The 144179-nt window shown below is 44.4% G+C and overlaps 4 protein-coding genes, 1 long non-coding RNA gene and 1 pseudogene across 7 annotated transcripts; 2 read left to right on the forward strand and 4 right to left on the reverse strand.

Moving 5' to 3' along the window:
• Nucleotides 1–22273: 22273 nt before the first annotated feature.
• On the reverse strand, nucleotides 22274–77589 carry LOC123497716 (uncharacterized). Its single transcript, XM_045234424.1, has 2 exons — nucleotides 77376–77589; nucleotides 22274–22446 (listed from the first exon to the last, which is right to left on the reverse strand). Exons 1-2 carry the CDS (start codon nucleotides 77587–77589, stop codon nucleotides 22274–22276), a joined length of 387 nt encoding a protein of 128 aa, XP_045090359.1.
• On the reverse strand, nucleotides 77156–79764 carry LOC109771279 (uncharacterized). The gene is made up of 2 exons (XM_045234487.2): nucleotides 79701–79764; nucleotides 77156–79530 (listed from the first exon to the last, which is right to left on the reverse strand). Exon 2 carries the CDS (start codon nucleotides 79520–79522, stop codon nucleotides 77675–77677), a length of 1848 nt encoding a protein of 615 aa, XP_045090422.1. The 5' UTR covers nucleotides 79523–79530; nucleotides 79701–79764; the 3' UTR covers nucleotides 77156–77674.
• A 5896-nt stretch (nucleotides 79765–85660) lies between these two features.
• On the reverse strand, nucleotides 85661–86400 carry LOC120976307 (protein H2A.5-like; annotated as a pseudogene).
• A 17520-nt stretch (nucleotides 86401–103920) lies between these two features.
• Nucleotides 103921–105708, reverse strand: LOC120962135 (uncharacterized). The gene is made up of 2 exons (XR_005752993.3): nucleotides 104680–105708; nucleotides 103921–104435 (listed from the first exon to the last, which is right to left on the reverse strand). It is a non-coding gene; the product is annotated as an uncharacterized lncRNA (long non-coding RNA).
• Nucleotides 105709–109158: 3450 nt separating this feature from the next.
• Nucleotides 109159–113397, forward strand: LOC109771280 (uncharacterized). The gene is made up of 3 exons (XM_020329975.2): nucleotides 109159–109335; nucleotides 109438–109584; nucleotides 112882–113397. The coding sequence occupies exons 1-2, from the start codon at nucleotides 109249–109251 to the stop codon at nucleotides 109582–109584; spliced, it is 234 nt and encodes a 77-aa protein (XP_020185564.1). The 5' UTR covers nucleotides 109159–109248; the 3' UTR covers nucleotides 112882–113397.
• Nucleotides 113398–140685: 27288 nt separating this feature from the next.
• Nucleotides 140686–142387, forward strand: LOC109771268 (soluble inorganic pyrophosphatase 4). 3 transcript variants are annotated; one of them, XM_045234008.2, is made up of 5 exons: nucleotides 140799–141016; nucleotides 141124–141350; nucleotides 141438–141823; nucleotides 141908–141989; nucleotides 142075–142387. In XM_045234008.2, the coding sequence occupies exons 2-5, from the start codon at nucleotides 141162–141164 to the stop codon at nucleotides 142099–142101; spliced, it is 684 nt and encodes a 227-aa protein (XP_045089943.1). In that variant the 5' UTR covers nucleotides 140799–141016; nucleotides 141124–141161; the 3' UTR covers nucleotides 142102–142387. The 3 variants fall into 3 exon arrangements, with proteins under 3 accessions (XP_020185551.3, XP_045089943.1, XP_040242015.2); XM_020329962.4 differs by having other exon boundaries at nucleotides 140686–141350; nucleotides 141438–141798; XM_040386081.3 differs by having other exon boundaries at nucleotides 140874–141350.
• Nucleotides 142388–144179: the final 1792 nt, after the last annotated feature.

Raw genomic sequence — 144179 nt, forward strand, 5'->3', positions numbered from 1 at the left:
AGTAGAGGAGGCTGGAGTAGAGGAGGTTGAGGAGTTGCATGAGGCAGAGCATACTGCACATGTAGAGTATGAAAAATTAGGCCCTCCAATGACAAAAGGCTTTACATATCCCAGTATGAAAGTGTCCAAGTTGGAACTTTCTCAGCATGCAATCAAACATGAATTTGAGTATAACACCGACTATAGTACACCTCATCGGTTTAGGGGCTATTGTTCAAGATGGGATGCAGATAATTTTCCATGGAGAATACATGCTTCTACGATGGAGGATAAGTGTACTGTAATGGTAATTGATTAACTTTAACCATTTGTGAATATTTCTTGCATAATTGTTAAGTGTTTTTAGCTAATTACATCTGTTTTCTCTTTTGAAGGTGAATAAAACGCATGTGGTCATGGTTGCTCTAGTACAAGAAGGAAAGAGAAGATGATGAATGGAACCAAGCATTGGGTATGTGATAAGGTGAAGGATTGGCTGATTGAAGATGCTACTCTCGGAGCGAAGACATTGCATAAGAAGGTTAAAGAACACCACAAGGTTGACCTCCACTACAAGAGAGTATACATGGGTAAGAAGCTAGCTTTGAAAGAACTGTATGGTGATTGGGATAGCAGCTTTGACAGTTTGTATAGGTTTAAAGCACAAGTTGAAATCTCTTGCCCTGGTAGCATAGTTTAGATTGATCATTACACTATAAAAGGAAAAATTAGGTTTAGAAGGTTCTTCTTTTCTTTGAATCCTTGCACAGACGGATTCCATAGTGGTTGCACGCCTTATTTGGTAGTAGAAAACACATTCTTAACAGGCAGGTTCAAGGGGCAGCTGGCTAGTGCTACCACTGTAGATGGCCATAGTTGGATGTATCCACTTTGTTTTGGAATTTTTTATTCTGAAACAAATGAGAACTAGATCTCGTTCATGCAATTGCTTAGGCAAGACATAGGATCACCAAGGGGTTTAGCCATAAGCACTGATGCCGGGCAGGCGGTGATGATAGGGGTAAAGGAAGTTTTCCGAGAGGTAGAACATAGGGAATGCATGTTTCATTTGATGTAAGTATCATGGAAACGTATTTGATGACCACCTTTGGGCTGGAGCTTACTCATGGAACACATATATATTTGAGAAAATTGGGTTGCAATGGAGACAGCAAAGCCAACTGCATATCTTTGGAAGTGGCACACTAGGTTGTGGACCAGGAGAGTTCTCAACCATTTGCAAGGTGGACTATGTAACCAACAACCTGGCAGAGTGCTTCAATAACTGGATTAAGCACAACAAGTCTTTGCACTTGGATGACTTAATGGGAAAGCTAGGAAGATGATTTTGATCATGTGGAATCGCTAGAGAAAAGTAGAAAAGAAGTTAGTTACCTTAATTTTGCCACACCTAATTAAGAAGTTCAATGCAAAGAGTAGAGAGTTAAACTTGGAGGTGGTAGAAAGCTCGTAAGAAGTTGCGGAAGTCAGTCAATTGGGAGGCAACGGGTTTAGGTTTGTCGTCAACTTGCATGACAACACATGTTCTTGTAGACAATGGCAAGTTTCCGGCCTTCCTTGCAAACATGCTCTAGCATTCATCACATCACTTTTCAATGCGCATATACATAATTATGTGGACTCGTATTACTCCATTGACAAGTTTAGAGCAGCTTATGGCCAACTAATCCCTGCTATGTGTGACAAGACCTAGTGGCCTGAATCTAACCATGGATTCTTCATGCACCCCCCCTTGTTAAAAGCTGTAGCTGGTCGGCCCCAAACAGAGAGGCATAAGGGTTGTAGTGAGACAAAGAGGAAAAGTGGCCAGCACTTATGCCTTATTTGTATGGAACGCGGGCACCATTGGCAAAAGTGCAAGAAGGCAAACAAAGATGACATTGCTGCTTTGATGGGTGTGAGGTAATCAACTATGCATTCTACTTTCTTATTGGATGTTAACTACTCTCTTGCATTTGTGTTTTGTAATCAACTATGCATGTTAACTACTTTCTTATTGCTCTTGTATAGAACCACAAAAGAAGAGGAGGAAGACTACCAAATCAGTCGAGTCATTCATTGTGCCAAGAGGTGATGAAGCACTGGCAGCCGCTATGTATTTTCCACCAAGGTTAGAAATTCTACACCTATGCTTGTTGCAAATGAAAACTGAGTTTGATTTGTGCCAAATGAAAACTGAGTTTGATTTGTGTGTATTCATCTAATCCATAGCCAAAGCTTAGAAATTACGACCAAGAAGAAGGGAAAACATAGCCAAACTTTGGAGACTACAAATAAGAACAATGCAAAAGGGTGTAAAATGTGACCTTTGCTAATTCTGAATTTTAATATCACATATTATGCATAGTTCATGTTGTTATTTGCTCTATAATTACTGCTACCATACATGTACAAGTGCAGATCAAGAAAGGTAAGGGTCACAAAGAAGATGGAGCTTGCTAAAAAGGATGAAAGTCGTCCTATTGTGCCATTTGACAGCCCTGCAATGGGCACTAGAAGCAAAACAAACTAACCCAACCAGCCCTGCAATGAGCACAAGAAGCAAAATAAGACTTAGCTTGGAACTTCATCAGATTTCTTTCACTTAAAATCACTTTTATTGCTGCTCATGTCATATTGTGCAGACTTGGAATCATGTATGTGAACCTTAAGTCACTTTCATGCAGTCCATATCATGTATGTATGGACCTGGACTACGTACGCGAACCTGGATATGATGACAACCCTTTTTTGTTACTCATATGATGTAGAGTATGCTGTATGTGTGGACTTGGACTAATATGTGTGAACCTGGGTATGTTGTAAGTGATATATGTTTACTTGGGTGTGAGCCTGGATATTCATGTGCAAATTTGAATATGTTTGCTGAAAAATATGTTCTCAACCATTTGCAAGGTGGACTATGTAACCAACAACCTGGCAGAGTGCTTCAATAATTGGATTAAGCACCACAAGTCTTTGAACTTGGACGACTTAATGGACAAGCTTAGGCAGATGATTATGATCATGTGGAATCATGGGAGAAAAGTAGCAAAGAAGTTAGTTGGCTCAATTTTGCCCCACATAATTAAGAAGTTGAACATAAAGAGTTGAGAGTTAAACTTGGAGGTGGTAGATGTTGGAAATATGCCCTAGAGGCAATAATAAATTGGTTATTATCATATTTCCTTGTTCATGATAATCGTTTATTATCCATGCTAAAATTGTATTGATAGGAAACTCAGATACATGTGTGGATACATAGACAACACCATGTCCCTAGTAAGCCTCTAGTTGACTGGCTCGTTGATCAATAGATGGTTACGGTTTCCTGACCATGGACATTGGATGTCGTTGATAACGGGATCACATCATTAGGAGAATGATGTGATGGACAAGACCCAATCCTAAGCCTAGCACAAGATCGTGTAGTTCGTTTGCTAAGAGCTTTTCTAAATGTCAAGTATCAGTTCCTTAGACCATGAGATTGTGCAACTCCCGGATACCGTAGGAATGCTTTGGGTGTACCAAACGTCACAACGTAACTGGGTGGCTATAAAGGTGCACTACAGGTATCTCCGAAAGTGTCTGTTGGGTTGGCACGAATCGAGACTGGGATTTGTCACTCTGTGTAAACGGAGAGGTATCTCTGGGCCCACTCGGTAGGACATCATCATAATGTGCACAATGTGACCAAGGAGTTGATCACGGGATGATGTGAGTTACGGTACGAGTAAAGAAACTTGCCGGTAATGAGATTGAACAAGGTATCGGGATACCGACGATCGAATCTCGGGCAAGTAACATACCGATAGACAAAGGGAATTGTATACGGGATTGATTGAATCCCCGACATCGTGGTTCATCCGATGAGATCATCTTGGAACATGTGGGAGCCAACATGGGTATCCAGATCCCGCTGTTGGTTATTGACCGGAGAACGTCTCGGTCATGTCTGCATGGTTCCCGAACCCGTAGGGTCTACACACTTAAGGTTCGATGACGCTAGGGTTATAGGGAATAGATATACGTGGTTACCAAATGTTGTTCGGAGTCCCGGATGAGATCCCGGACGTCACGAGGAGTTTTGGAATGGTCCGGAGGTAAAGATTTATATATGGGAAGTCCTGTTTTGGTCACCGGAAAAGTTTCGGGTGCTATCGGTAATGTACCGGGACCACCGGGAGGGTCCCGGGGGTCCACCAGGTGGGGCCACCAGCCCCAGAGGGCTGCATGGGCCAAGTGTGGGAAGGGACCAGCCCCTAGGTGGGCTGGTGCGCCTCCCACAAGGGGCCCAGGGCGCAGGAAGGGGGGAAAGGGGGAAACCCTAGGCTCAGATGGGCCTAAGGCCCATCTAGTGGGGCGCCCCCCTCTCTCCCCTCCTTGGCCGCCCCCAACTCCCATCTAGGGCTGGCCGCACCCCTTGGGGGGGGGGGAACCCTAGATGGGGGCGCAGCCCCTCCCCTCCCCTATATATACTTGAGGTTTTGGGGCTGCCATACACACGAGAGAACATCTCCCTCATAGCGCAGCCCTACCCCTCTTCCTCCTCCTCTCCCGCGGTGCTTGGCGAAGCCCTGCAGGATTGCCACGCTCCTCCATCACCACCACGCCGTCGTGCTGCTGCTGGACGGAGTCTTCCCCAACCTCTCCCTCTCTCCTTGCTGGATCAAGGCGTGGGAGACGTCACCGGGCTGCACGTGTGTTGAACGCGGAGGCACCGTTCTTCGGTGCTTAGATCGGAATCAACCGCGATCTGAATCGCTACGAGTACGACTACTTCATCCGCGTTCCTGCAACGCTTCCGCATCGCGATCTACAAGGGTATGTAGATGCACTCCCCTTCCCCTCGTTGCTAGATTACTCCAAAGATTGATCTTGGTGATGCGTAGAAAATTTTGAATTTCCGCTACATCCCCCAACAGTGGCATCATGAGCTAGGTCTATGCGTAGTTTCTATGCACGAGTAGAACACAAAGTAGTTGTGGGCGTAGATGTTGCCAATTCTTCTTGCCGCTACTAGTCTTATCTTGTTTCGGCGGTATTGTGGGATGAAGCGGCCCGGACCGACCTTACACGTACGCTTACGTGAGACAGGTTCCACCGACTGACATGCACTAGTTGCATAAGGTGGCTAGCGGGTGTCTGTCTCTCCCACTTTAGTCGGAACGGATTCAATGAAAAGGGTCCTTATGAAGGGTAAATAGAAATTGGCATATCACGTTGTGGTCTTACGTAGGTAAGAAACGTTCTTGCTATAAACCTATACAAGCCACGTAAAAACTTGCAACAACAATTAGAGGACGTCTAACTTGTTTTTGCAGCATGTGCCTTGTGATGTGATATGGCCAGAAGATGTGATGAATGATATATGTGATGTATGAGATTGATCATATTCTTGTAATAGGAATCATGACTTGCATGTCGATGAGTATGACAACCGGCAGGAGCCATAGGAGTTGTCTTAATTTATTGTATGACCTGCGTGTTAATGAAAACGCCATGTAATTACTTTACTTTATTGCTAACCGTTAGCCATAGTAGTAGAAGTAATAGTTGGCGAGACAAATTCATGAAGACACAATGATGGAGATCATGGTGTCATGCCGGTGACGAAGGTGATCATGCCGCGCCTCGAAGATGGAGATCAAAAGGCGCAAGATGATATTGGCCATATCATGTCACTTTATGATTTGCATGTGATGTTTGTCATGTTTACATCTTATTTGCTTAGAACGACGGTAGCATGAATAAGATGATCCCTCACTAAAATTTCAAGAGACGTGTTCCCCCTAACTGTGCACCGTTGCGAAGGTTCGTTGTTTCGAAGCACCACGTGATGATCGGGTGTGATAGATTCTAACGTTCGAATACAACGGGTGTTGACGAGCCTAGCATGTACAGACATGGCCTCGGAACACAAGCAAAACACTTAGGTTGACTTGACGAGCCTAGCATGTACAGACATGGCCTCGGAACACAAGAGATCGAAAGGTCGAACATGAGTCGTATAGTAGATGCGATCAACATGGAGATGTTCACCGATGATGACTAGTCCGTCTCACGTGATGATCGGACACGGCCTAGTTTGACTCAGATCATGTATCACTTAGATGACTAGAGGGATGTCTATCTGAGTGGGAGCTCATTAAATGATCAGATGAACTTCATTATCATGAACATAGTCAAAAGGACTTTGCAAATTATGTCATAGCTTGCGCTTTAGTTCTACTGTTTAAGATATGTTCCTAGAGAAAATTTAGTTGAAAGTTGATAGTAGCAATTATGCGAACTGGGTCCGTGAACTGAGGATTGTCCTCATTGCTGCACAGAAGGCTTATGTCCTTAATGCACCGCTCGGTGTGCTGAACCTCAGCTTCGTCTGTAGATGTTGCGAAACATCTGACATACACGTTTTTGATGACTACGTGATAGTTCAGTGCGTAATGCTAACGGTTTAGAATTGTGGCACCAAAGACGGTTTTGAAACGTCGCAGAACATATGAGATGTTCCGAAGACTGAAATTGGGATTTCAGACTAGTGCCCACGTCAAGAGGTATGAGACCTCTGACAAGTTTCTTAGGCCTGCAGACTAAGGGAGAAAAGCTCAATCGTTGAGCATGTGCTCAGATTGTCTGAGTGCCACAATCGCTTGAATCGAGTGGGAGTTAATCTTCCAGATGAGATAGTGATGGTTCTCCATAGTCACTGCCACCAAGCTATCAGAGCTTCGTGATGAACTATAACATATCAGGGATAGACATGATGATCCTTGAGCAACTCGCGATGTTTGACACCGTGAAAGTAGAAATCAAGAAGGAGCATCAATTGTTGATGGTTAGTAAAACCACTAGTTTCTAGAAGGGCAAGGGCAAAAGGGATACCTCATGAAACAACAAATCATTTGCTGCTCTAGTGAAGAATCCCAAGGTTGAACCCAAACCCGAGACTAAGTGCTTCTGTAATGAGGGGAACGGTCACTGAAGCAGAACTACCCTAGATACTTGGTAGATGAGAAGGCAGGCAAGGTCGACAGAAGTATATTGGATATACATAATATGAATGTGTACTTTACTAGTACTCCTAGCAGCACCAGGGTATTAGATACCGGTTCGGTTGCTAAGTGTTAGTAACTCGAAATAAAAGCTGCGGAATAAACGGAGACTAGCTAAAGGTGAGATGACGATATGTGTTGGAAGTGTTTCCAAGGTTGATTTGATCAAGCATCGCATGCTCCCTCTACCATCGAGATTGGTGTTTGCGTTGAGCATAAACATGATTGGATTATGTTTATCGCAATACGGTTATTCATTTAAGGAGAATAATGGTTACTCTGTTTATTTGAATAATACCTTCAATGGTCTTGCACCTATAATGAATCTCGATCGCAGTGATACACATGTTCGTGCCAAAAGATATAAAATAGTAATGATAGTACCACATACTTGTGGCACTGCTATTTGAGTCATATTGGGATAAAACGCATGAAGAAGCTCCATGTAGATGGATCTTTGGACTCACTCATTTTTGAAAGGATTGAGACATGCGAACCATGTCTATTGGTATATATGCATGAAGAAACTCCATGCAGATGGATCGTTTGGACTCACTTGATTTTGAATCACTTGAGACATGCAAATCATACCACATGGGCAAGATGACTGAAAAGCCTCATTTTCAGTAAGATGGAACAAGAGAGCAACTTGTTGGAAGTAATACATTTTGATGTATGCAGTCCAATGAGTGCTGAGGCACGCAGTGGATATCGATATGTTCTTACTTCACAGATGATTTGAGTAGATGCTGAGAATATTTACTTGATAAAACACAAGTCTGAATTATTGAAAGGTTCAAGTAATTTCAGAGTGAAGTTGAAGATCGTCGTGACAAGAGGATAAAATGTCTATGATATGATCATAGAGATATCTGAGTTACGAGTTTGGCACACAATTAAGACATTGTGGAAAGTGTTACACAATTAATACCGCCTGGAACACCACAGTGTGATGGTGTGTTCGAACATCATAACTGCACCCTATTGGATATAGTGCATACCATGATGTCTCTTATCGAATTACCACTATCGTTTATAGGTTAGGCATTAGAGACAACCGCATTCACTTTAAATAGGGCACCACGCAATTCCGTTGAGACGACACCGTATGAACTATGGTTTAGAGAAACCTAAGCTGTCATTTCTTAAAAGTTTGGGGCTGCGACGCTTATGTGAAAAAGTTTCAGGCTGATAAGCTCGAACCCAAAGCGGATAAATGCATCTTCATAGAATACCCAAAACAGTTGGGTATACCTCCTATTTCAGGTCTGGAAGCAAAAGTGATTGTTTCTAGAAACGGGTCCTTTCTCGAGGAAAAGTTTCTCTCGAAAGAATTGAGTGGGAGGATGGTGGAGACTTGATAAGGTTATTGAACCGTCACTTCAACTAGTGTGTAGCAGGGCACAGGAAGTTGTTCCTGTGGCACCTACACCAATTGAAGTGGAAGCTTATGATAGTGATCATGAAACTTCGGATCAAGTCACTACCAAACCTCGTAGGACGACAAGGATGCGTACTACTTCAGAGTGGTACGTAATCCTGTCTTGGAAGTCATGTTGCTAGACAACAATGAACCTACGAGCTATGGAGAAGCGATGGTGGGCCCGGATTCCGACGAATGGCTCGAGGCCATAAAATCCGAGAGAGGATCCATGTACTTGATGGTCGTAAGGCTGTTGGGTGCAGATGGATTTTAAAAGGAAGATAGACAATAATGGTAAGTGTCACCATTAAGAAAGCTCGGCTTGTCGTTAAAATGTTTTCCGACAAGTTCAAGGAGTTGACTACGATGAGACTTTCTCACTCGTAGCGATGCTAAGAGTCTGTTGGAATTGTATTAGCAGTCTTGCAGATAGGATGTCAAAAACATTGTTTCCTCGAAGATTTTCTTGAGGAAAGGTTGTATGTGATACAACCAGAAGTTTTTTTGTCAATCCTGAAAGATGCTAACAAGTGTGCAAAGCTCCAGCAATCCTTCTAAGGACTGGAGTAAGCATCTCGGAGTTGGAATGTACGCTTTGATGAGATGATCAAAGATTTTGGGTTTATACAATTTTTATGAGAAACTTGTATTTCCAAAGAAGTGAGTGGGAGCACTATAGAATTTCTGATGAGTATATGTTGTTGACATATTGTTGATCAGAGATGATGTAGAATTTCTGGAAAGCATAAAGGGTTGTTTGAAAGGAGTTTTTCAAAGGAAGACCTAGATAAAGCTGCTTACATATTGGGCATCAAGATCTATAGAAATAGATCAAGACGCCTAATGATACTTTCAAAGAACGCACACCTTGACATGATTTTGAAAGAGTTCAAAATAGATCAGCAAAGAAGGAGTTCTTGGTTGTGTTACAAGGTGTGAGTATTGAGTAAGACTCAAGACCTGACCACAACAGAAGAGAGAGAAAGGACGAAGGTCGTCCCCTATGCTTTAGACGTAGGCTCTACAGTATGCTATGCTGTGTACCGCACATGAAGTGTGCCTTGCCATGAGTTGGTCAAGGGGTACAATAGTGATCCGGGAATGGATCACATGACATCGGTCGAACTTATCCTTAGTATCTAGTGGATTAAGGAATTTTCTCGATTATGGAGGTGAAAAGGAGTTCGTCGTAAAGGGTTACGTCGATGCGAACTTTGACACTAATCCGGATGACTCTAAGTAGTAAACCGGATTCGTATAGTAGAGCAGTTATTTGAAATGGCTCCAAGTAGCGCGTGGTAGCATCCACAAGATGACATAGATATTCGTAAAGCACACACGGATCTGAAAGGTTCAGACCCGTTGACTAATAACCTCTCTCACAAGCATAACATGATCAAACCAGAACTCATTGAGTGTTAATCACATAGTGATGTGAACTAGATTGTTGACTCTAGTAAACTCTTTGGATGTTGGTCACATGGTGATGTGACCTGTGAGTGTTAATCACATGGTGATGTGAACTAGATTATTGACTCTAGTGCAAGTGGGAGACTGTTGGAAATATGCCCTAGAGGCAATAATAAATTGGTTATTATCATATTTCCTTGTTCATGATAATCGTTTATTATCCATGCTAAAATTGTATTGATAGGAAACTCAGATACATGTGTGGATACATAGACAACACCATGTCCCTAGTAAGCCTCTAGTTGACTGGCTCGTTGATCAATAGATGGTTACGGTTTCCTGACCATGGACATTGGATGTCGTTGATAACGGGATCACATCATTAGGAGAATGATGTGATGGACAAGACCCAATCCTAAGCCTAGCACAAGATCGTGTAGTTCGTTTGCTAAGAGCTTTTCTAAATGTCAAGTATCAGTTCCTTAGACCATGAGATTGTGCAACTCCCGGATACCGTAGGAATGCTTTGGGTGTACCAAACGTCACAACGTAACTGGGTGGCTATAAAGGTGCACTACAGGTATCTCCGAAAGTGTCTGTTGGGTTGGCACGAATCGAGACTGGTATTTGTCACTCCGTGTAAACGGAGAGGTATCTCTGGGCCCACTCGGTAGGACATCATCATAATGTGCACAATGTGACCAAGGAGTTGATCATGGGATGATGTGAGTGACGGAATGAGTAAAGAGACTTGCCGGTAACGAGATTGAACAAGGTATCGGGATACCGACGATCGAATCTCGGGCAAGTAACATACCGATAGACAAAGGGAATTGTATACGGGATTGATTGAATCCCCGACATCGTGGTTCATCCGATGAGATCATCGTGGAACATGTGGGAGCCAACATGGGTATCCAGATCCCGCTGTTGGTTATTGACCGGAGAACGTCTCGGTCATGTCTGCATGGTTCCCGAACCCGTAGGGTCTACACACTTAAGGTTCGATGACACTAGGGTTATAGGGAATAGAGATACGTGGTTACCGAATGTTGTTCAGAGTCCCGGATGAGATCCCGGACGTCACGAGGAGTTCCGGAATGGTCCGGAGGTAAAGATTTATATATGGGAAGTCCTGTTTTGGTCACCGGAAAAGTTTCGGGTGCTATCGGTAATGTACCGGGACCACCGGGAGGGTCCCGGGGGTCCACCAGGTGGGGCCACCAGCCCCAGAGGGCTGCATGGGCCAAGTGTGGGAAGGGACCAGCCCCTAGGTGGGCTGGTGCGCCTCCCACAAGGGGCCCAGGGCGCAGGAAGGGGGGAAAGGGGGAAACCCTAGGCTCAGATGGGCCTAAGGCCCATCTAGTGGGGCGCCCCCCTCTCTCCCCCCTTGGCCGCCCCCCAACTCCCATATAGGGCTGGCCGCACCCCTTGGGGGGGGGGGGGAACCCTAGATGGGGGCGCAGCCCCTCCCCTCCCCTATATATACTTGAGGTTTTGGGGCTGCCATACACACGAGAGAACATCTCCCTCATAGCGCATCCCTACCCCTCTTCCTCCTCCTCTCCCGCGGTGCTTGGCGAAGCCCTGCAGGGTTGCCACGCTCCTCCATCACCACCACGCCGTCGTGCTGCTGCTGGACGGAGTCTTCCCCAACCTCTCCCTCTCTCCTTGCTGGATCAAGGCGTGGGAGACGTCACCGGGCTGCACGTGTGTTGAGCGCGGAGGCACCGTTCTTCGGTGCTTAGATCGGAATCAACCGCGATCTGAATCGCTACGAGTACGACTCCTTCATCCGCGTTCCTGCAACGCTTCCGCATCGCGATCTACAAGGGTATGTAGATGCACTCCCCTTCCCCTCGTTGCTAGATTACTCCATAGATTGATCTTGGTGATGCGTAGAAAATTTTGAATTTCCGCTACGTCCCCCAACAGTAGAAAGCTCGGAAGAAGTTGCTGAAGTTACTCATGGGTTTAGGTTTATCGTCAACTTGCATGTCAACACATGTTCTTGTAGACAATGGCAAGTTTCCAGCCTTCCTTGCAAACATGCTCTAGCATTCATCACATCACTTGTCAATGCGCATATACAGAATTATGTGGACTCGTATTACTCCATTGACAAGTTTAGAGCAACTTATGGCCAACTCCTGAATCTAACCATGGATTCTTCATGCATCCACCCTTGTTAAAAGCCGTAGCTAGTCGGCCCCAAACAGAGAGGCATAAGGGTTGTAGTGAGAAAAAGATGAAAAGTGTCAAGCAATTATTCCCTATTTGTAAGGAATGCGGGCACCATTGGCAAAAGTGCAAGAAGGGTAATTAACATTGCTAATTTGATGGATGTGAGGTAATCAACTATGCATTCTACTTTCTTATTGCATGTTAATTACTCTCTTGCATTTCTGTTTTGTAATCAACTATGAATTTTAACTACTTTCTTATTGATCGTGTAGAGAACCACAAAAGAAGAGGAGGAAGACTACCAAATCGGTCGAGTCATCCATTGTGCCAAGAGGTGATGAAGCACTAGCAGCCGCTATGTATTTTCCATCAAGGTTAGCAATTCTACACCTATGCTTGTTGCAAATGTAAATTGAGTTTGATTTGTGCCAAATAAAAACCGAGTTTGATTTGTGTGTATTCATCTAATCCATAGCCAAAGCTTAGAAATTACAACCAAGAAGCAGGGAAAACATAATTACTGCTACCATACATGTACAAGTGCAGATCAGGGAAGGTAAGGGTCACAAAGAAGATGGAGCTTAGAAAAGCTTAGAAATAAGAAGAAGGGAAAACATAACCAAACTTTGGAGACTACAAATAAGAACAATGGAAAAGGGCGTAAAAGGTGACCTTTGCTAATTCTGAATGTTAATATCACATATTATGCATAGTTCATGTTGTTATTTGCTCTAAAATTACTGCTGCCATACACGTACCAGTGCAGATCAGGGAAGGTAAGGGCCACAAAGAAGATGGAGCTTGCTAAAAAGGATGAAAGTCGTACTATGGTGCCATTTGACAGCCCCACAATGGGCACTAGAAGCAAAACAAAACTAAACCAACCAGCCCTGCAATGAGCACAAGAAGCAAAAGAAGACTTAGCTTGTGAACTTCATCTCATTTCTTTCACTTAAAATCACTTTTGTTCTTGCTCATGTCATATTGTGTGGACTTGGACTCATGTATGTGACTCAAGTCACTTTTGTGCAATCCATATCATGTATGTATGGACTTGGACTACGTATGCGGACCTGGGTATGATGACGGTCCTTTTGTGTTGTTCATATGATGTAGAGTATGTTGTATGTGTGGACTTGGACTAATATGTGTGTACCTGGTTATGTTGTAACTGATATATGTTTACTTGGATGTGAGCCTGGATATTTATGTGCAAATCTGAATAAGTTTGTTGAAAAATATGTATATGTGAATTTTGGGATAGGAATATGCATCAAATTATAGGGGAGGTTCTGCCCAATTTTTGAACTAAATTGTCAAATAATTTAAATCCATGATATGTATTTTTGCATGTTTACAGGGGAGGTTTTGCCCAGTCTTGCATTGAACAACAGAAAAAGTTATTGCTTTTTAGTATGTGAATAATATTGGTCACGAGTTGCATGAGGGGTAAAATCATCTTCTCATGTGTCATTTAACATCGTTAGTGGTCAAAATGGAGGGAAGTGTTACAAAGGGAACAAATTCTAGTATTCGTGTTAGATAAGGAAGAAATTTTACACACACATATATATAGAAAAATACTTTGCATAGAATTTAGAAAAACGTTAATCATGCATTCTATTTTTAAATGTGTATAGAAAAATGCTAATCATGTGTATGATTTTGTTTGTGAAATTAATAAAATATCAGACGTTTGAAGAAAAATCTACATGCATTAAAACATTTCGCATAATTCTAAAAATGTAAGTTACATTTGTAGAAAATGTTCACTGGTTTCAAAAATGTGTTTGTGACATTTTCATAAAAATGTATATGTAATGTTAAAAAATGTTTAGTACCATTACAAAGTGTACATGCAATTTGTCTTCATTCAAACTACAACAACACCTAAGTGGCTGAGCAGGAAGTGAACATGATCCATCATAGGCACGTGATCTTTATCCGAGGGACATATTATTGGGCTCCATTTGGCATAAACATTATTTTAAAAAGGGAACCATCTGAAGTTGCCCCCCAAAAGTTTTTAGCTATGTTAGAATAGCTTTGCCTTGCCTTTTGCCCTGTTTTCACTGGGTCTATGCTTTGCCTTGTCTTGGATGCATGTTTGTGAACAGAAAGAGGGAACCATCTGTCGGTATGTGGCATTAATTGATAGCGGGGGGAATAATAACTGGAATGAATATGCTTATGGCATCTGGTAGATATATGATTACATTCACTTTGTAGTGGGATATGGTGCTGTATAATAGCACTGTAAGCGAAAATTTGATATTGGTCGCACTATAAGTACTAATTGTACTAGATGTTATATGGGAAGGAGATATTTTTGCATTATGATCCAGTAGAAGACTGTCACTACACAACAAAAGATGTGAAGAATTAATCTGTAGTTATGAGGATAGATAAGGGACAACCGGGTCTGCCCGCGGATGCGCATTATGAGAAAAATGGAAAACAAAGTTTATGTTTAGAAAAAAGGGAATCGTCATTACTTCTTTTCTTGGTATGAGAATCCGAGCCAAGCAAAAACTCGTAAGGTAAACACATGGCAGAGATATATTATTCCTGGATTCTGTTTGAAGTTGATATGCTAGTGCATGTTGACCTTCTTGGAGAACAACACAGAGTGGATGTTGGGCAACACGCCACTGCGGGCAATGGTGATGCCTTCAAGCAGGTTGGAGAGCTCCTCATCATTGGGAGTGGCGAGAAGCAGGTGGCGTCTCATGATGCAGGTCTTCTTGTTGTCCTTGACCGCATTGCCCGCCAACTCCAGCTGCTATGTATTTTCCACCAAGGTTAGAAATTCTACACCTATGCATGTTGCAAATGAAAACCGAGTTTGATTTGTGCCAGATGAAAACTGAGTTTGATTTGTGCCAGATGAAAACTGAGTTTGATTTGTGTGTATTCATTTAATCCATAGCCAAATTACAACCAAGAAGAAGGGAAAACATAACCAAACTTTGGAGACTACAAATAAGAACAATGGAAAAGGGCGTAAAAGGTGACCTTTGCTAATTCTGAATGTTAATATCACATATTATGCATAGTTCATGTTGTTATTTGCTCTAAAATTACTGCTGCCATACATGTACCAGTGCAGATCAGGGAAGGTAAGGGCCACAAAGAAGATGGAGCTTGCTAAAAGGATGAAAGTCGTCCTATGGTGTCATTTGACAGCCCAACAATGGTCACTATAAGCAAAAAAAACTAACCCAACCAGCCCTACAATGAGCACAAGAAGCAAAAGAGGGTCACGATTCGTGTGACGTGCGGTCGCCACCATCGGATCTGGGAGGGCGGGCGGTAGGGATCGACTCGGAGGGCACGATCCATGGGAGGTGTGTGATCCGTGTGACCAGCGTTCTCCACCATCGGATCTGGAAGGTGCAAGCGGCTAGGATTGGCTCAGCTGGTGCGATCCGTGTCACCAATAGTCTTTGTCGTTGGATTTGGAAGATTCGAGTGGCTACGATTAGCTCGGGTGCGTGATCTGTGGGAGGATCGGATGGACTAATCAGGATTTGAGAATCTTCTGTCCTCGCTTTGTTTCCATTAATGTGGGAACTGAATTCGGAAATTAGGGAGGGGGAAGGTTAGAATATTTTTCACGACGAAGATTTTTTTTGCATTGTTATTTTTTGAAATCCCTTTTTGTTTTAGGTATGATTGACAGGAAAAAATCCAACAATTTCTCGCACCAATCAAGAAACTGAGTCTTGTCATGAAGCACTCAACAAGAAAAGGCATCCCGTGAAGAAGATCAAGAAGGACAAGCTCCCAAAATACATACGAATCTAGGGGTGACTACAAGGAGGTCAATAAGAACTATTTTGTTTCCATGCGCATTGCCAATCCATATACTGAAGAAAGGAATGAAAAAGTAGATCCTCACCTTTTGACTTGGATGCAATAAAAAGTTTATCATGAGGGGATGGAAGCACACCAGGCTAAAATTTATGACCAAAAGTGTGTCAGCCCTCGCAGAAGCATAACTATGCTTCTCAAGTAGGCGAACTTATGGTTCCCTTGCAAAGAAGTATAAATGTGGTTTCCTCGCAGAGTTCGGCAAACATGTGCCCCATCTGAAAGCACAACACACCCATACTCCACATGAAGCACACATGTGCTCCACACAACACACCCGAGTTTTAACGGACGTAAATTGAAAGAAACTAGAAAACAAAAAATCCTGAAAAAACTAGAAACCGAGAAAAACAAAAATACCAGAAAAAACCTGCCCAGTGCGAGAAACAAAAAAATGTTGGTGACATTTTAATAAAAGTTCCCACATTAAAAAAAATATGTTCGTTATGCTTTAAGAAAATATTTTTACAATGTTAAAATAATGTTCGTCTAATTTAGAAAATGTTTTGTACAATTCAAAAAAAATGTCTGTGACATTAAAAACAATATTCAAGTGCTTTTCAAATGTTTGTACATTTACAAAAATATTCATGAAAAAATGTTCAAACATGTATTCAGAACAATGTTCACCGTCTATTAAGTAGTGTTCAAGCTTTATGCAAAAATGTTCAAATGTGTTTTTTTAAAAACATCCGACTATATAAAAAAGGAGAAACTAACAAAGAGGAAATTAAATAAAAATCAAAAATAGAAACCAATGGAAAACGAAAATGAAGAATGATGGAAAACTAGAAGTAACAACGGAAAAAACAAAAAAAGAATGAAAAACTATAGAGAAAACACAACCGCGCGGAAGGTTCTAAAACCAGTTCGCAGCGTTCCATCGACGGGCACGGCTATGTGCCGCCTCTTGCGAGTCCTATCGAAGCTCACTTACAAGGATCATGTGTCGGGCCTGCCCAGTAACCACTTGCTATATTACATCATGTATTTTTGTTTTTTCCTTCCGTTTATTATTCATATTTTTCATATCCTTTTTTGTTTTTCTAATTTCTTTATTTTTCATAATATTCTAAACACACATATATATGGAAAATTACTTTGCATAGAATTTTAAAAAATGTTAATCATCCATTTTATTTTTTTAAATGAGTATAGAAAAATGCTAATCATATGTATAAATCTTTTTGTTAAATTAATAGAATATCGAACGTTTAAAAAAATCTACATGCATGAAAACATTTTGCATAATCCTAAAAAATGTAAGTTACATTTATACAAATTGTTAACAGGTTTCAAAAATGTGTTTGTGACATTTTCATAAAAATGTATACGTAATGTTAGAAAGTGTTTAGTACCATTAGAAATGTACATGAAATTTGTCTTCGTTCCGAACAAACAGCAACAACACCTGAGTGGCTGAGTAGGAAGCGAACATGATCCACCATAGGCACGAGACCATTAGCCGAGGGACACATTATTGGGCTTCATTTCTCATAAACATTATTTAAAAAAGGGAACCATCTGCAGTTGCCCCCCAAAAGTTTTTAGCTGGGTTAGAATAGCTTTGCCTTGCTTTTTGCCCTGTTTTCTCTGTGTTTGTGCTTTGCCTTGTCTTGGATGTGTGTTTGTGAAAAGAAAGAGGGAACCATCTGTCGGTACATGGCATTAATTCATAGCCGGGGGGGGGGGGGGGGGAGGGATAACTGGAATGAATATGCTTATGGCATCTGGCAGATACATGATTACATTCATTTTGTAGTGGGCTATGGTGCTGTATAACTTCACTGTAAGTGAAACTTTGATATGGGTCACACTGTAAGTATTAATTGCACTAGATGTTATATGAGAAGGAGATATTTCTGCATTATAAAAATGTTCATGGAAAAATGTTTAATGTGTTACTTGAAAATTTTACTATGCATATAAAATAATGTACAATGTTAATTTGGAAAATGTTCAAACATGTATTCAGAAAAATGTTCACCGTCTATTAAAAAATGTTCAGCCTTAATGGGCGTGTCCGGATGGGTAAGTTCATGGCACTTAGTAGGTATCTATGATGTTTGTAGTAATAGCAATGATCATTCAGAGCCGTTATACTTGTAGCAATGATCTAAACCGTCTAGGATTACTCATGCATAGGTTTGTTCACTTAATTTCAGTTAATGATCAAAACTGTTTAGCAATACTCATGCTTAGGTTCGTTCACTTAATTTTAATTAATTTTCTCTTTAGTTCACTGGATGGATCCAAATTCAAGTTATTTGCTAAAACATAATTTTTTTGGTAACAAAAAAAGCTCGAAAAGATATCTGATGTTTTTGTTTTGAGAAGGTCATTGATTGTGACTTGACAAACTAAAAGGATTTGGTTGAATCAGTTGTAGAGTAGTACTCTCCGAGTTATTTAGAAGCTGCACATGTGGAGTACTATGATGATGCTTTAAACATTTGTCCAGAAGTAAAATCGACCAAGATTTAATGCTTATGTTTGAGAAACACTTAGAGACAAAGGTGTTGCATATTAGTATTGCATATTGTGATCCGTCTGAACCATATGAGCCTATCAACGAGTGGCATAGTGATGTGCATAGCCAACCTAATGACAGTACAGAACAAGAGGATGATACTTACATTCGCAACCCAAGATCAGAGAATAAGCATGTTAGTGTTGATGAGGAGAATATGTATGAAGTGGATGAACCTATGCCCTTAAATGTGGTTCTTTGTCCTAATAAAGAAAAGGACAAAGACTTTGTTTTTGAGGATGACAGCGAGGTTGAGAGTGAAGTAGAGGATGATGAAGTAGAGGAGGCTGGATGAGGAGGAGTTGCATGAGGCAGAGCATACTCCACATGTAGAGTATGACAAATTAGATCCTCCAATGACAAAATGCTTTACATGTCCCATCATGAAGTGTTCAAGTTGGCACTTTCTCAGCATGCAATCGAACGTGAATTTGAGTATAATACCGAGTATAGTACACCTCATCGGTTTAGGAGCTATTGTTCAAGATGGGATGCAGATAATTGTCCATGGAGGATACATGCTTCTATGACAGAGGATAAGTGTACTGTAATGGTAATTGTTAACTTCAACCATTTGTGAACATTTCTTGCATAATTGTTAAGTTTTTTAGCTAATTACATCTGTTTTCTCTTTTGAAGGTGAAGAAAAACCCATGTGGTGATGATTGCTCTAGTACAAGAAGGAAAAAGATGAACAATGGAACCAAGCATTGGGTATATGATAAGGTGAAAGATTGACCGATTGAAGATGCTACTCTCGGAGCGAAGACATCGCACAAGAAGACTAAAGAGCACCACAAGGTTGACCTCCACTACAAGAGAGTATATATGGGTAAGAAGCTAGTTTTGAAAGAACTGTATGGTGATTGGGATAGCATCTTTGACAATTTGTATAGGTTTAAAGCACAAGTTGAAATCTCTTGCCCCGGTAGCATAGTTCAGATTGATCATTACACTATAAAAGGAAAAATCAGGTTTAGAAGGTTCTTCTTTGCTTTGAAACCTTGCATAGACGGATTCCTTACTGGTTGCAGGCGGTATTTGGCAGTAGGTAGCACATTCTTAACAGGTAGGTTCAAGGGGCAGCTGGCTAGTGCTACCGCTATAGATGGCCATAATTGGATGTATCCACTTTGTTTTGGAATTTTTCATTCTGAAACAAATGAGAATTGGATCTGGTTCATGCAATTGCTTATGCAAGCCATTGGATCACCAAGGGGTTTAGCCATAAGCACTGATGTCGGGAAGGCGATGATGACAGGGGTAAAGGAAGTTTTCCCAGAGGTAGAACATAGGGAGTGCATGTTTCACTTGGTGTCAAAGTTCAAGAAAAAATATCATGGAAAGGTATTTGATAACCACCTTTGGGCTGCAGCTTACTCATGGAGCACATATATATTTGAGAAAAATTGGGTTGCAATGGAGACAGCAAAGCCAGCGGCAACTGCACATCTTAGGAAGTGGCACACTAGGTTGTGGAATAGGAGTCAGTTCTCAACCATTTGCAAGGTGGACTATGTAACCAACAACCTGGCATAGTGCTTCAATAATTGGATTAAGCAACACAAGTCTTTGAAGTTGAACGACTTAATGGACAAGCTTAGGCAGATGATTATGATCATGTGGAATCGCCGAAGAAAAGTAGCAAAGAAGTTGGTTGGCTTAATTTTGCCCCACATAATTAAGAAGTAGAACGCAACGAGTAGAGAGTTAAACTTGGAGGTGGTAGAAAGCAAGGAAGAAGTTGCTGAAGTTACTCAATTGGGAGGCATCGGGTTTAGGTTTGTCATCAACTTGCATGACAACACATGTTATTGTAGACAATGACAAGTTTCCGGCCTTCCTTGCAAACATGCTCTAGCATTCACCACATCACTTGTCAATGCGCATATACAAAATTATGTGGACTCGTATTACTCCATTGACAAGTTTAGAGCAGCTTATAGCCAACTAATCCCTGCTATGTATGACAAGACCCAGTGGCCCGAATCTAACCATGGATTCTTCATGCATTCACCCTTGTTCAAAGTTGTAGCTGGCCGGCCTATGGTGCCATTTGACAGCCCTGCGATGGGCACTAGAAGCAAAAAAACTAACCCAGCCAGCCCCGCAATGAGCACAAGAAGCAAACGAAGGCTTAGCTTGTGAACTTCATCTGATTTCCTTCACTTCAAATCACTTTTGTTGCTACTCATGTCATATTGTGTGGACTTGGACTCATGTATGTGAACCTTTAGTCACTTTTGTGCAGTCCATATCATGTATGTATGGACTTGGACTACGTATGCGAACCTAGATATGATGACATTCCTTTTGTGTTGCTCTTGTGATGTAGAGTATGCTGTATGTGTGGACTTGGAGTAATATGTGTGAACCTGGGTATGTTGTAAGTTATATATGTTTACTTGGATGTGAGCCTAGATATTTACGTGCAAATCTGAATATGGTTATTGAAAAATATGTATATGTGAATTGTGTGATCGGAATATGCATCAAATTACAGGGAAGGTTCTGCCCAATTTTTGAACTAAATTGTCAAATAATTTAAATCTATGATATGTATTTTTGCATGTTTACAGGGGAGGTTTTGCCCAAATTTGCATTGAACAACAGAAAAATTTACTGTTGTTTAATATGTGAATAATATTAGTCATGAGTTGCATGAGGGGTAAAATCGTCTTCTCATGTGTCATTTAACACCGTTAGTGGTCAAAATGAATGGAAATGTTACAAAGGGAACAAATTTAGTATCCATGTTAGATAAGGAATTTTTTTTACACATACATATATATATATAGAAATATACTCTGCGTAGAATCTTAAAAAATGTTAGTCCTGCATTCTATTTTTTAAAACATGTTTAGAAAAATGCTAATCATTTGTATGATTTTTTGTGTGAAATTAATAAAATACCAGATGTTTAAAAAAATTCTACATGCATTAAAACATTTCGCATAATTCTAAAAAAATGTAACTTACATTTTTAGAGCTCACTTGTTTCAAAAATGTGTTTGTGACATTTTCATAAAAATGTATGCGTAATGTTGAAAAATGTTTAATACCATAAAAAATGCACATGAAATTTGTCTTAATTCTGAACAAACTACAAAACACCTGAGTGGCTGAGTAGGAAGTGAACAGGATCCATCATAGGCACGAGACCTTTATCCGGGGGACATATTATTGGGCTCCATTTGGCATAAACATTACATAAAAAAGGGAACCATCTGTAGTTGCCCCCCAAATTTTTTTAGCTATGTTAGAATAGCTTTGCCTTGCTTTTTTGCCCTATTTTCACTGGGCTATGCTTTGCCTTGCCTTGGATGTGTTTTTGTGAACAGAAAGAGGGAACCATCTTTCGATATATGGCATTAATTGATAGCGGGGGAATAATAACTGGAATTAATATGCTTATGGCATCTCATAGATACATGATTACGTTCATTTTGTAGTGGGCTATGGTGCTGTATAACTGCACTGTCACTGAAAAATTGATATGGGTCGTGTTGTAAGTATTAATTGTACTAGATGTTATATGGGAATGAGATATTTCTCCATTATGATCCAATAGAAGAATGTCATTACACAACACAAGATGCGAAGAATTAATCTGTATTTATGAGGATAGATAAGGGACAACCGGGTCCGCCCGCGGATGCGCGTTATGGGAAAAAATGGAAAACAAAGTTTATGTTTAGAAAAAAAAGGGAAACACCATTACTTCTTTTCTTGGTATGAGAATCCAAGCTAAGCAAAAACTCGTAAGGTAAACAAATGGCAGAGATATATTATTCTCATATTCTGTTCGAAGTTGATGTGCTAGCTCATGTTGGCCTTCTTGGAGAACAACACAGAGTGGATGTTGGGCAACACGCCACTCCAGGCAATGGTGATGCCGTCAAGCAGGTCGGAGAGCTCCTCGTCGTTGCGAGTGGCGAGAAGCAGGTGGCGTGTCATGATGCAGGTCTTCTTGCTGTCCTTGGCCGCATTGCCTGCCAACTCCAACATATGTGGTTTAAAGAGAAGACGGAGACAAGATCAGTTACCACTCTGTTGAGCATGAAAAGAACAGGAATGTATGAGACCGGTCGTTGGTTTGTTACTGATAATCCCCAAGTGCAAGGAATCATCGTAGCAATTTCCAAAGGTGGAAGTGATAAGTCTGGAGTGTCGAACCCACAAGGAGCTAAAGGTAAGATCAATATTCTCTCAAGTCCTATCTGCCACTGATACGACTCTACATACACCGAACGTTTGCTTCCATCTAGAAAGGAAAAATAAAACTACGTTGTGGGTATGAAGAGGATAGCTTTGCATGATATTGGAGAACTAAAATATAAAAATAGGTGCCGTTAGCATAAAGTTAAAATATATTATATATATTATAAATAGCGAGTGTGGAATAATGATGGATCGATGTGCAGAATTATCCTAGGCAATTGTTAACAAGATTGGTAGTCATTATTGCAATTTTATATGAGGGAGAGGCATAAGCTAACATACTTTCTCTACTTGGATCATATGCACTTATCATTGGAACTCTAGCAAGCATCCGCAACTACTAAAGATCATTAAGGTAAAACCCAACCATAGCATTAAAGTATCAAGTCCCCTTTATCCCATACGCAACAACCCCCTTACTCGGGTTTAAGCTTCTATCACTCTAGCAACCCACTATAAGCGAATCATGAACGTATTGCAACACCCTACAGCGGGAATCCTTCACGTGTGCGTGGCACGTAAGGCACCATAGGACAACACCAAAATAAAACATACAACTCAAACCAATCTAGATTATCAATCAACCCAAAAGACAAAAGAAATCTACTCAAAACATCATAGGATGGCAACACATCATTGGATCATAATATGTGGAATAAAGCATCATGTTCAAGTAGGGGATTACAGTGGGGTGCGGGAGAGTGGACCGCTTAAAAGAGATGAGGAAGGTGATGAGGATGGTGATGTTTATGAAGACGATCACCACGGCGATGGTTCCCCCGGCGGCACTCCGGTGACACACACAGAGAGAGAGAGAGCGAGAGGGTCTCCCCCTTGTGCTTCCTCCTCCATGGCCTCCCAGCCCCTAGATGAGGAGAGGTTCCCTCTGGTCCTTGGCCTCCATGGTGATGATGCCCCCCTCTGAATTCCTCCTCCGTGGCCTTCGGTGATGATGGCCCCCTCCGACAGGGTGCCAGAGAGGGCCTAGATTGATTTTTTGTGGGTACAGAGGCTTGCGGTGGCGGAACTTCTGATCTAGGTTTCTTTCTAGGGGTTTTGGTATTTATAGGAATTTTTGGCGTCGGTCTCATGTCAAGGGGGTCCACGAGGCAGCAACAAGCCGTAGGGGCGCACCCTGGTGGGGGGGGGGGGGGGTGGGCGCGCCCCTTGGCTTGTGGCTTCCTTGTGAAGCTTATGGTCCACCTCTTGTTCTTCGGGGGTCTCTTTTGGTCCATAAAAAATCACCGTAAATTTTCAGCCCATTCCCAGAACTTTTATTTCTGCACAAAAAACGACACCACAGTAGTTCTGCTGAAAACAACGTCAGTCCAGGTTAGTTCTAATCAAATCATACCAAAACCATATAAAATTATTGTAAACATGGCATGAATTCTTCATAAATTATAGATACGTTGGAGACGTATTAGCATCCCCAAGCTTTCCTGCTCGTCCTCGAGTAGGTAAATGATAAAAGGCATAATTTATGAAGTGTGAATGCTAGCATAGTGCATAAGTTTGATCAATGATAGCTCCACACATTTTTTATAGCATCATTATATATCATAAACAGTAGCTCATCTCATAAAACTTCTCATGATCAAGTAACAAGCTATTCACATGTTAAAGTATAGGCCATAAAGTTTCTTGAAAACTAGCAAACTATGTTCTGAGTCACCAAACAATTCAATTCATCTTATTTTCAGGAAGGGTCAATGTAAGATCTTTGATTTAGCAAATTCCACATAGTCAACTATCATATAGTCTTCCAGGATTGCTAACACTCAAAGCATATTTTTAGAACAAATAGCATCCGTCGAACACAGAGAAAGATAGGGGCTTAATGTTTCGCCTCCCAACTTATCATATAGATAATTGTCAACAATAATAATTCATGATCAAATATATTGGAATGGCCATATATGCTTGGATCTTTCCCCACCACGTGATGCTTGCCAACTAAAGAATAATTGAGGTTGAAATAAGAAGGAATACTATTGACTCTTGCATAAAAGTAAATACATGAAAGTAAAATATAGGCCCTTGGTAGAGGGAAGCAGAGGTTGTCATCCGCTTTTAATTTTTGGATGTGCAAACTCTTAATGCAAAGTAACGTCACGTTGTATTGCCCTTTGTGGTAGCAACCTTTACTATGCAGGCCGTCGCTTTTATTTCTTTACTATCACAAGTTCGTACAACGCTTATTTTCCCTTAGAATAAAAGATCATACATATTTAGGAGCAATTTTTATTGCCTTTTGCACCGATGACAACTACTTGAAGGATCTTATCCAATCCATAGGTAGATATGGTGGACACTCATGGCATGAAACGGGGTTTAAGGGGTTTGGGTGCACAAGTAGTATATCTACTTAGTACAAAATTTTGGCTAGCAAAAGATCCTAAGCAAGCACCACATGTTAGAGGATCCATAACAATATAACTTCTATGCAAATATACCCAAACATAACTCATTGCGCTGTCTTCCTTGTCCAACTTCAACTAATTTGCTCAAGTTTGAAAATAATTAATGGGGCTCACAATCATAGAAGATGTCCAAGATAGTATATTTATATGCGAAAAAATCTCTCTTCCTTCAATATTCTTTCATGAATTGTTCAAGTGACCAATGTTGTGTTTGCTAACTTTCAATAAATTTTACCACCTATACTTCTTATATGTGAAGTCATTACTCCGCATGGGATAAGCATATGAAACATATATAATTTCAGATTTATCATATTCAATTCATTCAACCATTTACTCATGGAATATAAGTGAAGAAGGAGAGTAAACAACAAACTACTTCAAAAGGATATAAGTGAAGATCAATGAGTAGTCAAATAATTAACTAGCCATGGGAGACTCTCTCTCATTCAAGATTTCAGATCCAATGATTTTATTCAAACAACAAGTAAAATGAAAATACACTCCAACACATATCATGTGACGAATAAAAATATAGCTCCGAGTAAGGTATACTGATAGTTTTGAAGACGAAAGAGGGGATGCCTTCCGGGGCATCCCCAAGCTTAGGCGCTAGAGTCTTCCTCGAATATTACCTTGGGGTGCCTTGGGCATCCCCAAGCTTAGGGTCTTTCCACTCCTTATTCTCCTCGTATCGATATCTCACCCAAAACTTGAAAACTTCAATCACACAAAACTTAACGGAACTTCATGAGATGGGTTAGTATGATAAAGAGTAAATCATTGATACGTCTCCAACGTATCTATAATTTTTGATTGTTCCATTCTGTTATATTATCAACCTTGGATGTTTTATAATCATTTTATTGTCATTTTATATCATTTTTTGGTACTAACCTATTGACATAGTGCCAAGTGCCTATTTTCTGCATGTTTTTTTACATCGCAGGAAATCAATACCAAACGGAGTCCAAATGCAACGAAACTTCACGGAGATTTTTTATGGACCAGAAGACACCCAATGGGCCAAGGCAGCGCCTGGGGGGTGCTCCGAGGGGAGCACAACCCACCAGGGCGCGCCAGGAGGCCCAGGCGCGCCCTGGTGGGTTATGCCCACCTCGGCTGCCACCTGGACCGCCTCTTTGCTCTATAAATACCCCAATATTCCAGAAACCCTAGGGGATTCGACAAAAATCAATTCCAGCCACCGTAGAGTCCAGAACCACCAGATCCAATCTAGACACCATCACGGAGGGGTTTCACCACTTCCATTGGTGCCTCTCCGATGATGCGTGAGTAGTTCTTTGTAGACCTTCGGGTCCGTAGTTAGTAGCTAGATGGCTTCCTCTCTCTCGTTTGATTCTCAATACAATGGTCTCTTGGAGATCCATATGATGTAACTCTTTTTGCGGTGTGTTTGTTGGGATCGGATGAACTTTGAGTTTATGATCAGATCTATCTTTTTATACCCATGAAAGTTATTTGAGTTTCTTTGATCTCTTATATGCATGATTGCTTATAGCCTCATATTTCTTCTCCGATATTTGGGTTTTGTTTGGCCAAATTGATCTATTTATCTTGCAATGGGAAGAGGTGCTTTGTAGTGAGTTCGATCTTACGGTGCTTGATCCCAGTGACAGAAGGGGAACCGACACATATGTATCGTTGCTACTAAGGATAAAATGATGGGGTCTATTTCTACATAAATAGATATTGTCTACATCATGTCATCATTCTTATCGCATTACTCCGTTTCCCCATGAACTTAATACACTAGATGCATGCTGGATAGCGGTCGATGTGTGGAGTAATAGTAGTAGATGCAGGAGGGAGTCAGTCTACTAATATTGGACGTGATGCCTATATAATGATCATTTCCTGGATATCGTCATGATTATTTGAAGTTCTATCAATTTCTCAATAGTAATTTGTTTACCCACCGTTTGCTATTTTTCTCGAGAGAAGCCACTAGTGAAATCTACAGCCCCCGGGTCTCTTTCTCATATTATTTGCCTTTGCATCTACTTTTCCTTTGATTTTATTTTCAGATCTATTAAACCAAAAATACAAAAATACCTTGCCGCAATTTATTCTTTTTTATTTTATTTGGCGTTCGATCTATCAATCTACTACAATTTATTCACGTCCGTTTGCTTATCTTGGGGCGCCGCTACCCGAAAGGGATTGAAAACCCCTTTTACACGTCGGGTTGCGAGTATTTGTTATTTGTGTGCAGGGGCTGTTTACGTTGTGTTGCTTGGTTCTCCTACTGGTTCGATAACCTTGGTCTCATAACTGAGGGAAATACCTACCGCCACTGTGCTGCATCATCCCTTCCTCTTTGGGGAAATACCGACGTAGCTTCAAGCTGCATCAAAAGGAATTTCTGGCGCCGTGCCGGGGAGGATCAAGTCAAGATAGTCTCACTACAAAAAAAAAACACTTCCGTGATGATACGTGTTTGTCACAGTAGGTCACGTTTTCTGTCATGCATGTACATCCATGACGATTTTATGACAGAATCAAGATAGTCATACCTGTGCTGTCGTAGAAGTGTTCCATGACATTACCAAATTTATCATCACGGAAGTGTCCAGTTCGATGACGATAAATCGCGCGTCACAGAAGTGCTTTCATCAAGGGTGACCGACACGTGGCATCCATCATAACAGAACACCGTTAAGCTATCGGGTCCGGTTTTGGATCCGATAACCCGTAAACAGCCCCGACCAATGGGGATTTTCCACGTGTAAAATCATCGTTGGCTGGAGGAAACACGTGTCGGCGCACCGTTGGGACAGATGTCATCCACACATTGGACCCAAAGCGCCTATGATACGTCGACACATGGCATGGCCCAACAGAGGCCCATTCCTGTGAAAAGGCCGGCCCGTTTTACTTGGTCAAAAGGTGGCGGGCCGGCCCACGGCAAGCCTGTTAACGGCATGTTCAAATATAGCCCATTTACAGCCCATTTACAGCCCGCTAACCCAGGGCCCGTTTATGGCCTATCCGAATTAGGCCCAGTAGCGTCATCTGGGCCGTCCAATATAATTCCAGCCCGTTTTAACTTCCGGCCCATGTGAGGGAGTCTTGGATTAGGGGGTCCTCGGACAGCCGGACTATATACTTCTGCCGGACTGTTGGACTATGAAGAACAAGACTCAAGACTTCGTCCCGTGTCCGGATGGGACTCTCCTTTGCGTGGAAGGCAAGCTTGGCAATACAGATATGTAGATCTCCTCCCTTGTAACCGACTCTGTGTAACCCTAGCCCCCTCCGGTGTCTATATAAACCGGAGGGTTTAGTCCGTAGGACAAGAACAATCATAATCATAGGCTAGCTTCTAGGGTTTAGCCTCTACGATCTCGTGGTAGATCAACTCTTGTAATACTCATATCATCAAGATCAATCAAGTAGGAAGTAGGGTATTACCTCCATCAAGAGGGCCCGAACCTGGGTAAACATTGTGTCCCCCGCCTCCTGTTACCATCCGCCTTAGACACACAGTTCGGGACCCCCTACCCGAGATCCGCCGGTTTTGACACCGACATTGGTGCTTTCATTGAGAGTTCCACTGTGCCGTCGCGATAAAGGCTTGATGGCTCCTTCGATCATCAACAACGATGCAATCCAGGGCGAGGCTTTCCTCCCCGGACAGATCTTCGTATTCGGCGGCTTCGTACTGCGGGCCAACTCGCTTGGTCATCTGGAGCAGATCGAGAGCTACGCTCCTGGCCATCAGGTCAGGTTTGGAAACTTGAACTATACCGCCGACATCCGCGGAGACTTGATCTTCGACGGATTCGAGCCCATGTCAGGTGCGCCGCACAGTCACGACGAGCATGACTTAGCTCTGCCGTCGGACAGTGTTCGGGAGATCACACCTGCAACTACTCCGGCCCTCAATCCGGAACAGATTGCGCCGTCCGAGGACGGGTGTATGGACCCCGCCATGAAGGCCGTGCACTCAGCGGCGATAGAGCCGAATGCTGACTTCACTTCCTATGAGACCTGTGCTGCCGGACACTTGGATTCGTCCCCGGCCACGGGCTCCGAACCGTCTGCGTCCGTGCCAATCGAATCTGATTGGGCACCGATCATGGAGTTTTCCTCCGCGGATATCTTTCAGCACTCACCACTGGGTGACGTGCTAAACTCATTAAGGTCTCTCTCCTTGCCAGGAGACCCTTGGCCGAACTATGTCCGGCTAGAGTTGGATGCGGATGACGAAGAAATTCGCTCCCCACCCACCACCCACGTAGTAGCCACTGTCGATGATTTAACCGACATGCTCGATTTCGGCTCCGAAGACATCGACGGTACGGACGACGATGCAGGAGACGAACAGGAACCACCGCCCACAGGGCGCTGGACTGCCACCTCATCACACGATATATATATATGGTGGATACACCCAAAGAAAACAACGACGAGGAACGGAAGGATGCAGCGAAGGATAGTTCCCTCGAGAAGAAACCAAAGTGACGGCGTAGGCGCCGCTCCAAATCCCGCCTCGGCAAAAACAGCGACAACAGCGCAAGCAAAAATAACACCCCGGTCGACTCTAGAAGAAACAACGACCACATGGACCCAGCGACAGAGCAAGACGAGCCAGCGGACGGCGAACATAGTACGGAGCCGCCGTCCGACAACGGTGACGCCTAGGGTAAAACTAATCAACCTGTCTCCGGAGAGGAGAACAGTCCGGACAATGATGCACACATCATCTCGGAAAGGCACTTGGAGCAAGAGAACCTCCATAGAAGGCTTCTTGCCACCGCGAGGAGCCTAAAGAAGCAGAAACAAAGGCTCAAGGCCGTGCAAAATACACTCAACAGTAGATGTAACAAAGTGCTCGACACTGCAGAAAAGTACGGTGGCAGTCGCCACACAAAGAGCTATCCAAAGCGCAAGCTGCTGCCTGAATTCGATGACGAGGCTTTAGAGCCCACACAGCCGAAAAATAAAATGGCCAATCAGCCGGATCGACCACCCCATGGCCGCGATAGGGCGGCTAACGATGTCGGTATGACCAGGTCCATCTATGGATCTAGGAAGCGTGCTCCGGCACAGAATCAAAACCTAACACTACAACTGTCAGAACGTCATGACACGTCCAAGTACAGGGGTGCCGCGCACCCCCTATGCTTCACCGATGAGGTGCTGGATCACGAATTCCCAGAGGGATTCAAACCCGTGAACATAGAGGCGTACGACGGAACGACAGACCCTGGGGTCTGGATTGAGGACTTTATACTTCATATCCATATGGCTCGCGGAGATGATCTCCACGCCATCAAATACTTGCCCCTCAAGTTGAAAGGACCAGCTCGGCATTGGCTGAAGAGCCTCCCCGAAAACTCAATTGGAAGTTGGGAAGAGCTTGAGGATGCTTTTAGGGCTAATTTTCAAGGGACCTATGTCCGACCTCCAGATGCAGACGATTTAAGTCATATAATTCAACAGCCTGGAGAGTCAGCCCGAAAGCTTTGGAACAGATTCCTCACTAAGAAGAATCAAATCGTCGATTGCCCGGACGCCGAAGCTTTAACAGCTTTCAAGCACAGTGTCCGGGACGAATGGCTCGCTAGACACCTCGGACAGGAAAAACCGAGGACAATGGCAGCCCTGACAGGCCTTATTACCTGCTTTTGCGCGGGCGAAGATAGTTGGCTGGCCCGTAGCGGCACCAGCGACCCAGGCACATCCGAAGTTAGGGATGGCAATGGAAAACCACGACACAACAAAAGCAAGCATCGAAACAATGAAGACAGCCCAGATAACACGGCGGTGAACGCCGGACTCAGGGGCTCACGATCCGGTCAACGGAAAAAGCCATTTAAAGGTAGCAGAGATGGACTGTCCAGCCTAAACAAGATTCTAGACAGATTATGTCAGATTCATGGTACCTCCGACAAACCTGCGAATCACACCAACAGAGAATGCTGGGTTTTCAAGCAGGCCGGTAAGCTAAACGCCGAACACAAGGGGAGGGAGACACCAAGTGAAGACGAGGATGAGCCTCGCCGACAAAATACTGGGGGACAGAAAAAATTCCCGCCAGAGGTCAAAACATTGAACATGATTCACGCAATGAAGAGGAGGAGCAAACGCGCACTCTGAGATGTATGCGCCATGGAGCCCGTCACCCCCAAATTCAACCCTTGGTCGGCCTGCCCGATCACTTTCGATCGTAGGGATCACCCGGATAGTATCCGGCACGGAGGATCTGCTGCCTTGGTTCTAGACCCAATAATTAACGGATACCATCTCACCCGAGTCCTTATGGATGGCGGCAGTAGTCTCAATCTGATATATCAGGACACAGTCCGCAAAATGGGGATAAACCCGACAAGGATTAACCAAAGCAATACTACCTTTAAAGGAGTAATACCAGGCCCAGAGGCCCGCTGCACGGGCTCTCTAGTACTAGAGGTTGTATTCGGTTCTCCCGACAACTTCCGAAGTGAAAAGTTAACCTTCGACATCGCTCCATTCCGAAGCAGCTATCAAGCACTACTCGGAAGAACGGCCTTCGCTCGTTTTAACGCAGTACCGCATTATGCTTATCTTAAGCTTAAGATGCCCCGTCCACGTGGCACCATCATAGTTAGCGGAAACGCAGAGTGTTCCTTGCGTACGGAAGAATGTGTGGCGACTTTAGCAGCCGAACACTGACTGGCCTCTCCAACCAGAATAAATGATCTGTCGTCAAGACCGCGGACATGGCTAGACGAGTCCGGCGCAACATTGGCTGTAACAGCTCAGATAAACCTGAGATTGGGTTGATGGATACATCCCCATAAGTGGCGCTAGGGGCTTCCCGCATGTAAAAATGAACTACAGTTCGGGTTGCCCTTATTTAGATTAAATTTTAATGGTTTATTAAGAATAACCAATTTTTCGCACGAATACTTTCACCTGAGTTTGTCTCTTTTACAGATGATAATCGTGCTACACCCTTCCAGGATACGGCACAACAGAGACACAGGCGCAGACGTGCAGCAGGGCCCCGCTCAAAGGTTTCTTTTTAGATTAAGACCCTGTGTAAACCTTTCTTACTGTCTCTTGTTGCTTTACACCCTCCGGATACTAAACATAACCGAGAGGGATGCTGGCGTTATTGGCATTTCGCCACGCCAGACTAATGCACGTACCTGGAAATTCAGGGTTCATTATCAAGGGCGTTACTCAGCCCGGTATATGTTGTAAAGACCGAATACCTTAGGGAGTGTTCGGCGTCGCAAGTTTGGCCTTATATGCATCAGCTCCGAATCATGTCTTTGGTCAATAGTTGGGTTTGCCCGGCTCCCATGTTTTGGTACCTTATGTTCCGCTATATCGGCTAAGGTAGCACTGGGAGAACTACTGCGATTGTGCTCTGGTTCATCCGGACGAGCACCTCAATAGAGAAAGCCGAAAACTGACTGTCATGATACAGCGCGAGACTGGTCAACCACTCGATGACTCATTGGAATCTTCGCGATTCCTCCGCATTAACGAAGGACCGGTTTCCCGGTCATGTATGTACGCGCACCGTTTTCGGATAGACGCGGAAGTACCAGGGGCTATATAGTAGCCCCACCGTCAAACTCCTATGGCTAAGTGAAAGTGTTAAAGCAATATAGTCCGATTGCCTTGTTCGCCGCGCTATCACCTCCTTAATGGACCAAGACGTTGGATCAAGTGTGAATACGCGCTTTTCCGAACACCCCCCGCATTACATGCGTGGGGGCTGAAGCCGACGACATCAAACTTCAGGTTATATACATACATAAACGCCCGCACAGGAGGCATCATAATACTTTCAGGCAAAAGTATAAACACAACCTTTATAACCCTAATAGCATTGTTTTTACAATCGGGTTACATGTAACTAGAACATGATACTCTTCGAGCACTGAGCCTTCTAGGACTTCTTGAAAATAGTGCTCGGCCGATGCCTGGCCTACGGCCGGACTCTGGGTTGCAATAGCGGTGGCCTCCATCTCTGCCCAGTATGTCTTCACACGGGCAAGAGCCATCCGCGCACCCTCTATGCACGCCGACCCCTTTGCAGCGTCGATATGCGACACAACACCAAGGAATCGTTGCACTAAACCAAAATAACTATTCGGCCTTGGTCCTTCCGGCCAAAGATGATCCACGACAGACCTCATGGCAAGCCCGGACAACCTATGGAGCTCAGCCCACTCGGCCATTTTCTCATTCAGCAGCAGCAGACGCGTTGGAGCACTGAACTACGACCAGACAACTTTTCCACTTCATGATCTTTTTGATCTTTGAAAAATTTAGTCGCATCAGCAGCACTCGTTGCCAAGTCCACGTACGCTTCTGCAGCACTCCATAATTGATCCAGAGGGGCATACTTCGGATCTTTGAACTTCGTCCGCAACAAAAAGGGCTTCCCAGCCGTGATATCTCCGGCTTGACGAAGCTCCTCCTTCGCCGCTCTGATTTTCGAGCGGGTCTCCTTGGCTGCTACCATGGCTTTCTCCAGGTCTGCCGCTTTCGCTTGATTGTCCTTTTCGAGAAGCTCATACCGGTCGGTGGCATCCTTCAGCTTAACAGCCATGTGGGCTATTTTATCTTCGCTCTGGCGATGAGCAGCCTGTTCGGCTCTTAATTCTTCGACCGCCTTTAGGGCGGCCGCATCACTTCTCCTGGCTTGTTCCTTGGCTTGGGCAAGCTCCGCCCGAAGGGTCTCCACGGAGGCAGCTCCATCTGCAGTCACAGCATATTATAGATACTAGCATCATGCTCCTCTTAATATCTGTTAACCACCGGAGAATACATACCCTGTGCCTTGTCAAGCCGCTTGTTTACAAGCACGATGTCGGCATCTGCTGCATCAAGTTGCCGCTTCAGTTCGGCAAACTCACCAGTTCGGCTAGCCACCGGACCCTCAGCCGCCTGCACATAAAAGTAGCATGATCATTACCTGGGACTACGATCCTCTGTTTGCCGCCTTTGGATAGCAACCAGAGTCTCAGGGGCTACTGTCTACATTAGGGCACACCTAGCGTGTGCGGTACCGTCAAAAAATATATATATATTACTTTGCGTAGCTCAAAACCTTTTAGCAGGATCATAAAAGCCTCATGCAACCCACTTTCGACGGATGCAATCCTCTCAACCATCGTACCCATTAAAGTACGATGCGCCTCTGAGATAGTCGCTTGCTCCAGAAGTCCCATCAGTACGTCCGGTTGTGCACCGGGCAGTCCCGGACTCTTTCTGTTGCTCTCCTTAGGAGCCGAATCCTCTGGACTTCGGGTGGCCGAAGGGTTACCTTCCGGCCTTGGCGGATCAGGAGAAATTCTCCGCGACGACACCTCAGGGTCATCCGCCTCATGAGGCGAGGAGACAGGGGGAGGCGTTTCGCTCTCCATCATCTCCGGAAGAAGATCCCCCGAAGACGAACTCTGTCGAGAAGGGCTACAATCCGAATTGCAAGACATACGTCTCGGTTATTGTCCTCAGAGACGAAGCAGGATATATTTACCAAAAGTACTCTTGTTCACTTACAGCTCGGTGGAGGGCTGATCCCCTTGCGGGCACTGTGCGATAAGGATGCCCTCCGGGGCAGGACCCCCTGGCGAAGGTTTCTTCCCTCGTTTGGAAACCCTCGTTTCCAAATCTTTAGAGGCGGTCCTCTTCCGTCCTTGGGGAGAGGGAATTTTAGATTCTTCTCCCCGGTTATCCTCCTTCGTGGAGTCACTAATTCCCCCGGTTCGGATGAGTAATGCGTGAAGCCCGCTTTCGGCTTCCTTATTCCTCCCTTTATCTTCCTCCGATGGCACCTGGTGAGGTGCATACTCAAGCATCCTGGCTAGTATAGGATCCAATGAGCCTTCGGGAAGGGGAGCCGAACACCTGATCATCTTCGCCTTTTTATCCAGTCCTGGTCAAAGAGCGACTTTTCAGAATGATGTTGTGATAAATAAAGAGACATCATGTTCGGCCACAGAATTACTTACCTGGGTATCTAGACGATTGCAGTTTAGACCCGCATCCTCGGTGGTGTCCGGACACTTTATTCGTGGTCCGAAGAACAATCCATACATCCCTTCGAGCGTCACGTCGAAGAATTGCTGAATAGTTCGCGGTCCTTTCGGGTTGAACTCCCACATACGGAGAGGTCAACGTTGGCATGGCAGGACCCGACAAACTAGCATGACTTGCATTACCTTGACAAGGCTGACGTCTCTCTCGAGGAGATCTCGGATGCGACTCTGTAGTATCGGCACGTCGTTAACTGACCCCCAGTCTAGCCCCTTGTTGACCCACGACGCCCGTTGTGGCGGGGGCCCCGAACGGAAGGCGGGGGCAGCTGCCCACTTAGTACTTCGGGGAGCCGTGATGTAAAACCACTCCCGCTGCCATAAGTTGGACATCTCCGGGAAGGAACCCTCCGGACATGGAGCATCGGCGCCTTTGCTTATTATGGCACCTCCGCACTCTGCGTGTCACCCATCGATCATCCTCGGCTGCACATTGAAGGTCTTGAGCCATAAGCCGAAGTGTGGGGTGACGCGGAGGAAGGCTTCGCACACGACGATGAACGACGAGATGTGAAGGATGGAATCCGGAGCCAGATCATGGAAATCGAGCCCGTAGAAGAACATAAGCCCTCTAACAAAGGGATCAAGACTAAAGCCTAGCCCTCGGATGAGGTGGGAAACAAATACGACACTCTCGTTGGATTCGGGAGTAGGGATGACCTGCCCTGGAGCAGGCGGCCTGTGCGAGATTTCAGCGGTCAGATACCTGGCTTCTCTCAGCTTCTTGATGTCCTCCTCTGTGACAGAGGAGGCCATCCACCGGCCTTGAAGGTTGGATCCGGACATGATTGAAGGTCCGAAGCGCTTAGCCGGAGCCTCGGGTGTTGGAATTCGAGGTGGGGTAAGGAAGGATCGAGCGCGAGAAGAAAAGGACATGCCTTGGCCCCTTTATAAAGGGGGTGAATACCGAGCGTCCTCCGCGTGGCCATTTGGACCTTGCCTAAATCGAGGAGTCATACCAATAGGCGCGATTGGGTTACCCACACCCGTATTGATGAGAATCCCGTGATAAGAGGAACACGATCTCTGCTTCGACAAGACGTGCCAATAAAACCGCCTCGCAACACGTGCAGTGGCAGGCTGGGAAAAAATGGTTCGTCATGACCAGACCACGGCAGAACATCACGCTATGAAAAGTTGTCAGCAGATTAAGATTTGTGAAAATATTATACTCTCTACGGTGGTATGTGGAATTTATTTTACAGAGCCGGACACGATCCTTGTGTTCAAAATCTTCTACGGAGTATTCGGAGGAGGAACCCGCCTTGCAATGCCGAAGACAATCTGCGCGCCGGACTCATCGTCATTGAAGCCTGGTTCAGGGGCTACTGAGGGAGTCCTGGATTAGGGGGTCCTCGGACAGCCGGACTATATACTTCTGCCGGACTATTGGACTATGAAGATACAAGACTCAAGACTTCGTCCCATGTCCGGATGGGACTCTCCTTTGCGTGGAAGGCAAGCTTGGCAATACGGATATGTAGATCTCCTCCCTTGTAACCGACTCTGTGTAACCCTAGTCCCCTCCGGTGTCTATATAAACCGGAGGGTTTAGTCCGTAGGACAAGAACAATCATAATCATAGGCTAGCTTCTAGGGTTTAGCCTCTACGATCTCGTGGTAGATCAACTCTTGTAATACTCATATCATCAAGATCAATCAAGCAGGAAGTAGGGTATTACCTCCATCAAGAGGGCCCGAACCTGGGTAAACATTGTGTCCCCCGCCTCCTGTTACCATCCGCCTTAGACACACAGTTCGGGACCCCCTACCCGAGATCCGCCGGTTTTGACACCGACACCATGTATGGCCCATGACGTCTTTCGGCCCATATGAGGCCCTTAGTAACTCTCGGCCCATTAACGACCCGTGGTAAAACTGGCCCGTCATGAACAGTGTATCACTTTATACCCATTAACGGCACGTGGTGAAACTGGCCCGTAATGAATAGTGTATCACTTTATACCCATTAACGGCCCATTATTCCGTTGGGCCGTTTCCAGCCCATGTTATCTTTCGGCCTTCTCAGGCCCATTTATTCTTGGGCTCATTTCTAGCATTCGTTTACTTATGGCCCATTACTGTCATGTTCTGCTTGTGGGCCAAATTCAGCATGTGGTTACAGTCGGCCCGTTTGTGGCCCGTAATACGTTGGGCCGTTTTCATAGCGTCATCAAATACGGCCGATTAATGACGGCCTGTTATGGTCGGCCCATGAACCAACGATTTCAACTCTAGCCCATTTACAGCCATAATGTGGTCTGTTATTGGCCTATGTTTGGCCAACCGATCATACGGCCCGTAGAAGGCCCATTGATGATACAGCCCGTAGAAGGCCCATTGTGTCTACGGCCCGTATAAGGCCCATTGTTTCTACGCCGCAGAAGGCCCATTGTTTCTACGGCCCTTAGAAGGCGCATTGTTTCTACGGCCCGTAGGAGGCCCATGTTAACTACAGTAAATATGTAGTCCATGGTTATTGTGGCCTAGTTTTAAAAAATAGGTTATTGCGGCCACTAGCAAACCGCGGAAAACGAACTACACTGACTACAAGAAAACAAATAAACAAGACAATAAGGAAATAAATAAGCAAGCAACTTACGCTAGGCTATCACGGCTATTACACATATTACATCCACTGGGCATCAAAGTTCGCCACTAGTGCAAATATAGGGAACAAAGCAGCATATAAACGCCGCAGCAAAACAAGTCTAGAACTGAAACCACTTCAGAAGAGCTCAAGAAACAATATCCTGGGTACCCATATTGCTGGCAATATGCTTAGCAAGCTTATTAACTTTCTCTTGTTTGGTGCTTAAATCCTCCAGCACTTGCTGTTGCACCAGAAAGTATGCATCTGAATTCTGCAGGGACTTCCTTAGTCCTTCGGCTTCCTGTCGCATAACATTTGATCGATGTCTTTCAACTTGAAGTTGAGACTCAAGAAGCCGAACTGATTCAGGCAGTGAGTTCGAAGAGCTGGTGCCAGCAGTAGTAGCCTAACTCAAACACTACATCAAGACAGGACTTTGGGGTTGTCTCAGTGTCTTCAATATAGTTTTTATCAGCTTTCTTGGAGACCAACAGGGATGTCTCACTATCTTGAACCTTATCTGCATTACCTCCTTTACCATTGCATAACGGGGTACTCTTCTCCAATATTTTATCCGCGTTCTAAAAGAGAAACAAACAAACACATCACAGGTTTACAATGTAGTATATGAAACTCATTTTGGTAAACCAGTTCAGTAGTAAGGTGGACAGGATAACAGCATGAAACAAACATATATCTATGTAGTATGTGAAGGAAATATGCCCTAGAGGCAATAATAAAGTTATTATTTATTTCCTTATTTCATGATAAATGTTTATTATTCATGCTAGAATTGTATTAACCGGAAACATAATACATGTGTGAGTACATAGACAAACAGAGTGTCACTAGTATGCCTCTACTTGACTAGCTCGTTGATCAAAGATGGTTATGTTTCCTAGCCATAGACATGAGTTGTCATTTGATTAACGGGATCACATCATTAGGAGAATGATGTGATTGACTTGACCCATTCCGTTAGCTTAGCACTTGATCGTTTAGTATGTTGCTATTGCTTTCTTCATGACTTAAACATGTTCCTATGACTATGAGATTATGCAACTCCCATTTACCGGAGGAACACTTTGTGTGCTACCAAACGTCACAACGTAACTGGGTGATTATAAAGGTGCTCTACAGGTGTCTCCGAAGGTACTTGTTGGGTTGGCGTATTTCGAGATTAGGATTTGTCACTCCGATTGTCGGAGAGGTATCTCTGGGCCCTCTCGGTAATGCACATCACTATAAGCCTTGCAAGCAATGTGACTAATGAGTTAGTTGCGGGATGATGCATTACGTAACGAGTAAATAGACTTGCCGGTAACGAGATTGAACTAGGTATTGAGATACCGACGATCGAATCTCGGGCAAGTAACATACCGATGACAAAGGGAACAATGTATGTTGTTATGCGGTTTGACCTATAAAGATCTTCGTAGAATATGTGGGAGACAATATGAGCATCCAGTTCCGCTATTGGTTATTGACCGGAGACGTGTCTCGGTCATGTCTACATAGTTCTCGAACCCGTAGGGTCCGCACGCTTAAAGTTCGGTGACGATCGATATTATGAGTTTATGTGTTTTGATGTACCGAAGATAGTTCGGAGTCCCGGATGAGATCGGGGACATGACGAGGAGTCTCGAAATGGTCGAGACGTAAAGATCTATATATTGGACGACTACATTCGGACATCGGAAAGGTTCCGAGTGATTCGGGTATTTTTCGGAGTACCGGAGAGTTACGGGAATTCGCCGGGGAGTATATGGGCCTTATTGGGCTTTAGGGGAAAGAGAGAGGGGAGGCTGCGCGCCCCCCAAGGCTTAGTCCAAATTGGACTAGGGGGAGGGCGGCGCCCCCTCCTTCCTTCTCTTCTCTTTTCCCTTTCCTTCTCTCCTACTCCTACTACTTGGAAGGGCTCCTAGTTCTACTAGGAAAGGGGGAATCCTACTCCCGATGGGAATAGGACTCCCCTAGGGCGCGCCATAGAGAGGGCCGGACCTCCCCCTCCTCCACTCCTTTATATACGGGGGAGGGGGGCACCCCATAGACACAACAATTGATCATTGATCTCTTAGCCGTGTGCGTTGCCCCCCTCCACCATATTCCACCTCGGTAATATCATAGCGGTGCTTAGGCGAAGCCCTGCGTCGGTAGCATCATCATCACCGTCATCACGCCATCGTGCTGACGGAACTCTCCCTCGAAGCTCTGCTGGATCGGAGTTCGTGGGACGTCATCGAGCTGAACGTGTGCTGAACTTGGAGGTGCCGTGCGTTCGTATCATGAAGACGTAGGACTACATCAACCGCGTTGTCATAACGCTTCCGCTTTCGGTCTACGAGGGTACGTGGACACACTCTCCCCTCTCGTTGCTATGCATCATCATGATCTTGCGTGTGCGTAGGAAATTTTTGAAATTACTACGTTCCCCAACAATGGTATCAGAGTCAGGTTTTATGCGTAGATGTTATATGCACGAGTAGAACACAAGTGAGTTGTGGGTGATACAAGTCATACTGCTTACCAGCATGTCATACTTTGGTTCGGCGTTATTGTTGGATGAAGCGGCCCGGACCGACATTACGCGTACGCTTACGCGAGGCTGGTTCTACCGATGTGCTTTGCACACATGTGGCTGGAGGGTGTCAGTTTCTCCAACTTTAGTTGATCGGAGTGTGGCTACGCCCGGTCCTTGAGAAGGTTAAAACAACACGAACTATCGTTGTGGTTTTGATGCGTAGGTAAGAACGGTTCTTGCTCAGCCCGTAGCAGCCACGTAAAACTTGCAACAAAAAAGTAGAGGACGTCTAACTTGTTTTTGCAGGGCATGTTGTGATATGATATGGTCAAGACGTGATGAGATATAAGTTGTTGTATGAGATGATCATGTTTTGTTGAAGTTATCGGCAACTGGCAAAAGCCTTATGGTTGTCTCTCTATTGCATAAGATGCAAGCGCCAAATAATTGCTTTACTTTATCGCTATGCGATAGCAATAGTTGCAAGAGCAATAGTTGGCGAGACGACCATGTGACGACACATTGATATAGATCAAGATGATGGAGATCATGGTGTCATGCCAGTGACGATGGAGATCATGACGATGCTTTGGAGATGGAGATCAAAGGCACAAGATGATGATGGCCATATCATGTCACATATTATGATTGCATGTGATGTTTATCTTTTATACATCTTATTTTGCTTAGTTCGGCAGTAGCTTTATAAGATGATCTCTCACTAAATTTCAAGGTATAAGTGTTCTCCTTGAGTATGCACTGTTGCGAAAGTTCTTCGTGCTGAGACACCACGTGATGATCGGGTGTGATAAGCTCTACGTTCAAATACAACGGGTGCAAGACAGTTTTGCACACGTGGAATACTCAGGTTAAACTTGACGAGCCTAGCATATGCAGATATGGCCTCGGAACACTGAGACCGAAAGGTCGAGCGTGAATCATATAGAAGATATGATCAACATAGTGATGTTCACCCTTGAAAACTACTCCATCTCACGTGATGATTGGACATGGTTTAGTTGATTTGGATCACGTGATCACTTAGATGATTAGAGGGATGTCTATCTAAGTGGGAGTTCTTAAGTAATATGATTAATTGAACTTTAATTTATCATGAACTTAGTCCTGGTAGTATTAACATATCTATGTTGTAGATCAATAGCTCGCGATGTTGCTCCCCGTTTATTGTGTTCCTAGAGAAAAACTATGTTGAAAAATGTTAGTAGCAATGATGCGGATTGGATCCGTGATCTGAGATTATCCTCATTGCTGCACAGAAGAATTATGTCCTTGATGCACCGCTAGGTGACAGACCTATTGCAGGAGCAGATGCAGACGTTATGAATGTTTGGCTAGCTCAATATGATGACTACTTGATAGTTTAGTGCACCATGCTTAACGGCTTAGAATCGGGACTTCAAAGACGTTTTGAACGTCATGGACCATATGAGATGTTCCAGGAGTTGAAGTTAATATTTCAAGCAAATACCCGAGTTGAGAGATATGAAGTCTCCAACAAGTTCTATAGCTAAAAGATGGAGGAGAATAGCTCAAGCAGTGAGCATGTGCTCAGATTGTCTGGGTACTACAATCGCTTGAATCAAGTGGGAGTTAATCTTCCAGATAAAATAGTGATTGACAGAATTCTCTAGTCACCATCACCAAGTTAGTAGAACTTCGTGATGAACTATAGTATGCAAGGGATGACGAAAACGATCCCCGAGCTTTTCATGATGATGAAATCGATGAAGGTAGAAATCAAGAAAGAGCATCAAGTGTTGATGATTAACAAGACCACTAGTTTCAAGAAAAGGGGCAAAGGGAAGAAGGGGAACTTCAAGAAGAACGGCAAGCAAGTTGCTGCTCGAGTAAAGAAGCCCAAGTCTGGACCTAAGCCTGAGACTAAGTGCATCTACTGCAAAGGGACTGGTCACTGGAAGCGGAACTACCCCAAGTAATTGGCGGATAAGAAGGATGGCAAAGTGAACATAAGTATATTTGATATACATGTTATTGATGTGTACTTTACTAGTGTTTATAGCAACCCCTCGGTATTTGATACTGGTTCAGTTGCTAAAAGTAGTAACTCAAAATGGGAGTTGCAGAATGAACAGAGACTAGTTAAAGGTGAAGTGACGATGTGTGTTGGAAGTGGTTCCAAGATTGATATGATCATCATCGCACACTCCCTATACTTTCGGGATTAGTGTTGAACCTAAATAAGTGTTATTTGGTGTTTGCGTTGAGCATGAATATGATTTGATCATGTTTATTGCAATACGGTTGTTCATTTAAGTTAGAGAATAATTGTTGTTCTGTTTACATGAATAAAACCTTCTATGGCCATACACCCAATGAAAATGGTTTGTTGGATCTCAATCGTAGTGATACACATATTCATAATATTGAAGCCAAAAGATGCAAAGTTAATAATGATAGTGCACCTTATTTGTGGCACTGCCATTTAGGTCATATTGGTGTAAAGGGCATGAAGAAACTCCATGCTGATGGGATTTTGGAATCACTTGATTATGAATCACTTGATGCTTGCGAACCATGCCTTATGGGCAAGATGACTAAGACTCCGTTCTCCGGAACAATGGAGCGAGCAACTGACTTATTGGAAATGATACATACTTATGTATGCGATCCGATGAGTGTTGAGGCTCGCGGCGGGTATCGTTATTTTCTGACCTTCACAGATTATTTGAGCAGATATGGGTATATCTACTTGATGAAACATAAGTCTGAAACATTTGAAAAGTTCAAAGAATTTCAGAGTGAAGTGGAAAATCATCGTGACAAGAAAATAAAGTTTCTACGATCTGATCGCAGAGACAAATATTTGAGTTACGAGTTTGGTCTTCAATTAAAACAATGTGGAATAGTTTCACAAATTCGTGCCACCTGGAACACCACAGCATAATGGTGTGTCCGAATGTCATAACCGTACTTTATTAGATATGGTGCAATCTATGATGTCTCTTACCGATTTACCACTATCGTTTTGGGGTTATGCATTAGAGACAGCTGCATTCACGTTAAATAGGGCACCATCTAAATCCGTTGAGACGACACCATATGAAATGTGGTTTGGCAAGAAACCAAAGTTGTCGTTTCTTAATGTTTGGGGTTGCGATGCTTATGTGAAAAAAGTTTCATCCTGATAAGCTCAAACCCAAATCGGAGAAATGTGTCTTCATATGATACCCAAAGGAGACAGTTGGGTACACCTTCTATCACAGATCCGAAGGCAAGATATTCGTTGCTAAGAATGGATCCTTTCTAGAGAAGGAGTTTCTCTCGAAAGAAGTGAGTGGGAGGAAAGTAGAACTTGATGAGGTAACTGTACCTGCTCCCTTATTGGAAAGTAGTTCATCACAGAAATCTGTTCCTGTGACTCCTACACCAATTAGTGAGGAAGCTAATGATGATGATCATGTAACTTCAGATCAAGTTACTACTGAACCTCGTAGGTCAACCAGAGTAAGATCCGCACCAGAGTGGTACGGTAATCCTATTCTGGAGGTCATGTTACTTGACCATGAGAAACCTACGAACTATGAGGAAGCGATGATGAGCCCAGATTCCGCGAAATGGCTTAAGGCCATGAAATCTGAGATGGGATCCATGTATGAGAACAAAGTGTGGACTTTGGTTGACTTGCCCGATGATCGGCAAGCCATAGAAAATAAATGGCTCTTCAAGAGGAAGACGGACGCTAATAGTAGTGTTACTGTCTACAAAGCTAGAATTGTCGCAAAAGGTTTTCGACAAGTTCAAGGTGTTGACTACGATGAGAGTTTCTCACTCGCATCTATGCCTAAAGTCTGTCCGAATCATGTTAGCAATTGCCGCATTTTATGATTATGAAATTTGGCAAATGGATGTAAAGACTGCATTCCTGAATGGATTTCTGAAAGAAGAGTTGTATATGATGCAACCTGAAGGTTTTATCGATCCAAAGGATACTAACAAAATGTGCAAGCTCCAGCGATCCATCTATGGACTGGTGCAAGCATCTCGGAGTTGGAATATACGCTTTGATAAATTGATCAAAGCATATAGTTTTATACAGACTTGCTGTGAAGCGTGTATTTACAAGAAAGTGAGTGGGAGCACTACAACATTTCTGATAAGTATATGTGAATGACATATTGTTGATCGGAAATAATGTAGAATTATTCTGCAAAGCATAAAGGAGTGTTTGAAAGGAGTTTTTCAAAGAAAGACCTCGGTAAAGTTGCTTACATATTGAGCATCAAGATCTATAGAGATAGATCAAGACGCTTGATAAGTTTTTTCAATGAGTATATACCTTGACAAGATTTTGAAGTAGTTCAAAATGGAACAATCAAAGAAAGAGTTCTTGCCTGTGTTACAAGGTGTGAAATTGAGTAAGACTCAAAGCCCGACCACGACAGAAGATAGAAAGAGAATGAAAGTCATTCACTATGCCTTAGCCATAGGTTCTATAAAGTATGCCATGCTGTGTACCAGATCTATTGTATACCCTACACTGAGTTTGGCAAGGGAGTACAATAGTGATCTAGGAGTAGATCATTGAACATCTGTCAAAATTATCCTTAGTAGAATAAGGATATGTTTCTCGATTATGGAGGTGACAAAAGGTTCATCGTAAAGGGTTACGTCGATGCAAGTTTTGACACTGATCCAGATGACTCTAAGTCTCAATCTGGATACATATTGAAAGTGGGAGCAATTAGCTAAAGTAGCTCCGTACAGAGCATTAGACATAGAAATTTACAAAATACATACGGATCTGAATTTTGGCAGACCCGTTGTCTAAACTTCTCTCACAAGAAAAACATGATCACACCTTAGTACTCTTTGGGTGTTAATCACATAGCGATGTGAACTAGATTATTGACTCTAGTAAACCCTTTAGGTGTTGGTCACATGACGATGTGAACTATGGGTGTTAATCACATGGTGATGTGAACTATTGGTGTTAAATCACATGGCGATGTGATCTGGATTATTGACTCTAGTGCAAGTGGGAGACTGAAGGAAATATGCCCTAGAGGCAATAATAAAGTTATTATTTATTTCCTTATTTCATGATAAATGTTTATTATTTATGCTAGAATTGTATTAACCGAAAACATAATACATGTGTGAGTACATAGACAAACAGAGTGTCACTAGTATGCCTCTACTTGACTAGTTCGTTGGTCAAAGATGGTTGAGTTTCCTAGCCATAGACATGAGTTGTCATTTGATTAACGGGATCACATCATTAGGAGAATGATGTGATTGACTTGACCCATTCCGTTAGCTTAGCACTTGATCGTTTAGTTTAGTGCTATTGCTTTCTTCATGACTTATACATGTTCCTATGACTATGAGATTATGCAACTCCCGTTTACCGGAGGAACACTTTGTGTGCTACCAAACGTCACAACGTAACTGGGTGATTATAAAGGTGCTCTACAGGTGTCTCCGAAGGTACTTGTTGGGTTGGCGTATTTCGAGATTAGGATTTGTCACTCCGATTGTCGGAGAGGTATCTCTGGGCCCTCTCGGTAATGCACATCACTATAAGCCTTGCAAGCAATGTGACTAATGAGTTAGTTGCGGGATGATGCATTACGTAACGAGTAAAGAGACTTGCCGGTAACGATATTGAACTAGGTATTGAGATACCGATGATCGAATCTCGGGCAAGTAACATACCGATGACAAAGGGAACAACGTATGTTGTTATGCGGTTTGACCGATAAAGATCTTCGTAGAATATATGGGAGCCAATATGAGCATCCAGGTTCCGCTATTGGTTATTGACCGGAGACGTGTCTCGGTCATGTCTACATAGTTCTCGAACCCGTAGGGTCGCACGCTTAAAGTTCGGTGACGATCGGTATTATGAGTTTATGTGTTTTGATGTACCGAAGGTAGTTCGGAGTCCCGGATGAGATCGGGGACATGACGAGGAGTCTCGAAATGGTCGAGACGTAAAGATCGATATATTGGACGACTATATTCGGACATCGGAAAGGTTCCGAGTGATTCGGGTATTTTTCGGAGTACCGGAGAGTTACGGGAATTCGCCGAGGAGTATATGAGCCTTATTGGGCTTTAGGGGAAAGAGAGAGGGGAGGCTGCGCGCCCCCCCAAGGCTTAGTCCGAATTGGACTAGGGGGAGGGGCGGCGCCCCCTCCTTCCTTCTCTTCTCTTTTCCCTTTCCTTCTCTCCTACTCCTACTACTTGGAAGGGCTCCTAGTTCTACTAGGAAAGGGGGAATCCTACTCCCGATGGGAGTAGGACTCCCCTAGGGCGCGCCATAGAGAGGGCCGGCCCTCCCCCTCCTCCACTCCTTTATATACGGGGGAGGGGGGCACCCCATAAACGCAACAATTGATCATTGATCTCTTAGCCGTGTGCGGTGCCCCCCTCCACCGTATTCCACCTCGGTAATATCGTAGCGGTGCTTAGGCGAAGCCCTGCGTCGGTAGCATCATCATCACCGTCATCACGCCATCGTGCTGACGGAACTCTCCCTCGAAGCTCTGTTGGATCGGAGTTCGTGGGACGTCATCGAGCTGAACGTGTGCTGAACTCGGAGGTGCCGTGCGTTCGGTACTTGGATCGGTCGGATCGTGAAGACGTATGACTACATCAACCGCGTTGTCATAACGCTTCCGCTTTCGGTCTACGAGGGTACGTGGACACACTCTCCCCTCTCGTTGCTATGCATCACCATGATCTTGCGTGTGCGTAGGAAATTTTTGAAATTACTACGTTCCCCAACAGTATGGTCACTGTATGGTCTATATCATTCTAGTTTATGTTGCCAAATCAAGATAGATACAATTCGAATCATATATATTTATGACAAAGCAGCATAGACAGAATATAGTGTGGGAAACTACACAACAATAACAACACTTGTAATGTGCATGGCATGAGAATATAACTGTTTATTCAATTGAAACTGAAATCAACATAGAGCAAGTTACAACAGCAAACACGTTAAAGAAATAGGTTTAAAACAGACCTGTTGCGCCATTGGAGTTTCAGTTGCATCCTTCAAATTTGAAATTAGTTGGTATGAGTAAATACAGTGATGCAAGAGCAAAGTAGTATGAACCATAGCTACGGAACCTGACCTGAGAACAATTCTTCTTCTGCTTTAAGCGTTGACTTGGGGTTCGGAGTGGTGGTCCTCGTGCTTTGGGCACTGCAGTTGCCTTACTAACTGCTCGTGTTTGGGTGCTCTGTGGTGGAGACGTTGCTGTGTCAACGGGAACTGGGTTACTATCTGCTAGGGTTGGGGTTAGAAGGGGTGTAGCTGGTTCTCTGTCCAACTGGGTAGGGGTACAATCTGCGTGAGTCTGGGTTATGTGTGGTGGGGCTGGTTCTTGGGCAAGTACAACCGTGGTTCTATCTCCATCGACAGGTAGCACGATCTTTTCTGAAGACCGTGTTTTTACTCCCACAGATACTGCCATCACCCCCTCCAATTGAAATGGCTGATAAACAAGAAAAGTAATTGAATGTACAGACATTGTAAGATAGACAGGTGCACTGGATAGTAGGGAAGAAAACAGGGCATGAAATAATTCACATTTACGTTGTCTAACCAAACAGAATAGCAGGACATAATTTCACATATATGATGGCTAATTAAATAGGATATCATGACATAATTTCACATGTATGATGGCTAACTAAACAGGATGGAATGTCATACTTCAAAATATGATGACTATGTAAAGAGGATGGCATGATATAACTATACGATGTGTCTATTAAAGTGGTTGGCATGCCATAAATTACAAACATGCCGTCGATGGAAACATGATGGCATGATATAATTCACGGATAGAATGACATAATTCAAAATATTATGACTATGTAAACATGATGATGATATAACTATATTATGTCTTTAGAAAATGGGTTGGCATGCCATAATTCAGATACATGCTGTCTATGTAAACATCATGGCATGATATAATTCAAATATATGATTTAGATACTAAGGAAGTGAGCAGAGGGCAATCGCATATATGATGTGTCAACTAAGGAGATGGCATTCAATATCGTGTATATGATGTAAAAACTAAGCATTGCAATACAACATATGCATGATATGAGTAATATAACCCTGCCAAGTTTGAGCATGCACCTCAGGGGGATAATAGGACTGGTCATCTGCCTCTGAATCCTCCTCTGAAGAGCTATCTGTAACCAGCAAGATATCTGCTTCAGCAGGTAGCATTGTCTGCTCTGAAGACCTTGTTTTCACTCAAGATTTCTCCATCACCAATTCAAATGGCTGATGCACAGGAAGAGCAGTTGAATATACAAACATTGTCAACAAAAGCAACGAGAAATACAAAAAAGGACGGCATGATATAATTCACATATATGGCGCTTGGCTAAACAGCATGGCATTGCATAATTCACATATATAATGCCTTGCAACAAGATAGCATTGCATAATTCACATATATAATGTATTGCAACAAGATGGCATTGCATAATTCACATATATGGTAATTAGACACTAAACAGGTGTCATTCACACAAAGCATGTCTAAACTAAGCAAATGACATAGCAATGCAAGATACCATACACACGATATGAGCAACATAACCCTGCCAAGTTAGAGCATGCACCTCGGGGGGGGGGGGGGAATAGGACTGGTCATCTGTCTCTGAATCCTCCTATGAGGAGCTATCTGTAACCACCAAGACATGCCCTTCGTCAGATAGCATTGTCTGCTCTGAAGACCTTGTTTCCACTCCAGATTTTTCCATGACCGTGCCGAATGGCTGATGCACAGGAAGAGTAATTGAATGTACTAAAATTGTTGACAAATTTAACACGTAATAAAAAATGATGTCATGATATAATTCACATATAAGATGACTGGCTAACCAGGGTGGAATTGCAAAATTCACATATATGATGCCTGGCTAAACAAGATGGCATTGCATGATTCACATATACGATAAAGAAACTAAACAGATGGCATTGACACAAAGCATGTCTAAACTAAGCAGATGACATCTTTGATGTATACAGTAAGCAATGCAAGGCACCATATGCATGATATTACCAACATCAGCATGCCAAGTTAGAGCGAAGACCTCATGGGGTAAATAGGAGTGGTCTTCTACTTCTGAATCTCCCTCAGAACAGTTATCTTCCTCTTGATTACGATCCGAAATGGGTGGAGGGGGGGGCTGCTTTTGCGCCCACCATGGAGCGACGTCTGCATGAAATTTTATTGCCACGCAAGGCTCGTCTCTTTTGCTCTACATGTTTAGTTCCATTGTGTACAATAATTGACATGCATAGGAATAAAACATAGTGAGATTATGTAAGGAGTGCATGCACAAATCTAGAGTGATGGTAGCAAACTGTGGATAGACCCAAAACCAATGATAGTAGGCAGATAATAGCTTTAGTTAAAAATACAGATAATGGCTCCTTTAATGTTTGTTTGCACCCAACATGAAACTCATAGTATACACCCGAGATTAACCAGATAGTGCTGATTGCTGCCCCAATATGTACCCCACAACCATTTAAAAACTCAAGTTTCAGCATAAGTTTGGACCTGACTCGGAGTCTAATAGGTGAACACGACGATAAAGTAGCATGTCATCATATTAAGCGATGCATAACATAAGCAGACACGGAAGAGTGCGACCTCTCTTGCGGACCCATGCAGTCCTCAAGGTCATCTGCTCAGTTGATGATGGTAATGCAGTTGTCGTGGCTGTCGGCGGCGGGGAAGAAGATCTGAGGTGGCGAAAGACAGTCTGGAGAGCGGATCCCTGCTGTGGTGAACCCTTCCGTCGTTGGAGCAGCTGAGCTGGGGTGGAACACAGCACCGCAGGAGCAGGACAAACCACACATGGTTTTCTTTGACACATATCTGTAACAGAAGTAATTGTGTAAGGGCTTGTTTGAATTTGAGGATTCTAACAATGCAGGGATAGGAAATAGACAGGAATAGGATAGGAATGCACGTGCAAAACAGAGAATTTAAAAACACAGGATTTCTGCCAATCTGGGTGTTTGGTTCACAAGAATTGGAAGATCACAGGATGCAAAGAAGCATGGTGAGATTAAGTCAAACCACAAGAAAATGTACGGTTATAATGCTATTATGCTACTATCTCTTAGTCTTGTGCTTCATGAATAGGAATTTGAAAAGGAGGACAAGTGGAAATTAAAATTCCAACGGTTTTTCTTTCAAGGAGACACTAAAGGAACAAATCCTACAGTTTTCCTTTGCTCCATTCCTTTGCACCAAATTCATGAAAAGTAGTACCATACAAAACTTTCCAATTCCTATGTTTTTCATTCACTTTTCCTTTCAAGCACTGGCGATTCTAGTAGGCAGGCTTGAGCAAGGAAAAGCCTACACTAAAAAAATGTTTTTGTGCTACTTCTATTACTTTGGACCCAGGCCACTGCCCTACTAGCTCAACTCCCAGGGCCATCGACAAATGCACAGCTCAAACGCGGAGATAAATAATGATGGCGTTCAAGAGAGTCCATCACGGATAGCTAAGTTGCCTGGTACCTCACTGCTTGTCATATAGTAGGATAAAATAATCGTATTTCCCGTTACTCCGTGTGCTCAGTGGACAATATATATAACATGTAGAGTAAAAAAGAGATGCAACAAGTGTACAACCTGTTTGGCGAAGCCATGTCGATCTCAGCTTGATTGGGTTGGTCGGCGAGGATGCTTCGGCTGACTTGGTTGCCGGAGGAGGGGAAGAAGATCTTAGGCGTCTGGAGATGGAGCCCGAGGTACTGCTCCGCTGTGATGGAGGGTTTCGTTGTTGGAGCAGCTCCGGTGAGTTGTACGACGCCGAGGCTGAAGCAGGACAAGAGAGACAACGTTAACCTGAGTGGAATTCTAATAGCATCTCCAATAGATGACGTAAAATACATAACCACAAAGTGCTAGATGTAAAATACATCAGCCGCTCATCTTTGAACTTAACTGTCGAAACTGAACTTAACTGTCGAAACTAAACTTAACTGTCAAAACTGAATTTTGCAGTCGAAACTGAATTTTACTGTCAAAACTGAATGCACTAGAGGTGAGGCTACACGTCAGTCGACTGACTTTTTCATCTCTGGTCAGTTGATTTTGCAGCCGTTGGATATGAAATCAAGGGCCTGCAGTTCATCTTCAACCTCCACCCCCTGAGTCGCCAGCCACCACCGGCCAAATAGCCGCCCCCCGCCGCCCGCGGCCGGCGGTGCGCCGCCCCGCCCTCCCCGAAAACACTCCCCACCGTCGGTCCACCGCCGCCCCGGCCATCCCTCTAGGCCCCCCCCGTGCCGAGCTTTTTCTCCGACGATCCCCACGTCGCCGCCCCACCACCGCCAGCGACCACCGCCCCCACCCTGAACCCTAAGATAGATAGTGGGGTACCTCTCCGGCGAGCCCCCCTCCCCGCTGCGGCTGGTTCTTCCTTAACTCCGACGAGCCCCCCACCCCCTAAAAATTGACTGACCCAAAAGTCGATTCAGTCGACAGAAGTGTAGCTAAATCGGAGCAGCATCACAAGCAAGAGCAAGAGCGAGAGCAGCAGCGCGAGCAAGAGCAAGAGCAAGAGCAAGAGCAGACAAGGCAGGGGACCGAGAGCAAGAGCAGAGCAGCAGCGCGAGCGAGAGCTAAAGCAGCAGCAGCTCCTACTGATGTGGACGTCGCCGCCGAGGGAGCGACGCCGTGGAGGAAGTGGCCAGCGATGCCGCCATGGATGGAGTCGCGCCGTGTCGGCTCGGGACCAAGCGCCGGCAGCACCGTGAGATCGAATCAAGAAGAAAATGTGGCGATTAGTGTACAACCTCTTTGGTGGCGCCGATTAGGCCGCAGCTTCATCCGAGGAAACGGTGATGATGATGCTCTTCCGGTGGTGCAGGTGAAGACGACAGTGTGGGAATGGAGGTGGCGCGAAAGACGAGGGGAACGTCGGGGCAGCTCCTTGGAGGTGGAGGACGGGGTGGCCGAACCGGCGGGACGACTAGATCGACGACGGATCCTCATCCGGTACGGTGGATGAGGGACGTCGAGGTGTTGCTGTGGACGACGTCATCGGGGAAGAGGCTCCGGCTGGGTGGCGGGCGGAGGAGGGTGTGGGGCTTCGCGGGTTTTCCTGGCCTCGGTGTACGAATGGGTGGGCGGATGGGATGGGAGTGGGGAACCATGGCTTAGGGACGCGCTTGTCCGAAATGTGGGGTAAGTTACGAAAGTACCCCCACCGATTTGAGGCGGTTCTTTTGGTTCAGGGGTATCACGGGCATTTCGCGTGTCGGGATTTCACAGGAGGTGGGAGTTTTCGCGCGCGTTGTAATTTTGGAATAGCAAGGCGCGGGTTGAGATGGAGGGAGTTGTCGGAGCACAACGAGACAAAGATTTATCTTAAATATTTCGGCGTAACAAGGTGCGGGTTGAAGAGGCGGGAGTTTCGCAGCACGATAGACAGAGACGCTAGCTTGAAATTTCGGCATAACAAGGCGCGGCTTGAAATTTCGGGAGAACAAGCTTAACGTGTACAAAAAAAAGACAATTTAGACTAGTATGATATACTACATACAATGTGTTTAACACGCACAACACACACACACATACACCATTTAGACTAGTAAGGTACACGCGCATTGCACGCATGAGATTTGGCAACCAAATTATTAATAAATACCACATTATAGCATGTAAGCTTTGAGTCATATATGCATGATGTAGATGTTCGTTTAATTCTTATAGTTCATTTCATTGAAAATCATCTAGTTTTTATAAGAAAGCTAATCTATTTTAAGATTCATGGAATTGTTCGTTGTAAGGCATAAAGTAAAAACAAATCATGTAGAAAAACATTTGGGCAATTCTGATACGGAAGATTCTAGAACAAATAAGAAGTGCTTGTATTTTGAGGTTTGTGCATTATGCTTAAGTACAACCATAGAGTCTTCTAGATTGTACATGTGGCAAAATCTGTTGGAATCTAGATGATATCCAACGGCCAGTAGTGCTCAAATTTGCCAGCTCTGCACCATTGGATTGGCCTCATCCAACGACCATCTTTCAAAGTTAAAGTTATCCGCACACTATATAAAAAATATAAAATATAAAATATATATATAGGGGTATAGATATAGATATGTGATGCGAAAGCCACCCATCATCTTCAATTAGAATAGTGTGTCCATGCACGGATGCAATGTGGCCAAACGATGTCTGCCATCGGTATCTCAAATTTAAACCAGTCTGACCTTGTTCAATGTGTATACATTACAACATGCTCGTTTCCAAACCACACCGCGCAGATCTCCGTCATATTCATGCATGCATGGGTTTCAAACATCATTATCTCTTATTCAAATATTTGAATTCAACTTTACATTGAGTATGACCTCACCTAGTCTTTTACACCCACACATTGCTCTTCTCTTTATAATTGTACCACTAACTTTCTCTCATGCATGCATGCACACACACTACCAGTCGGCATTATCCATCGCACACATGCAATCTTTTTCTTCAGGTCGGTCTCCCATGAAGGCACACACACACATCCCCCTCTCCATCATATCGGGCATTCTTTATCTCTCATGTGCATGCGCAACGATCGATGTTCCTCTATGTGTGTGTGTATATAGCTAGGTCTTTCATAGTTTTCCACATAAACCGATCAATCTATATATCTAGTGAGGTCTCACCCTCTTTCCCACGTCCACATCGATCAATCTATACCTCTCTATATAGGATTACATATATAGCTAATACACCCACATTAATTATATATCCAACGCCCCCTCTCATCATCCATGCCTTCTGCTTCATCTCTCAGACGCGCGCACAATGGAGAAGACAGGGGGCAGCAAGGGCCCTGCCCCCCTAACATCACTATATATCGAGGCTAATATGAATGTGATCATTAGACAATTGCTGGTAAAAATGGTTTAAGTTGATGAATTGGCCCTCCTCGTAAAGGATTAGCAATGCTTGGCCCCCTAGCTCATGGGACATTTTTCATGGCTCCGCCATTGCGCGCAACAGCGCACGTTCTCGCCCCCTCTCTCTAAATATCGATCTCGCAGTTGTGCACTCCTTCATAGTCTCCCTCCACTCAGCCCCTCGCACCATCTTCTAGCCCCCCACCGGATTTTTCCACATGTACAATCTAGCAGACTCCATGGTTGAACTTAAGCATAATGCACAAATCTCAAAACAACAGTGGTTCTCCTTTGTTCTAAAATCTTCCGTATCATAACTGCCCAAACTTTTTTTCTAGTTGAATTGCCATTATTTGTTTTTACTTTATGCTTTACAACGCACAATTCCATGAATCATAAAATAGATTAAGGGCTTCTTTGATTCAAAGGATTCTCAAAGGAATTTTGGAGGATTCTAATCCTTAGGAATTTTTCCTATCTTGGTTGTTTGATTCGTAGGATTGTAAACCATAGGAATTTTTCCATATGAAACATCCCATCCACTCAAACCTCTTTGAAAGAATTCTGCATTTTTTCTATGCACAATCAAACACTCGTACAATCCTGTAGGATTCAAGACGACATTCCACTCTAATCCCATGTTTTTCCTATTCCCGCGTTTTGGAAATCCTACGAATCAAAGAGGCCCTAGGTTTTTTATAAAAAATTAATTGATTTTGAATGAGATGAACTATAAGAATTAAACGAAGGTCTACATCAGGCATATATGACTCAGAGCTTAAATGCTATAGTGTGGTATTTATTCATAATTTGGTTGCAAAATCTGACGCGTGCAATGTACGTGTACCTTACTAGTACTTCGAGTATGTGCAAAACACAATGGCACGCTACACAGTGTCTCTCTTACAGTTCATGAAGCCACGTGGCACATGTGGAGGCGTTGTCGCGACATCCTTGTGTGGATTGATCACAGTGACGTGCTGCTGGTTCCAGAAGAATGTACTCGTCCTCCCTGAGCCACACTGGCGGTACATGCATGAAGCGAAGATGTGCACGCATGCCACGCACGCACTCATTCCCTCGCACGCACACGCGGGTACACGGGCGGACACAATTTTGTACCAAGATCCACCCCATGTGATAATTTGACGCGTGTAAAGTCTTTCACTTCATTGATGGTCAATTAATAGAGCGCATGCAAATTGAGTGGACGTGAGGGCGGAAGAAAGACATTACTACTCCACTACACGCATGCGAGTAGTTAAATCATGGGTTGCTAGTAGTACTTCCATTGGTCTCCTTCGTATTTTGTGCCAATTTTTGACAGTAACATAATATTTACGCATCTGAGCAGTGTAGTCTACTTGAAATTTATGTTCCACTAAACTCATCGGGAGCCGTTTCGGGCCTCGAAACCAAAACCCATCAATTTATCTTTACCTTGTTCCCATCACATTCGAAAGTACTAGTGCTACAATTAAGTGCAAGCCTGCTCACACCTACTAGTACGTACCAAACCTGAACGTGTTCCCACTATGCAGGTATTAGTACTAGTGCTAGTACTTAGGTTATAAAAAGGGGAACTACCTAACCGAAAATTACTCTACCTTTCCTCCTCCTAAGTGCTACTTCTTCGTCCGTCCTTGCCATGTCCGGTGTGCAGAGCTCTAGGTCGAGAACTACTCGTAACAAGGGAGCGACAACCAAGGCTGCGGAAAAAAAGAGAGGGATCGCCACCACGCAGAGACCTCGAATGATCTCTCACGGGCTGGCGATGGCTCCCAGGAGTGCCCTAGCCGCGGAGGCGAACATGCCGAGCTGGCGGCGCTGGAGTCGTTATCCCTCGACGACATGCCCGATCAGCTCAATAAGCACCTCAATAAGCAGAAGGAGTTCATCCACGGCTTGGTGGAGCTGCTGAAGGAGAGCCTCGATGACATGCCCGCTGAGCTCAATAAGCAGGGGGAGTTGACCGCCGGTTTGGTGATGCTGCTGAAGAAGAGCATTGCCTCGGAGAAGAAGGCGACCGGCAAAATCCTGCAACTTCAGGAGGACAAGGCGAAGCTCTGCCACGAGCTCGACCTGCTGAAGGAGAAGAATGCCGGCTGGAAGAAGCTGCATGAGAGTAGTAGTTCCTCGATGAAGATGCTGCAGGCCCTCGTCATGGAACCGAAGGAGGAGTTGGCGAAGCTCCGCATCGAGCACCCGGCTGCTGTCAAGGTACGTAATGCGGCCGTGGAACAGATGATGAAGGCTCGCGTCGAGAAATCCCGCGTCATGGACAGAATGAAGAAGATGGCGGAGGAGACGCGCAAGGAGATGGAGGTCATGGAGGCGATGAAGAAGCAGTTATGACTCCGTGGCGAATTAGATCATTTGGGGTGATAATCTTCCTTCTTCTTTTGCTCCTGTGTTTCTTCTTTTGCTTCGGGTGTTTCGCCGCACATGTCACGTTCTCTGCGAGGCATGAATAGAACAATACTAACAATGAGATGACTAGCAAATTCCCTCCGTCCCATAATATAAGAACGTTTTTAACACTAGACTAGTGTTGAAAACGCTCTTATATTATGGGACGGAGCGAGTAGATCATTTTTTATCGCCATATGGCACTGGGCTGTCGTGTTTCGTGCTCCTCCTTCGTAGTACTACTCCAGTGGAAAACTTGAGTATACCGCACAGTTCTTTGCTCCTCCTCAGGTCGTCGGCACATTTATACGAGCAGTCAAATCACAAGGCCCCGCCTTCCAGCAGTAATGAGCCATCAAATCACATTTATACGAGCAGTCAAATCACAAGGCCTCGCCTCTCGTGAAAAGGACTGCCCCGCCCTCTAGCCTTTTAAAAAATGTATACATTTGTACAGTAGTAGTATCGATGGATTGCGCCATGGAGCAAAACTAACAAGATGAAATTAAAGAAAAAAGGTGGTACATATAGAGAGCGCTCGTCGCCAAATTATGCATATACTATATGACACTACCCACTATGAAGGTACTAGGGTTACTCTCCACTATGACCAGCCAAAGTCGAGGCGTGGATACCAACGAGGTCCTGGTTGTGTCTATACTTGGACAACTCACCCGATTGCATGCGCACCAGGCAGACGAAGCTCGTGTCGTGTTGATGCCGTGTGCGGCCCGCACATTAACCAAAACCTCGCGTCTCCATCTTAGACTCCGCGTTTTAAACTTCTCAATCTCAAGGCCAAGGAGCAACGTGAAACCTATGATAGAGCCAATCAGATGGTTGAGAACACTACAATTCGTATCTACAGATGCGTGTGTGAGAGAGGACGAGTGCGTGCGTGCACCTCTTCTCAGAGTACAAGTGTATGTGGGTGGCATCGACCTAGGGAGCAGTGATGGTGCGTGCGAGAAGTCCCGAGAGATAGGTGTAATGCGTCTGAAAATAAGACTAGTCTATAGCTCGCCACAAGGCTATTCCTGTCGAGCGCCAAGCGTAAGATATGTATCCGACGATGCCAGTTTTTGCACGTACACAACAGTAGAAAAAGAACTAGTACCATGACATATGCTACACCACGGCCGAGAAAACGTGCCGACGTTGCGCCATCCGGAAATAGTGCCGCACTTTGAAACTAGAACCGTTAATAAATTTTGAGCGCGTCTCGTCGCATTCCAAATTACTACTCCCTCTGTTCCTCAATATAGTGCGTATTAGTTTTCTGAGACAATTCCGTAATGTAGTGCGTAGTTTGAGTCCAGCCTAATTTTAGACAAAACTAACCCTCTGCCAACCCACCCAATGCATCGCCTCCTTCCCTTGTTTATTCCCTCTCGTACACATGGGATGGGACAGAGCAAGATGATGGGAGGGTGCAGTAGTTTTACTCCAATTTTCTAGTCTCCTGACGCATTGGGCAGATGGTGTCTGCTACAAATCGATAGGGGTCTTTCTCGTCCAAAATATAACGCCAGCACATCCATTGGTATGTCGGCTTCTCTCTATGCACATTAAATGGAGGGACTACCATGCTATATTTAATTGCAAACCTGTTCACACCGATCACAACCTAAACGGTTTATCACTTAAGAGCGTATTAGTAGTACTCGGTTATAAATACTACTATGCTAAGATTACTGCACATTCCTCCTCAACTCCTCAGCCACAAAAAAACAATCAAGTCAATCAAGCCATGGCCAGCGTGAGTTTTGGGTCGAGAGATTTCCACCAGGGAGAGGTGAGCATGGAAGAGGAAGCACGAGAGATGTCCCGCCTCGCCGCGAAAGCAGCCGACATGTCCAGCCGCGTAGCAGTAGCAGCACAGAGGTCCCGCCGCGCCGCCGAAGCAGCACGGAGGTCCCGCCGCACCGTCAATGTAGCAGACTGGTCCGGCCACGCCGCAGAAGCAGCAGAGATGTCCCGCCGCGCCGCCGAAGCAGCACGGAGGTCTCGCCGCGCCGCGGCGGCCTGAGAAAATTTCTCGCGGGCAGGCGAGGACTCTTACAGGCGCATGCATGCGATGGTCCATAGCCAGATGGATCAGATCTCTGGCTGGGCGAGGTTGCAGGACGAGGCTACCGGCGTCATCCGGCAACTAGGGGAGGGCAATGCGAAGCTCCGGGGCGAGCGCGACCTGCAGAGGGCGAAGATCGCCGGAAGGGCGAAGCAGGAGGAGGAGACCGCTGCCTTGTTGCAGAGGACATGCGTCATCATCAAGAAACTTATGGACGAGAATGCCATGCTCCGCATCGAGCGCAACAGGCTGGTGGAGGAATCCATGGATGCTCCCAAGCAGCGTATTAAGGACATGAAACTGATGAAAGAGATCATCGCCCGCCACGAGAACTAGTCTCCGTGACCTGCAGCGCATAAAGAAAGTAGAGATCAGCGAGCCAGATCGTTGTATGCGTCTTCCTTCTTCTTTTGCCCTTGTGTATTTCGGGCGTAGCCGCATGTGGCTTTTTTAATTATCTTCCTAATTATGTAGACAATTATTATCCACTCTCGTCGTCCTTATATATATGGGATAATTATTCATCAGTCTTGCTATAAGTCGCAGTAGATGCTATATAGGTCCGTCGGATCTTACATCAAGATTCGTGCAAAATTTTCTTTTCAGATTTTCTTTTCTCTCTCTTAAATCTCAGTCGAGTTAGACATTGCCACGCCATTAAACAGAGGCTCGGGCACCATTAATGGAGACCTTGGGAGAGAGGTGGACGGCAGATGGAGGTCAAAGGGCTCTCCTCCCGATAAGCACGCACAGGGGTCTGATCGCACGCCTCCCGTACTCAAATAGCTACCCTGCACGGTGCCTCCTAGCTAATAAAAAAAGGGGACACGTGGCGGCACATAAATGGTAAATAGAACACCCACGGTTTCAATAATACTTGTGTTTCCGATTGTAACGTGACAGCACTTGTTACAAAATGACTTTGTTGATTGTTAATGTGTGCACCTTCGCAAATCGGACAACAAAATTACCACAACATGTTGGTGCCATGTCATGACACCAAGCCAAGTTTCATGATTTTCATGCGTGTTTCGGATTTACAGAATTAAAAAAACCAAGTTTCTCAATGTTTCCAGCCGAGCCATGACGCCCAGATATTTGAATTTCATTCCCATTTCTGGCATGGGACCTAGAAATTTACCCGAAGACACACATGTGATTTTTTAACCAGCTTTGGTGCACTAGAGCATGTGCTTGTATTTAAAATTTGAATTATGCACACACAGGTGACACGTTCCCTCTCAGAACCACGCGCCTTCTTGAGAGAAGCTCCGGTTTGCAAGAAACTTATACCAAAACTTGTTCCTATTCTGCAATTTTTTTACCACAGCATGGTAGTACCATGACATGACACCATGCCAAGTTTCATGATTTTCAGGCGTGTTTTATATTTACAAGAATTTGAAAACCAAGCTTCTCAATGTTCTCGGCCGAGCCACGATGCCCAGATGTTTGAATTTCATTCCCATTTCTTGCATGGGACCTAGAAATTCACCCGAGGACACACATGTGATTTTTCAATCAACTTTGGTGCACGGGAGCATGTGCTTGTAGTTCAAATTTGAATTATGCACATTAAATGACCAGAAACTCAATTAATGTATAAAAAAGGCCAAACGAACCCGAAATAATTCCAAAATTTAACAGGGCACTCATATAGTTCTATGTTGCCTCTGTAAAGAAAATCTGGAGGAGGCAGCGTATATTGTTTCGCACACAAAGGTATAAAGAAATAAAGAAATAAAGAAATTAGCATACCTATTTAATTCTTGGGTTCTTATTATTTATGCCACTAGTTGTGTATCACTACTCAGTTTTGCCATTAGAAGTTACAACTACTCAAAAAATGCCATCGATCCGTGAGATGCCTGCTAAAAATGCAATTAGATATCTAAAAAATGCCATCGTTCAGTTAGAAGTTTGCTCAGAAATGCCATTAGACATTGTTATTTTCACGTCAAACCCGTTGACCATGTTACATGACAAAAATAAGCCGATTCTCACAATGATAAGTTAATGGTGTCCAGCACAACACACCCCTCAAATAAAACTAAGCACCCTGGAATTCTTTGACAAAACTAAGCACCCTGATATTCTTTGACAACTAAACTGCTGGCTATATGATGTTGGCCATATATATTGTACGTATATAATGTGAAGAAACGAGTGGTAGTACTATACCAACTAAAAGATGAAATGTACGAAATATAACGAGAAGAAACATAACATAGTTCTGCTGGGGGCTCAGCACAACACACCCCTCAAATTAAACTAAGCACACCTGAAATTAAACTATGCAACTAATCCGGTAGATACTGCGTTAGAACCACCATGAGCAACGACACTGCCACCTTACTCGGAGTCCTCGTCCATGTCCTCGACTTCGTCCTTGTCCTTCTTCCTCTTGGCTGATACTTCTTTGCTTGAACCGCGCACTTGGCTCTTGCTCTTCATCCAACCCTTGTAGATATTGAAACAAAGGTAGCCATCCATTGCAGCGTAGTGGATGTGGTCTATATCTAGTACATTCCACTGCCATGCATGACGATTGTCGGTGTACAAACGTAGGGGCTCTCCCTTTGACCCCTTTACTTGTGCACGAGCAGTCAGAGCCACGCCTGCGGCCGCACTCAGCAGGGCAGAGGAGGGAAGCCGGAGGGAAACCGAAGCACAAGACGAACAAGGCAATGCCAAGGCCAGAGACACAAAGAGAAAAAGGGGCGAGGTGGACTCCCCCGGCAAGGCCCTTGCCGGGACGGCCTCCACGGCCCCGGCAAGAGCCTTGCCGGGGCAGCTTGTCCAACACCAGCAGAGCGAGCCACCCTTGAGCCCAAGAGTTCCAAACGCCGCCAACGACTACGTTGGAACCAAGGCTCGGGTGGCACCTCCATGGTGGCATGCAGATCTTTGTCAAGATCATAAATACACGAGATCAGATGAGGGCCAGAAGACGACGACCCTCGGCGGGATCCTAGCCGAGGAAATCCACAAGACCCCTGGCAGGATCCTTGCTGGGGACGACCACGACGCCCCGGCAAGACCCTTGCCGGGGGCACCAGCGGGGCCGCAGCCAGGCCCACGTCTGCCAAGACGCCGCCGCCGTCCCCATGCAGCTGCTAGCTCAACCAGCTGGGCAGGCACCTGCGTGGCGACGAGCGGCCTCTACACCGACCCAGCAAGCACCTGCGTGGTGGCATGCAGATCTTCGTGAAGGCTCCACCACCGCGCCAGCCCAGCAGTTAGCCAACGTGGCGCTGCAACGCCTTATCATCTCGGACGCGTGTCGGAACCAGGCGAGGCGGCAACAGCTGGGACGTGCTTCCTCGCCATCCCCAATAAAGCAAGAGGGGCACGTCGGTAGCGCATTGAATGCGTTTGTCCGACAGTGCCAGAGGATAGACTCATCAACTGTACACCTTTCCACCTCCTGTGTGCCACTGTGGCAACCCCTTTTTGCCTATAAAAGGAGGCCCGAGGCGACCAGGAGGAGGATTCGGATCTTTTGGGCAAGTTACACCCCGTAGCTAGCTCAAGAACACACGAACACTCAAATACATTCACCAAAGCAGGACTAGGGTATTACGCATCTTCGCGGCCCAAACCTGGGTAAACGATCTGTGTGCTTCCTGTCAGACCCACTCTTTGCACAACTCCACGCCCGCCAACCGTAGAAGGGATCCAAGTGATTCCATAGGTGTCGATTTCCCCCGACATCTTTGGCGCGCCAGGTAGGGGGCGCAGTTGTGAAAATCCGGTCTAGCGGTTAGCCTAGCAGTTCTTCATCGCCATGGCTCCCAAGAAGAAGACGATCACGATGATCGGTTCATCCGGAGCCGGACGGCCCGTACCAGTGCGGGCGAGCAGCGGGCCGGTCGCGAACAGTACCCGAGGCGCGGCCCGCGAGCACCAACATCGCTCTGGCAGCCAGAGCCTGGCGAGCGGCGTCGTTCGTGCGCAAGACGATGGGCCGCACGCCGCCAAATCCAAAGACGGAGCCGGGCCCCCCGCTGGCGGCGCGGGCCCCTCCAAGGTCGGCGCCATGCCACCTACGGGCGGCGCGGCGACCTCCAAGTCGCCTATGCCGGCGCCCACGACGCGCTCTTCCCAGGGTGCGCGCGACGAGCAGCGCCACCATGCTGGGGACCCCGGACGCCGCCGTGGGAAGAGTCTTGTGCATCATTCGCGGGACGAAGGAGGCCAGCATGCCCACCGAAGTGGTGGCGAAAATGGCGCGCAGCCGCCGGGCCATGATAGAGCTCCTTCTAACGTGGTTAGAAGTCGGAGCGCGTCACGGTCCACGCAGCTTTCGCCGCCACCCACACCAACAGAAGCTTTGGCGTGCGTGCAGCTACTCCTCGACTTCCCTCCTGCTGCGGAAAAGCTCGACGAGTGGAGAGCCACCATCCGGAGCCTCGTCAGCATCGCCAACAAAGACGAGCCACGGCCAGCGGGGCCCTCATTCCGGCGCTCCGTCGAACCACCGCACACGAGCGGTGGAGGGGCCGGAGGTGCCGCGGCCACGGTGCACTCTCCTCCTCCACGCCAGCCACCGCGGGTGTCGTTCCGTTGTGATGACGCTTGTGATAACATTTCCATAGCGTCGTCCGACCCACGGACCCACCGCGACCAACACCAAGTTCTTCAGGAGCGAGCCCATGAAGACGCTCGAACCACCATCGAGCGCCGGCGCGATACACGCCAACAGTCAGATAGGCGGGCGGGGCCCGCTATGGACCACCCAACACTGGGAGGCTCCGGCGGCCTACCTTACGAGGTGGGTTGCCCGGCCTTTACCCGTTAGCTGCGGCAGCTCCAGTGGTCGTCCCACCGCACGTTCAAGCCCGACGTCGGCGAGAAGTACAACAGCAAGACCCATCCGTCAGAGTTCCTCAGCATCTACACCATCGCGATGCAAGCCGCTGGAGCTCGCGACGAAAAGGTGCTTGCCAATTACTTCCCGTTGGCCTTGAAACCCAATGTCATGTCTTGGTTGATGCACTTGCCGGCGGATTCCATTTCTTCTTGGCCGGATCTGTGTCATGAGTTCGTTGGTGCCTTCACTGGAGGCCACCAAGCTCATGGCCAGGCGAGTGATTTGCATATCATTCCCTAGAAGGAAGGTGAAAACCTGCGCAAGTACATACAGAGGTTCAGCCGAGTGCAATACAACATCCCAGATGTTCATCCCGCCACCGTGATCAGCGCATTCCATCAGAATGTGCATAACCGCAAGATGCGTGAAGAGCTGGCAATGAACAAGGTCAAGGATGTGGCCGAACTTTATGTTCTGGCCGATAGATGCGCCCGAGCTGAAGAGGGAAGTAAGTACCCCGGCGAGGACGCCGGCGCGGAAACCGACTCTACGGACGAAGACACCGCCGCCCCGACAAAGAAGGGCCGGTGCCGCAACAGGAAACGCAAGGATAAGACCGTGCTTGCTGTCGAGGGATCCGAGGACACCGGCGCTGCCAAGAAGGCCAAGGCAGATGACCCCGGCAAGGAAATTGCAGGGTGCGCCGCTTGCCGGGCCTTGGAGGCTGCCGACAAGCCAGGAGGCTCCGACAAGCAATATTGCAAGATCCACCGCACCAAGGGCCACGACCTCCAGAACTGCCGTCAAGTCGAGCTGCTTGCTGAGAAGCAAAGGGCTGAGTACGAGAGGCGGGACAAGGAGAAGGGCCAGGATGGTGCCGAGGGATCCGGCAAGAAGCGCGGCGGCCAAGGAGGTTGCCGCGGCAAGGATAACCAGCAAGAGAGGCCCGTTCGGGGCCGCGACAAGAAGCAGGAAGACGATGATCATGACGAAGACGACGAATCCGGCGAGCATGAGTTCCAGAAGGCTACAGAGGCCATGTGCGTCGATGGTGGAGCCTCGCTGCATACCTCTCACCGCCAGCTCAAGCAGTGGGCGCGTGAGATCACAGCGGCAAAGCCATCATTCGACGCTCAGAAGCCACTGAAGTGGTCCAGCATGCCTATCATCTTCGACACCGAGGACCACCTTGATCGCACAACTGCGGTCGGGTGTTTGCCGTTGTTTGTTTCACCAACGATACGCAACCTCAAGGTGAACAAGATGCTAGTCGATGGAGGGGCCGGTCTGAACTTGATCTCGCCCATTGTAATCAAGAGGCTGCAAATTCCTGATGGAGACCTCGAGGAGACGGGCACGTTTCAAGGGGTCAATCCGGGAAGGATTCAGCCGAAGGGTAAGGTCACGCTGCCTGTGACGTTTGGAGGCGAGTTGAACTATAGGACGAAGAGGATTGTCTTCGATGTAGCCGAGATCCCCTTGCCCTACAACGGGATCCTCGGCCACCCGGCACTAGCCAAGTTCATGGCGGCATCACATTACGCCTACAACACGCTGAAGATGCCTGGGCCGATGACCATCATCATCGTTCCTTGCGACAAGAAGGATGCGCTGATCTGCGCTGACCTACTCTACCGGGCAGTTGTAGCAACTGCCGCCAAGGCACTTACTCCTGCCGCTGAAGCCCCGGGAGGGAAGAAGAAGACCGGCAAGACCTCTCGCACCCACTCCGGCAAGCGCACCTCTTCGGAGTGTTGTGCTACCGTCGAGGACGTGCCAGAGAGCTCCACCGGCAAGAGCAAGAAATCCAGAGCTGCACCACCAGAGACCAAGAAGGTGTCCGTCAAGGAGGATGGCACGGGAGGGGCTTTCACCATAAGCTCCACCCTCGACAGCAAATAGGAAAGCACGCTCGTCACTTTCCTGCGGGCGAATGTTGATGTGTTTGCATGGCAAGCATCCGACATCCCCGGCGTTCCCAGGGAAGTGATTGAGCACCATCTTGCTGTCTGTCCCCATGCGCGACCCGTCAAGCAGAAGGTCAGGAAGCAGGCTCTGGAACGGCAGGAGTTCATCACGAAGGAGATCAGGAAGTTGGAAGCGGCAGGCTTGGTGAGAGGAGTGCTCCATCCGACGTGGTTGGCCAATCCGGTGGTGGTGTGCAAGGCAAACGGGAAGTGGAGGCTGTGTATTGACTACACAGATATCAATAAGGCTTGTCCTAAGGACCCCTTCCCGTTGCCGCGCATCGACCAGATTGTTGACTCCACGGCCGGGTGTGATCTGTTGTCATTCCTTGATGCCTACTCGGGCTACCACCAGATCTTCATGACAAGAGAAGACGAAGAGAAGACAGCATTCATCACCCCATGTGGTACGTATTGCTTTTTACGGATGCCTTTCGGGTTGAAGAGTGCTGGCTCAATGTTCGCAAGGGCGGTCCAAATTGGTTTTGAGCCCCAGCTACATAGAAATATGGAAGCTTACATGGATGACATAGTGGTCAAAACCAAGGAGAAGGCAACACTTGTACAAGACGTAGAAGAGACGTTTGCAAACCTGCACAAGATCAACCTCAAGTTGAACCCTGAGAAGTGTTTCTTCGGCGTTCCGTCCGGCAAGCTTCTCGGGTTCTTTGTGTCACAGCGTGTGATTGAGGCAAACCCGGACAAGATCACGGCTATCGAGCAAATTGAGGCGCCCAAGCGGATCAAGGATGTGCGTCGGCTCACTGGTTGCGTTGCCGCCATGAGCAGGTTCATCTCCAAGTCCGCCGAGCGCGCCCTTCCCTTTTTCAAAATCTTGAAAAAGGCGGGACCAATGGAATGGACCCCAGAGGCTGAAGCATGATACGTCCATTTTGCATCATGCTTTTATATTGATATTTATTGCATTATGGGCTGTTATTACACATTATGTCACAATACTTATGCCTATTCTCTCTTATTTTACAAGGTTTACATAAAGAGGGAGAATGCTGGCAGCTGGAATTCTGGGCTGGAAAAGGAGCAAATATTATAGACCTATTCCGCACAGCTCCAAAAGTCCTGAAACTCCACGGAAGTTATTTTTGGAAATAATAAAAAATACTGGACGAAGAAAATACCAGAGGGGACCCACACCATGGGCACGAGGGTGGGGGCGCGCCCTACCCCCCTGGGCGCGCCCCCTGCCTCGTGGGCCCCCTGGTGGCCCTCCGGTGCCCATCTTCTGCTATATGAAGTCTTTCATCCGAGAAAAAAATCATAAGCAAGCTTTCGGGACGAGACTCCGCCGCCACGAGGCGGAACCTTGGCGGAACCAATCTAGGGCTCTGGCGGAGCTGTTCTGCCGGGGACACTTCCCTCCGGGAGGGGGAAATCATCGCCATCATCATCACCAACGATCCTCTCATCGGGAGGGGGTCAATCTCCATCAACATCTTCACTAGCACCATCTCCTCTCAAACCCTAGTTCATCTCTTGTATCCAATTCTTGTCTCTAAGTCTGAGATTGGTACCTGTAGGTTGCTAGTAGTGTTGATTACACCTTGTAGTTGATGCTAGTTGGTTTATTTGGTGGAAGATCATATGTTCAGATCCTATATGCATATTAATACTCCTCTGATTATGAACATGAATATGTTTTGTGAGTAGTTACGTTTGTTCCTGAGGACATGGGAGAAGTCTTGCTATTAGTAGTCATGTGAATTTGGTATTCGTTCGATATTTTGATGAGATGTATGTTGTCTCTCCTCCAGTGGTGTCATGTGAATGTCGACTACATGACACTTCACCATTATTTGGGCCTAGAGGAAGGCATTGGGAAGTAATAAGTAGATGATGGGTTGCTAGAGTGACAGAAGCTTAAACCCTAGTTTATGTGTTGCTTCGTAAGGGGCCATATGTTTCATGCTATGGTTAGGTTTACCTTAATACTTCTTTTGTAGTTGCGGATGCTTGCAATAGGAGTTAATCATAAGTGGGATGCTTGTCCAAGTAAGGGCAGCACCCAAGCACCGGTCCACCCACATATCAAATTATCAAAGTACCGAACGCGAATCATATGAATGTGATGAAAACTAGCTTGACGATAATTCCCATGTGTCCTCGGGAGCGCTTTTCTCTATATAAGAGTTTGTACAGGCTTGTCCTTTGCTACAAAAAGGATTGGGCCACCTTGCTGCACTTTATTTACTTTTGTTACTTGTTGCTCGTTACAAATTACCTTATCACAAAACTATCTGTTACCTATAATTTCAGTGCTTGCAGAGAATACCTTGCTGAAAACCGCTTATCATTTCCTTCTGCTCCTCGTTGGGTTCGACACTCTTACTTATCGAAAGGACTATGATAGACCCCCTATACTTGTGGGTCATCAAGACTCTTTTCTGGCGCCGTTGCCGGGGAGTGAAGCGCCTTTGGTAGGTGGAATTTGGTAAGGAAAAATTTATATAGTGTGCTGAAATTTACTGTCACTTGTTACTATGGAGAGTAATCCTTTGAGGGGCTTGTTTGGGGGTATCTTCACCCCGACCGGTAGAGCAAATAGTTGCTCCTCAACCTACTGAACCTACTGAAAATGTTTACTTTGAAATTCCTTCGGGTATGATAGAGAAACTGCTAGCTAATCCTTTTGCAGGAGACGGAACATTGCATCCCGATTTACAATTAATCTATGTGGATGAAGTTTGTGGATTATTTAAGCTTGCAGGTATGCCCGATGATGTTATCAAGAAGAAGGTCTTCCCTTTATCTTTGAAGGGAGATGCCTTGACATGGTATAGGCTATTTGATGATATGGGATCATGGGACTACAAACGGTTGAAATTGGAATTTCATCAGAAGTTTTATCCTATGCATCTTGTTCATCGTGATCGCAATTATATATATAATTTTTGGCCTCGCGAAGGAGAAAGCATCACTCAAGCTTGGGGGAGGCTTAAGTCAATGTTATATTCATGCCCCAAAGCTCTCAAGAGAAATGATTATTCAAAACTTTTATGCTCGGCTTTCTGACAACAATCGCTCCATGCTCGATACTTCTTGTACTGGTTCCTTTATGATGAAGACTATTGAATTCAAATGGAATTTATTGGAAATAATTAAACGCAACTCTGAAGATTGGGATCTCGACGAAGGTAAGGAGTCAGGTATAACACCTAAGTTTGATTGTGTTAAATCTTTTATGGATACCGATGTTTTCCGTAAATTTAGCACTAAATATGGACTTGACTCTGAGATAGTAGCTTCTTTCTGTGAATCCTTTGCTACTCATGTTGATCTCCCTAAGGAGAAGTGGTTTAAATATAATCCTCCCATAGAAGTAAAAGTAGTTGCACCTATTAAAGTTGAAGAAAAGACTATCACTTATAATGATCCTATTGTTCCTACTGCTTATGTTGAGAAACCACCTTTCCCTGTTAGAATAAAGGATCATACTAAAGCTTCAACTGTGGTTCGTAAAAGCAATATTAGAACTTATACTCCTCCTGAGCAAGTTAAAGTTGAACCTAATATTGCTATTGTTAAGGATCTCTTGGCTGATAATATTGATGGGCATGTTATTTATTTCTGTGAGAAAACTGCTAGAATTGCTAAACCTGGTGCTAAGGATAAACATAGACCTGTGGTAGGCATGCCTGTTATTCCTGTTAAAATTGGAGATCATTGTTATCATGGCTTGTGTGATATGGGTTCTAGTGCTAGTGCAATACCTATCTCTTTATACAAAGAAATTATGCATGATATTGCACCCGCTGAGTTAGAAGATATTGATGTCACAATTAAACTTGCCAATAGAGATACTATTTCATCGATTGGGATTGTTAGAGATGTTGAAGTCTTGTGTGGAAAAACTAAATATCCTGCTGATTTTCTTGTTCTTGGTTCCCCACAAGATAGCTTTTGTCCCATTATATTTGGTAGACCCTTCTTGAACACTGTTAATGCTAAGATAGGCTGCGAGAAGGATGTTGTTACTATTGGTTTGAGTGATATGTCTCATGAGTTTAATTTTTCTAAATTTCGTAGACAACACCGTGAAGAGGAATTGCCTAGTAAGGATGAAATTATTGGCCTTGCTTCTATTGCCGTGCCTCCTAATGATCCTTTAGAACAATATTTGCTAGACCATGAAAATGATATGTTTATGAATGAAAGAAGGGAAATAGATGAAGTATTCTTTAAACAGGGACCCATTCTGAAACACAATTTGCCTGTTGAAATCCTAGGGGATCCTCCTCCACCCAAGGGTGATCCCGTGTTTGAGCTTAAACCTTTACCTGATAATCTTAAATATGCTTATATTGACGAAAAGAAGATATATCCTGTTATTATTAGTGCTAACCTTTCAGAGAAGGAGGAAGAAAAAATTATTGAAAACTCTGAAAAAGCACCGTGCTGCTATTGGATATACTCTTGATGATCTTAAGGGCATTAGTCCCACTCTATGTCAACACAAAATAAATTTGGAGCAAGACGCCGAAACAGTTATTGATCATCAGCGATGGTTAAATCCTAAGATGAAAGAAGTGGTAAGAAAGGAAATACTAAAGCTCCTTGAGGCAGGTATAATTTATCCCGTTGCTGATAGTCAGTGGGTAAGTCCTGTCCATTGTGTCCCTAAGAAAGGAGGTATTACTGTCGTTCCTAATGATAAACATGAATTGATTCCTCAATGAATTATTACATGTTATAGGATGGTAATTGACTTCCGTAAATTAAATAAAGCTACTAAAAAGATCATTACCCCTTGCCATTCATTGATCAAATGCTAGAAAGATTATCCAAACACACACATTTTTGCTTTCTAGATGGTTATTCTGGTTTCTCTCAAATACCTGTGTCGGCTGATGATCAAGCAAAAACCACTTTTACTTGCCCTTTCGGTACTTTCGCTTATAGACGTATGCCTTTTGGTTTATGTAATGCACCTGCTACCTTTCAAAGATGCATGATGGCTATATTCTCTGATTTTTGTCAAAAGATTTGTGAGGTTTTCATGAAAGATTACTCCGTTTATGGATCCTCTTTTGATGATTGCTTGAGAAACCTTGATCGAGTTTTGCAGAGATGTGAAGAAACTAATCTTGTGTTGAATTGGGAGAAGTGCCACTTTATGGTTAATGAAGGTATTGTCTTGGGGCATAAGATTTCTGAAAGAGGTATTGAAGTTGATAAAGCTAAAGTTGACGCTATTGAAAAGATGCCATGTCCCCAGGACATCAAAGGTATAAGAAGTTTTCTTGGTCATGCCGGTTTTTATAGGAGGTTCATTAAGGACTTCTCAAAAATTTCTCGGCCTCTGACTAATCTATTACAAAAAGATATACCACTTGTCTTCGATGATGATTGTGTAGAAGCATTTGAAATACTTAAGAAAGCATTGATTTCTGCACCTATTGTTCAGCCACCTGATTGGAATTTACCCTTTGAAATTATGTGTGATGCTAGTGATTATGCTGTAGGTGCTGTTCTAGGGCAAAGAGTTGATAAGAAATTAAATGTTATTCAATATGCTAGTAAAACTCTAGACAGTGCTAAGAGAAATTATGCTACTACTAAAAAAGAATTCTTAGCAGTTGTATTTGCTTGTGATAAGTTTAGACCTTATATTGTTGATTCTAAAGTAACTATTCACACTAATCATGCTGCTATTAAATATCTTATAAAAAAGAAAGATGCTAAACCTAGACTTATCAGATGGGTCCTCTTGTTACAAGAATTTGATTTGCATATTATTGATAGAAAGGGAGCTGAAAACCCCGTTGCAGACAACTTGTCTAGGTTAGAGAATGTTTTTGATGACCCACTACCTATTGATGATAGCTTTCCTGATGAACAAGTAAATGTCATAAATGCTTCTCGTACTGCTCCATGGTATGCTGATTATGCTAATTACATTGTTTCTAAATTTATACCATCTAGTTTCACATACCAGCAAAAGAAAAAGTTTTTCTATGATTTAAGACATTACTTCTGGGATGACCCACATCTTTATAAAGAAGGAGTAGATGGTGTTATTAGACGTTGTGTACCTGAGCATGAACAGGAACAGATCCTACGCAAGTGTCACTCCGAGGCTTATGGAGGACACCACGCTGGAGATAGAACCGCACATAAGGTATTGCAATCTGGTTTTTATTGGCCTACTCTCTTCAAGGTTGCTCGTAAGTTTGTCTTATCTTGCGATGAATGTCAAAGAATTGGTAATATTAGTAGACGTCAAGAAATCCCTATGAATTATTCACTTGTTATTGAACCATTTGATGTTTGGGGCTTTGATTATATGGGACCGTTTCCTGGCTCTAATGGGTATACACATATTTTAGTTGCTGTTGATTACGTTACTAAGTGTGTAGAAGCTATTCCAACTAGTAGTGTTGATCATAACACTTCTATTAAGATGCTTAAAGAAGTTATTTTTCCGAGGTTTGGAGTCCCTAGATATTTAATGACTGATGGTGGTTCACATTTTATTCATGGTGCTTTCCGTAAAATGCTTGCTAAGTATGATGTTAATCATAGAATTGCATCTCCTTATCACTCACAGTCTAGTGGTCAAGTAGAATTGAGCAACAGAGAGCTCAAATTAATTTTTTGCAAAAGACTGTTAATAGATCTAGAAAGAATTGGTCAAAGAAACTTGATGATGCATTATGAGCATATAGAACTGCATATAAAAATCCTATGGGTATGTCTCCGTATAAAATGGTTTATGGAAAAGCATGTCACTTACCTCTCGAATTAGAACATAAGGCATATTGGGCTATTAAAGAGCTCAACTATGATTTCAAACTTGCCGGTGAGAAGAGGTTATTTGACATTAGCTCACTTGATGAATGGAGAACCCAAGCCTATGAGAATGCCAAGCTGTTTAAAGAAAAAGTTAAAAAATGGCATGACAAAAGAATAAAAAAGCTGTTTAAAGAAAAAGTTAAAAAGTTATCTTGGAGGTCTATCGTTCCGGTGCCATAAAAATTAACAACTTCGAAGGCACAAATCCGAAGGTGCTGAACGGTCAAAGAATTAAACATTATATCTCAGGTAATCCAATAAATGTTGAAACCAATGTTATTGAAACCGTAACCCCGGAGGAATACATAAGGGACACTTTCCAGAACGTTTCAGACTCCGAAAAGGAATAGGTATGTGGTACGGTAAGTAAACCGACTCCAAAACAGTTCTAATGGCAAATTTTCTCCGTTTGGAATACTTAGAAAAATAGAAAAATAAGAAGCAGTCCGGGAAGGACACGAGGCCTCCACGAGGGTGGAGGGCGCGCCCTACCCCCCTGGGCATGCCCCCTGCCTCGTGGGCACCTCGTGTACTCTCCGGACTCCGTTTTCTTGCACGATACTTCTTTTGGTCGGTAAAAAATCATTATATAATCTCCCAAAGGTTTTGACTACTGTACCACGCAATTATCCTCTATTTTTGTTTCGAGCTGTTTTTGCCGCAGATCAGAGCAAGATGTCTTCTCAAGAGTCGGTCGGGGAAAGTCGGGTGTCTCTTCCGACACCGGGACTAGGAACAAGCAGCGATACTGTCCACTTTGGGCCAGCAACGGAGGAAGAGATGGAGGCCGATTTGAAAAGGATAGATGCCATGGAGGAGGATCAAGAATTCACTTCTAGCTACCGGGCCGGATTCACGATGGGGGAACTACAGAGCTCGGCTATTCCAAACTCGGTCATCCCTTCCAATGTTAGATTTCTTTCTTATGAAAATATGAAGAAGAGTGTTACTTGTTCTCCTGCAGCTATGCAGCATGCATGGGTGCAAGGAGCTTTAACCGTCACGGATAAGCTCCGTAAGGAAATTATGGATCTTAAGCGGCAAGTCAACAAGCTCGAGGAGGAGAATCGTATCCTGAGGGGTATCATAGCCAAGAATATCACATCACCACCTCCGAAGAAAGAGATATAATCACCTGGGTATGGGCACTCCCCTTGGCAACTGCCAAGCTTGGGGGAGGTGCCCCGGTATCGTATCATCATCACACTCCTATCTTTACCGTTTTTCTTAGTTCGATCCTTTTGGTAATATTTTGATCTAGTAGAATAAAGTCTTAGCATGATCTAGTTTTGAGTTTTGCTTTATGATCCCTCTATGTAATCGAGTCCATGAGCTATATAATAAAGATTAGTGTTGAGTCAAGGGCTTGATTATCTTGCTATGATCTTGAGGAAATAAAAGAAAAGAGAAAGAATAAAAAGAAATAAAGAGATCATATTGATCTTATGGAGAGTAATGACTTCACATAGAAAGAGTGTGATGATTAAAAGTTGTTGAGAGTTGACAAACATAGTTTTGGTCATCGTTGCAATTAATAGGAAGTAATAAAGAAAGAGAGGTTTCACATATAAATATACTATCTTGGACATCTTTTATGATTGTGAGCACTCATTAAAGTATGACATGCTGAAGAGTTGATGTTGGACAAGGAAGACAACGTAATGGGTTATGTTTCCTTATATCTGAAATAAAGTATATTGTCATGGATCATCCAACATGTTGAGCTTGCCTTTCTCCCTCATGATAGCCAATTCTTTGCACCAAGTAGAGATACTACTTATGCTTCCAAATATCCTTAAACCCAGTTTTGCCATGAGAGTCCACCATATCTACCTATGGATTGAGTAAGATCCTTCAAGTAAGTTGTCATCGGTGCAAGCAATAAAAATTGCTCTCTAAATATGTATGATTTGTTAGTGTGGAGAAAATAAGCTTTATACGATCTTGTGATGTGAAAGAAATAAAAGCGACGGACTGCATAATAAAGGTCCACATCACAAGTGGCAATATAAAGTGATGTTCTTTTGCATTAAGATTTCGTGCATCCAACCATGAAAGCGCATGACAACCTCTGCTTCCCTCTGCGAAGGGCCTATCTTTTACTTTTATCTCTTACCCTTATGCAAGAGTCATGGTGATCTTCACCTTTCCTTTATACATTTTATGCTTTGGCAAGCACATTGTGTTGGAAAGATCCTGATATATATATATATATATATATATATATATATATATATATATATATATATATATATATATATATATATATAAATATATATATATATATAATTGGATATAAGCTAGCATGAACTATTATTGTTGACATTACCCTTGAGGTAAAAAGTTGGGAGGCGAAACTATAAGCCCCTATCTTTCTCTGTGTCCGATTAAAACTCCATACCCATAAGTATTGCGTGAGTGTTAGCAATTGTGAAAGACTAAATGATAGTTGAGTATGTGAACTTGCTGAAAAGCTCTTACATAGACTCTTTCTGATGTTATGATAAATTGCAATTCTTTCAATGACTGAGATTATAGTTTGTTGGTTCTCAATGAAGTTTCTGATTCATACTTGACATTGTGAATAGATTATTACTTGAGCATAAGAGATCATATGACAAAATCCATATATGTTGCTGTTATAAGAATGATCATGATGCCCTCATGTCCGTATTTTATTTTATCGACACCTCTATCTCTAAACATGTGGACATATTTATCGTTATTGGCTTCCGCTTGAGGACAATCGAGGTCTAATCTTGGGGGAGTTGATACGTCCATTTTGCATCATGCTTTTATATTGATATTTATTGCATTATGGGCTATTATTGAGATGCCTGTACCTTATAACATCAGTGCAGATTGCAGTGATCTTGTTGTCCTCCACACTATAGACAAAGACTGCTTGCCACTCGACCGAGCAATTTGATGTGATTTCATACAGCGCAAACTATATAAGAACCGCACAACATCGTTCATATATATTAAACAATTTCCCCGAAAAACAAAACTTTTCTTGTAATTTTTTTTAACAATTTGCAAATGCCAAATATTTTTTGGAAAGAGCAAGTAATTTGTGAACCTCCAATTTTTTAAATTTTTTCTGAATAATTTTTGAAATTCAAACACAATTTTCTAAAAATGTGACGAACTTTTGGGATTCCGGACATTTTTAGAAAAATGTAGACAGTTTATAAAAAGGAAAATTCCAATTTACTTTTTACAGAAACATGATTTATTTTCAAAAACATTAACATTTTTTGAAACTATGACCATTTGGATTTGTGAAGAATTATTTAAAGGGCCCGACAGGTGCGGTATGGTTGCCTAGTTGGGCCAAGGCCTAAGCGATTTTTTCTTTTTTTTCATAATTATCCTCTTTATACGTTAATTCATTTTTCTTGTTTTGAACTTTATTATTCATTTTGGAACCAGTTCAAATTTTAATTTTTTTTGGAATATCAAAATAACACTTTAAAGGAATGTTTTAAATTGTGATTTTAAATTCTTTTTTCCGTAAAAAAATTGTTAAATGCTTCTTTTAAGAAAAACATTTACCGTTTTCACTTTTATCACTTTGTATTATTATATTAAAATGCATGTATCACAAGTGATCTTGTTTCAGCAATGCATGGGGAGGATCATTGAAATTCGTGTACCTATCATCAGTTTCTCTCCCCCACCTCCCCCTCGCTCCCTGTTCAAAACAACATAGCTGCAGAACCTAGTTAGCCGAGTAGGAAGCTAACTTGATCCATCGTAGGCACATGACCTTTACCCCAAGGATGCATCCTGGTCTTTATTTGGAATAAAACACATTATTTCAAGAAGGGAACCATCTTTGCCCCCCCCCCCCCCCCCCCCAAGACTATATCTACCTGCTTAGGCGCGTATGAGCTAATTTGCATTGTTTTGCCAATTTTAACTAGTTATAATAGTTTTGTGTTTTTGGTTTTCGATTTTTCTTGGTTTGTACTTCACTCTGTCTTAGGTGGGTGCTCAAGAAAAAGAGGGAACAGTCATGAGTATATGACATTTTTTTCTTTTCGAAAAGGGATATGATATTAATTGATAAATAGGGAAATAAATGGAAAAATATGCTTCTGGTATCTGCAGATACGGTATGAGATTCATTTTCTAGCTGGCTATGGTATTGTATAACTGCACTATTAGTATTAATTGTACCGGTTGTATATCTGAAGGAGATGCTTCTGCATTATCATCCAGTAGACCACCATAATTACACACACAGGATGCGAATAATTATCTATAGCTGTGAGGGGGTCTGCGTGCAGATGCGCATTATGGGGAAAATGGAAAACATAGTTTATGTTTAGAAAGAAATCAAAAAATACTTGTTTGGTTGATAGACATGCTCCACTTCTCGTAGGAGCGCTGCCTTAACTTATGTGCCTATATTACCTTTTTGTTTTTTCCAAATCTGCTTCACCAACATAGGAAATTCACTTTCTAACTCTTGGCTCTGTCAGCCAAAACATTTACATGATTGGTGTTAGACAACTTCTAGTTGGTGTTAGACAACTTCTAGTTGGTGTTAGACAACTTCTAGGACTTTCTAATTAATTGGTGTTAGGCATCTTCTTGGTTAATCAGTCCATTTGTTGAATCAGTTGTCACACAAATCCAAGCTAAGCAACAGCTGTTAAACACAAAATCAACAAAGCGAAGACAGAGATATAATATTCCAAACAACAAGTCATCATCAAGGATGATCTTGCACACAGTAATAATCACTTAACAGTACATGGCAGATGCAAATAAGACCAAAACACAAAGCAAATCACACGTACATCAAGAGCACACTAATAACAAAAATACTTATGAACGAAAGAAATGTCCGATCTTAGAGTTAGTCATCCAGGCTGACCCGCCATACACATTAAATAAGCACAAAGCAAATCACACCCACTTGTAGCTAGGAGCACACACAAACCATTGAAAAGGAAACACAAAACCATTTTAACCCTAAACAACGGCTTGGGTGTTTGGCCTGTCAATCTCGGCATGCCTCAGCAAGGCCCAGATGAGCGTCACCAGCTCGGTACCATTGGCACGTGCCTTCTTATGCGCCTTGATGTTATGAGAGGGAGCAACATACAAGATCAACTCGGACCAAAAGCTAGCCAAGATGTGCCACCCTGTCTCCTCATCTTGAACTAGCTCCACCAGTTGCTTTCCTAGCCTCGCTCCTTTATTCACCACCTCATGCCTGGACTCCCCACCAAGGAGTTCTACCATGCTGCCATATTCTACCGACATGCTGCCACCGGGGAGAGCACGTTTGATATCTTCGCTCACGATCTTGTACAATTTCTTGGACCATGCCTTATCAGGTGGCAATAGTTCAGGAGTGGATTCCATCAGATAGACACAATACCTTGACAAATGCATTGTGGTGTTCTTCTCGGCCGAGCAACCGGTTGAAGCTCCATACCTGGCCTCGAAGATGCCGGTGGCGATGTGCCAAACAAGGATAACATGGGATGTGTCTTGTTTCTTCGCATGCCCAGAGGACATGATTGCCTATCCCGTTATTCAGGAGGGCAGTGGTGCCTTTGCTCAGGCAATTGTTGCTATTTTTCAAAGTGTCAATAATGGAGGCCTTCACGTCTGATGATACATTGACATGCTGTAACCTCGGCCTCAGACCAAAGAAGTAAAAGAATGGTTGGGTAAAGACACATTTTTTTGGCTGTGGTTGTGCTAGTAGCGATGCTTGACCCATTTTATCAGTCCAATAATTCTTTATGAACTTGATCTTGAATGGCAGAACAAGAGCAAGCAATCTCTGCATACAAGGAGACTGCTGCCAAGAGACATGGGTTACATAGCTACAAAGCAGGGTTACCTTGAACCAGTTGGAGCAGAAGTAGGATATGATGTCCCATGCCTCGGCAAGTATAACTACTACAAATAGGGAATATGTGGGCAATGAGTTAAAAAGTATGTTGCCGAGGTACAACTGGTTATAATTAGAGTAGAACCGGTTCTCCATGGGCAACACACATGAAGGTTCACAATATATTTGATGGGTCACAGATGGATCAGATAGATATGCTGTCTTTGCCATGGCGAGCAAGCACCATGTTATAATTGAGAGGGAGACGATGATGTTAAGAACTGGCAGCAATCGCCCAAAGTTGGAAGTTGGGAGGGATGAATAATAAGAATCGAGTATAAAGGATACCTCATTTGCAATGACTCTGAATACCGTCTCTGGATTTCTCTTGTTAAGAAGTACATTTAGAACAAAATTGAACGCCTTGGTAGAGCCAAGTACGACAAGGTGGCACTTTGCAAACTGATGTTTAAGCAGTTTGAATAATGCAAATGAAAGGCATAAATTTGTAAGCCATGGTCGACGTGCCAGAAGGATGTCATTGTTGTCCGCCATTTGCCAAACTTTATTAATGGTGACCAAGCTATTCTTCCTCTGCTTGATAGTATACCCATGAGGTGTTTCCTCAATTTCCTGTTTCTCTTCGCCCATCACAATAAGTGGTGGAATCAACTCATTTTCAGATCCTTGATGGTTCTCTCCTAATAATTGTTCCATATATCCAGCAACAAGACGAGAGTTCCGACCAAGAGCGAAAGATCTTCTTGCTTTCTCAAATGCATAGAACTTGAGCGTAATTTTTGCAAAACTAAGTACACACAAGACAATGAGAAAGTTCCAAAGGTAGTGACGTTGGATGAAGGATTTATAGTGGAAGGTGATGGATGGCATAATCAAATAATGATGATGTAAATAGTAGAACACAAGATATGATGTCCAGACTGCACGAGCGAGTAACTCGATTGAGGGGCCGAGCTTCTGACCATCATCATCATCAATAGCGACAGTTGCACTTGTATTGGTTCCAACAATTTGAACAAGAACTGCCCAAATTAGGAGCATGACTACGTTGTACTCGCCATAGCAATACATATCCAGGCCTCTTGTGTTGTACTTGCCAATGGAGGAGACAACATAGGAGATGATGGGAAGGTACAGTACTGTGGCTCCTTGGAAGACGAAGCGGGTCACTCCAACTTGACGATAGTGCCGCCCAGAGGCACTGATCGCTACCATGATCAGGACAAGTACGGCGTTGGCAGCCATGAGCGTATTGGAGCGCCACAACTGTGCATTTACCCCCCGAATAAAATTCGTTACCGCAGAATGGGAGCATTCTGTAACATTAGCCATCTCCTCACCTGATTTACATGTTGAAGCATGCACTAGTTAGCGTAACTATGTGTAAATACACAAATATAAGCACCTAGGCGAATTAAAATGGCACACCAAACATGAGAGGAGTTTAATGAACCATCACAAAATGCATATAAACAACCAAGACTAATTATCTGAACAACGTGAGACTTACCAACACCAGGAGATTGTTGGGATTTGGAGGATCTCCGGTCTGGTCCTGTTGCAAAACGATGAGGATTGGAGCAAGCCCACAATTTTCCTGCACCTACTCCCAGCTAGACTTGTTTATATTCGCCATCGGTCTTTCGTACTTCTAAACTAATACAGTTCTGTTACCTTTGACTTTATTCCTTATTCCTTTCTTGACATGCACCTTCCTAGAAAATCTGACTTAATGATAATTTTGCTGTTAAAGCCCGCAAGATGATGTGTAAGGCGCGGTACAAGTTTTATAATGCTGGTAAAGCTCCCAAGATGATCAGAGCGTTGCCAAAGCTGGACAATAAACTACAGGTTTGTTCTATAAATAACTGGACAACACTGCCCCCAAAGATGTTCAGGGCATTGCCAAAGCCCAGTCCATCTTTTTATGAAGCAAAATGTTTAACTAAGTTCCAAAGAACCAATAAACCTTCAGTGCTGAGAGAGCCTTTCTCATTTTCTATTCGCCTGCTGGACGCATGCTGTCGGGCACATCCTTTCTCAAGAGAATCACGTTCCAAGATCAGTCCCTAATCACTTAACTTGATTTGGCAGCCCGTATCCCTAGAAATCATTCGACGGGGCAGAGGAGTGGAGCCACAACTCCATGGTTCTGCACAACATATCTGCTTTCTGAAAGATTGTCTGTTCTATTAGCTTGAGATGGTGATGGAGATGGCCACACTGTTCAAATTTGTGATAATTCATAATTGCGCACATGCTTTATTGGCGCGGTTACCACTCTTATCGTCAAATTGTGAGCCAAATTTCAACAAAAAAGTGATATTTTCCTTCTCTTGGAATTTTCACTGCCTGTTTTGAATGTGTTGTTTGGATGATCAATCTTTAGTAGCATGCATCAGTTTTTTTCCTCACTTTTGGTACCAGTTCGGGTGGCTATTACAACAAGAGTTTGCTTTTGGAAATGTGATTAGTTTGTGGTAAATTTCAGCGATGCAGAAGAGCTGAAGTTGATAGGAGTAACCAAGGTCCCAGAGCATCCCGGCCCGTTGCTGTCCCTAGAGGCTAGAGATGATGATGAGAAGGGAAGTTGCATATATCAGAAACTAGTGTTCGCACCCACGTTGACCGTCTCTTTAATCACAAATATTAATTTTGTCTCAGGATAGTGCGATTTGAGTTCGAGCTTCACATGCTGAGACTCATCTGTTTTTTTTTCTCTCCATCTTTTGCATCTCAGGAACGCAAACCGGTCATGCATCAGTAGTTTTGAGCCAACTAGTACTACAGATGATGAAATTGTAAGAGTGTAGTGTTGCTCGATCCGTATGAGATTCTTGCGAGATGGAACCTGAAAACTTGATCATTTAGCCCTTTCAATTCAGGGCTATCTAAAAGCTACTCCCTCTGCATCAAAATATAAGACATTTTTTGATACAAAGGGAGTATAAAAAAATGTCTTATATTTTGATACGGAGGGAGTAGGAAGGAGAAGACCGGGTGATTGAATATGACTTGCTAACAGATCCTACTCTTCCTTAAGCGCCAGTTCTATTCACGATGGTTCAGTGTTGAGAGCAGCTAAAGTAGTTACCTAATAAGGCTCACTGTGCCAAATAGTTCGTAAAACTGTGTCGGTTCTTGCCTTGATCCTGATCCTGATCCTGATCTTGTGTTTCCCTTGTTGGTTGCTATGCTGATTCGCACATTTTGCCTGTTCTTGCTTGAGGGCGATCTTGGAATAGCTTTTTTTCGACAAAGGGTGGATTTTATTTTTTTGATAAAGGGCGGATTTTATTGACTAAAAAAACATCAAGAGGATACAATATAATGAGCACAAACCAGGAATAGCTAGTTTCATCAGGATGCGGATTGCGAAAATTCGTTGGGGTGAGTGATCTTATTTGGGGGAAGGGGAACAGAATGGTCAAATAATTTGGGGATTATTTCTAGGGTTCATAGGCGATGCTCAGCTGGGGAAGAAAGGCTGGGCTCCATGCTAGTGTGAAGCTGCTGGATCATAGCGCCGCTTTCTCCTCAGGCTCCAAGCCGTTGGTCGGATGTAAGATTTCATAGAGTCCTCTCGTTTCCTACTCTCCTGGCGCCCTGTTTCTTGTCAAAACTGTCTGATGCCCGGACCTGAATCGCCTCTCTGTTTGAGATCTGCTGGACTTCCTATAAGATTTTGCAATTTGAGAACCTACTTATGAAGATTCTGCTTGCTGATTTCCACCGCAGTGCATTGTGGTGAATTCATTGAAAGCACTGTGTCCAATCTTAGCTAAATGTAAATGTTAGGAGGAATAAACGGTCAACTCATCTTGCCTTCCCTCCTTGACATGATCAAGTGTCAACTCATCTTGCCTTCCGGTGGGTGACCCATACCCGGCAGGCGTCCTGGATGGGACCTCAGGTCTTAGATGTTAGGTTTGGCTGCGAGGTCTGTTTGGTATTAGACCCAGACTATCAGTATCCCTTCATCAATTGGATAGGAGTAGCGACAGATGTTGCCTAAACGGTGGCTTTAGTCTTACTGTTGTATTACTTTGTAAGGTCTTGTGTGAACAATTAATAAGGTGACTGCATGCATCGTCCAGATGCAGAGGCCGGGGGTCTTCCTCCTTTTCTAAAAAAAAAAACTCATCTTGCCTTCCCTCCTTGACACGATCAAGTCAGAATCCCGGCAATGGGTGGCAGCGGGCACGAAGGGTCTGCCGGCTTTGCTGCCGGTCGAGGCGGTGCCTAGCGGCTAGGGGCGCCGTGTTGCAATCTTGGGTGTGCCATTTCAGCTTGTACATACTCTCTTCTTCGATCAATGCATCGAAGCACAAAGATTTTGAATTTTGTGTGAACACTGAATGAAAAAGCAAGCATAGTGCTGACTTATGAATGGTTCAGGGTGTTCTGATGCCGCGTTGTTTCTTCCACCGAGTCCAGGTCCGTCCTACGACACCAATGAAGTTGCTCTCTCATCAATTCATCATGGCAATGTTGTCAAAGGTGGTTCTAACCTATCTTTTCCGACTTCATGTTGGACCTGTGATTTGGCTGATTGATGTGCTGGTTGACAGTGAAAGTGATATGCCATCCTGTGAAGGGGAGATCCAAAGGATTGCGGTTTCGTCAAGTTCTCTTTGGAAAGCGAAGGAGCTGCGGCGTTGGAGAAGATGAGCCATGTGGTAAAATTGTGGTTTTGATCATACGGCTGCTTGATGAGGTAAAAAAAATCAACATGATGATTGATTCAGGTGCTTGATGGGAAGAACGTACGGGTGCATCATGCAAACAGAGGTTGATCTGCCAATATTGCTATAGATGAGCAAGGTACTTATCTGGTATTGTTTGTTGTGCTCAGAGTCTCTAATGTTAATGGAGCCCTGGACAAGTATGCACTCTGTACATTTGCATGATCATTAGTAGTCCCTCTGTAAAGTAATATAAGACCTTTAGATCACTACTTTAGTGATTTAAAGGTCTTATATTACTATACAGAGGGAGTACTTATTTTAAGATCATTTCTATACCGGCTTTACAATAGACTAGTCGTCCGATCTTTTAGCTTGGCAAGGACTAGCATTCTGCTTGTCGACACTGAAGAAAACAGAGCAACACCTGATTGGTCAGGGAATTCTCTTTCACTAAGACACATAATTAACTCGATTATTTTTGTTTTAGATCAACATTATCGCTGGTTTGGGAAACAATTCATGCCCTGATCTTAAGACTTGAACATGGCACCAAGTCCCAGTCTTGCTATCCATCCAGAAGTGTATTATGTGGTAGTATGTTGCAGCAACTTGGCATATCATAAATTAGAGCTTATTTTTGGCAATCTTATTTAAAGGACAATTGTAAATTCGGGCTAAATTTGGGACATTTGACCAACATGGGAGTTGCATTTCTTCAAACACACATGATTCAGCATGAAACATCTCATATTTAGCTCGACGAGTTGCACAAGGGAGCTAGAAAAGGAGTTCCTCCTTATTTATCTGGCTTACCTCTGGACTTCAATTTTACCACATGGCTTCAAGTTACAGGACTTGTTCACATCCTCAAGAGAGTGACAAGCTGCCAGACCGTCATTCATCAAGCATAAGGATTCCTGTAAAACAATGATTGCGTATCTGCACCACTGCACTTAGAATTCGTTGAGAACCAAAACTATCATGGAACACTGACGGTGTTATTAGCCGCACTTTTATTTTTGGCCCTTTACAATGTCAGCCTGATGCTTTGTGCCCTCATTAGTTTTTTTTCTTTTTTTTTGAAAAGGGGGATAGACCCCCGGCCTCTACATCTGGTCGATGCATGCGACCATTTTATTAATTATAAACAGAGATCATACAAAGTAATACATCAGTCAGCCTGAAGCCACCTGGGCAACACCTGTTGCTACTCTTATCCCATTGATGAAGGTGTGCCGAATATCCGGGCCTAATACCAAACGGAGATCACACCAAACCCTAACATCTAAAGCTGGATGCCCCAGTCCAGCCATATAACGGGACTGGGTCCCATAGCGGACCGACGCACTCTCAGAGGCTACCGCCACCATCTTCCACCGGTCCATCTCTAGAGCGGTAATTGACCCATCGACCTTGCCTGGCCTGCTGTTGACGCCACCACGATGCCAGACAATTCCATCATGCTGCACGTATCCGTCCACACGCGGTCGTCGCCGAACCTCCGCAGCGCCATGCCACGAGATCCGTCGCCGGCCTTGCGGTGGATGAGACACCGCTCTTCCGCTTGTCCCGTCCAACCAGCACTTGCTCCAAAACGATGCTCTCAGAAGAGATAACAGCATCAAAGGCACCATCATCGTCCGATCTGGTAGATCCAGATCTAGTGTTTTCTCTGGAACATCACGAGTGGGGTGCCACGACCTGCAACAACGATGCCTCGAGAGGGAAACGACGTCATAGACGCCGCCATCGTCTGCCATGATCGAAGTCGGCGCGATTTTCATCGGAAGTCATGCCCCCCCAACCTCGCAGCTGGCTAGAACCGAACGGAGCCTCGCCGTAGAGACGAGGGCCGCCGTCGGCACGTGGACATGGAGCCTCCAGCCACCCTCACCGGTCCTCCTCGCGCCACCTGCTGGCCAAGGCCGTACCGAGACGGATCTGGACAGGACGCCAGATCCGCAGCCATCGGAGCCACCCATGCGCACGCAGCCGCCACACTGCCGGCCATGAAGGCTCCCATCTCCGCCGTGCGGCAGGGGCGCCGCCCTGACTGCCGCCCCCGGCCTCCCCGCATGAGACGCCGCCTCCGCCTCACAGGGTCCGCCGCGGCTACCACCCGCCCTGGATCTGCGGTGTAGGGCCCGCCGCCACCAAGGCCCTTGCCGGCGGCAGCGGCGGCTGGGGTTGGAGCAGCGGGGAGGGCCTGGTGGCTCGGGATCTGGGGCTATTGGCGCCGCCCGAGGGGAGGAGGAGGAGAGGGAAGGATTTGTGCCCTCATTAGTAGCACTTTTATTTTTGGCAGGGAGTCAGCCATCTCCTTATTGCGATTCTTGTCTATTTTAATTCGTATGTATGCCATAGTTATTTTTTTCTCCAAATGTCAGAATCTATAACCAGATGTCATTCAGCCAGAAAAAATGTATTACATAATAGGCATCCTTGACTGATTTCAGCTATTCACCGAAATGCTTGAAAAAATGTACACATCGACGGCTTGATCTGCTGGATCGTGCTAAAATCGGACAGAAACCATCGTGCGCATAGCATCATTCTCGTTCTTCACTGAAATGCATGTACCTTATATCATCAGTGAAGACTGCAATGTTCTTGTCATCCACTTCACCGCAGAACTTTCTCTTCATTCTGAACAAACTGCAACAACATCTGTTTTTTTTAAGGGAACCATCTGTCGGTATACGGCATCTGGCAGGTACATGATTACATTCATTTTCTAGCGAGTAAATGGGTCGCACGGTAAGTATTAATTGTACTAGATGTATATGGGAAGGAGATATTTCTGCATTATGATCCAGTAGACCACTGTCATTACACAACACAAGATGTGAAGAATTAATCCCGGGTTTGCCTGCAGATGCGCATTATGGGGAACAAGGAAAACAAAGTTTATGTTTTAAAAAATTGGGAAAAGGCATTACTCCTTTTCTTGGTACGAGAATCCAAGCTAAGCAAAAACTCATAAGGTAAACAAATGGCAGGGATATATTATTCTTGGATTCTGTTTGAAGTTGCTATGCTAGAGCATGTTGGCCTTCTTGGAGAACAACACAGAGTGGATGTTGGGCAACACGCCACTGTGGGCGATGGTGATGCCGTCAAGCAGCTTGGATAGCTCCTCGTCGTTGCGAGTGGCGAGAAGCAGGTGGCGCGGCATGATGCGGGTCTTCTTGTTGTCCTTGGCCGCGTTGCCCGCCAACTCCAGCATCTGTGGTTCAAAGAGCACACCGAGACGAGATCAGTTACCACCTTGTCGAGCATGAGAAGAGCGGGAATGGACAAGATCGGTGGTTTGTTGGTTACCTCGGCGGCAAGGTACTCGAGGACGGCGGCGAGGTAGATGGGGGCGCCCCAGCCGATGCGGTCCGCGTAGCGGCCCTTCTTGAGATAGCGCCCGATGCGGCCGACGGGGACTGGAGTCCAGCCTTTGTGGACCGGGTCACCGCCTTCTTCCGCTCACCGCTCTTCCTCCCGGCCATCTCTCCTTCTTCTCTGGCGAACTTGAATCTCGAACTGTGGGTGGTGGCGATGATGGATGTGAACGTGAGGGCACCGCTTTTATAGAGGGGGGCGCTCCGTGGTAAGGGGCGCGATTCACGTGACGTGCGGTCGCCGCCGTCGGATCTAGGAGGGAGGGCGGCAGGGATTGGCTCGGAGGCGCACGATCCGTGGGAGGGGGTGTGACACGTGTGACCAACGTTCTCCACCGTCGGATCTGGAAGGTGCAACCGGCTGGGATCGGCTTGGATGGTGCGATCCGTGTCACCAGCGGTCTTCGCCGTTGGATCTGGAAGATGCTAGCTACGATTAGCTCAGGGGCGCGATCCGTGGGAGGACCGGATGGACCAATCAGGACACAAGAATCTTTTGTCCTCACTTTGTTTCGTTTCTTTTCATTAATGTGGAAAATAAATTCGGAAATTGGGAGGGGGGAGGGTGGACTCTTTTTCACACAGAAGATTTTTTTGGTTTTGTTATTTTTTGGCAATCCCTTTTTGTTTTTGGTATGATTGACCAAAAAATCCAAGCATTTCTTGCACCAAAGAAGAAATTCAAGCATGTCATGAAGTAGTCAACAAGAAAAGTCTCAAAATACATAAGCATCTAGGGTGACTACAAGGAGGTCAAGAAGAAGGATTTTGTTTCCATGCGCATTGCCAATCCATATACCAAGAAAGGAATGAAGAAGTAAATCCTCACTTTTGGAATAGGATGCAATAGAAAGTTTATCATGAGGTGATGTAAGGGCATATCAAGGATCATTAGTAGAAAACATGGCTTTGGTCCAGGCCTGGCCAGCTCATTAATCCCGGTTCAGTCACGAACCGGGACCCATGGGGGCATAGGTCCCGGTTCGTGAGGCCAGGGGGCGGCCGGCCTCGTGGGGCATTGGTCCCGGTTCGTCTGGACCCTTTGGTCCCGGTTTCAGACATGAACCGGGACCAATGGGCCTCGCTCCTGGCCCACAACCATTGGTCCCGGTTCGTGGCTGGAACCGGGACCAAAGGGGGTCCTTTAGTCTCGGTTCCAGCCACGAACCGGGACCAATGAGATGCCTATATATATCCCCTCGCCAGCGAGCAGAGCACTCCACATTGCTCTGTTTTTTTGGCCGGCGAGGGGAGAGCTTTGTGGTGCTCTAGCTCACCTCCTATGCACATGAGGTGTTCGATGAAATGCCCGAGCCACACTTAAGCTTTCTCCTCTCGAAGCTCCTTGTCCAAACTCCATTTTCCTCGAGATTTGTCTAAGTTTGGCGGTCCGTCCTGTCCCGTCCCCGTCCTCACCGCCGTCGATCGTCTGCGCCAATCTCGTCGCCGGCACCACCGTGGTGAGCCTCTTGATCTTATCTTCTTTCTAAAAGATAAAAGTTCTTACGTGTATGATTTAGATAGATACTTGTGTAATTTTCTTACTTTTATTATTGTTTGTTATTATATAGTGCGATGGTTTTAGTATCCGCCTCCATCGGCCCCCGTCCTGTCTATGATTCGGATGTGGTATGTATTATCTTTTATAACTATTTGGTTCATTTATTGTTTATGACAATTATGCCGACCAACGTGACATAGATTTTATTTATCTAGGAGGTATGTGAACCGGAAATTCCAACCGACCCTATTGTCGAGAGGTTAAATTTAGTTGAATAAGAAAACAATTACTTGAAGGAAAAATTAAAAAAAATTGAGGAGGAGAAGATGATATTGGAGTTGCATGTTGTGGATGTCGTCGATGATCACAAGATCAAGATGGATGCAATGCGCTTGAAGATTAGAAAGATTAGAAAATATGCCATTCATACCGAGGCTTGGTATCATTATGCCGTTGGATCAACTGTTACGTTGGTTGCGATAATGATCGCATTTATTGTTGCATTGAAATGTTTTACATAGTTTCAATGTATGGTTTAATTAGATGCTCTGGAGAACTATGTATGTACTTTGGTTTTAATGTGATGATGAACTTCTATTAATTTGGTCACTTATCTATTTATGATGTTCTGTAATGGTTTTTGACAATTATATATAATGCACGCAGATGAACCGGCAATGGATGTACGGTGACAAACGCACCTCCGAGTACATTAAGGGCGTGCATAATTTTCTCGAAGTGGCTGAGGCAAACAAGCGGAATGGTTTTATGTGTTGTCCATGCCCTATATGTGGGAATACGAAGTCTTACTCTAACCGGAAAATCCTTCACAGCCACCTGCTTTATAAGGGTTTAATACCACACTATAATGTTTGGACCAAGCAAGGAGAAATAGAGGTTATGATGGAAGACATCGAAGAAGAAGAGAACAATGACAACTATGTGCCCCCTGAATACGGTGATGCTGCAACGGGGGAAACTGCTGAAGATCAAGAGGAACCAGACGATGTGCCCGATGATGATGATCTCCGCCAGGTCATTGTTGATGCAAGGACACAGTGCGAAAGTCAAAAGGAGAAGCTGAAGTTCGATCGCATGTTAGAGGATCACAAAAAAGGGTTGTACCCCAATTGCGAAGATGGCAACACAAAGCTCGATACCGTACTGGAATTGCTGCAGTGGAAATCAGAGAATGTTGTGCCTGACAAAGGATTTGAGAAGCTACTGAAAATATTGACGAAGAAGCTTCCAAAGGATAACGAATTGCCCGACAGTACGTACGGAGCAAAGAAGGTTGTATGCCCTCTAGGATTGGAGGTGCAGAAGATACATGCATGCCCTAATGACTGCATCCTCTACCGCGGTGCGTACGAGGATTTGAACGCATACCCGGTATGCGGTGCATTGCAGTATAAGATCAGACGAGATGACCCTGGTGATGTTGACGGCGAGCGCCCCAGGAAGAGGGTTCCTGCCAAGGTGATGTGGTATGCTCCTATAATACCACAGTTGAAACGTCTGTTCAGAAACAAAGAGCATGCCAAGTTGATACGATGGCACAGAGAGGACCGTAAGAAAGACGGGAAGTTGAGAGCACCCGCTGACGGGTCGCAATGGGGAAAATCGAGAGAAAGTACTGGAAGGAGTTTGCAGGTGACGCAAGGAACGTATGGTTTGGTTTAAGCGCGGATGGCATTAATCCTTTTGGGGAGCAGAGCAGCAATCACATCACCTGGCCCGTGACTCTATGTATCTATAACCTTCCTCCTTGGTTGTGCATGAAGCGGAAGTTCATTATGATGCCAGTTCTCATCCAAGGCCCTAAGCAACCCGGCAACGACATTGATGTGTACCTAAGGCCATTAGTTGAAGAACTTTTATAGATGTGGAATGGAAACGGTGTACGTGTGTGGGATGAGCACAAACAGGAGGAATTTGACATGCATGCGTTGCTGTTTGTAACCATCAATGATTGGCCTGCTCTCAGTAACCTTTCAGGACAGACAAACAAGGGATACCACGCATGCACGCACTGTTTCGATGACACCAAAATTATATACCTGGACATATGCAGGAAGAATGTGTACCTGGGGCATCGTCGATTTCTTCCGACCAACCATCAATGTCGAAAGAAAGGAAATCATTTCAAAGGCGAGACAGATCACCGGAAGAAGCCCGCCATGCGTACCGGTGATCACATACTTGCTATGGTCAATGATTTACAGGTAATCTTTGGAAAGGGTCCCGGCAGACTATCTATCCCGAATGACGCTGAGGGACGCGCACCCATGTGGAAGAAGAAATCTATATTTTGGGACCTACCCTACTAGAAAGACCTAGTGGTCCGCTCTTCAATCGACGTGATGCACGTGACGAAGAACCTTTGCGTGAACCTGCTAGGCTTCTTGGGCGTGTATGGGAAGACAAAAGATACACCGGAGGCATGAGAGGACCAGCAACATGTGCACGAAAAAGACGGCATGCCTCCAAAGTAGTATGAAGGTCCTGCCAGCTACGCTCTTACCAAAGAAGAGAAGGAAATCCTCTTTGAATGCCTGCTCAGTATGAAGGTCTCGTCTGGCTTCTCGTCGAATATAAAGGGAATAATAAATATGCCAGAGAAAAAGTTCCAGAACCTAAAGTCTCATGACTGCCACGTGATTATGACGCAGCTGCTTCCGGTTGCATTGAGGGGGCTTCTACCGGAAAACGTTCGATTAGCCATTGTGAAGCTATGTTCATTCCTCAATGCAATCTCTTAGAAGGTGATCGATCTAGAAATCCTACCAAGGTTAAGGAGTGATGTGGCGCAATGTCTTTTCAGTTTTGAGGTAGTGTTCCCACCATCCTTCTTCAATATCATGACGCATGTCCTTGTTCATCTAGTCGACGAGGTTGTCGTTCTGGGCCCTGTATTTCTACACAATATGTTCCCCTTTGAGAGGTTCATGGGAGTCCTAAAGAAATATGTCCGTACCGCGCTAGGCCAGAAGGAAGCATCTCCATGGGACATCAAACAGAGGATGTCATTGGGTTTTGTGTTGACTTCATACCTGCCCTTAAGAAGATTGTCTCCCTCAATCGCGCTATGAGGGGAGACTGACTGGAAAAGGCACGCTAGGAGGGGACTCAATAATATGTAGGGACAGGCATTCTTGGTCTCAAGCACACTACACAGTTCTACAGAACTCTACCTCGGTGACCCCGTATGTCGATGAACACAAGAACATTCTGCGCTCCAAACTCCCGGAGCAGTGTGACGACTGGATTACATGTGAACACATCGGGAATTTCGGCAGTTGGTTGCAAACACGTCTCAGGGGTGACAACACTGTTTCTGATGAGTTGTACTCATTGGCCAGGGGACCATCTTCGACTGTATTGACTTACAAAGGGTACGAGATAAATGGGAATACATTTTACACGATCGCTCAAGATCAAAAGAGCACCAACCAAAACAGCGGTGCCCGCTTTGATGCATCAACCAAGAGGGGAAAGGACACATATTATGGTTACATAGTGGACATATGGGAACTTGACTATGGACATGATTTTAAGGTCCCTTTGTTTTAGTGCAAATGGGTCAATCTGTCAGGAGGCGGGGTACAAGTAGACCCACAGTACGGAATGACAACAGTGGATCTGAACAATCTTGGGTACACAGACAAACCATTCGTCCTAGCCAATGATGTGGCGCAGCTTTTCTATGTGAAGGACATGTCTACCAAACCGAGAAAAAGAAAAGATAAGGAAGTGAATACATCATACGATGAGCCAAAGCGCCACATAGTTCTTTCAGGAAAAAGAGACATCGTGGGATTGGAGGGCAAGACAGACATGGCTGAAGATTATGAAAAGTTTCATGAAATTCCTCCCTTCAAAGTCAAGGCTGACCCAAGCACCCTGCGAAACGATGAAGAATATCCATGGTTACGGTGCAATAAGCAAAGGACACAAGCGAAGAAAAAGTAAAGACTTTCTATCAACAACTATTATGATTATGTCGTATGAAACCTTGATACTTCGAAAGAGATTGTCCGTTTTGTACACGAAGTGCATCTAGTTTTTGCCGTAACCCTCTCAACTTTTTAGCACATGCTATGTGGGTGAAAAGATGATACCCTGCCAATTTTCAATCTCTTCAGAGTTCATTTGTAGTGCTTTTCCATTTCAGTGTCATTTAGCTTACAAAAATCAGTAAATGCATGAAAAATACCAGATGAAGTCAGAAAGGGTTGAAAATTGATGATCTGGCTTTGAATGGTTCATTTTGAACACACAAAAGTCCGGAGTTCAAATAAGTTCAAAAAATGAAATCCCTTTGTAACAGATGAGTTTTCGTCCGAAACCCTGATACTTCGAAAGAGATTGTCCATTTTGTACACGAAGTGCATCCAGTTTTGCCGTAACCCTCTCAGCTTTTCAGCACATGCTATGTGGGTGAAATGATGATACCATGCCAACTTTCAACCTTTTTAGAGTTCATTTGTAGTGCTTTTCAATTTTAGTGTCATTTAGCTTTAAAAAATCAGTAAATGCATGAAAAATACCAGATGAAGTCACAAAGGGTTGAAAATTGATGATGTGGCTTTGAATGGTTCATTTTGAACACACAAAAAGTCTGGAGTTCAAATAAGTTCAAAAAATGAAATGCCCTTTGTAACAGATGAGTTTTCCGTTCGAAACCCTGATACTTCGAAAGAGGTTGTCCGTTTTGTACACGAAGTGCATCCAGTTTTTGCCGTAACCCTCTCAACTTTTTAGCACATGCTATGTGGGTGAAATGATGATACCATGCCAACTTTCAACCTTTTCAGAGTTCATTTGTAGTGCTTTTCAATTTAAGGGTCATTTAGCTCATGAACTAATAACAAAAAGAATGAACTAATAGCAAAAAGAATGAACTAAAAATAATCAATTAAAATATTATGTTATGATCAACTAAAACAAAACTATAATATTCTTCAATAGCAAAAAGAATCAACTAAAAGCTTTTATAAAACTCCAATAGCAAAAGGAATCAACTAAAAAGCTTTTGTAAACCTCTAGTATTATTGAAACTAAAATTATATAAATTTATGCAACTAAAATTATCAAAATATTTTCTGTTCAAAACATTAAAAGCAAAAAGAATTTTCATAAAGAATTTTTTTGTTAGAAACTTTAATAGCAAAAAGAATTATCATAAAGATTTTTGTTAGAAACTAAAATAACAAATATGTTTTTGAATATAATGATAAAACACAGTAATATTAAATAGCAGGAAAAAATCATTCAAAAATATATTTTTATAGTGAAGTTATTCACAAACTAGTGATTCACACAAATTTCAAAGAATTCAAATTTAAACTATTCAAATTTGAAAACTAATGGCACTAACAGAAAGTTTATAATTTTTCTGACCTAAAAGCAAAAATAATTAAAAAATAAAGCAAAAAACAAAAGAAAATAAATAATGCAAAAAACAAAACAAAAATACTCGAAAAAATTAAAAAAAATGCCGCCTACTAGGCCACACGGCCTGCATACGACTAGAAACCCATCTGTACATGGGCCAGGATGCAGGCCCGTAGGCCCAATAGGCCCAACATGGCAGTGATAAGGGTAGCTGATAACCCACAAGTATAGGGGATCGCAACAGTTTTCGAGGGTAGAGTATTCAACCCAAATTTATTGATTCGACACAAGGGGAGCCAAAGAATATTCTCAAGTATTAGCAGTTGAGTTGTCAATTCAACCACACCTGGATAACTTAATATCTGCAGCAAAGTATTTAGTAGCAAAGTAATATGATAGTAGTGGTAACGGTAGCAAAAGTAATATTTTTGGGTTTTGTAGTGATTGTAACAATAGCAACGGAAAAGTAAATAAGCGAAGAACAATATGTGAAAAGCTCGTAGGCATTGGATCGGTGATGGATAATTATGTCAGATGCGGTTCATCATGTAACAGTTATAACATAGGATGACAGAGAACTAGCTCCAATTCATCAATGTAATGTAGGCATGTATTCCGAATATAGTCATACGTGCTTATGGAAAAGTACTTGCATGAAATCTTTTGTCCTACCCTCCCATGGCAGCGGGGTCCTATTGGAAACTACGGGATATTAAGGCCTCCTTTTAATAGAGTACCGGAACAAAGCATTAACACATAGTGAATACATGAACTCCTCAAACTACGGTCATCACCGGGAGTGGTCCTGATTATTGTCACTTCGGGGTTGTCGGATCATAACACATAGTAGGTGACTATAGACTTGCAAGATAGGATCAAGAACTCACATATATTCATGAAAACATAATAGGTTCAGATCTGAAATCATGGCACTCGGGCCCTAGGTACAAGCATTAAGCATAGCAAAGTCATAGGAACATCAATCTCAGAACATAATGGATACTAGGGATCAAACCCTAACAAAACTAACTCGATTACATGATAGATCTCATCCAACCCATCACCGTCCAACAAGCCTACGATGGAATTACTCACGCACGGCGGTGAGCATCATGAAATTGGTGATGGAGGATGGTTGATGATGACGACGGCGACAGATTCCCCTCTCCGGAGCCCCGAACGGACTCCAGATCAGCCCTCCCAAGAGAGTTTAGGGCTTGGCGGCGGCTCCGTATCGTAAAACGTGATGAATCCTTCTCTCTGGTTTTTTCTCCCCAAACGTGAATATATGGAGTTGGAGTTGAGGTCGGTGGAGCTCCAGGGGGCCCACGAGGCAGGGGGCGCGCCCAGGGGGGTAGGCGCGCCTCCCACCCTCGTGGACAGGGTGTGGGCTCCCTGGTCTTGATTCTTTCGCCAGTATTTTTTATATTTTCCAAAAATAATCTCCGTGGAGTTTCAGGTCATTCCGAGAACCTTTGTTTCTGCACATAGATAACACCATGGAAATTCTGCTGAAAACAGCGTCAGTCCGGGTTAGTTGCATTCAAATCATACAAGTTAGAGTCCAAAACAAGGGCAAAAGTGTTTGGAAAAGTAGATACGACGGAGACGTATCAGTAGGCAAGTACTGCCAGCATATTAGAGAGGAGCTCAGCACCTGACCCGCAACGCAGCTTATAAACAGGTGCTGAGCTCTCTCAGCTAGCGAGGTGGGACTAAACTCCCACCCCACCCACGTTGTGCCACACTTTGGTCCCGGTTGGTGGCACCAACCAGGACCAATGCCCACCTCTGGTCCCGGTTGGTGGCAAGAACCGGTATGAACACCCACCTTTGGTCCCGGTTCGTGCCACCAACCGGGACCAAAGGTCTCTGCTTCCCGCCCTTTGGGCTGCTGAAAAGAGATCTTTGGTCCCGGTTGGTGGCACGAACCGGAATCAAAGGTGGGCATTGGTCCCGGTTGGTGCCACGAACCAGGGCCAATGCTTCTTGTATATAAGCAACACTTGCAAATTTTTCAGTTTTCATCGACCGTTTGCCCCCCCCCCCCCGACGCCGAGCTCATCGACGCCGCCAGGCTGCCCGTGCTCGCCGTCGCCGCCCCGAGGTCGCCGTCGCCGCCCGCCCCTCGTTGCCGTCGCCGCCCGCTCCTCGTTGCCGTCGCGCCGCGCCCTGCCCTGCCCCGACGCGCCGCCCCGTGCCCCCTGCCTCGTCGCCGTCGCCCCGTGCCCCTGCCTCGACGCCGGCCGCCCCATGCTCCCTGCCTCGTCGCCGTCGCCCCGCGCCCCTGCCCTGCCCCGACGCCGCCCCGCGCCCCCGGCCTGCCCCGACCACGCCGCCACGTTCGGTCCGGCCGGCCTCCTCCTCTCCATTCTTTATATATATATATATATATATATATATATATATATATATATATATATATATATATATATATATATATATATGACAAATGTTTCCTCCAAGCAGTGGTAGTTACCACCACTTGCTTTTTGTATGTTGTATGTAGTATCTATCGAAACCGAGAGTACGTACGTGTAGTATGTAGTATATAACAATGATTAGGTAGTATATATACTAATTTTTAGGTAGTATGTACCATGTTTTGAGTATGCTCTTTTTTACGTACAAATATGTATGTATTTCACAAATATAACAAAAACTATGGGCTCATATGCAATTTTTTTGTGCAACTTACTTTGAAATATCTTAGATATAGTATATAAACATATTTAAAATAATAAAATAGTATATATATTACACATGATACTATATGAGATATGTGGAGTAACTACCACCGGGTGGTAGGATGGATTTTCCCTATATATATATATATATATATATATATATATAGGTAAATTATCTAGGGCACCTAGGTGCCCAGGCACCTAGTTCGGACCCGAACCGCTAATGCATTTTCTGCTAATAAATATAAATAATCAGTAGTACCTTCCATATAATTTTCTTCCCATTTTCTATTTTCATGCATTAATAAGCTTCACCGCATTTATTGTTGACTGGTTTCCAAAAACTGGATGGTATTGATTCCCTCGTAAAAGATTTCTTTTCTTATACAATTCTACTATAATCATGTTAAAATAGTCTAAATACTCGTACACTTGTACTTGGGTAGCTATATACTCTATGATTATTCTAGGTTTTAGATACCTTCAAACGTTTCCCATATATTTGTAAGTCCATACTCAAATTTTCGCAAAATACGGTGCAACTCATGGTGTTTCTCTGTATGTACATACCTCGAATGGAAGATACCCTATGATTTATTCTAGATTTTAGATACCTACACACGTAGCCCGATATAGTTGTAATACTTAAGTTTTCGCAAAAACAAAATCAGTGCATACTCAAAGTATTTCTTTGTATGTATGTACCTTGATGTAAAAAATATATTGGTATATACCCATAAATATAAGTGGATACATGTACGTAAACCAACTACCTTGACAAATGAACTTTTACGTTCTATGAGCATCTATACAAGATACTCGATAGAGATGTAGCAGAGGTGTGATACTCGACGAATCATACTATAATATTGTGGCTATATACCCAAAAAAATATGTCTTATCCTCAAAGAATTTGTGGGTATATACCCTAAACACAGTTAGGTATCGTACAAAGAGAAATAATTTTAGTTACGTAGACACCACTACACATACCTGTATCTTTTTAAAAGGGCACATTATCAATACTTGTGTAGTGTGTACAGCAAAAATTAGGCAGCTTTTAATCATTTCCTTTTATGCATTAATTAGTACAAGTTTTTCACACGCACATGCATAGCTATAATTAGGTAGATTCTTGTTTTTTAGGGAATGTTTTTGTGCATGCATTCTAATTAATGCCTCCATCCAAATGAGAGCAAGTGGTCGCTGATTCACACACAGTTATAGGAAATTAATTAGTGCACCGCAATAACTTTCCAATTAAGTATTGCAAACGGTTATACCCGTTAGTGTCTATACCTACCACGCCGGCACACATCCTAAAGCAAACTGAAGGTTGACAGGCAAGGTTAGTGTCTATATATATGATTTTGTTTTCATATATGTACGTGTTATTATATGTATGTGTGTATATATGATTATATGTCCTGATTTTTTTCTCCAGATTTTTTGTTCATATATATGATGATTTTTTTTGCATTTTTAGAAAAATCTATATATGTATGTATGTTCTCTGTGTATATATGTTCATATATGCAAAATTTACATTTTTTGAATTTTTTTATCTATGTATGTTCTCTGATTTAGTGCATTTTAGGTTAGTTACCTTTTAGAAAAGTTTTATATATCTAGGAAGAAGGAAGAAGAAGAAAAAGTTTTATATATGCAAAAGTTACATTTTTAGAAAAGTTTTTATCTAGGAAGAAGGAAGAAGGAAGAAGAAGAAAAAGAAGGAGAGGACATTGAGGGGGGGGGTCGATGTACGCCCTCCCCGATAACATTTTTTTCCATGTATGTATGTTGTTTTGTCGATATACCCCCTCCCTGATAACTTCGACATGAGGGGGGGGGGTCGATATACCCCCTCCCCGATAACATTTTTTTCTAAGTTACTAAGGTAAAATGTTTCTATCGTGCATAGACCGATTTTAGAAAACGGGAGCACCCCCCTGTTAGCATTTTAGAGAGGCTCTAAAAAAATAAGAAGAGGAAGAAGAAAAAAAATAGTTCTTCTCCTCAATTTTTTTCTTCTTCTATTTTTTCTTCATCTCCCCTATTCCTTCTTCTTCTCATCTTTTTTCTTCTTCTTCTTCCTCTTCTTATTTTTTAACGGGAACAAGGGTGTCGAGGGTCACCGAGCGGTCGAGGGTCGGAAACTAGGGTAGAGGGTCGAGGGTCGTCGAGGGGTCGAGGGTCGTCGAGGGGTCGAGGGTCGCCGAGGGGTCGAGGTTCGAGGATCGCCGAGGGGTCGAGGGTCGTCGAGAGGTCGAGGGTCGAGATTTATCAAGAATGCCCCCATTATGGATGTCCACAAGTTGATCCAATTTTTTTCTTGATCTTATATATATACACACACACACACACACATAAACACTATTCTGATCACGGGATCAGAATAATATTCTGATCACAACCTGAACTGCCTGAGTAACGCGCCTGAACTTCCCTCTGTACAAACCCGACCTTCGGGCTATCTTCGCAACCGTGGCTTCCCCCGCGAATTATTCTTGTTAGTCGTGTTCTATATGATGTTAGTGTAATCTAGAAACGTTTTTAGCAACTAAATACCGGTTTTAAATAGGAATCTCGCTCGTTGGCGGATTTTGCTCTCCGGTCGTGATGAAATTACGTTTTTTGCAATTTTACTGCCTGACTTGTTCGAATTGAACTTCTCCCAATGTTAGGTTGAACTCCCGTCAACATTGCCCAAATGGGGCTTGCGATATACCATTGGAAAGCTATGGACACCAGTATCATGATCCAAGTTAAATTTTTGGCAAAATGTACGCGGTTTAAGAGCAGTTTTGAAAACCGTTTTTTCCTCATACAAAAAACGTGAATCGTATTTTCGATCGCATTTCTAAACCGTTTATCGGAATGAGGCAAATAATATGGTGTTAGAAAGCTGCTGCAAACCGCTCCTTCCAGATGTTGAAAGTTTTCTCTAATTCCCTACGGTTAAAGAGTAATTTGGAAAATCATAAAATTTCACAAACCGAATAGCCGAGTTCATATTTTTATGTCATTTCTAAACGGCTAATCCAATTGAGGCAAATGATACGGCGTTGGAAAGCTTATGAAAATGCGCTACTTTTTCATGCAGAAATGTTTTTCTAATTTTAAACGGTTTAAGAGTAATTTAGAAAACGGTACAAGTTCCGCCGAGTTCGTATTTTCGATCTATTTTTTTAACCGTACGTCCGAATGCAGCAAATGTTACGGCGTTAGAAAGCTTGAGGAAATGCGAAACTTTTTGGTATATATTGTTTCTCCCAATTCCTTACTGTTTTAAATAAATTTTAAAAATGGCTAAAAACGTATTTTCACCGTAATTTCTTCAAACTTTATCGGAATGGGGCAAATAATATACCGTTGAAGAGCTAAGGAAAATGCAAAACTTTTTCATGTTTATGGTTTTCTGTGATTCCTAGCCGTTTTCAAGTAATTTCGAAAATGGCGAGATCATTCCTTCTGCCTTTATCGCGAAACAGATTCTTCAAAAATTCTCTCGGCATGTCTACTTGAACTTCACTCTGTTTTTCACGTGCTTTTTTTTCTCGTAGATCTCCATCCACTGCTCGTAGCTCTCCATCCACTCACCGGAATTGAGCAAGTGATATACCGATGGAAAGCTGCTGTAAACACGCAACTTTCCCGTGTTGATCTTTTTTCATACTCGCGACAATTTTAAAAGTTTTTCATCTCAAATTCATTCACTATAGTAGTCGAACTTCGTGTTGTTTTCACGTTGAACTTCTCTCCCATTTTGTTTGTAATTTTGTCAGTGTTATACCTTGAATTGAGCAAGTGATATACCGATGGATGACGTATTTTCGTTTGTAATTTTCTCATCCATTTTGTCAGTGTTACACAAATGATATTATTTTTGTACAAACCTCTCTCACAAATGATATTCCTGTCATTTTGAAGTAAATTAGAGAAATGACGAGATCATGATTTCTGCCTTCATTAAGAATGGCAACGCACTGCGTGAAGTAGTTGAACTTCTCGGGCATGTTTGTTTGAACCTCACTCTGTTTTGACGTGTTATTTTTTGCACTGCGTGAAGTAGTTGAACTTCTGGGGCATGTCTATTTGAACTTCACTCTGTTTCACTTTATTGTATTTTTCTTATATGAAATACACACCATGTAGTACTGAACTTCCGGTTGTTATCACTTTGAACTTCTCTCTGGTTTGAGAGAATTTTTTCAAAACACAAAAAACAACATGTTTTTTTATGTATTTTGGACATCTAAATACATGGTGAACCTCTCTCACAAGAATTTTTTGAACTTTTCCTCGTCGAGCACTCGAACTTCTAGCAACCATTTTTCGTTTATGAGTTGTTTTTAAAAGTGCAAAAAATGGCACTGTGTTTTTTATTTTTTGAACAGGTAAATCCTATGTTTTAATAAACTTCGAACTTCTCTGTTATTTCAATTTGAACTTCATCTTTTTATATTTTTGAGTAAAGAATAGTATTGGATTTTTATATGGAAAAAATCGAACATGGAAATACAAGGTGAACCTCTCTCGCAAGAATTATTGAACTTCCCCGGACAGAGCGCTTGAACTTTTTCAACAAACCTTTTAAGGTTTTATTGTTCTATACTTTTATTCTCACCTGAAATGCATTCCTTGCAGTACTTGAACTTCTCGATATTTTCACCTTTAACTTCTATCACATTTTTATTTATAAGTCGAATTACACGCAATTGAAGGTTGGACGTCATTTTTTGCCATTTTAAAACATGTAATTGGAGGTCGAATGTCCCGCAATATAAATTCTGAACCATGCACGGAGGTGCACGTGAACTTCTTGCAATAAATCTGAGTTTATTATATACTTCGAACTTCTCTCATATTTTAATTCAACTTCTTAGTGCGGATCCATGTCGGTGGCGCGCGGTTGGCCAGATTCATGGAGTAGGGGGCTCCGGCCGATGTAGCTGACAACAACTTGGACTTCTGCCTTCAACGCAAAGTCGTTTTTAGGTAATTTAGAGAATGGCGACATCATGATTTCTGCCTTCATCGCGAAAGGAAATGCACTCCGTGATGTACTTGAACTTCTAGGGCATGTCTATTTGAACTTCACTCTATTTTTGACGTGCCGTTTTTTGCCCGTAACTCCCAAACCACTTATCGGAATCTGGCAAATGATATACCGATGGAAAGCTGTTGAAAACACGCAACTTTCCCGTGTTGATCAGTTTTTTATGCTCGCGACGGTTCAAACGAATTTTTTGAATGCATAAAAACATGTTTTAATTGGTATACATGAAACTTTTAAACCATACATCGGAATGTAGAATATAATATACCGTTGGAAATATTATGAATAGAAGCAACTTTTTTATGTTGCAGGTGTTACGAATTCGTTGCCGTTTGAGAGTAGTTTTAAAAGTGGCAAACATGATGTTGTTTTTGCCTCTCTTTTCTTAACATGTAATTGAACGTCGGAGTCTCGTAATATAATTTTTGAACCGTGCAGGGTGGAGCACGTGAACTTCTTGCAACAAACCTTTTAGGCTTTTAGTTTTGTGTTCTTTCATTCTCATCTTAAATGCATTCCGTATAGTAGTTGAACTGCTCATTGTTTTCATACTGAACTTCGACCACATATTTATTGTTTGTAATTCCTCACCCGTTCCTCGGAGTTCCACAAATGATAAATCACTAGAAACCTGTTGAAAAGATGCAACTTTTTTAATACGATTAAAATTTGTTGAACACAAGGAACTTTTTTCATGTAGAGTATTTTTTTTCAAATTTGTAATGGATTGAGATTTTTTTTAAAACACAAAAAACAAATGTGTGTGTGTGTGTCTTTAGAACTTGTAAATACGTGGTGAACCTCTCTCAAAAGAAGTTTTGAACTTTCCATCCCGAGCACGTGAACTTCTAACAACAAACCTTTTATACTTAGCCATTTTATTCATTTTCTCATATGAAAACACACAACATGCAGTACTTGGACTTCTGGTTGTTTTCAATTTGAACTGATCTCTAATATTTTTTTTGCCCCTAACTGCTAAAGCACTCATCGAATTTGAGCAAATGATACCAATAGAAAACTATTTGAAAAGCGTTGTTTACAAAGTCATGACGGGTTAGAATCTTTTTGAACATGCGAAAACATGTTTTGAACGATAAACACAAGACATTCAAATTATATTATGTGAATAACGCGTGTGATATACCGTTTGGAACAACTTATGATTTTTGAAGCAATTTTTCATGTAGACAATTGTTTCAAATTCGTAGTCATTTGCGAATAGTTTTTAAAATGCCAAAAATGCTATCAATTTTTTAACATGTAAATCTGAGCTTTTAATTAACTTTGTACTTTTCTGTTATTTTAATTTGAACTTCTTAGTTCAATATATATAAAAGAAAAAAATCATTTTTTAGAAAGCTAAAAAACCACTTTTTTTGATTTGAATTAATTTTTTTTCAAGAAACAAGAAGAATCTAAGTTTTTTTTATACATCAAGCTGCTCCATTATTTTAATTTGAACTTCTTGGTTTTATTCTTTAGTAACGACAAAAATTTGAGTTTTTTCAAAACGCCAAAAATGACGTTGTTTTTTTCTTGAACTTGTAAATCATAGGGTTTAATATACTCTGAACTTTTGTGTTATTTTAATTTGAACTTCACATTTTTAATTTTTAAGTAAAGATTTGTTTCAGATTTTTAAATAAACATCTAGTTTCACCTTTTATTTAATATTGAACTTCATGGTTGATTCTTTACTATTAAGGGATATCTGAGTATTTTAATGACGGTAAAATCCTAGTTTTTAAATAAACATCAAACCACTTATTTATTTTACATTGAACTTCTAGTTTTTTTATAAATGGGGATAATCTATTTTAAAACTTTTTTTAGTTGTTCATTTTTTATTTTGAACTTCTTCGTTTTATTCTTTTAGAACGATAAAAATCTGAGCTTTTTATAATCTTCGGACTTCTCTGTTAGTTTAATTTGAACTTTTTCATTTTATTCTTAGGAGAAATATGTTTTCTAAATAAGCATTAAAATATATTTTTTAAATTGAACTTCATACTTTTATTTTTTCTTAGAAACCAAAAGAATCTGAGTTTTCCGTATGCATCGAACTGCTCCTTTTTCTAATTTGGACTTCCTGGTTTATTTCTTTTAGTAACAAAAAATCCTACTTTTTTAATAAACAACAAGCCGCTTGTATTTTAAATTTTGAACTTCTAGGTTTTTTTTAGATGGAGAAATTCCTTTTTTATAAATTTTTTAGATGCTTTGTTTTTTTATTTGACCTTCTTTGGGTTTTGTAACAAACATTGAACTTTTTCGTCTTTTAAATTTGAGCCTCTAGGTTTTTTCTAGAAATGGGAGTGAGTGACCACAGCAAAATAAACTGTATCTCTGTACTGCTGCCTGATGAATGATTTTTACTCTATGTCCATATTCTAGGCAGGATGTGTTCTCTCCTAAATCCAATGTTTTTCGAACTTGCGAGGTGGAAGTCGTTGAACTTCCGAATCAATTAAAAAAGCATGCTTTATTTAGTTGTCAATCAATATATACATGAAAAAATTGTACACACAAAGTTCATCTCATTTTTGTAGTAACACGTAATATTATCAAAAACGTCACGCTTATGCATTAGGTTACTGAGAAAGCACGTACATGAAGTTCTTCGCGTAGGAGCAAAAACTCATCATTGTCGAAGAAAATTTTTCTTTACAAATAATATAATTGTTCATTATGGAACAACTTTTTCACACATATCGTATCTATTCTTCATTTAGTGCGAAAATCAACATGTTTGCCTTTAATTCAGGAGCTAAAGTGAGAGAAAGCACAACAAGGTCCTCTGTTTGATTGCCATATATGTACACTAGATCATAATGGCACATGGTAAACTGGCAACGGATCAGCAATAACAAATGAGTGCAAAATTTCTGTAAATATATGACTGCAAAAAGCATGAAGATTAGAAACAAAACTGAGCCATGTGGAATTTAAACACAAAAAAAAACAAAGATTAGAAAACAGAGCACCAGTACTTGTGCTTTATGAGGCTGCAGCTGTAATATCAGTTACTGAATTTATGTGTTGACATGATCATCTATTTTGACAACACAACAATAAAATAAGTATGTATGGTACAAATATACGAGAAAATCTGGAAGGTACAGTATTCCTTGGATAAATGCATACGTTACGCTAGTAGGATGGTTCATGGTAAATTGGCAACAGACCAGCGATAACATCTTATACTGCTGCCACCTAAACCAACTGGCAGGCACAAAGATGAGCAGGGGGAGGGAGTGATGCAGCGGCAGCCTCAGCAGCAGAGGCAGGGCTCGCCACCAGGGGTGGTGCAGAGGAGGGCAGGCTCGTGTCGCCAGGGGGCGGTCAAACTCAAAACCCTGTCCACGTGAGCTCGTTGAATGTTGGACATTAAGCAAAGATTGCTGTAGGTCAGCGTGATCGCCTCAAGGATCATGTTCACACCGAGCTCTTTCCTCCATCTCAGCATGTCTGCACACATAAGCATCGCGTTAACAGCGTCAAACTTCATGTCCTTCAAGAACCTGCATGACAAATCGCATGGCAAGTTTCAGATCATGGCATTTCACAACGTTATCCAAATTGTAGAAGGCAAAAAGGGGGTAAAAAAACTCTGAAGCTATAGGCACAAGAATGATCAAGAAATTAACCAAAGTGGAGCACATTTAGAAAATATATATTAACAAATGACTTCAACATATACAATATTCAGTCCAGGATATATTCGCACTATTTTGCAGATCAAAAGGACTTGAAAGATTCACTCACATCGATCACTATGGGAACACCCCAATAGAGCATTCACCACAAGACCAAAAGAGAGGAACCTGGTGGTCGTGGCCTCTCAATCTATTCGGACCAATTCATCAACCAAAAAAGCATCTTGCTCTTCACTGCGGCACTCTGATTCAAGAACTGAAGGGAATGTCTTTTGCATACTATCCTGTATGCTTTCATCAGTCTGTTCCCCTCCAAATGATAATTTACTCCTTGCCAAAAGACACGGCGATGCAAGCAACAAGGTCCTGCAGCAAGAAGAGTTGGGACCAAACTTACAGATTCCATAGCAAGAATAGTTAGTGTATATAGGCTCTCCCAGTAAGCAGCAAAACAGAGGATTGCGCAACTAGATATGATCATCTAATAGCACTTAGCTGATGCTATTTGAAGAACACAACACACACACACACACACAGAGAGAGAGAGAGAGAGCAATCAGGGGAGAGAGTTCAGGTGGAGCAGGGCAGGAAGATGGCACCGATGCAGGAGCTCGTCGGTGAACAGCCTGCACGGGGAGCGGCGGCGGGTGGTGCAGCTCGAGATCCCCCCGCGCTGTTCTGACCCTGAAGGATGGGGCGCGCCAGAGCACACGCGGCAGATCGCGTTGGAAGGGCGGGCAGGTCGCGCCGGAGTGCGAGGGCAGGTCGCCCCGGAGTAGTGGGCGGCAGAGGTGGTCGCGGCGGGGGGCGGAGGAGGTGGTCGTCGGCGGTGGTTGCGGAGGTGGTCGGGGTGGTGGGCGGCGGCGATTGTGAAGGTGGTCGGCGGTGGCGGCGACATCTCCGGTTGGGGGCGGGGGCGGGGCTGGGCACCATCTTCTCCGGTTGAGGGCGGCGGCGGCGGCGGCAGGTCTGCGGGAGGAGGCCCGCGGTGGCGGCGGGGCCTGCGGGGGGAGGCCGCCGGCGGGTCTGCCGGAGGAGGCCGATGGCGGCGCTGGGGACGACCAGGAAGGTCGTGGGTACTTTGTTTTTTGTATTCTGAGGGAAGGTCGTGGGTAGATTACGCGTCCGTTCGGGACGCGATAATGGGCCGGTCAGGTTGGCTGTTTTCTGTTTTCTCCAATCAAGGAACACCCCGCCGGGCCTATATAGGGCCCCGTGATCCAAATAATTATTCTAATCCTGGGATCAAAATAGACTAATATAGATCAAAATATTCCCCAGCTCGGCGAACGGGAGAACCAATCGTGTCCCCCGTTCAAGGTGTCTAGCGATATCGTCGCAAATCTGCTGGGGATGGTGCCCGGTACCAATCCTGGTGATTACTTGGGCGACGATGTACATTTTGATACAATGGAGGTGGACGAATTCAGATACCAATACGGGAAGCCTCTCGTCAAAGATGGAAGTCCTCCTCTAACAACGATGATGCGAAGATTCCATCAATGGTACATGAAAACCTGCAGCGAGTCTGGGAAGGATGCTTTGACGATGAGAATTAAAGATGACCACGACTTCATTGGACAAGATCTGTTAACTGTTGATTTTGACGAGTTTTTTCAGTTCTACAATCAAAAGGCCCTCGACAAATCACTCGTGGCTTGCTACTGTCTGTAAGTACTACTTTCTGTAATTAAGTCTTTATATATAGCTCGACTCTTTCATTGCATGTATATATAGTTATCCTCACTATATTATGCAGATTGAAGATCGTCGAATGGAGAAAAGCACAAATCTATGACATTGGGTTCATTAACCCAAATGTCATACATGAATATATGGTTAAACACAATGTCTCAGAAACCGAGGACAACTTGCTACAATCGTTGCTCAAAAATCAAAGCAAAGATAAAATACTTTTTCCTTACAACTTCAAGTGAGTGTTACTGTTTTGTGCACATTAGGTTTCCCTTATTACTCGAGGTTATAGTAATGTAACTGATAAGTTATGCATGCGTGCGCAGGTTCCACTTTATTCTCCTAGAGATTAAGCTTAAGCGGGGAGAAGTAACCGTCTTAGACTTCAGACGAAAAGATCCCGAGGAGTATGCAGACATGACTCGAATGCTCGAGAAGTAAGTTCAATTGATCATTATCGCACCATATCGGCAACTTTGTTCATTTCCTCATATCAAGTAATTATTTTCTTTGTCTGGCAGGGTTTGGAAAGAGTTCACCACAATTTCTCCGGGACTGCCGATCGAGCTGCGATTTAAACACCCGAAGTAAGTACTACTACCTAGTTTCGCGCATCTCCCATTGATTCTAGCTAGTTTCATCAATACCATTTAGCATGCTTTCTTATCAGTTTGATTGACCTCTATTTCTCGTAAAGTGCTTGTGGTAGGAAGCCGGGAATGATTTATGTAGATACTACGTTTGCGAGTTCATCTACAACGCGACGGCCTCTAATAAGCGGGCTACTCTGAAAAACAATATGAAGTGCGTAACAAAAATATTCATAATTTTATTTTATTACCATCATTTGTGTTGAGTTTCATACACATGTATTGACCCTCTTCTTCAATTTAGATCTGGCAGTTGCGGGATGAACTCCTACCACATGATCGCATAAAAGCGATTCAAGAGGAATTGGCGGGATTCTTTCTTGACCACGTCATCAATAAAGCCAGAGAATACCATGTGGCACTTGACTTCAGATGTTAGGGATTGTAAAAGATCTTATATTGTATATATGTAGCTAGTAGCGTCGGATAGATATACGAAAACTTGTTGTTCGACCAATCTCTCAGAGAAGGAGGAGGTCGATCACTTCTCTCTGTATATATTCATGACGATCTTGTGTACTTAATGGTTTCCTTCATTTGCTTACTAGCTAGCGTATCGCGAGTTCTCTCTATACGTATAGTACGTAGCGTCGACCAAGCACGGAGATAAGAGAGGTCACTTCTCTCTATTAGCTAGCTAACACAATATATGAAACCCCTAATTAACCCTCCAAAACCCCCAACCTCCCCCCCCCCTTAAAAAAAACAAAAACCCCAGCTCCTGAGCTGCTGACGCGTGGATGCTTTTTGGTCCTGGTTGGTGTTACCAACCGGGACCAAAGGCCCTCCTGGTTGGGCTCGCTGCAGCGGCCACGTGGAGCCCAACCTGTCTCGGTTCGTAAGCGAACCGGGACTAAAGGTAATGGGCTTTAGTCCCGACCCTTTAGTTCCGGTTCCAGAACCGGGACAAATGGGCCTTTTTCTACTAGTGGATAATAGTGATGTCCTCCATGGTATTTAAGAGAAGTGTGAGTAGTTCAAACTTTTGCCTCTAATATGTGTGCACAAACATTACTCACCTGGGCTTTTCAAGCAATTCTATGAAACCGTTCCTCATGGAAGCTACTCAGAGGAGGGAAGCTAAATTTAGTGTGTTTGCTAGCACACTTGGTTACATATTCCAATATGCCAAGATTAGGCAAGGCCTTCGCATCCATGATGTGGAAGTTATGAACATGAACTATCTTGTTGAGCTTTGCCAGAGTGATGTGAAGATTGGTCATGTCATAGGGATGCTACATTTTTTGTAAACAAATTCAAAAAGTTTACTGAAACTCAATTGCCGCCAAGATTGGATATTCCACCGAAGTGAGAGGCTATCTAGTCAACCACACATTCTACACTGCAACTCATACAGGAACAATTAGCCGGTTGGCGCTCAATGAATAGGAACACATTGCGTCTGCAAGTAGTTGACGCTCGAGCAATAGGATCACATTTCGGCCATAGCGTGGTACCCCCACCCCAGTCGGTTGGTGCATGATTCGAGGACGTCGTGAGTTTAGGCCGGCCCATGTAATGGTGGGGTGCCCTGTGCTTTTTTGTTTCGTTTTTTGTTCCTGTTTGTGTCTTTTTCTTCGTTAAAAATGTTCAACATTTCAAATGAAATTGAATTCAAAACTCTTCAAGAATTAAAAAAATGTTCGTGATATTGAAAAAAATGTTCTTAAATTTGAAAGTTGTTCGTGAATTAAAAAAATGTTCGCGCATTTGGAAAATGTCTGTGATTCCAAAAAATGTTCCCGAATTAAAAAATATGTTCGTGTGTTTCAAAGAAATGTTTGTGAATTCAAAAAAATGTTTGTTATTTTGAAAAATGTTCACGATTTCAGAAAATGTATGTGGATTCGAAAAATGTTCATGGTTTGAAAATTGCTGATGATTTCAAAAAAAACTTAATTTAGAGAAATGTTCATGACTTCAAAAAGTGTTTGCAAATTTGTAAGAAATATTCCTGATTGCAAGTTTTGAATTGGATGAACAATTTACGAATTAGATAAACAATTTTTGAATTTGATGAAAATTGAAGAACATTTTCTGAATTTTGATGATCATGTTTATTTAAAAAAAATGAATTCCGTATTAATTTTTTGAATTCGATAACAAAAAATCTTTAAAAACTTGAACTAAAAAAGGAAAAAAAATAAGAGAAGAAAGAAAAAGGCCGAAACCGGAAGTGGATCTACGCTATTGGGCCGGCCGAAAACACGTAGCGAGCGGAATAGAAGGTGGGTTCTCTCTACCTTCAAAAAAAAAAAGTGGGTTCTCTCAAGAAAAAAAGTAACTGGAGGTGGGAGGCCGGAGAGGGGAAAGAGAGCGACAGAAGGGCGACCATGGCGGCGGTGGATCTGTCGAAGCTGGTCAAGGAGAAGCGGTTCTGGGCAGCCTCCTTCCTCATCGCGTGGGCGGCCGCGCTGCAGGTTCCATCTCATCTCCTTCCTTGCTCCCCTCCCCTCTGCTCCAGAAATCAGTCAAGACGGGATCTTTAACGGCGGCGGGACGGGAAATGGCACTGTTTGCAGGGGCACATGATGTGGTTGAAGCGGCAGGACGCCTTCAAGGACAAGTTCGGCGACCCCGAAGCCCCCAACAAGGTCACAGAGCAGGGGCACCAGCAGCCGCCGGCCGGCGAGCAGGGGGAGCTCACCGCCGACGCCGAGATCAGATAGGTATCTGGGTAGATGGATGAGTAGGAGATCCCTCTTTTATTTTGCCCTTTTTACCTTGACCGGTCGATCACCAGGGGCGCGTCTATCTCTGTGTAATTAGTACTAGTTCTCACATAAATAATGTTGGGAGTTGTTATAATACCTGCTGTCTCTCTGAAGGTAGGAAATTGCTGCTGTTCATCACGGGTAATTAGAGCATCTCTTAATCTTGTGAACATCAAATTATCATCATCCCAAAGCTGCTCTGCTTTAGCCTCCTCATTGAATGCTGGATTGCAGTTTCTGTTTGGTTTTCCTGTCTGAAGTACGAAATCTGGGAGTGTTTGTTTTACTACTCGTAATTACAAGTAGCAATCTGTGACCAGATTAACCATCCCAAACCCGCTTTTCTTGGGCTTTCTTCATCTTAGCCAGCAGCTTCTCAGTCCTGCCTCACTCACTCACTCTCCACTGCACTTTCTGATTGGCTTTTCTTATCTCAGATCCCAAAACAGAGTAACAGACCGGCCATTATAAATCTGGGAGTGCTTTCTAGTGATGTGTAAGAACCCGCTATCTCAGATCACCGTTCTATTTTGCCCAGTTTTCCTAGACCGATCGATCGCCAGGGGGCGTAAGTAGCACTGCCAGTGCAAGCTTGCTCAGATAAATAATGTTTGTTTGTTTGTTAGACTGCGGCTGTTCCTCACGACTAATTAGGGCTTCACCTATCCCGTGAACATTGAATTATCATCATCCCAAACCCGCTTTGCTTGGGCTTAGTACATCTCACTCAGCAGCAGCTTCTCAATCCTGTCCCACTCACTGAATGGATCGTAATCTCTGTTTAGTTTCCTTATCTGAATTCGGAGGTGCATTGTCTGCTCACGATTTCAGAAGAGAATCCGGGGAGTGAATTCTTGTGACCTGTAAAAACAGAAACTTTTGTGGTTCTGTCACCGGATAAATCATTAGCAGCCTCCTTCAGTCCTGCCTACCTCACCGAGCTGCAATTTCTGACTAGTTTCCGTACCCTGACTCTTGGAGTTACTGATGCCTTCAAGCACAAGCTCAGTGACCGCGACGGCTCCACCGAGGTCACTGAGCACGGGCAGCTCCTGACTGGCGAGCAGGAGAAGCTCACTGCCGATGCTGAGTTCAGAACTTCAGAAAGTTTCTTTTTTTTTTGAGAATCACCGGGGGGGGGGGGGGGGGGGGGGGGGGGAGTTTCCCCACCTGAATATATTACTCAAGTGGCCAACAAATTGACCCCGTTTATAAGGGAAACCGGGCCGAAAACCGTACAAGGCACGGCCTAGCTAGCAGACATAAGACCATCACCATGAGAGACACAAGTAGATGTGGGGTGTCGTCGAGAGATCACAATACCAGGACTTTGCAAACAGCCGAACGCATCGGCGGGTATACCGGCCCCATGGCACAACTCAGGAGCATCCATAATCAACGAGTGTCATCCCAGACACGAACCTTTACTGGGGCTCCGCCATAGAAAGAACGGAACGAATAGCAGTTTGAGAGGCTTGCGCCGTCCTTGAGCAAAGATGAGTTGAGACAACACCAAGAGCACCAAGCTCGCCGCAACACAACGGTAACCATGAGAGGGTCTTGAGCAACCATTACCAACCTGAGCCGCACGAGAACACCACCACCATAGACGAAGAGCTCCAATCAACCGAGACCATCCATGATGCCTCAAGGCTATTGGTGCAGCCGAAAGGCAATGAGCGACCGAGTCCACACCCGGACGAAGAGTCACACGCTGCCGAGTCTACATCACAACAGCGTCACCGCCGGCGAAGCCGAAGGGCATCAAGGAGCCGAGTCTACACCCGGATCGCTTCTCCGAGCACACCAGCAGAAGCCGGCTGCACCACCACCACCGTCCAACCCGCAGTGAGCAGCCACCGCACAATCCAACAAGCTGATGCCTTCAGGAAGGAATGCGACGCGAATAGCGCCGCCATCGGCCGTTCCGGACGAACCAGGAACATGGGTTTCCCCAGGAGCCTCGAAGGGGAAGTCACCATGACAGCGATGCCTCCAAGTAGGTAAGCGGCACCCGCGGGCGTCACCATCGCCGGCTCCGGCAGGAGCAGTGGCTTTCGCCCAAGTGAGCAGACCACCTCCGAGGAGCATCGGTAGACTGCGAATCGCTGCTCCCTGCACCACCACAGAGCAAGGGTCACTGCAGCCCGCCGCCGCACGTGACCAAATCCGGACCACCGCAGGCCAGATCCTGCTCAGCCGCCATTGAGCAGCACCACCGCCTCAGGAGCACCGCACCTTGCCACCGACGAAGTCGAGCAGCACCACCGCACCGCAGCCGTAAGCCTGCGAGCAGAGGACGGGGGGGCTGCCACCCCGCCCCATCGAGGTCGGCCAGATTTGAGAGCCGAGGCAGGGGCCCCACGCGCCGTCACACGAGCCGGTCCCTGACCGCCGGATCCGCTCCACGCCAGGCCTGGAGACACTGCCGGAGGAGCCACCCACCGGACCTGCTCCCAGGCCACCAGGACGATGCCGCCGGCCGCCGAGCAGACCGAAGAAGAGGCAACGCCATCCTTCACCGCGAGCACCCGGCGCGGCAGCAGCACCGCGCCCAGGCCCGACCACCACGCCGCCCGAGTGGCCGCCGTCGCCACACAGACCGAGGCCGCCGCCTCGGGGCTCAAGCTCTGCCTCGCCCAACGCTTCGGCCGGAGATCCCCCTCCCCTTAGAGGAACGGGGCCCGCCGCCACCGCGGCAGGGGCCGGCGGCAGCGGCGGCAGGGGAGCAGCGGAGGGCCGGCCTGGCGGCGCTGGGATCTGGGGGCCCTCGGGTCGCCTCGCGAGGGAGAGGCTATCCGGCTGGGATTTCAATATGGATGGATGTGGCGAGCCGTATGAGTCTGTTTCTTCAGAAAGGTTTGGTTTTCTTGTATTAAGTCAATGGGTGTTGGGTATTTCACAAGAAAACCTGGGGAGTGTTTCTCTTGTGATCAATAAGAAGAATCCGTGTTTTTGTTACCGGATCAGTCAGTACCTCTCCAGTGCGGCTACTCTGCGCCTATACAAATAAATATACATATTGAGCAGGGCAGCAGGAGAGCTAAGTTGCTGGCATTACTGCATTTCTAAAGAGACGAATCCCCATCTAGAATTACAAAGAAGAAATGACGGAGGAAGTAAGACAAGCTTATCTAACTGCTTTCAGATTCTACAACTTCTTAGCTCATGCTTATACCCAAGTTTTGGCTTCCTCTTTCATATATGCAATCAGCACTGAAGGTCATTTCTCTTCCTTGCTTTCTTTGCTAGAGATGTTCCAACGGCAGCAATTGTCCGTCAGGTTCTTCAGTGCTTGCCTTCCAGCTCCGGTGATGGATGGCTTAATATGTGAGAACCATGTTGGGTCAATGCCGCCAGGTTCAGTTTCTTCCATGCTTGTTAATCTGATTTTGAGTACCAGCAGCAGCACTGCAGAAGAAGAAGAAGAAGAAGAAGAAGAAGAAGAAAATCAGGAAGAGGGAGTTTTGCTTCCAAGTCTGATGGATGGTGGATCACTCTCTTTGCTTCCGCTGGTGGATGGAGCATCTATCTAACTGATTTTATTTAAATTGGTGTAGTGGGAAGCTGGCTGTGTGCTTGAATTATGCCCTCCGCTCACTGAATGAGTTGCAATTTCTCCACCGGAAAGAGGTCATCATCTGTCGAAAAATCGTTATTGCCTTTCTAGTGACGAGTACCGGATCGACCAGTGGGTCTGCAGTAGATACTTGTGTGCTGAGTCTTTTTTTAAGCAAATTCTTTTTGCTCATGGCATTCATGGACGTACTGATTGCTTTGCTTGGCCTCGCTACATCAGTCAGCAGTTTCAGCCTTGCCTGACTTACTGAATGATGGATTGCAGTTTTTGTTGGGTTTGCTTAATTACCTCAACTCCCAGAGTCCCAGGGCAGGGCAGACGCAAAACAGATCATTGTCATCTGTTTATTGTTATTTCAGAAGAAATCGCGGGTGTTCGCCTACGATTTTGTCCGTGACCGGATGAATCATTAGCTATGCAGTGTCGGCCTAGTTGGGTTCCGTTTGGTTTTCTTATCATAGTGGAGTAACTACCAAAACAGATGATTGGCGTTTACAGTTCCTGTTTGGATTTCCAGACCTGATTAATCATCCAAAGCTTTCTTTGCTTGGGCGTACCTATTCTCAGTCAGTAGCAGCTTCTCAGTTCTGATCCCACTCAATGTCTGAATGGACTGCAATATCTTTCTTTTTTTTCTTTCTTTATCTAAAATAAAATAAAATCTGATTGGCTTTTACTATTTACTCCCAAAAAAGGACCACTGGAACCTGATTAACACCTTCCTGCGTGGGTGTTCGTCTGATCACGAGCTAGGTACTTACTGCATTTTCGATCATCTGGAATGAATGGGTGAGTTCCCAAAAGAAAGACAATGTCTCTGATCGTTATCAGATCACACACCTTGTCAGCTCCTGCTGGAGACTTCATCGTCATCTCACAACTGTGAACGTCTTCAGGTTCACCGGTGCGTGCTCCTTTTCCCATCAATGAAGTACGTACAAGGTTTTCTGCATCTTTCTCGACGGACTTTGGTTCTGGTGGATCGCCTTTTATTTTTCTTCTTCAACTGAGGTATTTATGGATGGAGCTGGCATAGATTAAATTGATAAGAGGGCCTTTTATTTTTCTTCTTCAACTGAGGTATTTATGGATGGAGCTGGCATAGATTAAATTGATAAGAGGGAGAAGGACCTTCGGAACTGTGTGTGTGTGTGTGTGTGTGTTGTGGAATTATGCCTCGGCAAGTTGCTGGCACACACGAACCACTAATATGGGACATGGATCAAACTGGCTATTCTAGCGTTATTCTTTCTTTCCAACGCACATGGTACTCCCTCTGTAAAGAAATACAAGAGCGTTTAGATCACTACGGAGGGAGTATATTTGTAGAACCGAGCTTGTAACCCTTCAGCATGCGGTTACGCTGAAATTTATGATAGAAATGAGTGGTGAGAGATGGTGATGAATGATGATGCCTTGCTCGCTGTTGTTGGTTGAGTTGCAGGCTGCACATGGGGAGGGGGACGATCTGTCTAAGGGGGGAAGAGATAGATGCCAAGTCAAGCCACATATGTCATGTGTGTGCGCTTACTGATGTGTCATATGCGCGTGAATCATTCGATTCGATTCGATTCGACTGGTACATGCATATAAGTGGCATATTTCTTGTGCTTATAAACAATCTGATTTCGGTGGGTGCATCTTAATATATGGCAAGCTGTGAGCACTAAGCTAAGCATCTGTTATATCTCCCGCCGAACTGATAAAAAAGAAGATAAATTGAAAAGAAAGACAGGTGGATAGATGGATCGCATCGGTGTGGTTGTCGGTTAGGCGCGTAGTTGAGCTTGAGTCTCTATATCTCCCGCAATAAAAAAAAAAGAAAAAAAAAGAGCTTGAGTCTGTATCCATGCCATGTGCGTGTGCCGCCAGCTATCCGTTGCAGTTCAGTCAGTCAGTCCACATACATACATACAGCAGGCCCCTTTTGCCCCCATTTAGTAGTAAGAATTATTCGTCCAAGGTCAAGAGCATTGCTGCTAATACTGCCTGCAAGTCGAACAAAGGTAACTTGGACTCAATTTGCTTTGTCGCTGAAGCAGCTGTCGGTGGCTTTCTTGAATCGAGAGAATGGAGAAAATGGAAGAGATGGGCGGATATTCTGACGGCATATCCATGCCGTTGTTCTCGTCCATCGTCACCAACTGCCGCTTGACTTGTTAGCTTGCTCGTAACAGCTACTGCATAGCTAGATAGATAGGCAAGCGACTGCTCGATTCCATCTGCCGGCCGGATTGAGTGCCGCCAAAGTATCACGAGGAGCGCACACGCGCATATGGACTCTGGTGTGTGCGTGCCAATGGCGTATACTGCATTTTCAATGATCGATAACGAAAATGTTGGAGAGGAAGAAAAGAATGTCTGCATCTTTCTCGACGGACTTTGGTTCCAGGTCTGGTGACTGGTGGATCGTCTTTCATTTTTCTTCTTGAACTGAGGTATTTATGGATGGAGCTGGCAACTAGAGTAGATTAAACTGGCAAGAGTGAAAAGCACCTTGGGAGCCGTGTGTGTGTGTGTGTGTGTGTGTCTGTGTTGGAACTATGAGTTGCTGACACACGCACCACTAACATGGGACATGGATCAAATTGTGTATTTTAGCTTTATTCTTTCTTTCCAACGCACATGGTATGTGTGTAGAACCCAAGTTGTAACCCTTTTGCATGTGCCCAGCGTTCAATTATTCAAGAGAAAAGTGGCAAGCTAGCGCGTGTTTGTTGCAGGGTGAGTATATAATTCCTCGCTTGGTGCTGTTGGTTGAGTTGCAGGCTGCACCTGGGGAGCGGGGAAGAGGTAGATGCCAAGTCATCAAGATGCATATGTCATGTGCGTGCGCTTACTGATGTGGCATATGCGCGCGGATCATTCGGTTCTCAAGTCGATTCGACTGGTACATGTATATAAGTGGCATATTATATATTTCTTTTGCTTATAAAGGATCCGATCCCGTGGGTGAGTATTATTTTTGGATAGCTGTGAATGCTAAGCTAAGCTAAGCATGTATTCTATTTCGTGCCGAACCGATCAAAAAGAAGATAAAAGGAAAAAAGACAGATGGATAGATGGAGTGTGGTCGTCGGTTAGGCGCGTCAGTTGAGCTTGAGTCTGTAGGTATAATAAATCAGATGCCGTGTGCAGGTCAAGAGCATTGCTGCTAATACTACGACCACTAAAAGTGTAGTGGACTGCCTGCCTGCTGGCTGGTGCATGTTTAACAGGGCAAGCGAGTCCAATAAAGGTAACTTGGACTGGATTTAATTTTTCCCTGAAGCAGCTGTCGATGGCGTTCTTGAATTGAGAGACGCCGTTGTTCTCGTCCATCGTCATCAGCTGCTGCTTGACTTGTTAGCTTGCCCATAAGGCCGTAACAGCTACTGCATAGCTACATAGATAGGCAAGCGATTGCTCGATTCCATCTGCCGGCCAGAGTCTCACGAGGAGCACGCGCGTGCCAACGGCATATACTGCATTTTCGATGATCGATAACGATACCCCCGGCCAGCTCAAAGGGAGGTCTCGCGGCTCGTGCGTTTTCGCTTTCGGTGAGATTTACACTGACTGGATTTTAGCCATGTCAGTGTGTGTTGAGATGTTTACCTTCCGGTCGAAACATTCAAAGTAGTTTAAGTAACACAACATTTCAAACTATTATCATTATTTGTTTTTGAAATATTTAGTCGAATTTGCATCGAGTGTTTAGTTTAGGTCGTTTGGCTGAACCGTAATATTGTGCTTGTGTTTTGCTATCTTTCTGAAAGACAAACAAAAAGTTTGTCATGTGCATGCAATGCAAGCATAGTTTTTGAGGGAAAGACCTTCATGGCTAGCTTTATTAATTTAAACAACAGTTGCATCGTTCGCTAAAAGGCTGCAAATAAAATCCGGAGGTGAGTCCAACCACAAATTTGGCCGATCATCACGTCCATTATGAGCTAGCGCATGGGCAACCATATTAGATTCACGATTGCAATGCTCTAATAAGACCTCTCCGAAATCACTTAACAAGGATCGACAAGTTTCCAGTATTGGAGCCGCAACTATTGAGTGTCCAGAATTTTTCTCAAGGGCTTCTACAATGATCGATCACACTGTCTGATTGTACCAAGATAGAGTTAGCTCCAACTATGCTGGCAAGTTTAAGGCCTTCAGCAAGAGCCGCTTCAGCTGAAATCACGTCAGCCACATGCTCTAATTTTGCCGTGCGGCACCCACGAACATCCCACTACTATCTCTAATAATCGCACCGCAGGCCCCCGAGTTGTCTTCCTCTGAAAAAGAAGCATCCACATTGAGAATAAGCTGACCTTGCAGTGGTTTTCTCCATTGATTCAGTCTAGGAGCCATAGTAGGCTTACTAGCAGATCGCACAAAATTCAGTGTGCGAGCCCGAATGGCTTGGCTGGACCGGACCGGATTCTAGACCTCCTCCTGTCTCACCATTAGTCTCTTTGCCACCATAAGTACCAGCTAGCAACCGCAATCAACTCGGGCAACTCGACAGCATCCATATATTGCGTTTGATGCGCTGAATCACAAAGGAAAATTTCAACTATCTCTGCTCCCGATCTCCCATGTATTGCCGCATTTTCTATTATCTCCAGCCCTCCAAGATTCCTCCATATTTCCTTCGCTCGGTCAATGCATAGTTGGAGATATTTTGCTCCATCTATCCCGGCCGCTTGTTGCGTGGACAGACCATACATGCAGGGAGGGCCCTCTTGAGGAAGATAATAAGTAATCAACCTCTGCAGCAAATTGAAAAACTGGTTTCGTGGTGTAGTTGGTTATCACGTCAGTCTAACACACTGAAGGTCTCCGGTTCGAACCCGCGCGAAGTACGTCAACCTCTGCAGCTCCGGTGAGGAGAATTGAGCGTCCTTCTCCTCCACGGCGTCGTCCATTTTGCCGCGACCTCGCCGCCGTCGGATCCGACCCCTCTAGTACTACTATTAACGTAGTATGTAGTATGAACTATGTTTGTAGTGTGTTGATCATGTAAAATCTATGTAGTATGTGATGAACTACTATGTGCAATTTCTCCCGCGAAAGTGTTTTTTCAAATTATGCAGTTTTAGATACGGTTTCTGTTCGGCCGCGCTAGTTTTCAACCCGCAAACGCGATCTTCGTGAAACCGCAAGTTTTGCGGGTCAAGTTTTTGCGGGGTCTGCTAGAGTTGCTCTTAGTGTCACATGACACTGATCAATGGGCCCGATATATCAGAAATTGGATTATTTCGCTTCAAATCGACCATCAGTGTATATTGAGAAAATTAGCCAGAAAACCGGTTGATTTTGGGGGGGGGGGGGGGGGGGGGGGGGCCAAGAAAGGTGGTGGCAGTTCCAAAATTAAACTTGAAATGTGGTGGTTTTTTGCAATTCACTCCTGACGGACGAAGAGGTACAACGGACGTGGAGTGTGTGGTTGCAAAGCAAGGGGGGAAGGGGCGGAGTGGAAGAAAATGAGACCGAGAGGGTGGATTTATTGAGCCTCGGGTGTCAGAGTCCTACGTGGTTGTTGTCCGGTCTCCCGCAACCCCCCCCCCCCCCCCTACTATGTGTCCACTTTGCGCGAAAAATTATGTCCGGACCGCCGAGCGAACCGATACAAGGCCACGTTGGATGGCACAACACATCCGAACCGCATGGTTTGAACGATTGTGGACGGTTTGAGGGTCTGTGTTGAAGATGCCCTTAGTTTGCTATTATGCGTGACACGCGACTTAAGGATGCGTGAACTGGTCGGCGTAAGTTTTTTTTGGAAATGGAGGCGTACCCCCGGTCTCTGCATCATGGTGATGCATGCAGCTATCTTATTAAAAATCCTGGCGTAAGTATTAGCCTTCCTCAATTCGTGAACTAGGTATTTTGTAAGTATGCACACGGACGTGATCGTTGACTGTGCACATTGCAATGAAATGAAGGGATGATAACTAACTAAAGGTGCACCAATGTATGTATGTATGTACTCCTTCCATAATGAGATATAAGAGCATTTAGATCAGTAAAATAATGATCTAAACGCTCTTATATTTCTTTGCAGAGGGAGTATTACTCGTAGTCAAAGTAAACGATATGCCATGATGGAGATACATCAAGTGCTGCTGCATGTCGTGCAGCAGCAGACAAGAAAAAAAACAATCTCTACGAGTACAGAGGTGTAATTGTGCGTGTGACTGGTCTCGGGGTGTCTTTTTTGGTTAGCTAGATCACGCGTTAGTTAATTCTGAAAGTTGAATCGATTGCCTCCAACCGTCGACGTACTGCGCTGCTGTCTGTGGTGGCTTCAGTACATGACATATGAGACACAGACAAGCAGATTCAGATTCAGTTAATTTGCCTCCAAGTGGAGACGGTTAGACTTGGACGGGCAGACAGACACACGCATGGCTGAGTTGCAGGCAGGCTGCGCCCCGGGGAGTGATGGAGGGAGGGAGGGGGAGATCTATTGGCGAATCGAGTATCCGATGTTTTAATAATTTACTTATATGTGGCATATGCGAAGGAATATATCAGCTGATTCGGTTGGTACGACGGCATATTATTTATATGTATGGGTCGAAGTGGGAGTGAGCTAGTTGTGGATGCTAAATTGTTAAGCATCCCAAGGAAGGAACGAACCAGGAGGCAGGAAAAAAGAAAGAAAGAAAGAAATGTTGGGATATCATCAAGGATGACATCATGAAAGCCATCACTCTCTTCGGCAATCTCCGGACCACCAATCTACAATGGCTCAACTCCGCAAATGTAGTTCCCCTCCCGAAGAAGGAGGGAGCAGAAAGCATTCGGACAACCGCCCTATCAGTCTCATCCATGTGGTGGCCAAGATCATAGCGAAAGTTCTGGCCATCAGACTCGCCAGTCATATGCACACCACCTAGTCCCATGCCTAGAGTGCCTTCATCAAGACAAGGAGCATCCACGACAACTTCATGTAAGTTAGGAATTTTGCGCCAACTTCACAAGTGCAAGACATTGCGCTTCTTTTTAAGCTGGACATACACAAGGCTTTTGACTCGGTGAGGTGGGAGTACTTGCTGGACCTCCTGCAGAAACAGGGATTCCCACGTATCTTTTGAGACTGGGTCGCTGCCTAGTTTGCTCATCCTCCTCGCGCATCCTGCTAAATGGGGTTGCTGGCAAACCCATCACCCATGGTTGTGGCCTGCAGGGTGACAGCTTTGTCTCCGCTTCTCTTTGCACTCGTGATTGACCCGCTCCAGAAATTGCTCGAGGTGGCAACACAGAAAGGACTGTTATACAAAATCCGTGGTTGGGGCGCGGCCCTACACATCGTCCTCTACGTGGATGATGTTGTGGTCTTCTTGGCACCCATCAAAAGCGATGTTGACAACCTCTCCAGCATCTTGCGTCTTTTTGGGAACTTCACTGGGCTGTGCACAAATTTCCTCAAAAGTTCGGTCGTCCAAATTCGGTGCAGGGGCATCAGTTTGCCGCATGTCACCCAAGGCTTACCGGCCGTGAGAGCTTCTTTCCCCATCAAATACTTTGGCCCCCTCTCTCAGTGTGGCAGCTCAAAACTGTTGACTTTCAGTTCCTTCAGGATAAGGCGGCGGCCAAATTGGTTGGTTGGGGTGGTCAAAATATGACCGCTACTGGGAGAGCGGCCTTGGTCAAGTCCGGTTTTGTCCTCCCTGGCGGTCTACTTCATCACGCCGCTCATTGTGCCTACGAGCACCCTCCGACAACTCATTAAGCTTCAAAGGGCCTTCCTATGGGCTGGTACGGACAAGACAACAGGAGCCAAGTGCAAGGTCAATTGGGATATTGTGTGCAGGCCATCCGAGTTTGAGGGTCAGGTGTGCTCAACACGGAAAAATTCGCAAGGGCCCTTATAGACTGTGATGGCCTTGGTTTGAGTGGAAGGAGCCGTCCAAGATGTGGGTCGGTTTGTGGAACCCGTGTGACAACAAGGACTATGATCTCTTCTATGCCTTCACGACCATCACTGTCGGCAATGGTGCCCGCACGCCTTTTTAGGATTCTCCTTGAGTGCAAGGTAGAAATCCCAAAGACATTGCTCCGCTCATCTATGATGCAACCGTAAGAAAGAATTGGAAAATCAGATAGGCCCTTTTGGACAATGCTTGGATATCCGAAACAAAATTGTCCAACAATTTCTCGATTGCTCACTTCCATCAATTCCTCCAACTTTGGGCTAGCATTCGAGGCTTCCAGCTGCAACATGACATGGAGGACGAAATTGTGTGAAAACACACCGACAGTGGGCTCTACTCCGCAGCTTCCGCCTACAAGGCACAGTTCCATGGCATACTCCGCTTGCCATTAGAACAAGTGATATGAAATGCTTGGGCGCCTCCCAAAGTGAAGTTCTTCGCTTGGTTGGCCGCCCAAATTAGAGTGTGGACTACGAACATATTGGCCAAATGAGGATGGCCAAACTGTGGCCTTTGTCTCCTCTGTAGGCACGAGCAGGAAATGGTCAATCACCTTATTATCATATGTTGATTTTCTATTCGGCTTTGGGGCATGATCAAGGAATGGCTGCAACTCAAAATCTGGCATCATTTTGAATCCGCCAAAGCATGGTGGATCGTGCTCTCCGACTCCTCCGTCCCCAACAGGAAGGCGTTAGCCTCCCTTGCCTTGTTCACCTCTTGGGCCATCTGGAACGAGCTTAATGCACGGGTGTTTTGCCACAAAAGTGCACCGCCATTTGTAATTCTATCCCTCATCAAAGGGGAGGCGGCACTTTGGGTTGTCGCCGGGGCTAAGAGGTTGCGTTCAATCATGCCGGGGGAGTAATCCCTTTGTTTGGCGGTGGAGTGTGTTGTAGCCCTAATAAATTCTAGGGAGAATGTCATATGGAAACCAACATTCGGTGAAAACCTGTGAAAACCACGAGAAGTAGATGTTTTAAAGTTTCAAAAAAATCTAAAAAAAAATACGGGATGTTAAGAGGATGATGTTTTATTGCCACACAAAATTTTAAGTTGAAACATATTACGAGATGTGAGCTATGAAAAAGATAAAATCAGCGTTGAATAGTGCCGAACAGTAATGTCACTATTCAGGCCTGATTTTTTTAATAGCTTACATCTCGTAATGTGTTTCAAGTTGAAATTTTGCGTGACAATAAAACATCACCCTCTTAACATCCCATATTTTTTTCAGATTATTTCAAAACTTTAAAGTATGGTTTGCACAAAGTTTTCATTGAATATCCACGCCGCCACCGTCGTCGTCGATCAGTCACCACTTACCAGATGCTTGCCCGCAACAGCTACTGCATAGCTAGATAGGCAGGCGATGGGTCGATTCCATCTCCCGGCCGGCCGATCCAGCGGAACCGCAGACCACGCGCCGTCACTGCCCAACGTACGGACCAGTTTGGCACTAGGAAGCACCGTCGGTCAAAGAGAGGTCGTCTTAAAGCTCGTTGGTTTTCACTTTCAGTGAGATTTCACCGAGTGGATTTTAGTCACGCCAGTACATGTTGAAACAGTGGCGGACCCAGGCCCCAGGCAGCCAGGGCCTCGGCCTGGGGCGTGGCTGGCCGTTGCTTCGTTGGATGCGGGCATAGCTACAGTATTTTTCACTGTTTGGCACTGTACATATGTTGTTTGCCTGGGACGTCACTTTTACCTGGGACCGCTACTGCGTTGAAATGTTAATCTTTGGGTCAAAATATTTAAGTAGTTTCAGTAACACACAACATCGCAATTCATTATTTTGTCTTTTACTTTCTCCGTCCCAAAATAAGTGTTTCAACTTTCTACTAACTTTAGTATAAAGTTGTACTAAGATTGAGACACTTATTTTGAAACGGATGGAGTATAATATTTTGTTGAATTTGCATCGTATGTTTCTAAGTCGCTTGGCTTGACCGAAATCTTGTCTTTGTGTTTTCTGCTATCTATCTACTCCCTCTGTTCCTAAATATAAGTCTTTATAGAGATTTCACTACTGTTAATCTAAAAATGGGACAATGGTCATTGTACCTTATGATTTTCTTTGTTGACTATAGCTATTGTTCATTACTGTTAATTACTGTGTGAGGGTCATTTTTAGATTTCAGGCTCGAGGCCATGGCCAATATAGCCTGGGCCTGGCTACACACCCATACTTGTAGTGTGGATCAATAAGTCTTTCATAGGAGAAATGAGCAAATGTGAAGGCATGGATAAAGGCAGAAAGTAAAATTGATTTACAATATTGCACAATGAATAATCACAAATCTTGGATTAACAATGAACGAGTTTAGTGAGGATAGTCTCCATGCCATAATAAAAAACAGGTGGAATATCGTGGCCTAAAAGATTAGCAGGAAGATGATTCATCATACAAGTAACGTCGAGGGGTAGTTTTGAGCAATAAGCATTACACACTAGAAAAGTAATAGAAATTTTGAGAAAGTTGCAAAAAGCTTCTAGAAGATTTTTGTGTGTTAGACACGAGAAAGATGTCTGAGAACAGGGCTCTAGAGGACATCAAGAACAACCATGAGATATTTTTAGAAAACCTCTAGGTCTATAGAATATTCTAAAGTTGTATGTTCTAGGTCTTGAATGTAGAATATTCATGGAACGGAAGTACCACGACATGATTAATTTAGAAAATTCCTTAGTAAGTTTGTTATGTACCGAAGAGATTGCAGTAGGGTGTTTCATATCTTGGATCTAGAATATTCATGAATTGGAAATATCTCGACATCATTACTTTAGATAACTCTACAATAAATATGTTATGTATTGAATGACCTGGATGGTTGCCACTTTTCATCAATCCGGTTACAACCCCTCCCACTTGTGTAATCTTATTATAACTATCAAATAATTCATATGTTGACGATTAGTAGGTTCCGAAATAAGAATACAATTGTTTTATTTACCAGTCGCATGAGAATTTCTTAGTATGTCATCAACGTTGAGAATATTAATCCAATGTTATGATTCATGCAAGATTCTACATTTTATTGCAGTTTATGAATAAGTAATATATATTTTCCCTAGATGAACAAATTGTTACAACATGGTGAACATTTATCATATTAAATTTTTGTAGATAAAACATTTTCTAGTTTCTATATTTTATTTTGTCCAAATGAACAAAGTATCATAATATGATGTGCCTACTTTTTATTTGTTTCAAACTTTTTGTAAAATCGACAGATAAAATCAGTGATTGCCCATTTCCAAACCGGGCTTATTTCTTTCACAATTGATTCGATTTTTTGTCGAGCTTCTCACCGTCTGCTTCATTATTTATCACCATTAGCCCTTTCTTTCTCATCTCTTTAGAATAGGTACAAGACGAAGAAACATGAAGAAGCTCGCACTACTGCAACTACTAGCCGTAGCCATTATAGTTGGAGCACTCCTCACGGCCTTTACACCAGAGACATCTCACCGCTGCGACGCGGCGCAGGCGGTGGCTAAAAGTATCTTCGTCGACCAGACGGGCCGTGGTGACTTCAAGACTAGCCATCGACTCCGTCCCTTTCAGCAACAACCAATGGATCCGAGTCCACGTCGTCGCCGGCACTTACACGTGATCTGTGAATCTTTTTTTCACATATATAAACGTTGTCTCAAAAAAAATATTTCATATATACATCATGAGCGTAGTTGATTGGTATAATAATGAAGCAGATTTTGACTATGTGTGTTTTTCTTATTCGTATTCTCATAATGGATACACCATGAAGTGAGAAGGTGACTATGCCGTAATCTTGTGCTTGTGCATGCAAGCATAGTTGATACATTGCTCATTGATGAGTAAAATGCATCCGTGATCATTGAACTTGTGTCAAAAGCCCACTTTGGTCACTGTACTTATGAATACGATCAATACGGTCATTATATACGACTTGAGGTGATTATATGGTCACTGACTCAGCGTATAGCTCCGTATTTTACTCTGTTGACTGGTCAAACATCATAGCACCCTCTCTCTACCTTATGTAGGCCCCGTCAGTCAGTGAAAAAACGCTATGCGTTGCACGAGAATCGAACCAGCGATCATCTGCTAAGCCCACGTACGCTAACAATTGTGCCCACGCAACTTCGTTTTAATTTCTCAATAAAAAAACTCACCTTCATGTTAAACATATATACTCACAGAACACGCACACGCCCGAGACGCTGGTCGAGAATGCAAGACGAGATGGCACGAGAGACACTGCAACTGCAACTATATTCATCTGGATTCATTCACCGGCTCAACTGTATTCACCATCGTCGCATGAGAGAGAATGTACAGGGATGACAAGCACGTAGGTGCGGCCACTACGCTGACAACCTCCGTATCTAACTCATCTAGATAAGCTCACGCAATCATGATGTACATGAGACTAGGTCTAGTTGTTACAGTTTCTCTAAAAAAAGGTCTAGTGGTTACAGGAAGAGAGCTACGTGAATGAATCTCACGCTGGTGCAGCCGGTCTTCTAGGGGCATTCCAACAGAGAACACGCTATTCCTCGTTGTTGGCTGCGTGCATAAGCCTGCGCGTGGAGCTCAAGATGTGAAGAAGAGGATACTGGTACTTTTCGACGACACGTGACGAACGACGACGAATGACACTAACGATTCCGGTGAAGTTCCTTTACGCCGAGAGGTACCGTAGAATGCAAAGCTAGCTTGTAGTACTAGCTAGTCTGCTCCCGATCGATCGTTTAACATGCAATACCAAAAAACACACACCCGTACACAACGGCGAGCCGCCGGAAGACAAACGCACGCACGTGATATTTGGATAGTCACATGACCGTGTCGTTCCTGTTTATATTTATTTGCTTCACGTCTCGATGCAAAAAAAAATTCAAGGGGATATAGGAGTATATATACTAGCTCTAACGGCTGCGCAATGCATGCGGCTATGGTGGCCGGCTCGTCGGTCGGAGTGCAGGTGGCGATGGCGTGCGGCATGGCGTGGAGCGGCGCCCTGGGGATGTGTCTGCGTGGGAGAAGACGGCGAACGTCCTACATACATACGTACGTAACATGCAGAGGGAGTAGGATGCCCCGTCCCGCCCGCGCACGATAGCATGCATGCACACACGCGGCGGCTACGGACACGACAAATTGTGCACTGCTTGATCCTACGGTGCTGCGGCTGATCCCTGGTTCTTTCCCCTTCAAAGCATAGTGTTTTATTTCTTTTTTCTGCTGAAAGGTGGGACCCACATAAAGGTAGAGGTAGGGTTCTTTGACGTTTGACCGATCAATAGAGTAAAATACGGAGCTATACAGTGAGGGAGTGACCGTAGAATCACCCCAAATCATATATAGTGACCGTATTCTTATGTAGAGTGATCAAAGTGAGCTTTTGATACAAGTTCAGTGACCATGAATGCATTTTACTCCTCATTGATCCCGGCCACTTCTTGTGTGGACTGTCAGACAGGTCTAATCCCCGGTAGAGATAGCCGGCAAGGTTTTGTGGTGTAGTTGGTTATCACGTCAGTCTAATCCCCGGTCGAAGCCATCCATTAACCAGCTGAGCTAATAGGCCTGTTGTCGTTCTTCATGCTTTTTCAAGTTAGATATTTAAACATATGGAATAAAACTTGTATATTACACAATAAGAAGACCACGGGAGCCTCTTTTGGTCCTTGTTATGTTATCTTATGGTTCCTCATACTGCTGGATCGATCGTATGGAGTGCTGGGTGTATTGCATTTTGAATACAATGGTTTCAATTTATCTATTTTTTGCGAGCCGACCGGGTTGGGTGGAAAACAAACAATGGTTCGACGCGCATCGATGGATGGAACCATGTGATCGGTGTCGTCGAAAAGAAGACCGAGCTGTGCAGGAAGAAAAGAACCAGCACGTAGCTAGCGTGTCGGTGCTGCAACATGCGCGCGCACGCACGATGAAAAGCACCTGCTTGGCAGTAGATTGGCATAATTGGATCCGTCCGTCCATCCGTCCGCAGTGGTGGTTGGCGTTGGTTAGATCACGCGCACGTTACTACTGTACGTTTTATCATTCCATGTACTATGATTCAGTCTAGAATAGAGTAAGGGAGGCCACCGACAGGAGACTGTGCCATGGAATAGGAGCATCGGTGCTTTACTCTTAAACAGAATTATTGGTATCTCTAGCAAGCAAGCCAAATTCAAGGTTACCTTGACTGCATTTGCTGAAGCCGTCCGCGGCGTGCGTGTGCGTACGCAGAGATGGTTTCAGATGGAAGTATGGATGGATATTCGATCTGACGGACGGGATATCCATGTATCATCATCCTCACCCGCTGCTCAATTAGCAGTTACTAGCTTGATTGGCCGTCACAACAAGCTAGATAAGATGGTTCAATTCCATCTCCCGGCGGATGGATCCAGCACGAACAGATACAAAATGCTGGGGAAAAAAAAATCCTCATGCAAGCAAGCCAATGGAAAAATGACATTTGAGCTAGTGAAAAAAAAAATCCTAAAACCACAACACAAAAAAAAAAAAACGAGACACCACACCTAACATGAGACACCATAACAACACATACAACATATGTTGTGCCAACAATTAATTAATCACCCATTGTTGATTGCGTTTTCCTGTGCTAGATTGAGTGCCAACAAAGCATATTATGTATCATGCGGAGCGCGTGTGTGCCAACAGCAACAGGCAACAACATGCTACTCCCCTGCCTGCCTGCACCGACTATATACAATATACTTAATCAATGCAATTATTAAACCGTACGTGCCTAAAGTGTTCGCATTAAAGAGATGTTCAACTCTAACTAGCAGGTCTTGCAACTTAAATATTGGCTTAACAAACTTCATTGCAAGCGGCAGGTCACCGTCAGTCCTTGTAGTCGTACATCAATGGATTGTTTAGGAGTCAGTTTAATTATATACTCCCTCCGTCCCATAATATAAGAGCGTTTTTGACACTAGTGTAAAAAACACTTTTATATTATGGGACGGAGGGAGTATTAGTTAAAAAGACCATGTACTTCTAGTACTACCTCCGTCCTGGTTTATTGGTTATCTTCGCATTTTGTTCTAAACTTTGACCTTAGATTTAACTAACAAAATGTTAATGCATGTAATAAAAAATAATATCACTGAAAACTATGTTCAAATACGAATCAAACACTATAATTTTTGGTGAAATGCATTATTATTTTCATAGTTAAATCTATGGTCAAATGGCACAAAATACTAAGGGGCCGGGACCAAAACCAGGATGGAGGTAGTAACACGCACGATCGAGCTGGAGCGATATATTTTGCTGGATCTCCCGGCCACTTAGCCTTTGTGTCTCGATACTCGCAGACACAACTCTCTCAACGGTGACAGCTATGCACCTCTTCTAAAAAAATGTAGTGCCTCTAGTACGAATCCAGGATGGAAGTCTGCAAATTAGTACCCACGCCATCGAGCAGCGGAGCTAGGGATTCAAATGATTGGCTAATGGAGCTCGGTTAATTAGCATGAATAGGTCGCCTTAAGTATATCCTCCTTAGTTAATTAAGTATGTATGTATATAGTTTGATTGTAACCAAACGTGCATCCATGTATGTATGTATGTATGTATGTATGCATGCATGTGTTAAGTCAAACGAACGGGCCGCGTCGATGATGGAGGAACTAGTCGTAGTACTTCTACTACTTCTACGCATGCACTCTCGGGGACGAGGGTGCATGCACTCTCGGGGACGAGGTGGCCTCATCAGACAGACAGACAGAGAGAGAGACTCTCGGGGATGCGGTTGGTGCCACGTGGATGCACGCCTTCATATACGAGGACTGATTGACTGGATGGCACGCCGGCAGACCAGCATCACGCATTGCACATATGTAGGGGTCCTAGACTCCTAGTGGGAGCTAGCTAAATTGCCAAGCATCTATTCTATTCTATTCTTGCCGAACGAACGAGCCTGTCCAACAGGGAAAAGAAGAGACAGACAGAGGGCAGCATGCATGCGATGCAGGAGGAAGATCCGAATGGGGATCGATGCCCCTGCTGGAATAATTGAGTTGGGGTTTCCGTGTCGGTGTCGGTGTCGGTGTCGTCGGTTGAGTCTGCAATTCTGTATGCCACCACCCGTTTCCAAGATAAAACTTCCAGGTGCTATTAATCCGTCACTGGTGGCCTGCTGGACTGTGTTCACCAGGAGCACAAACAAGCAAGATGAAGGTTAATTACTGTAGTTGGACCCGAGTTATTACTGGTAATTGGCTGCAGGAGCTGTTTTAAAGGACTTTGCGACATGAGTTCAAATATATAAAAAGTTTATAAATCGAAATGTTGGTTCAAGAATATGAATGATTTTAGATTAGCAAAGATGAAATAAGTTGATGAATTAGTTTGGGAGAGAGAAGAGAGAGAGAATGGGCAGCACATGCATGCAAGCCATGTACCATCTGACTAAAAGTTGATTTCAGTGGGACCCATATACTATATTTGCAGGTGTATTCTTGAAGCAAAATAACTCGCTCTTAATAATGAACGGTGCCGCCGCACGAATTCTTGACATGAAAACAAGCAATTTTTCACTTTATCCCAGTCATCGTATGCAGGCTTTACCCGGACAACAGAACGCTCTCAGCTTGGTCTTAATGGAGACAGGGGTTGATCCAGTGCACCCCTCCAAAATTGTAAAATATTTTTTACTATGTACGTAACACTAAATACCCAACAAATTGTTGAGATTATGATGATGTTTAGTGTAAATTTTGAGCCATGACACCCCAAACCTGCGATTCTAGGTCCGCCACTGAGCGGAGACCGCCGAGGGGTGGTACTAGTAGATCAATTCAAATTATTGAGTGCATTCAGGTCGATCGGTGGAGATGGGCGGACACGCGGTGCGGAGAGAACAGGTGCCGTGCATGCATAAATTGTTTTTTTACGGAGTGCATGCGTAAATTGTTAATTGCTAGTATTAATTATTTACTTAACCTACACTCCAGGTTTTGTTTGATTCATTATTTCTTGGGGCGGGAAGGAAGACCGCCCGGCCACGCGAGATGGACGATGGAGACGAGACCGACCGACGGAGCTGTGCACGCCAGCAGCAGCAAGACCAGATGGATCCAATCCAGCCAGCACCACAAGCGCGTCGTCCTAGTGGTTCGCGTGCATGCCACTATGTATGTATGCCAGTAAGTAGTAGTCGTACGTACGTATGGCATGCCGCACGCGCGCAGGAAGGACGAAAGCGTGCGCGTACCAGCTGCAATGCAATGCGTTGTGCGATCCAACTTTTTTGGGATCGTTGGCGGTAGTAGCTGGATCACGCGTTTTAATAAGTTTGATTCTATTCAATCACACTGACCGTGCTCACAGGAGTAGTACTCCATCCGTAAACTAATATAAAAACGTTTAGATCATTATTTTTAGTAATCTAAACGATCTTATATTAATTTACAGAGGGAGGGAGTACAACATAAGTGGAACGGAAGGGAAGGCCACCGACACGCATAAAGAAAAAGAGAGAGAGAGGGGCAGAGGCAGGCGACAGTAGAGCTTTGACATCTTTGTGAAATGGGAGGATGAATGGCGTTCGAACCACATCAACAAACAAACCACTGAAGAAAAATAAATATTAGTCTTTTTAAACATTTCACTACAAACTACGTACGAAGCAAAATGAATAAACTTATACTATAGAAGGTGTCTATATACATCTGAATATAGTCTTTAGAGTGAAATCTCTAAGAGCATCTCCAACAGCAGCGCTATTTAAGCGCCGCGCCGGAAATTTGTCGTTTTTAGCGCGCGCGCAATCGTTAAGTGAGCTCCAGCGGACGCCCAATAACCGCGCACGCGGCATAAAGAGTTCGTCGCGCGGTCCGAAACGCCATTGCACGCTGTTTATTTGCTGCACCCGCTACCACGCGCCGCACACTCGAGCGCCCGCTCGCGAGTTCCACCTACCCCGACCCAGGAGCTGGCGCCGCCGCCCGCACCAGCCCATTTGTTCCGGCGACCATTCCGGCGCTTCCCCGGCCTGTTCCCGCGCCGCCGCCGCTTCCTCCTTCTTCCTCCAGTCGCCGCCGCCCCTCGTCCGCGTCATTCCTCCGAGAACAGCGCCCGGCCGCCCACTGCCGCTCGGCGCCCACAAGGTGTTCGACAAAACGCTTGCAAGGTATGTATTGCTTCAACTTAACATTTTTTACATAAATTTTGTGCATGTTGTTGTAGTCTTTACAACTAGTTTTAATTGAACATTGTAGATGAGTTCGTCATATGATTCTTCCGAAGAAGAATTTGATATTGAAAAGGAAGAGGATCTTGCAATGATCCTAGCTATGCACATCAATAAAAAACCGAAGCACGGTGGTTCGGTTATGGGTCGGCAAAAATTTGGAGCGATAGGATCGATGCCGACAACAGATTGGTTAGGCACTATTTTGCGGATAATCTCGTGTACCCCGAGTCGTACTTCCGGCGCGGGTTTAGGATGAGCACCGAGTTGTTCAGGCGCATTGCAGAGAAACTAGCGAGCCATGACCGGTTTTTTCAGCAAAGGAGGAATGCCGCCGGAGAGCTCGGGCATATCACCTTTCAGACAGCTGCTTTGCGTATGTTGGCATACGGTAATCCCGCTGATCTAGTTGATGACCACTTGGCCATGGGTGAGAGTGAAACCATCATGTGTGTCAAGCGCTTCTCAGTCGGAATTGTGCAAGTGTTTGGCCAGGAGTATTTGAGATCTCCCAATGCTAAAGACGCCGCAAGGCTATTGAAGATCAACAAAGCTCGCGGCTTCCCAGGTATGCTTGGCTCAATAGGTTGCATGCATTGGAGTTGGAAGAATTGTCCTAAGGCATGGCATGGGCAATTCCATGGCCAAAAAGAGGGTTCCACTATAATCCTTGAAGCAGTGGCCGATCAAGAGACTTGTATTTGGCATGCTCTTTTTGGAATGCCTGGATCTTTGAATGACATCAACGTTGTTAATCGGTCACCACTGCTGAATAAGATTGCAAATGGTGAACTGCCACCGGTGCAGTTTGTAACAAATGGCCATACATACAATTATGGCTACTATCTTGCGGATGTCATCTACCCAAAGTGGCAAACATTTGTGAAGCCGTTTAAAAAAACGGAAGGTAAGAAAATTCTTGATTTCCACAATGCTCAACCCAATTTGCTATTGTGAGAAGGCCGGCTAGATTTTGGGATCAAAAGATGCTTTGATATATCATGCACGCTTGTGTGATCATGCACAACATGATCATCGAGAATGAGCGTGGCCAAGATTTAGACTACTCTCAGTATGAGTTCTTGGGACATCCCGTGCGACTGCGGCGGACGGCTGCCAGGGTGGCCCGTTTTGTTGCCTCCTATCATGCCATTCGATGTGCCGAAACGCATTTGGATCTTCAGAAGGATCTCATTAAGGAGTGGTGGGCATGGAATGGCCGACAAAGAGCATCATGATTTGTGCGTTTGATGTTGTATTGTTGAACTATTTGGTCTATTGCAAGATAAACTATTTGTTTGAGTTGTAATAATGAAATTGAACTATTTATTGTTGATTTATATTGTTTGTGTTTGATCTTGTTGGTTGTGTTTAGAGTGCATATGTTGTTTGCGTGAGAGCGCGCGCAGTTTTTTTGCAGCGGCTGCTGGAGCGGCTCGCGCGCACTAAACTTTGCAGCGGCCGCTGGAGGAAGCGCTCCGCACGACGCAAAAACTCGCGAACCGCGCACTTCAAACGCTTTTTTAGCACGCCGCGCATAGCGCGGCTGTTGGAGATGCTTTAAAAAGATTTATACTTACACTACAGGAATCAGCTATTTTGCCGTCTGCCACAGCGGACGGCAAAGGCATGAACGGCGGACGGCAAAGGCCTTTGCCGTTAGCCGCGGACGGCAAAAGGCTCCGGCAAAGTAGGCTACGGTAAACAGCTACTTTGCCGTCTGCTTCCTGGCGGCTGACGGCAACGAGAGCGGACGGCAATAATTGCGCTGCCGGTCCGTTAAGTGGCTAACGGCAGGCCTTTGCCGTCCGCCGCTGACGGCAAACATTCTAGTGCCTTTGCCGTCTGCCGCTGACGGCAAACGTTCTAGTGTCTTTGTCGTCCGTCATATGATGTCATCTACACGTCACTACATGGCAGGCCTTTGCCGTCTGCCGCTGACGGCAAAATCGTTTACTCTTTGCTGTCTGCCACTGTAGGCAAACTGACCAAATGGGTCAGCTCCCAGGAAGCACAGCTGGATGCCACGTGCCTTCTTTGCCGTCCGCGGCAGACGGCAAAGAGCCTGCATATTGGGTCTTTTTTCTGTTTTTTATTAAATCCAACAATTTTCACAGAAAATATATATGACATATATAGATATATTTCAGAAGGCAATTACAGAGCAAACATATAAGATATCCAACATGCATAGTTCCATCATACATAGTTCCATCACATAACTTCATCACATATGTTCCATCCAACTACCAAGTTCCATGCATAGTTCCATCCAACTACCAAGTTCCATGCATAGTTCCATCATACATAGCAAGTTCAACATAGAGGCATCCAACCATATATATTACAATAGTTTCATCCAACGATACATGCATAGTTCAACGATACAAAAGAAACAGAGAAAGGGATAAGGAGCATTCCATCTATGCAAGCTTTCGTCAAGTGAATGAAATCTGCAAAATGAAAAATAAGAAAGTTAGAAATAGGTGACTAAAATAAGAAGACTAGAACAAGAAGAGTAGAACAAGAAGAAGACTAGAACAAGAAGAGTAGAACAAGAAGAAGACTAGAACAAGAAGAGTATGTCATTTACGAGCTAACTTACGTGAAATGGATCATATATGAGCTAACTAAGTTGAAATGGGTCGTTTATGAGCTAGCTAAGGTGAAATGGATCATTTATGAGCTAACTTAGTTGAAATGGGTCGTTTATGAGCTAACTAAGGTCAAATGGATCGTTTTTGAGGTAACTAAGGTGAAATGGATCGTTTTTTAGCTCACTTAGGTGAAATGGATCATTTATGAGCTAACTTAGTTGAAATGGATCGTTTTTGAGCTAACTTAGGTGAAATGGATCATTTATGAGCTAATTTAGTTGAAATGGATCTTTTTGAGCCAACTTAGGTGAAATGGATCATTTAAGAGCTAATTTAGGTGAAATGAATCGTTTTTTAGCTAACTTGGTGAAATGGATCGTTTATGAGCTAAATTAGTTGAAATGGATCGTTTATGAGATAACCTAGGTAAGATGTGTCATTTTGGAGTTAACCTAGGTGAAATGGGTCATTTTAAAGCTAACGTAGGTAAAATGGATCATTTAGGAGCTAATCTAGGTAAAATGGGTCATTTTTGAGCTAACTTGGATGAACTGTATCATTTATAAGCTAACCTAGGTAAAATGGGTCATTTTAGAGCTAACTTAGGTAAAATGGATCGTTTATGAGCTAACTAAGCTAATTATGCAATTTTTGACATAAGTTAGCTAAGTACAGATCGTTTTAGAGCTAACTTAGGTAAAATGGATGGTTTTGGAGGTCAGTAAGCTTATTAACTCATTTTGGAGGAGAAGAAGCTAAGTCTAGGTCATTATGGTAAGCATTGGAGGAAATAAAGCTAAGTCTAGGTCTTTATGCATGTGTTAAGCAAAACACTAGATAAACTTACCAAGATCCAGGAGGTGTAGGAGCGGGCTGGCTCGTGTCGGTAGCTGGAGAAGGATCGTGCGATGCTTGTCTGGAGTTACGCTGCACCAAAGATCATTTGCAATGTCTTGTTAGCATGATGACACTCAAATGTTAAGACTAGCAAGTAATGTCCCTTCAAATTAAACTCACCGTGGTCCCAGGAGCAATCACTGGCATCGGTGGAGCGGTCTGACCGGTCTTCTCGCACACTGACTGCACATTTGGTTTTGACGACTCAGTCATACTAGTTAGTAATGAGACAAACACTACATGAATGTTTTGGCTAATCTGCAGAAGAAACTTACCACAAGGAGCTCGTACATGGCCCTTGCCTGCATGTCATTCCGTGCCCTCTCCTCCTCCATCATCTTTGTCGTCCTCTCCTCCAACTCCCGCTGCCTCTCCGCCGCCTCCGCCAGAAGTTTCTCCGTTCTATCTCTCTCACTCTGTATAGCAGCCTGCAACACCACTGACATGACCATTTGTAATCATTGATGGAAGCTCACACAATGTAATGGAGAAAGATAACTGAGTACGTATCACTAACCTTGATGGCGAGTTGCACTGGCCGTTCACGAGGCCTTATCTCAGGAGCGGAGCTCGACTGGCGCGCCTTGATCTCCGGGTGGGATGTGCACGGTGGCGGGGCGCGTCGGGGAGGAGAGAGAGGGAGAGAACAGAGAGTAACGGGCGGGGGGTACGGGCCGTTAGGTAATCGGCTCTTTGCCGTCCGCCTTTTTGCCTCTGGCAGACGGCAAAGAGGTGGGGCGTTAAGTTTTTTTTCAAACGGGCGGGGGGTGGGGGCCACCTCTCTTTGCCGTCCGCTGGCAGACGGCAAAGAGCTCGCAGATGGCAAAGAGCTTCTTTGCCGTCTGCTTTTGGGTAGCTGATGGCAAAGAGCTTCTTTGCCGTCAGCTAGCAGACGGCAAAGAGCTGGCAGATAGCAAATTAGCTGATTCGAGTAGTGTTAGGAATGGAGAGAGTAGTTTATTACTATTTCCTACGTTCCTAAATATGAGTCTTTTTTAGAGATTTTAATATAGACTACATACGGATGTATATAGACGTAGTTTAATGCGTAGATTCACTCATTTTGCTTCGTCATATTGAAATCTTAAAAAAAATTAGGAACGGAGGAGTATATAATACGGAAAAACTACGTACGGTGAACGCACATGCACACGCAGTGACTCCTCTTGATCAAGTCTCGTCTTCTCTCCAGGGTAGGGCCGTTGACGTGGCCTCGCCGTCACGGCAACATGCCTGCTTGACCCCACGTGGAGGCACGTCATAGACAGTCAGTCACACAGATATTAATTCACTCCGGCGGCCCGGCAACATATCTCGCAGGAGGAACCCAAGGCCAAGTCAGCACCGCCGATCTCATCATCATCTTCGAGGCACCTTCAGTGACAGTGAAGCTAGCAAATTCAGGCATTCCGTGATGCACAACTCACTCTCAGCGATGAATGGCGTGAAATACAGAGTTACAGGCGTAGTTGCCCACGCACCTTCGAGACACGCCTAGTCCCTGTTCCGGTGACTAGGGTTAAGGTTTGTCTCCTATTCAGGAAGGCGAGGTGGCGGCGATCTTTTGAAGATGGAATAAAGGTTTTTCCGTCTAGTCCCCGTTCCGGTGATGCGTATAGCATCGTCGGTGGGCGTGTGGAGGTGTGTCTCCGGTGGATCTGTCTCTGGTGGATTTGCTCGGATCTGTTCGTCGTTCGTCTTTGTTCGTGTGTCTTCAGATTGGATCCTTCTTATCTACACTCTTCATCGGCGGCGGTTGCTGTTCTGTTGCGTTGGTTCTACGGGGCCTTAGCACGACGACTTCCCGACTGTCAACTACAACAAGGTTTGCCCCGCTCCGACGAGGGAGGGGCGATGACAGCGGCGCGCCTTCGGCTCGCTTCAGTGCTTGTAGTCGTCGCTAGGTGGTCTACGAATCAGAATGTAATTTTTATTATTTCTAGTGTTCGTTGTACTACCATGATTGAAGATGAATAAATCGAAAGTTTATCCCGAAAGAAAAAAACAAAGTTACAGAACCACATCAACCAACGATATATACAAACATGGGCCTAATAATGGCAAAAAAAGTTACAGAGTGTAATGACTCTGGTTAAGTAATGAAAGTGGTTTTATTCGGAAAAAAAATGGAAGTGGCCTAATAATCCCGAATGGGGGGAGTACTCCATTTCTTCTTTGGTGGACTATGATGACGCATACAAATAGTAATAATTGGCTGCTGTCGGTGGCGGATACAGATAGTTTCAGATGGAAAGATGGGCGCGGATATTCGGACGGACGGGATATCTCAATCATCATCCTCGTCGTTGTAGTACCACCAGCTTGCTTAATCAGTTAGTTAGCATACGTGCATACGTAGATTGTTCCTCAATCCCATCTGTCGGGAGACCCAGCGGAACCGCATATATGCAAACGACTCCCCGACCGGCCGAACAATCCACCCCACCATGCCACCATCCATCTCTCCGTCTCCTTCGACTAATTAATAAGAGCAACGCTAGCAGACCCCGCAAAACGCCCCAGCCCGTAAAATAACCGTCAAATTGCGGGTCGGGGCCAAAAAAACTGCACGACCAGACTCCGCATCCGGCACCGGCCCGCAAAAATTTTTGCGGGATGCGGCAAATCTTTTCCCCCAACCTCTATCTTCACGGGCTGGGAGGCCGACCCGAGCTCAACCCCCATCCGGCGCAAGATTTGGCGGGAGGGACATTTCCGCGCACCCTTTCCCGCTCCCCGCACCCTCCGTCACCATTGCCCCCCCTCCGAAAGCTCCGGCTGCTCCTCCCCGGCCGTCCCTCGCCGCCATGGACGACCCCGTGCTGTCCCCCGTCACCGTCGAGGTCGCGCACGCCCCTTCCCCTCGAGCAGATCTCGTCGCCGGCCATGTTGGCCCCGCCGGCGTCGCCCAAGCACACGCCTCGCCTGCCCGCAAGCGGCAGGGCAACATGCTTGTGCAGGGCGGAAATCCGGCTGCCCCCGCCGCGATGGCCCGCGCTCCGGGCGCCAATGCCGCTGTGCGATCCCGGCCGGCGACGGAGAAGGCCGGCAAGGCCGCGGGCGCAAAGCGGAGGAAGGTTCCGACTTCAAGGAAGCCATCTTCTTCAACCTCTCACTCCATCCCCCCGCAAGGAGGTGCTCCGGCGATGCCGTTCGACTGTGCCGCTCCACCCACGAGCGAGGTGTTCGACGAAATGGCCGGAAGGTATATCTCTTCGGACTTCGGCCATTCTCTTTCATTTTCGCCATTGTTTTCGATAGCTCGTGACTTGTTATCGTTCGCTATAGCGGTGGTTCGAACAATGCAACAACCGAGTTCGTGAACTTGTTGGACACGAACGCGGTTGACATCGATCAAGCCCCTTTCGAACCTTTCGACTACAATGAAACGGAGGGCGGTATGGACGATCATGGTTGTGCGGACGACTTGGCGGAGATCGAAGCGGAAGCGTTTGAGAATTCACAAGCAAAAACTGGGAAAAGCCAAAGATCGAAGAACTACATTATCTTGGAAGATCAAGCTTTGATCAAAGCATAGAGTGCGGTGTCTCTTGATGCATGCACGGGTACTAATCAAACCGCCAAGAGATATTGGCAAAGAATTGAAGATCAATACTTCCGCATTATGAAAAACTACCCCAATAAGACTCCACGCACATTTCGGTCTCTTCAAGGTCGTTGGGAGAACATCAAGTCTATGTGCAGCCGTTGGGCAGCTTGCTTGGAGCAAGTACGCAATGCACCTCCAAGTGGCACCGTGGAGTCCGACTATGTGAGTTTGCTTTGCCTTTGTTCAAGTTGTGCATCATCATAATGTATCATGAAAAATGATTGCATCACTTTGTTCACATTGTGTAGGACAAGATTGCTCAACATAGATACAAGGACATGGAAGCTTCGGAAGGCAGATTCTTCAAATTAAAGCATTGTTGGGAGTTGCTCCAAAAGTGCAACAAGTGGAAGTTGATCGACAAAGAGTCCCCACAATAGAGAGGCTCACTTACAAATATGGATGAAGATGAGGATGATGATGGCCCAAGAAATTTGAACAAGCCCGATGGCAACAAGAAGACTAGAGAGAAGATAAAGAGAGAGCAAGAAGCATCGAGCTTGAGGGAGAAGATTGATGCCATGGTGCAATCAAACGAGTTGATGTTGTTGAAGTCGTTGGAGATCAAGAAAGAGTTGGCCGAAAAGAAGGCAAAAGAGAAGTAAGAAAAATGGCAAATGCTCAAGGAGGAGGGGCTATGCAGAGCTGCCATTGAGGAGAGAAAAGTACGCGCCTCTGAAAACAAATCGCTGTCATTGTTGCTCGCCGAAGAGAACAAGATCATGTTAATGAACCGCAATGATATGGACGACGTCACCAAAACATGGCATGATATGGCAAGGAGAGAGATCTTGAAGAGGAGAATGGTCGCCTCGGCCGGTCCGTCTGCCAGTTTCGGTGATGTTTTCTCTGCTCCATATGGTGGCAATGTGGATGATTTCGGTGCGGGACTTGGAACAAGCGACGGAGGTGGCTACGGTGGCGCCGATGAACTTCAAGATGGACTCCATGGCGCGGAGTGAAGATCGACCCCCAAGATGATGCCGGACATGGGCGCATACCTTTGCATGTCCTCTTTTGCGTAATGAACTTCGCTTTTATTTGCGCGCAAACTGTTTATGTCATTTGAATTTGAACTTGTTTGTGAAACCCTATGACAAATTTCAGATTTGCAGTTTTTCTGTTTGCGGGTCGTTGCGCTGTTGCCCGAGCAAAACCCGCATAGCCGACCCGTAGAAAGGCATATTCCGCGAATATACTTTTTTACGGGTCCGTTTGGGGAGTCTGCATCTGTGCTAGCCCTCGCCGACCCGCAAAAGCGGTTTTGCGCGAACTGCAAATGCGTTTTGCGGGGTCTGCTAGAGTTGCTCTAAATAGATTCGCCAGCTAGTTAGTTACTCTCTACATTTTAATTAAACTGCAAAAACGTCGTATATTATGAACAGAGGTAGTTGTTCACATACATATGTCGTATCAGCAACCCATTTATTATTAATTGATATATTGTGTTTTTTTTTTGCAATGGAATTGATATATTGTGTTGTTGATCGTTACGCATCGGCTGATCGGCATGCGTTTTTCTGTTGCCCCGCATGTGGTGTGGCACACGATAGGATTGCATGTCATCCATCGATCGAGTGCCCTCAATGTTGATTTATTTTTTTACTAAGATGGTCAAACTTTACAAAATTTGACTTGAGACAAACCTACTCGTATGCAACGTAAAAATGACTAGTAATCGAGTGCACCCGGGCAGCCAACTGAGTGTAGATGGATTCGCATGGCGACGGACGAAGAGAAGAGAAGAGAAGAGGTCGCCGCCATGCGCAACGGATTTTACCACGCTTTTTTGACAGTGAGACGATATAAAATTTCAACAGAGACCGAGACCGACGGAGCGGTGCTAGCTAGGTACGCGCATACGTGTATGCCACGATGCCAGCAAGCAGCAGCATGCAGGAAGAACATATGGAATCCAGTCAGCAGAAGCGCGTATTTGTATATGGTAGTACTAGTAGTAGTGGTTCGCATGCATGTATTTATGTATGTATGTATGTATGCATACGACGCCAGGACGTACTATGTTATGATACGCCACACGCACGACGAAAGCGCGTTCGCGTTTGATCCTCTGCTCTGCTCTGGGGTGGTCGGATCACGCGTTTTTTCAATAAGTTTGATTGATGATTGAACACGGACAGTGCTGACAGTACTAGTACTACAACACAAGCGAACGGAAGGCCACCGACACGCGAAAAAGGCAGAGGCATATGACATTACAGCAAATTCAGACATTCAGTGGTGGGCGACTCTGTTTTACTTTGTCTACAAACAAAAGAGGGAAAAATGGGTAAAAAAAGAAGCCTATGGCGGCTTTGTGAAATGTGAGGATGAATGGCCCGGCAACGTACTATCACGCAGGAAAGGCCACCCATCTTCTCATCTTCTTCTTCCTCCTCTCCTCTGCCCTCCCTGCACGCAGTCTATAAGAAGGGAGGCACAGCATCCTCTCCTCTCATCACCACAACACAGCCGCTGAGTCCACAGCACTCTTCTCTTCCATTCAACTCCACGCAAAGTCTCTCTCCCTCAGCTACGTTTGCTTCGTTGCCTTGTGTCGCGTTCGTCTCATCCCTCCTCGTCTTCCTTCTGACACTCTCATCTCCTCCATACCAGATTCATTGCCAGGCCCCGACTGATACACTTCCAATTTCGCACATCACATCAGATCAGATCAAATCGAGCGCTAGGCTGTAAGATCCATCCATGGCTCCTTCACAGCAAGTCGCCGCCACCAAGGAGCCATCCGCCAACGGCACGGCCGCACCAGCCCCCAAGACCAAGACCCCGGCGCTGAACGAGCGGATCCTCTCCTCGATCACGCGCCGGTCGGTGGCGGCGCACCCGTGGCACGACCTGGAGATCGGCCCGGACGCTCCCACAATCTTCAACTGCGTAAGCACGCAACCTTCTTCCTCCTCCTCCCGCCACCACCAATTCCGGCCGCCACGCAAACTAAATCATCTCCGCAACTCCGTGCAGGTGATCGAGATCCCCAAGGGGAGCAAGGTCAAGTACGAGCTGGACAAGAAGACGGGGCTCATCAAGGTGGACCGCGTGCTCTACTCCTCCGTCGTCTACCCGCACAACTACGGCTTCATCCCGCGCACCCTCTGCGACGACTCCGACCCCATCGACGTCCTCGTCATCATGCAGGAGCCCGTCGTCCCCGGATGCTTCCTCCGCGCCAAGGCCATCGGACTCATGCCCATGATCGACCAGGGCGAGGCCGACGACAAGATCATCGCCGTCTGCGCCGACGACCCCGAGTACCGCCACTTCAACGACATCAAGGACCTCCCTCCCCACCGCCTCGCAGAGATCAGGCGATTCTTCGAGGACTGTGAGTCATTGATGACTCTGATCAGGTTAATTCGTCAGAAGACAATGTGCTCCTGAATGTGTTTTCCTCTGTTTCTGAATGTGTTTCTTTGATTGATTTGGGGTTTCAGACAAGAAGAACGAGAACAAGGAGGTTGCCGTCAACGACTTCCTGCCGTCAGAGGACGCCTACGAGGCCATCCAGCACTCCATGTCAGTCCCCATTCCCCGGTTTATTCATGTCGATCCATCGAGTAATATATGCATTGAACTGATATGGCGTCATTTTATTTTTCAGGGATCTTTATGCTACTTACATTGTTGAGGGCCTGAGAAGGTAGAAGGAGGATGCTGCCTGATGGATGCTGGTCTGGTGCTGCCTTGCCACTTGCTGCAGAACGATGTTGACGAAAAAATTATGCCTCATAAACATACATACAATACATTCTTGTTTTGTTACATATATATAGTAGTATATGATGATGGAGCTACACCTCATCTAAAACAGCCTTGATCAAGTCAGTAGTAGTCAGATAAAGAAAGTCACTCCTTTTCCATCTAGCTTCTGTAATACGTTTTCCTGGCTGAATATGAGATGTTGGTATACTGTATTTTTTCCCCCATTGCTAATCTCTGCCGAATCGTTTATTTCGTCGCACAAGCCCGGGCACTAAATACTTGTGACCGACCGAGCCACGAGTTAGAAAATGAATTTCCTATTTTACCAGTGCAGATTCTGCAAAAATAAACGTTTGCCCTACCAGATAAGGTCAGAAAGTGCTCAGTGCTCTTTCCTTTTCCAGTTGTAAATGTGCAAACCATCTCACCAGCAAACAAATATGCTCTAAAGAAGTAACATACATCAATGGTTGTGGTGTGGTGCTATCTGTTGAGCGATGTGTGCATTTTCTGGAATGCCTAGAACTAGAATCACTTCACCAAAGTCAGATATTACTGAGAAATGTCATTCAAGAACTCGTATGTACAAGCCACAGCTAGCCATTTTCATAGACATTCACCATAGCCATGTTTCTTGAAGCTGGGGGCACCAATCATATTCAAATCATAAAAGAGAAGGACACCTGGCATGCTAACCGATTTAGTTACAAGTGCCATTCCTCATTTCACCTTCCATGCAGTAAAGTAAATAAATCATCAGCAAAACAATGTGAATTTAACGAGATTTCATGCCATCAAGTCATAGATAGATCTTGGCACATCTGTGATCAAGTCATGCCCTGCCATGGTATGCACTTGACCATCGGTGTAGGCAGGGGTGTACAAATGGAAGATGAGATATGCATAGAAAATACTATCGGCAGCTCATCATCGTCTCTATCTTCATCATCACTTTCGTCCTCTGCGATGAGTGAGCATCAAACAACAAACATATATCATAAGTAGACCTTTTCAAGGGACCCATAAATTTCATCAGTGGCAGACAGGCCATGTTTGTCATGTTTCACAAATTTGGTGATCTGGTGCCTGGGAAGGTAGGAGGAGGATGCTGCCTGACGGATGGTGATCTAGTGATGCCTTGCCACTTGATGCACGAACGAGGCTGGCGAAAAAATTATGTCTCATAAACATACATACATTACATTCTTGTTTTGTGTTACATACATACCTACATATACATATGCTAGTATATGATTAAGCTACAGCTCATCTTAAGCCTTGATTAAGGCAGTAGTAGTGGCCAGGTGATAAAAGGAAGTCATTCTATTTTCAACTACCTTATGTAATACTCCCTTAGTACATAATTGCTTGTCGCAAAAATGGATGTATAGAAATGCATTTTAGTTCTAGATATATCCATTTCTACGACAAGTAATTCCAGACGTATGAGTATGATTTCTAGCTGCAAGATCTGGCACTTGGAAGGAAAATAATCAATAAAAGCGGGTCCTCACGATGATAGAGATAGCTTGGAAGGAACTACTGTAAGTCTAGACGCAGCGCATCACAAAAAAGTGGAGTTCATACGACTTTCTTTACCACGGCCACTTCATCAACTAAATCGTCATTATTGCTTGTCACATACACGATCGAATGATGTGCATAATAAATAACATAGTGCAAGTGCCGCGGTGGACTAAGCTGAAATATGCAAACAACTGTACACAAAAAGAGAAGACATGAAAATAATTTTGGGTATCTTTATTAGATCAAAGATAAATCACATAAGAGCCAAACAAAATTCTTGTTGTTGTTTTCTCTTTTCTAAACACAAGACTCAAAAAGACACAAAGAAGAGAGAAATCAACAAAAGAAGCAACAAACAAGAATCAAAAGAAAAGATTAAAAACAAACCAAATAAAAGAAGCAAAAAAAAAAGCATAAGAACAGCACGAAGAATGATCGCTCCTATGGCCTTGTGGATCGTTGCTCCCCAACACAAAG

This window comes from Aegilops tauschii, chromosome 3 (assembly GCF_002575655.3).
Source record: "Aegilops tauschii subsp. strangulata cultivar AL8/78 chromosome 3, Aet v6.0, whole genome shotgun sequence".
Taxonomy (NCBI): Eukaryota; Viridiplantae; Streptophyta; class Magnoliopsida; order Poales; family Poaceae; genus Aegilops; species Aegilops tauschii.

Coding starts and splice junctions, on each gene's coding strand:
- LOC123497716 (XM_045234424.1), bottom strand. CDS start 77,589: ATGTCGGTAGAATATGGCAGCATGGTAGAACTCCTTGGTGGGGAGTCC. Junction 22,447..77,375: donor TAAGAAGGCACGTGCCAATG/GTACCGAGCTGG, acceptor TGGAGTTGGCAG/GCAATGCGGCCAAGGACAGC.
- LOC109771279 (XM_045234487.2), bottom strand. CDS start 79,522: ATGGCTAATGTTACAGAATGCTCCCATTCTGCGGTAACGAATTTTATT.
- LOC109771280 (XM_020329975.2), top strand. CDS start 109,249: ATGGCGGCGGTGGATCTGTCGAAGCTGGTCAAGGAGAAGCGGTTCTGG. Junction 109,336..109,437: donor CGTGGGCGGCCGCGCTGCAG/GTTCCATCTCAT, acceptor CACTGTTTGCAG/GGGCACATGATGTGGTTGAA.
- LOC109771268 (XM_045234008.2), top strand. CDS start 141,162: ATGGCTCCTTCACAGCAAGTCGCCGCCACCAAGGAGCCATCCGCCAAC. Junction 141,824..141,907: donor TCATTGATGACTCTGATCAG/GTTAATTCGTCA, acceptor TTGGGGTTTCAG/ACAAGAAGAACGAGAACAAG. Junction 141,990..142,074: donor GAGGCCATCCAGCACTCCAT/GTCAGTCCCCAT, acceptor TTTATTTTTCAG/GGATCTTTATGCTACTTACA.